The 125726-nt window shown below is 41.8% G+C and overlaps 2 protein-coding genes across 4 annotated transcripts in view; one reads left to right on the top strand and one right to left on the bottom strand.

Moving 5' to 3' along the window:
• Window positions 1-37337: 37337 nt before the first annotated feature.
• On the bottom strand, window positions 37338-117930 carry ptpro (protein tyrosine phosphatase receptor type O). Of its 3 annotated transcripts, XM_083794521.1 has the most exons (29): window positions 117632-117930; window positions 91693-91751; window positions 87595-87877; window positions 85285-85440; window positions 83429-83581; window positions 80325-80579; window positions 78519-78806; window positions 77609-77770; window positions 75196-75392; window positions 74373-74493; window positions 73621-73814; window positions 71784-71895; window positions 70556-70719; window positions 66901-67021; window positions 65481-65614; window positions 62759-62897; window positions 61560-61680; window positions 56065-56133; window positions 53165-53248; window positions 50164-50199; window positions 49776-49857; window positions 47436-47526; window positions 46647-46723; window positions 44846-44980; window positions 43612-43734; window positions 41282-41439; window positions 38634-38769; window positions 38187-38311; window positions 37338-37599 (listed from the first exon to the last, which is right to left on the bottom strand). In XM_083794521.1, the coding sequence occupies exons 1-28, from the start codon at window positions 117762-117764 to the stop codon at window positions 38207-38209; spliced, it is 3888 nt and encodes a 1295-aa protein (XP_083650647.1). In that variant the 5' UTR covers window positions 117765-117930; the 3' UTR covers window positions 37338-37599; window positions 38187-38206. The 3 variants fall into 3 exon arrangements, with proteins under 3 accessions (XP_083650647.1, XP_083650648.1, XP_083650649.1); XM_083794522.1 differs by lacking the exon at window positions 53165-53248; XM_083794523.1 differs by lacking the exon at window positions 91693-91751.
• Window positions 117931-122716: 4786 nt separating this feature from the next.
• The window catches only part of LOC310853655 (leucine-rich repeat-containing G-protein coupled receptor 5-like), a gene marked incomplete at its 3' end in the record, with an annotated part of 31311 nt that continues 28301 nt past the window's right edge, over window positions 122717-125726 (top strand). Inside the window, exon 1 of the mRNA XM_083758048.1 lies at window positions 122717-122847. Within this exon, the coding sequence (XP_083614174.1) occupies window positions 122813-122847 (35 nt within the window). The 5' untranslated portion in view covers window positions 122717-122812. The remainder of the gene's footprint in view (window positions 122848-125726) is intronic.

Below are 125726 nucleotides of genomic sequence, written 5' to 3'. Positions count from 1 at the left end.
TTTTTTAAAATCCTCAAAAATGATGAAAAACTGCGTGCTATAGTATGCTGTACGGTAGGGGCTATAGCCCATGTTCAAAAATGATGAAAAAACGATTTTTTTTTTTTTTTTTTAATTCAAAAAACGATGGGCTATAACCCATGTTTTTTTAAATTTAGATTTTTTTAAAAAATCCTCAAAAATGATGAAAAATGATGGAAAAACGGCGTGCTATAGTATGCCGTAAGGTAGGGGGCTATAGCCCATGTTCAAAAATGATGAAAAACGAGGTTAATTTTTTTTTCAAAAATAAAAAAAACAATGGGCCTATAACCCCATGTTTTTTTTTATTTTGAATTTTTTTCAAATCCTCAAAAATGATGAAAAACGGCGTGCTATAGTATGCCGTAAGGTAGGGGCTATAGCCCATGTTCAAAAATGATGAAAAACGAGGTTAATTTTTTTTTCAAAAAATCAAAAAACAATGGGCTATAACCCATGTTTTTTTTTTATTTTGAATTTTTTTCAAATCCTCAAAAATGATGAAAAACGGCGTGCTATAGTATGCCGTAAGGTAGGGGCTATAGCCCATGTTCAAAAATGATGAAAAACTAGGTTAATTTTTGTTTTTCAAAATTTCTAAAAAACGATGGGCTATAACCCATGTTTTTTTTAATTTTGAATTTTTTTCAAATCCTCAAATGATGAAAAACGGCGTGCTATAGTATGCCGTACGGTAGGGGCTATAGCCCATGTTACCAAAATGATGAAAAACGAGGTTTTTTTTTTTTTTTTTTTTTCAAAAAAACGATGGGCTATAACCCATGTTTTTTTAAATTTAGATTTTTTTAAAAAAATCCTCAAAAATGATGAAAAATGATGAAAAACGGCGTGCTATAGTATGCCGTACGGTAGGGGCTATAGCCCCATGTTCAAAATGATGAAAAACGAGGTTAATTTTTTTTTCAAAAAATCAAAAAAACAATGGGCTATAACCCATGTTTTTTTTTATTTTGAATTTTTTTCAAATCCTCAAAAATGATGAAAAACGGCGTGCTATAGTATGCCGTAAGGTAGGGGCTATAGCCCATGTTCAAAAATGATGAAAAACTAGGGTTAATTTTTTTTTCAAAAATTCTAAAAACGATGGGCTATAAAACCCATGTTTTTGAAATTTTGATTTTTTTTTTAAATCCTCAAAAATGATGAAAAATGATGAAAAACGGCGTGCTATAGTATGCCGTACGGTAGGGGCTATAGCCCATGTTCAAAAATGATGAAAAACGAGGTTAATTTTTTTTTCAAAAAATCAAAAAACAATGGGCTATAACCCATGTTTTTTTTTATTTTGAATTTTTTTTCAAATCCTCAAAAATGATGAAAAACGGCGTGCTATAGTATGCCGTAAGGTAGGGGCTATAGCCCATGTTCAAAAATGATGAAAAAACTAGGTTAATTTTTGTTTTTTCAAAATTTCTAAAAACGATGGGCTATAACCCATGTTTTTTTTAATTTTGAATTTTTTTCAAATCCTCAAATGATGAAAAACGGCGTGCTATAGTATGCCGTACGGTAGGGGCTATAGCCCATGTTACAAAATGATGAAAAACGAGGTTTTTTTTTTTTTTTTTTTTCAAAAAACGATGGGCTATAACCCATGTTTTTTTAAATTTAGATTTTTTAAAAAATCCTCAAAAATGATGAAAAATGATGAAAAACGGCGTGCTATAGTATGCCGTACGGTAGGGCTATAGCCCATGTTCAAAAATGATGAAAAACGAGGGTTAATTTTTTTTTTCAAAAAAATAAAAAACAATGGGCTATAACCCATGTTTTTTTTTATTTTGAATTTTTTTCAAATCCTCAAAAATGATGAAAAACGGCGTGCTATAGTATGCCGTAAGGTAGGGGCTATAGCCCATGTTCAAAAATGATGAAAAACTAGGTTAATTTTTTTTTCAAAAATTTCTAAAAACGATGGGCTATAACCCATGTTTTTGAAATTTTGATTTTTTTTTAAATCCTCAAAAATGATGAAAAATGATGAAAAACGGCGTGCTATAGTATGCCGTACGGTAGGGGCTATAGCCCATGTTCAAAAAATGATGAAAAACAAGGTTAATTTTTTTTTTCAAAAATTCAAAAAACGGTGGGCTATAACCCATGTTTTTGAAATTTTGATTTTTTTTCAAATCCTCAAAAATGATGAAAAATGATGAAAAACGAACGTGCTATAGTATGCCGTACGGTAGGGGCTATAGCCCATGTTCAAAAATGATGAAAAACTAGGTTAATTTTTTTTTTTTTTATTAAAAAAAACAATGGGCTATAACCCATGTTTTTTGAAATTTTGAAATTTTTTCAAATCCTCAAAAATGATGAAAAATTATGAAAAAACGACGTGCTATAGTATGCCGTACGGTAGGGGCTATAGCCCATGTTCAAAAATGATGAAAAACGAGGTTAATCTTTTTTTTTCAAAAATTCAAAAAACGATGGGCTATAACCCATGTTTTTTGAAATTTTGAAATTTTTTAAAATCCTCAAAAATGATGAAAAACTGCGTGCTATAGTATGCTGTACGGTAGGGGCTATAGCCCATGTTCAAAAATGATGAAAAACGAGTTTTTTTTTGTTTTTTTTTTATTCAAAAAACGATGGGCTATAACCCATGTTTTTTTAAATTTAGATTTTTAAAAAAATCCTCAAAGATGATGAAAAATGATGAAAAACGGCGTGCTATAGTATGCCGTAAGGTAGGGGCTATAGCCCATGTTCAAAAATGATGAAAAACGAGGTTAATTTTTTTTTCAAAAAATAAAAAAACAATGGGCTATAACCCATGTTTTTTTTTATTTTGAATTTTTTTCAAATCCTCAAAAATGATGAAAAACGGCGTGCTATAGTATGCCGTAAGGTAGGGGCTATAGCCCATGTTCAAAAATGATGAAAAACGAGGTTAATTTTTTTTTCAAAAAATCAAAAAACAATGGGCTATAACCCATGTTTTTTTTTATTTTGAATTTTTTTCAAATCCTCAAAAATGATGAAAAACGGCGTGCTATAGTATGCCGTAAGGTAGGGGCTATAGCCCATGTTCAAAAATGATGAAAAACTAGGTTAATTTTTGTTTTTCAAAATTTCTAAAAACGATGGGCTATAACCCATGTTTTTTTTAATTTTGATTTTTTTTTAAATCCTCAAAAATGATGAAAAATGATGAAAAACGGCGTGCTATAGTATGCCGTACGGTAGGGGCTATAGCCCATGTTCAAAAATGATGAAAAACAAGGTTAATGTTTTTTTTCAAAAATTCAAAAAACGATGGGCTATAACCCATGTTTTTGAAATTTTGATTTTTTTTCAAATCCTCAAAAATGATGAAAAATGATGAAAAACGACGTGCTATAGTATGCCGTACGGTAGGGGCTATAGCCCATGTTCAAAAATGATGAAAAACGAGGTTAATCTTTTTTTTTCAAAAATTCAAAAAACGATGGGCTATAACCCATGTTTTTTTTAATTTTTAATTTTTTTCAAATCCTCAAAAATTATGAAAAAAGGCGTGCTATAGTATGCCGTAAGGTAGGGGCTATAGCCCATGTTCAAAAATGATGAAAAACGAGGTTAATTTTTTTTTCAAAAAATCTAAAAACAATGGGCTATAACCCATGTTTTTTTTTATTTTGAATTTTTTTCAAATCCTCAAAAATGATGAAAAACGGCGTGCTATAGTATGCCGTAAGGTAGGGGCTATAGCCCATGTTCAAAAATGATGAAAAACTAGGTTAATTTTTGTTTTTCAAAATTTCTAAAAACGATGGGCTATAACCCATGTTTTTTTTAATTTTGAATTTGTTTCAAATCCTCAAATGATGAAAAACGGCGTGCTATAGTATGCCGTACGGTAGGGGCTATAGCCCATGTTACAAAATGATGAAAAACGAGGTTTTTTTTTTTTTTCAAAAATTCTAAAAACGATGGGCTATAACCCATGTTTTTTGAAATTTTGAATTTTTTTCAAATCCTCAAAAATGATGAAAAATGATGAGAAACGACGTGCTATAGTATGCCGTACGGTAGGGGCTATAGCCCATGTTCAAAAATGATGAAAAACAAGGTTAATTTTTTTTTTCAAAAATTCAAAAAACGGTGGGCTATAACCCATGTTTTTGAAATTTTGATTTTTTTTCAAATCCTCAAAAATGATGAAAAATGATGAAAAACGACGTGCTATAGTATGCCGTACGGTAGGGGCTATAGCCCATGTTCAAAAATGATGAAAAACTAGGTTAATTTTTTTTTTTTTAATTCAAAAAACGATGGGCTATAACCCATGTTTTTTGAAATTTTGAAATTTTTTAAAATCCTCAAAAATGATGAAAAACTGCGTGCTATAGTATGCTGTACGGTAGGGGCTATAGCCCATGTTCAAAAATGATGAAAAACGAGTTTTTTTTTTTTTTTTTTAATTCAAAAAACGATGGGCTATAACCCATGTTTTTTTAAATTTAGATTTTTTAAAAAATCCTCAAAAATGATGAAAAATGATGAAAAACGGCGTGCTATAGTATGCCGTAAGGTAGGGGCTATAGCCCATGTTCAAAAATGATGAAAAACGAGGTTAATTTTTTTTTCAAAAAATAAAAAAACAATGGGCTATAACCCATGTTTTTTTTTATTTTGAATTTTTTTCAAATCCTCAAAAATGATGAAAAACGGCGTGCTATAGTATGCCGTAAGGTAGGGGCTATAGCCCATGTTCAAAAATGATGAAAAACGAGGTTAATTTTTTTTTCAAAAAATCAAAAAACAATGGGCTATAACCCATGTTTTTTTTTATTTTGAATTTTTTTCAAATCCTCAAAAATGATGAAAAACGGCGTGCTATAGTATGCCGTAAGGTAGGGGCTATAGCCCATGTTCAAAAATGATGAAAAACTAGGTTAATTTTTGTTTTTCAAAATTTCTAAAAACGATGGGCTATAACCCATGTTTTTTTTTATTTTGAATTTTTTTCAAATCCTCAAAAATGATGAAAAACGGCGTGCTATAGTATGCCGTACGGTAGGGGCTATAGCCCATGTTACAAAATGATGAAAAACGAGGTTTTTTTTTTTTTTTTTTTTTCAAAAAACGATGGGCTATAACCCATGTTTTTTTAAATTTAGATTTTTTAAAAAATCCTCAAAAATGATGAAAAATGATGAAAAACGGCGTGCTATAGTATGCCGTACGGTAGGGGCTATAGCCCATGTTCAAAAATGATGAAAAACGAGGTTAATTTTTTTTTCAAAAAATCAAAAAACAATGGGCTATAACCCATGTTTTTTTTTATTTTGAATTTTTTTCAAATCCTCAAAAATGATGAAAAACGGCGTGCTATAGTATGCCGTAAGGTAGGGGCTATAGCCCATGTTCAAAAATGATGAAAAACTAGGTTAATTTTTTTTTCAAAAATTCTAAAAACGATGGGCTATAACCCATGTTTTTGAAATTTTGATTTTTTTTTAAATCCTCAAAAATGATGAAAAATGATGAAAAACGGCGTGCTATAGTATGCCGTACGGTAGGGGCTATAGCCCATGTTCAAAAATGATGAAAAACAAGGTTAATTTTTTTTTTCAAAAATTCAAAAAACGGTGGGCTATAACCCATGTTTTTGAAATTTTGATCTTTTTTCAAATCCTCAAAAATGATGAAAAATGATGAAAAACGACGTGCTATAGTATGCCGTACGGTAGGGGCTATAGCCCATGTTCAAAAATGATGAAAAACTAGGTTAATTTTTTTTTTTTTAATTAAAAAAACAATGGGCTATAACCCATGTTTTTTGAAATTTTGAAATTTTTTCAAATCCTCAAAAATGATGAAAAATTATGAAAAACGACGTGCTATAGTATGCCGTACGGTAGGGGCTATAGCCCATGTTCAAAAATGATGAAAAACGAGGTTAATCTTTTTTTTTCAAAAATTCAAAAAACGATGGGCTATAACCCATGTTTTTTGAAATTTTGAAAATTTTTAAAATCCTCAAAAATGATGAAAAACTGCGTGCTATAGTATGCTGTACGGTAGGGGCTATAGCCCATGTTCAAAAATGATGAAAAACGAGTTTTTTTTTTTTTTTTTTTAATTCAAAAAACGATGGGCTATAACCCATGTTTTTTTAAATTTAGATTTTTTAAAAAATCCTCAAAGATGATGAAAAATGATGAAAAACGGCGTGCTATAGTATGCCGTAAGGTAGGGGCTATAGCCCATGTTCAAAAATGATGAAAAACGAGGTTAATTTTTTTTTCAAAAAATAAAAAAACAATGGGCTATAACCCATGTTTTTTTTTATTTTGAATTTTTTTCAAATCCTCAAAAATGATGAAAAACGGCGTGCTATAGTATGCCGTAAGGTAGGGGCTATAGCCCATGTTCAAAAATGATGAAAAACGAGGTTAATTTTTTTTTCAAAAAATCAAAAAACAATGGGCTATAACCCATGTTTTTTTTTATTTTGAATTTTTTTCAAATCCTCAAAAATGATGAAAAACGGCGTGCTATAGTATGCCGTAAGGTAGGGGCTATAGCCCATGTTCAAAAATGATGAAAAACTAGGTTAATTTTTGTTTTTCAAAATTTCTAAAAACGATGGGCTATAACCCATGTTTTTTTTAATTTTGAATTTTTTTCAAATCCTCAAATGATGAAAAACGGCGTGCTATAGTATGCCGTACGGTAGGGGCTATAGCCCATGTTACAAAATGATGAAAAACGAGTTTTTTTTTTTTTTTCAAAAATTCTAAAAACGATGGGCTATAACCCATGTTTTTTGAAATTTTGAATTTTTTTCAAATCCTCAAAAATGATGAAAAATGATGAGAAACGACGTGCTATAGTATGCCGTACGGTAGGGGCTATAGCCCATGTTCAAAAATGAAGGAAAAACGAGGTTAATTTTTTTTTTCAAAAATTCAAAAAACGATGGGCTATAACCCATGTTTTTGAAATTTTGAATTTTTTTCAAATCCTCAAAAATGATGAAAAATGATGAAAAACGACGTGCTATAGTATGCCGTACGGTAGGGGCTATAGCCCATGTTCAAAAATGATGAAAAACGAGGTTAATTTATTTTTTCAAAAATTAAAAGAACAATGGGCTATAACCCATGTTTTTTGAAATTTTGAAATTTTTTAAAATCCTCAAAAATGATGAAAAACTGCGTGCTATAGTATGCTGTACGGTAGGGGCTATAGCCCATGTTCAAAAATGATGAAAAACGAGTTTTTTGTTTGTTTTTTTTAATTCAAAAAACGATGGGCTATAACCCATGTTTTTTTAAATTTAGATTTTTTAAAAAATCCTCAAAAATGATGAAAAATGATGAAAAACGGCGTGCTATAGTATGCCGTACGGTAGGGGCTATAGCCCATGTTCAAAAATGATGAAAAACGAGGTTAATTTTTTTTTCAAAAAAACAAAAAACAATGGGCTATAACCCATGTTTTTTTTTATTTTTAATTTTTTTCAAATCCTCAAAAATGATGAAAAACGGCGTGCTATAGTATGCCGTAAGGTAGGGGCTATAGCCCATGTTCAAAAATGATGAAAAACGAGGTAATTTTTTTTTTCAAAAAATCAAAAAACAATGGGCTATAACCCATGTTTTTTTTTATTTTGAATTTTTTTCAAATCCTCAAAAATGATGAAAAACGGCGTGCTATAGTATGCCGTAAGGTAGGGGCTATAGCCCATGTTCAAAAATGATGAAAAACTAGGTTAATTTTTTTTTTCAAAAATTCTAAAAACGATGGGCTATAACCCATGTTTTTTGAAATTTAGATTTTTTTTTAAATCCTCAAAAATGATGAAAAATGATGAAAAACGGCGTGCTATAGTATGCCGTACGGTAGGGGCTATAGCCCATGTTCAAAAATGATGAAAAACAAGGTTAATGTTTTTTTTCAAAAATTCAAAAAACGATGGGCTATAACCCATGTTTTTGAAATTTTGATTTTTTTTCAAATCCTCAAAAATTATGAAAAATGATGAAAAACGACGTGCTATAGTATGCCGTACGGTAGGGGCTATAGCCCATGTTCAAAAATGATGAAAAACGAGGTTAATCTTTTTTTTTCAAAAATTCAAAAAACGATGGGCTATAACCCATGTTTTTTTTAATTTTTAATTTTTTTCAAATCCTCAAAAATTATGAAAAACGGCGTGCTATAGTATGCCGTAAGGTAGGGGCTATAGCCCATGTTCAAAAATGATGAAAAACGAGGTTAATTTTTTTTTCAAAAAATCTAAAAACAATGGGCTATAACCCATGTTTTTTTTTATTTTGAATTTTTTTCAAATCCTCAAAAATGATGAAAAACGGCGTGCTATAGTATGCCGTAAGGTAGGGGCTATAGCCCATGTTCAAAAATGATGAAAAACTAGGTTAATTTTTGTTTTTCAAAATTTCTAAAAACGATGGGCTATAACCCATGTTTTTTTTAATTTTGAATTTGTTTCAAATCCTCAAATGATGAAAAACGGCGTGCTATAGTATGCCGTACGGTAGGGGCTATAGCCCATGTTACAAAATGATGAAAAACGAGGTTTTTTTTTTTTTTCAAAAATTCTAAAAACGATGGGCTATAACCCATGTTTTTTGAAATTTTGAATTTTTTTCAAATCCTCAAAAATGATGAAAAATGATGAGAAACGACGTGCTATAGTATGCCGTACGGTAGGGGCTATAGCCCATGTTCAAAAATGAAGGAAAAACGAGGTTAATTTTTTTTTTCAAAAATTCAAAAAACGATGGGCTATAACCCATGTTTTTGAAATTTTGAATTTTTTTCAAATCCTCAAAAATGATGAAAAATGATGAAAAACGACGTGCTATAGTATGCCGTACGGTAGGGGCTATAGCCCATGTTCAAAAATGATGAAAAACGAGGTTAATTTATTTTTTCAAAAATTAAAAGAACAATGGGCTATAACCCATGTTTTTTGAAATTTTGAAATTTTTTAAAATCCTCAAAAATGATGAAAAACTGCGTGCTATAGTATGCTGTACGGTAGGGGCTATAGCCCATGTTCAAAAATGATGAAAAACGAGTTTTTTTTTTTTTTTTTTTAATTCAAAAAACGATGGGCTATAACCCATGTTTTTTTTAATTTAGATTTTTTTAAAAATCCTCAAAAATGATGAAAAATGATGAAAAACGGCGTGCTATAGTATGCCGTACGGTAGGGGCTATAGCCCATGTTCAAAAATGATGAAAAACGAGGTTAATTTTTTTTTCAAAAAAACAAAAAACAATGGGCTATAACCCATGTTTTTTTTTATTTTGAATTTTTTTCAAATCCTCAAAAATGATGAAAAACGGCGTGCTATAGTATGCCGTAAGGTAGGGGCTATAGCCCATGTTCAAAAATGATGAAAAACGAGGTAATTTTTTTTTTCAAAAAATCAAAAAACAATGGGCTATAACCCATGTTTTTTTTTATTTTGAATTTTTTTCAAATCCTCAAAAATGATGAAAAACGGCGTGCTATAGTATGCCGTAAGGTAGGGGCTATAGCCCATGTTCAAAAATGATGAAAAACTAGGTTAATTTTTTTTTCAAAAATTCTAAAAACGATGGGCTATAACCCATGTTTTTTGAAATTTTGATTTTTTTTTAAATCCTCAAAAATGATGAAAAATGATGAAAAACGGCGTGCTATAGTATGCCGTACGGTAGGGGCTATAGCCCATGTTCAAAAATGATGAAAAACAAGGTTAATGTTTTTTTTCAAAAATTCAAAAAACGATGGGCTATAACCCATGTTTTTGAAATTTTGATTTTTTTTCAAATCCTCAAAAATGATGAAAAATGATGAAAAACGACGTGCTATAGTATGCCGTACGGTAGGGGCTATAGCCCATGTTCAAAAATGATGAAAAACTAGGTTAATTTTTTTTTCAAAAATTAAAAAAACAATGGGCTATAACCCATGTTTTTTGAAATTTTGAATTTTTTTCAAATCCTCAAATGATGAAAAACGGCGTGCTATAGTATGCCGTACGGTAGGGGCTATAGCCCATGTTACAAAATGATGAAAAACGAGGTAATTTTTTTTTCAAACATTCTAAAAACGATGGGCTATAACCCATGTTTTTTGAAATTTTGAAATTTTTTCAAATCCTCAAAAATGATGAAAAATGATGAAAAACGACGTGCTATAGTATGCCATACGGTAGGGGCTATAGCCCATGTTCAAAAATGATGAAAAACGAGGTTAATCTTTTTTTTTCAAAAATTCAAAAAACGATGGGCTATAACCCATGTTTTTTTTTATTTTGATTTTTTTTCAAATCCTCAAAAATTATGAAAAACGGCGTGCTATAGTATGCCGTAAGGTAGGGGCTATAGCCCATGTTCAAAAATGATGAAAAACGAGGTTAATTTTTTTTTCAAAAAATCTAAAAACAATGGGCTATAACCCATGTTTTTTTTTATTTTGAATTTTTTTCAAATCCTCAAAAATGATGAAAAACGGCGTGCTATAGTATGCCGTAAGGTAGGGGCTATAGCCCATGTTCAAAAATGATGAAAAACGAGGTTAATTTTTTTTTCAAAAAATAAAAAAACAATGGGCTATAACCCATGTTTTTTTTTATTTTGAATTTTTTTCAAATCCTCAAAAATGATGAAAAACGGCGTGCTATAGTATGCCGTAAGGTAGGGGCTATAGCCCATGTTCAAAAATGATGAAAAACTAGGTTAATTTTTTTTTTCAAAAATTCTAAAAACGATGGGCTATAACCCATGTTTTTGAAATTTTGATTTTTTTTCAAATCCTCAAAAATGATGAAAAATGATGAAAAACGACGTGCTATAGTATGCCGTACGGTAGGGGCTATAGCCCATGTTCAAAAATGATGAAAAACTAGGTTAATTTTTTTTTCAAAAATAAAAAAAACAATGGGCTATAACCCATGTTTTTTGAAATTTTGAATTTTTTTCAAATCCTCAAATGATGAAAAACGGCGTGCTATAGTATGCCGTACGGTAGGGGCTATAGCCCATGTTACAAAATGATGAAAAACGAGGTAAAATTTTTTTTCAAACATTCTAAAAACGATGGGCTATAACCCATGTTTTTTTTTATTTAGAATTTTTTTCAAATCCTCAAAAATGATGAAAAACGGCGTGCTATAGTATGCCGTAAGGTAGGGGCTATAGCCCATGTTCAAAAATGATGAAAAACTAGGTTAATTTTTTTTTCCAAAAATTCTAAAAACGATGGGCTATAACCCATGTTTTTGAAATTTTGATTTTTTTTCAAATCCTCAAAAATGATGAAAAATGATGAAAAACGACGTGCTATAGTATGCCGTACGGTAGGGGCTATAGCCCATGTTCAAAAATGATGAAAAACTAGGTTAATTTTTTTTTCAAAAATAAAAAAAACAATGGGCTATAACCCATGTTTTTTGAAATTTTGAATTTTTTTCAAATCCTCAAATGATGAAAAACGGCGTGCTATAGTATGCCGTACGGTAGGGGCTATAGCCCATGTTACAAAATGATGAAAAACGAGGTAAATTTTTTTTTCAAACATTCTAAAAACGATGGGCTATAACCCATGTTTTTTTTTATTTAGAATTTTTTTCAAATCCTCAAAAATGATGAAAAACGGCGTGCTATAGTATGCCGTAAGGTAGGGGCTATAGCCCATGTTCAAAAATGATGAAAAACTAGGTTAATTTTTTTTTCCAAAAATTCTAAAAACGATGGGCTATAACCCATGTTTTTGAAATTTTGATTTTTTTTCAAATCCTCAAAAATGATGAAAAATGATGAAAAATTATGAAAAACGACGTGCTATAGTATGCCGTACGGTAGGGGCTATAGCCCATGTTCAAAAATGATGAAAAACTAGGTTAATTTTTTTTTCAAAAATTCTAAAAACGATGGGCTATAACCCATGTTTTTTGAAATTTTGATTTTTTTTTAAATCCTCAAAAATGATGAAAAATGATGAAAAACGGCGTGCTATAGTATGCCGTACGGTAGGGGCTATAGCCCATGTTAAAAAATGATGAAAAACAAGGTTAATTTCTTTTTTTTTTAAATTCAAAAAACGATGGGCTATAACCCATGTTTTTGAAATTTTGATTTTTTTTCAAATCCTCAAAAATGATGAAAAATGATGAAAAACGACGTGCTATAGTATGCCGTACGGTAGGGGCTATAGCCCATGTTCAAAAATGATGAAAAACTAGGTTAATTTTTTTTTCAAAAATAAAAAAAACAATGGGCTATAACCCATGTTTTTTGAAATTTTGAATTTTTTTCAAATCCTCAAAAATGATGAAAAATGATGAAAAACGGTGTGCTATAGTATGCCGTACGGTAGGGGCTATAGCCCATGTTCAAAAATGATGAAAAACGAGGTTAATTTCTTTTTTCAAAAATTCAAAGAACGATGGGCTATAACCCATGTTTTTTGAAATTTAGAATTTTTTTCAAATCCTCAAAAATGATGAAAAACGGCGTGCTATAGTATGCCGTACGGTAGGGGCTATAGCCCATGTTCAAAAATGATGAAAAACGAGGTTATTATTATTTTTTTTTAATTCAAAAAACGATGGGCTATAACCCATGTTTTTTGAAATTTTGATTTTTTTTCAAATCCTCAAAAATGATGAAAAATGATGAAAAACTACGTGCTATAGTATGCCGTACGGTAGGGGCTATAGCCCATGTTAAAAAATGATGAAAAACGAGGTAATTTCTTTTTTCAAAAATAAAAAAAACAATGGGCTATAACCCATGTTTTTTGAAATTTAGAAATGTTTTCAAATCCTCAAAAATGATGAAAAACGGCGTGCTATAGTATGCCGTACGGTAGGGGCTATAGCCCATGTTCAAAAATGATGAAAAACGAGGTTAATTTTTTTTTTTTTTTGAAAAAACGATGGGCTATAACCCATGTTTTTTGAAATTTTGAAATTTTTTCAAATCCTCAAAAATGATGAAAAATGATGAAAAACTATACGTGCTATAGTATGCCGTACGGTAGGGGCTATAGCCCATGTTCAAAAATGATGAAAAACGAGGTTATTTCTTTTTTCAAAAATAAAAAAAACAATGGGCTATAACCCATGTTTTTTGAAATTTTGATTTTTTTTCAAATCCTCAAAAATGATGAAAAACGGCGTGCTATAGTATGCCGTACGGTAGGGGCTATAGCCCATGTTCAAAAATGATAAAAAACGAGGTAATTTCTTTTTTTTTTTTTTTTTTTAAACGATAATAATAATAATAATAATAATGGATTTTATTTATAATGCACTTTACATTCTAGTGAACCTCAAAGTGCTACAATGAAATGAAAACAAAACAAAAATCAATAAAAGGAAAACATAACATATAGGCTAAGGCAGAGGGCAGTTAACAACAAATGTATGGAAAAGCTTTACTAAAAAGGTGAGTTTTAAGTCCTCTCTTAAAAGTGTCTGTAGACTGTGGTGCTCTGAGCTGTTCCGGAAGAGCATTCCATAGGTCAGGGGCCACTGAACAAAAGGCCCGGTCGCCCATGGTTCGCAATTTGGTGTTCGAAGATGGGCTATAACCCATGTTTTTTGAAAATTTGAATTTTTTTCAAATCCTCAAATGATGAAAAACGGCGTGCTATAGTATGCCGTACGGTAGGGGCTATAGCCCATGTTACAAAATGATGAAAAACGAGGTTAAAAAAATAATTTAAAATTTTCAAAAAACGATGGGCTATAACCCTTTTTTTAATTTTGAATTTTTTTCAAAACCTCAAAAATGATGAAAAACGACGTGCTATAGTATGCCGTACGGTAGGGGCTATAGCCCATGTTCAAAAATGATGAAAAACTAGGTTAATTTTTTTTTTCCAAAAATTCAAAAAACGATGGGCTATAACCCATGTTTTTGAAATTTTGAAATTTTTTCAAATCCTCAAAAATGATGAAAAATGATGAAAAACGACGTGCTATAGTATGCCGTACGGTAGGGGCTATAGCCCATGTTCAAAAATGATTAAAAACAAGGTTAATTTTTTTTTCAAAAATTAAAAGAACAATGGGCTATAACCCATGTTTTTTGAAATTTTGAAATTTTTTCAAATCCTAAAAAATGATGAAAAACGGCGTGCTATAGTATGCCATACGGTAGGGGCTATAGCCCATGTTCAAAAATGATGAAAAACGAGTTTTTTTTTTTTTTTTTTTAATTCAAAAAACGATGGGCTATAACCCATGTTTTTTGAAATTTAGATTTTTTAAAAAATCCTCAAAAATGATGAAAAATGATGAAAAATGATGAAAAACGGCGTGCTATAGTATGCCGTAAGGTAGGGTCTATAGCCCATGTTCAAAAATGATGAAAAACGAGGTTAATTTTTTTTTCAAAAAATCTAAAAACAATGGGCTATAACCCATGTTTTTTTTTATTTTGAATTTTTTTCAAATCCTCAAAAATGATGAAAAACGGCGTGCTATAGTATGCCGTAAGGTAGGGGCTATAGCCCATGTTCAAAAATGATGAAAAACTAGGTTTTTTTTTTTTCAAAAATTCTAAAAACGATGGGCTATAACCCATGTTTTTTTAAATTTAGATTTTTTTTTAAATCCTCAAAAGAGATGAAAAATGATGAAAAACGGCGTGCTATAGTATGCCGTACGGTAGGGGCTATAGCCCATGTTCAAAAATGATGAAAAACAAGGTTAATTTTTTTTTTCAAAAATTCAAAAAACGATGGGCTATAACCCATGTTTTTGAAATTTAGATTTTTTTTCAAATCCTCAAAAATGATGAAAAATGATGAAAAACGACGTGCTATAGTATGCCGTACGGTAGGGGCTATAGCCCATGTTCAAAAATGATGAAAAACTAGGTTAATTTTTTTTTCAAAAATAAAAAAAACAATGGGCTATAACCCATGTTTTTTTAAATTTTGAATTTTTTTCAAATCCTCAAAAATGATGAAAAACGGCGTGCTATAGTATGCCGTACGGTAGGGGCTATAGCCCATGTTCAAAAATGATGAAAAACAAGGTTAATTTTTTTTTCAAAAATTAAAAGAACAATGGGCTATAACCCATGTTTTTTGAAATTTTGAATTTTTTTCAAATCCTCAAAAATGATGAAAAACGGCGTGCTATAGTATGCCATACGGTAGGGGCTATAGCCCATGTTCAAAAATGATGAAAAACGAGTTTTTTTTTTTTTTTTTTTAATTCAAAAAACGATGGGCTATAACCCATGTTTTTTGAAATTTAGATTTTTTAAAAAATCCTCAAAAATGATGAAAAATGATGAAAAATGATGAAAAACGGCGTGCTATAGTATGCCGTAAGGTAGGGTCTATAGCCCATGTTCAAAAATGATGAAAAACGAGGTTAATTTTTTTTTCAAAAAATCTAAAAACAATGGGCTATAACCCATGTTTTTTTTTATTTTGAATTTTTTTCAAATCCTCAAAAATGATGAAAAACGGCGTGCTATAATATGCCGTAAGGTAGGGGCTATAGCCCATGTTCAAAAATGATGAAAAACTAGGTTTTTTTTTTTTCAAAAATTCTAAAAACGATGGGCTATAACCCATGTTTTTTTAAATTTAGATTTTTTTTTAAATCCTCAAAAGAGATGAAAAATGATGAAAAACGGCGTGCTATAGTATGCCGTACGGTAGGGGCTATAGCCCATGTTCAAAAATGATGAAAAACAAGGTTAATTTTTTTTTTCAAAAATTCAAAAAACGATGGGCTATAACCCATGTTTTTGAAATTTAGATTTTTTTTCAAATCCTCAAAAATGATGAAAAATGATGAAAAACGACGTGCTATAGTATGCCGTACGGTAGGGGCTATAGCCCATGTTCAAAAATGATGAAAAACTAGGTTAATTTTTTTTTCAAAAATAAAAAAAACAATGGGCTATAACCCATGTTTTTTTAAATTTTGAATTTTTTTCAAATCCTCAAAAATGATGAAAAACGGCGTGCTATAGTATGCCGTACGGTAGGGGCTATAGCCCATGTTCAAAAATGATGAAAAACTAGGTTAATTTTTTTTTTCAAAAATTCAAAAAACGATGGGCTATAACCCATGTTTTTTGAAATTTTGATTTTTTTAAAAATCCTCAAAAATGATGAAAAATGATGAAAAACGGCGTGCTATAGTATGCCGTACGGTAGGGGCTATAGCCCATGTTCAAAAATGATGAAAAACGAGGTTAATTTTTTTTCAAAAATTAAAAGAACAATGGGCTATAACCCATGTTTTTTGAAATTTTGAATTTTTTTCAAATCCTCAAAAATGATGAAAAACGGCGTGCTATAGTATGCCGTACGGTAGGGGCTATAGCCCATGTTCAAAAATGATGAAAAACGAGGTTATTTTTTTTTTTTTTAATTAAAAAAACGATGGGCTATAACCCATGTTTTTTGAAATTTAGATTTTTTAAAAAATCCTCAAAAATGATGAAAAATGATGAAAAACGGCATGCTATAGTATGCCGTACGGTAGGGGCTATAGCCCATGTTCAAAAATGATGAAAAACGAGGTTAATTTTTTTTTCAAAAAATCAAAAAACAATGGGCTATAACCCATGTTTTTTTTTATTTTGAATTTTTTTCAAATCCTCAAAAATAATGAAAAACGGCGTGCTATAGTATGCCGTAAGGTAGGGGCTATAGCCCATGTTCAAAAATGATGAAAAACGAGGTAAATTTCTTTTTCAAAAAATCAAAAAACAATGGGCTATAACCCATGTTTTTTTTAATTTTTAATTTTTTTCAAATCCTCAAAAATGATGAAAAACGGCGTGCTATAGTATGCCGTAAGGTAGGGGCTATAGCCCATGTTCAAAAATGATGAAAAACTAGGTTAATTTTTTTTTCAAAAATTCTAAAAACGATGGGCTATATAACCCATGTTTTTTTAAATTTTGATTTTTTTTTTTATCCTCAAAAATTATGAAAAATTATGAAAAACGGCGTGCTATAGTATGCCGTACGGTAGGGGCTATAGCCCATGTTCAAAAATGATGAAAAACAAGGTAAATATTTTTTTTCAAAAATTAAAAAACGATGGGCTATAACCCATGTTTTTGAAATTTTGAGTTTTTTTTCAAATCCTCAAAAATGATGAAAAATGATGAAAAACGACGTGCTATAGTATGCCGTACGGTAGGGGCTATAGCCCATGTTCAAAAATGATGAAAAACTAGGTTAATTTTTTTTTCAAAAATTTAAAAAACAATGGGCTATAACCCATGTTTTTTGAAATTTTGAAATTTTTTCAAATCCTCAAAAATGATGAAAAACGGCGTGCTATAGTATGCCGTACGGTAGGGGCTATAGCCCATGTTCAAAAATGATGAAAAACTAGGTTAAATTTTTTTTTCAAAAATTCAAAAAACGATGGGCTATAACCCATGTTTTTTGAAATTTAGAATTTTTTTCAAATCCTCAAAAATGATGAAAAACGGCGTGCTATAGTATGCCGTACGGTAGGGGCTATAGCCCATGTTCAAAAATGATGAAAAACTAGGTTAATTCCTTTTTTCAAAAATTCAAAGAACGATGGGCTATAACCAGGGCTGCACATAAGTGGTGCGCAGGTGCGCATGCGCGGTAAAAATTAAAAATGCGCTGTCAATCAAGCGCCGGGAAGCGCTTCTGCGTACCAACAGCTGGGGCCGCCCAGAATGATTATTATGGCCAGAATAATTATTATGGCCAGAATACTAGAAAATGTTGTGGCGAGAGCATTTCCCACCGACTGCCACTCAAAGTGGCTACTGGCCCAATCACAGCGCGTCCTTACTCATAAGGGGGAGGATCCATGCTTCTTTCTGAGTGCTAGGAGCCTGGGAGGAGGCGGAGGGCGGTTGACAGGAAAACCTTACACAAATAGTTTCGTCTTCTCTTCTCCGTTTCAGATAGCAAACTACTGTAGTCCCCGGTGTAAAAGGTCATGCTTTGGATTCTTTGCACTCTTCCCATTTGCCGCTGTGCTTGTGTTTGTTTTCCGGCTGTTGGAGCAGCATGGTTGCTCGTGTGCGATGCCGTCTCAAAACCCGAATCCGAGGCAGAAACCAGCGTCTCTCACAGCCTAGGCACCGGCCACCGACTTTTTACGGGTACTAAGGTTTTAGTTCCGACATAGTGGAGTGGGAAGAGTTTAAAGCATTGCGGACTGGCACTGCTGCTGCCCAACATGAACACCGTGTCTCGACATACTGTCCCTTATTATAAAGTCGGGTAGTGTACACTGTTTATTTTTTTCACCGAGGAGCCATGTGTGTGTGTCTGACTGTCTGACTACGTACGTCGCCTCATCTAAAAACAAAAGGGAACTAGGGAAGCCTGATGTATGATTCGCCGTACTATGTGTCGCATGTTAAAAAAATAGCTGATCTGCAAGCTCACAACGTGTCGCAACACGTTGTGAGCTAGTAGATTGGTTATTTAAATACAAAATAATACAAAATCTAAATATTGCTTTGATGCTCATATCATATTATCCTTAAGTTGTTAACTTGTTTTTATTATAATATGCATTCCATAGGGCTGGACCACACATGGACCTAGATTTTAGCAAATTTATATATTTTTAATAATGGGATGAATCTACAACAAGAGCCATTCTAGGGCTAAATCTAGAGTTGCAATACCCTCCATTGACTCCCCACTCATCCAATAAATATTGTTTTGCTATAAGTTATTCATCCCTCTTTTATCCATCCGGCGAGACGGGTCGCCGCATTTTAGGAGCACCAAGCAACTCCTCCAGGTGCTCTTCTGAGTACTAGACCAAAAAAGTTGTGTGCAGCCCTGGCTATAACCCATGTTTTTTGAAATTTAGAAATTTTTTCAAATCCTCAAAAATGATGAAAAACGGCGTGCTATAGTATGCCGTACGGTAGGGGCTATAGCCCATGTTCAAAAATGATGAAAAACGAGGTTAATTTCTTTTTTTTAATTGAAAAAACGATGGGCTATAACCCATGTTTTTTGAAATTTTGAAATTTTTTCAAATCCTCAAAAATGATGAAAAAAAAACACTTTTCGGCCAGTTATAGCGCCACCTTGAGGCTGAGTTGAAATTGTTCATGTGGCATTTCGTCCTCGGCCTAGTGGGAATGTGGGTGCACAATTTCACGGAAATCACGCGATGTGTTCATGATTTGCAGCATTTTGTTTGAAACTGAGCACTCCTGTGAACTTTGGAAGCCAATCTTAACCAATCAGGATGGAGTCTGATAAATCTGAAAGACCCGTTTCGTTGAATGGCTCTAGAGAGACTGTGTACCAATTTGCGTGATGTTTGGACAAAATCTGTAGGTGTACTGTGCAAAAACTTGTTTTGCACAAAGCGGCCTCCTGGTGGCGCTATAACAGGCCGTTCTGGAAAGTTTGGGGCAGAGGTTCATGGTTGGCATCCAGGGAGTGTGTGTGCAAAATATGGCATCGACCGGGTTAACGGTGGCCGAGATTAGCTGTTCACGGACACACGGACACACACGCGGACAGACGGAGTGCAAAACATACTCTCCCCACATGCCTTCGGCCTGGTGGAGACAATTATGCAGAGATAACATGGAAGTTAGAAGCAGCTACTTGCTTCTATAGCTTCCTTGGTCTGAATAATGCATTCTAACACATAAAAACATTATGGAATCAAAATTATGGAAGTAGAGGAGAATGAATGATTAATGATTGATTATATGTGCGTGCATGGCGTGTGTGTGTCAGTGTGTGTGTGTGTGTGTGTGTGTGTGTGTGTGTGTGTGTGTGTGTGTGTGTGCGTGTGCGTGTGCGTGTGCGTGTGCGTGTGCGTGTGCGTGTGTGTGTGTGTGTGTGTGTGTGTGTGTGTGTGTGTGTGTGTGTGTGAGAGAGAGAGAGAGAGAGTGTGTGTGACCATCGCTGTTCATTCCCTGTGGTGCTGAAGCATGCATTTGCCTGCTTTCTCCAGCATGTGTTTATTGTGTTATTATTGTGTTCTCTGGTTCACGGACCTCATGCAGGATATACCTTTATAACTGACCAGCCAACATAGACGTTTCCCTGAATCCACAGGATTCGGAGATAAAGTAGCCTAATAGGTTTAATATCCAAACGAGCTTTCACAACCACTACATTGAACAGTGCAGGCTCCAACAGATGCGCTCCAGTGCGTAAAATATAGCCTATAGCGAGACACTTCAGATTATAAACAATCATTGTACCTGATGTTGATCCATGTTGTTTATGCCTATTAGGAAAATTATAGCTATGCCAACATAATTAACTCCAGCGTGTATTTTCGGAGCGATGGACCGTCAGAACAAAGAATGTGTTCAAATGAAGCAGTCAACCATTCATGTTCGCATGGGTGGATTGTGGTCCAAATTAATTAAGGATTTCAAACGAAATCTCATTGACACAACATACAGGTCTCATTCACACAGGTTATAAAGTCATAAGAAGAGGGTCTATACTATAGTGATTGACCAAACAGAATCAAGCATTCAACCGAGCAGTGAAACATGTGAAGCTTTGCTTGTTGACTGTTGTTATAATGCTTCTGACTGCTGCACACGTTACTGCTACCCAATTTGCCAATTAGCTTACTAGCCAATCAGAGGCCAACACTATTCCTTATGTAAATGTAGTGTTTCATCGTGGATAAACTAACATTATTTGTTGGAAAAGGAGTTATTACAATCAATCAAATGGCTTTCCAAGTTTAAGTTAAATGTTTCCTTTATCCAGAAACAACTATTTGCTTAGTGAATAATGACCATTGTTTTTTAGTTGCACCATGACTCTACATGCTATCCAAATGGGACCTATATATAAACTGTGGACGGCATGTGCTCTATAGATTGGAAAGTGATGAACCCAACCTTCCAGTACAGTCGTCCTGCCAGTTGTAACAGCCCTGGGTCTGTTCCCCTGTTGACCCAGTATGACTCTGATAACCCTGATCCTATCAGGTGTAAGGAGATCTGCTGGGACCCTGATGGGGGACAGCAACTGGTTGTGAAACTGACTGAGAAACAAATCTGATTCCATCTAATATTTTGTGAAATTAATAGAAAACTAAACTGCCTTTAAAATGTACTTAGGCCTATTGATTTCCTAATCATGTTAGTTCATGTAGTTTTATAGCTATAGGCTATATTGTATTTTATATTTCATATTTTATAACCATTGGTTGAAGGTTGTTTACATGAATGCAATCACAAAATGACATTGCAAATGTTAACACATCACATGATTAATGATGGAAATGAAAGAGAAAATAATTGGCGGCATTGATCATTTCGTCATGTGCTTGCGTGACAAAGATATGTTTTGTACACATTGCAGCGGCACATTTTACGCTCTCAAGAGTTACATTGTTAAACATCTACATTAGGCTACGTAATTTAAATCAAGTCTACACAATTAGTGAATTTAGAAGAATTTATATTTTGATCAACGTTTGCCTGTTGTCCCATAAACCAACATAAAGCATGGAATTGTGCAGGACAATCATTTCTGAGAGGCAAAATATCTGGTTCAAATGCCGAATAATGGACCTTGACATGAAAAAGGTTGAAGATTACTGATGCATTATGTAGCGTTGTAGCCTATAGGAATATATATTACAGGTATACTGTGTAGATAGAGTTTGCTGTATCAAGTATAGGCCTATCTCAAACTCTCCTAAAGTTGGTGTGTCATAGTTGGCCTCCAACTTATCTGACAAACGTCTACTGCCATAGTTATGTCATTGTGTTAATACTATATAGCATACTGTATATTTAGTGTTCCGGAGTGATACAATTTTTAGATTATGTGCAAAACCATTGTCTGTCTGTTGGTTTTTGTGTGCAGAATTCATTTCAAAGCGCCTTGTAAATTCAAGCTCACCCAATATGAAGAAGTCAGGCATAGATTTAATGTATTTATTAAACATGAAATAGTTTTGTGTTGAGTTGGAAGCTCAGATATAGAGTAGGCCTATATAGGCCTATGATGACAATAGAAACACTGCAGAAAAAGAATACAGTTACTTTACTGTATTTTCGTTAGATATTCTTGCAAGTACTGGTTGAAGGTTGTTTATGAAAGATATGCAATCACCAATGTACATTTCAAATGTTAACACATAAAAACATTAGATATGGAATCAAAATTATGGAAGTAGAGGAGAAGAATGAATGATTAATTATTGATTATATGTGCATGCTTGGCGTGTGTGCGTGCGTGTGTGTTTTATCTGAGAAGCAGGCTAAGCTGCATAAAGGCATTGTCAGTTGGGTTATAAACAGCTTCAGTTTTTCACACCTACAGTAAAAACATTTTTCACAGGAATTGTCGCTGTGGCGTCTTTGGCTCAGGAGGTCGTCCAATAATCCCTGGATCGGCGGTTCGAATCCCGGCTCCTCCTGTCCAGACACTGAACCCTACATTGCCTCCAATGAGTCGGTCGGTGTGAGCTTGCCACCATTGGTGTGTGAATGTGGGAAGTGAGGACGCGGACTGTTCGTCGCTTCAGCTCCCAATGTATAATAATAATAAAACTTTATTTGTATAGCACCTTTCATGACATGAAATGCAGCTCAAAGTGATTTACAGAACAATGGAGAATAAAAGAAAAGCAAGGCAACGACAAAAAACAAGCAGTAATGCAATACAGTGAGGACATGAATAACAAAAAATAAAAAATAAATAAAAGATCAATTAAAAGCAATGTTGTAGAAGTGGGTCTTGAGCTGAGCTTTAAAAATGTCTACAGAGGCTGCCTGACGAAGGTACAGTGGGAGCTTGTTCCATGCCGACGGCCCGTAGAAGCAAAAAGCTGCTTCCCCGTATTTTATTTGTTGCCATTTTTTTAGGCAAAGCGAGCAGGCCAGCAGTGGAATTCCTTAGGGGGGCGGTTTGGGACATATTTAGGCAGGCAGTCATGTAGGTAGGAAGGTGCGAGACCATTGAGAGCTTTATAGACAAGTAAAATAATTTTAAAATCAATCCTAAAAACAACCGGAAGCCAGTGCAGTGATGCCAAAACTGGAGTAATATGTTCTCTCATCTTAGTTCTACATAGTTAAAACTCTGGCTGCTGCATTTTGGACAAGTTGTAATCTGTCAGTTGTTTTCTTAGGCAGTCCTGAAAAAGGTGCATTGCAGTAATCAAGTAATCAAGTATGAATGAATGAACCATTTTACAGTGCTTTGAGCACTTGGAAAAGCACAAAAATGCAATTCATTAAAAATGCAATTTGTTATATCTCCATATTTTAACTATGTATATATTCTCGTAAATGAATGCCCTACTTTGTCACTACAGTACATATAGCAGATCTATAAGCTCAAAGCTTTGATCTACATGTTTTGAGCCTGTAGAGCTTTTATTTTCTTGCAAATTTTGAAATGCTGGAATTATTTGGTAGGCCTATGGTATGGTTGGCTAAATATAAAGGTGTCACTCATGGGGAATAAATATATATATTGTTTTAGGCAATATAAAAAATAGCACAACATATATGTAATTATGTACCATTTATCATTTCTGATTGGGTGGGCAGCATTTTTAGAGAAATTACCAGAATCCAATTCTTTAGGACACAAGGAACACTTTCCTGGGGGTTGTATGTGTGCAATGTGGTTTTTAGACATTTTAGTCATGGCGCCATGTTCAGGACGAAAATGTGGTCTCACTTCCTACCTGGACTACAAGTCAAACCTACATGCAGCCTCCCCCCTCTCCACAAGGAGGGGCTGGGCACCAAAGCATTATGGTTATTGTAGGAATTCAGCAATCCAGTCAAACCCTTGTCAAACACATAGGCCCAATCCCAATTGCCTCCCTCGAGCCCTGGACCCTCATTGACTTTAATGACGTCAGCTGTAAGTGCTTGAGGGTGAGAGGCTGCAAGGGCTCCAAATTGTTGTGAAATAAATGGGACAGCACTTTGAAGATGAGTCCGCCATTCATGACACTTTGCATCACTTCATAAAAACTGTCCTTATTCACAGCCTGTGCCTACCTACATGCTTGGCCTATGTATACAATGTCTATCACGTCTATTTTAGTATTTAAGCTGAACATTTTATTATTCGTTTCATAAATACACTTTCCTGTGTGATAGGGGTTGTAATATTCATATATAATAATATTCATTATACATTGCATTTCCATATTCTTTTACTTTGCTCATTAGTCATTTCTCATCATGTTTCCTTTATTATTATTATTGTTATTAAATATATAGCCTATGCTTCCATTCCGTCTCCCTTTGAGAACAGTGAGAAAGCACTATTGTGTTTGTTGACATTCTAACCGCGATACATAACTCATTTGCATACTTAAATGATTGACGTTCGGAGGATCCCCCTCATTCCCCTGGTAACGCTATGAACTGTGGGTAATTTCTTTGCCAAAGTCAGCATCGATGCTGACTTTGGCAAAGGGCACATAAAGGGGCAGGGCTGAGCCCTCACTGATTTACCGATTTCAAATGGGACATCCCTCAAGCCCTCGCAGACTTCACATGAACGAGCAGCTTAGTCAGTGAGGGCTCATTGAGTCAGCAAGGGAGTGGATTGGGCCATAGACTTCATTATTGTTCTCATAGACATAAAAAGGTTGACGCCTCCTTTGGCTCTGGGGTATGTTGAAGGCAACCTGGAGGCAAGCTTTCCCGAGATTCCTTGTGAAGCACAGCGTTAGCAGCAGCTTGTCAATGAATAGACATAGAAAGTCTACCTTTCTATGTCTATGGTTCGTTCCTAGCTTCACTGGAGACACATCGCTCAAATGAACTGCAGTGGCCAATGACTTGAGGCATCTATTTTATTATTATTATTATTATGCTATATATATATATATATATATATATACACACACACACATACATCTATGATTTTTCTGGCCATAGGGTGCAAATTGTGCTAATGCTATCTATAAGACTACAAATACTATTAACATTGAGTTTTTATGGTTGGCCAACCATCAAATTATTGGTTTAGGAATGCGACAAAAACTCCATGAATTCAATGCTTCAACATTTTGGGTGAACTTCTCCGTTAAACCCTAATCTTAACCCCTAAACTCACATTAAAAATATCTTTAAAGCTTTTTTTTTTTTTTCCTTATCTGCTAAGCAACAAGCTATAGTATATGCTTAGATGATTTGAAACGGAAGTGGGGAGGAGTCTCCACTTCCGCTTTATATTTTAATTTTACTCATGACTTCTGTTGCTCCAGACTGTATGATGGAAGCATTTGGAAATTGAGGCAACAGTCTGGTAACGCGAGTCTAATAGTTTCACACATTTTGGTCCATTTTCTTTTAAATGGTCCCTGACCACGCTGGCAGTCTCTCGGCTCTGTGATAAACATGTCAGCACTTGTCTTGCACAGGACAGCCTGGGTTGAGTGGGTTCTGTACTAGAATGGGAAAGTTACATAGTGCAGCTGCAAGTGTATGGATTCTGTTCGATTATCCTGGGACTGGGCAGGGCGTTAACAAGCCATACACATTTTCAGAAAGGTTCCACTGTAATGACCTGGGCCATGTTGAAAGACCCTCCCTCCCTCCTCCTCATCTCTTCTTCTTGCCTCGCTTCCCGTTGCTATTGTAGGCGTGGCTGATGGTTTGGATGGGTAAACAGTAGATGTGCATGGGGAATTTTCTGAAGTAACTGCTCACCCAGGTCCTGCGGGTTAACACAAACAACAATATCACACAAGTTGTAACATGCAAATGCAATCTTCGTGTGTGTGCATGCGTGTGTGTCTGTGTGTACATACTTGTTAACACGCTGGCTCAGGGTGAGGTAGCAGAGATGCTGCCGGTTCATTCTGTTGTCCTGCTGTCTGAGGAACTCTTTCTCTTGCTCTCTTTCAACCTCTATACGCAACGACCTCCTCAGGTCTGCCTCTATGTGAGCTAACTGGAGAGGAGAGATGGGAGGAAACAGACCAGAGTATTCTAAGTAATGGCAGCAGAATTATAATGGATTTCATTTACAATGGTCCCTTCATTCATACATTGGGAGGTGAAGCGGCAAACAGTCAACGCCGGCATCCTCACGTCCCACAACAACAGTGGCAATTGATTCATGTCTTTCCCAAGGACACTTCGACATGCAGAGGGGAGGTGCCAAGATTCGTACCGCTGACCCAAGGGTCATTGGGTCAGGGTGACCTGCTCTACCTACTGAGCGACAGCTGCCCTAATGCTCTCCAGGGGCTGCTTTTATCAAAAGCACTTTACATGGATTGTACATTCACCCATTCATACACCGATGTCAGATTCGGGAGAAATTAGGGGTTCAGACCGCCCTCCTTTTTGAGTCCCATAAGTAGGCTAGAATGGGTTTGCTAGGTGTAAGTATGTAGGACTATGTAAATTGCTTTTGCTTTTTCATTCTGTCATAGAATGAGCACACCTGGAGATGAAATGTAAATGCTATTGCATTATATTTTCACTTAAATGTGTTCAATATCTGAAGATTAAAAAGCATTTATATTATTTCATTTGAATCTTCTAAATTGCATTTTCATTGTAATATTGCCCACTAATTTGCGGGGCATTTTTTGAAAATTCTAAATCAAATGATATTTTATTTTATTGTGTCATAGAATGAGCACATCTGTAGATTAAATGTAAATGCTATTTACACGATTTTTTTTTTGTCTCATGAAATGCGTTAATGACCTGACAATGAAAAAGCATTTCTCTTATTTCAATTGACTTTTTGTATTTGCCATTTCATTTGAATTTTGGCAGCTTTATGCTTCCATACCCATGTGCCCATTGCACTTTGTTCCATGTGCCCATGTGCCCATTGCAATGAGACCAAAAACATGCCCTATTCTGATTGGCCGGGCTCAAAAACCTGCCCTCTTCTGATTGGCCGGGCCCAAAAACCTGCCCTCTGCTGATTGGCTGGGCCCTAAAACCTGCCCTCTTCTGATTGGCCAGGCCCTGAACTTGTCCTCTTCTGATTGGCCGGGCCCCTGATCCACTGCCACCTCCAAATAGTGCTTAATCCATGCCGAAATGTATTGGGCAGAATGGCAGTTATACCCCATAACGGCACCACAAAGGGGTTATTCTGGCCCTGTGTGTATGTTCATGTGTTTGTTGCAGTTTCACCTCCTGCAGTAGACTCCTGTTCTCCTCCAATTTTCTCTGTTGTTCATACAGAGGCAGTGAGGCCCCCTCCTCTCCTCCTCTCTCCTTCTCCACCTCCCCTCTCTCTGCCATCTCTTTCTCTCTCTGGCATATGGTTACTGTGGATCACAAGGAAGATACAGAATATTGAGGGATTACAGCAGGGGAGAGACACATAGTTGAACCCAGAGTTTCCATTCCAATGTGTGTATGCAGTCAGACTTGCGTGGTCACACAGTAATGTATCCCTCCACTACGGAGTACGGACACGCCTCAGTGGCAACACGCATGCACGCACGCACGCACACACACACACACACACACACACACACACACACACACACACACACACACACACACACACACACACACACACACACACACACACACACACACACACACACACACACACACACACACACACACACACAGTAATGTAATCTCGTTATCTGATTGACTCAAAAGGTCAAAAATCTCACTTTACACATCCTGTCTGTCTGTCTGTCTGTCTGCTTTTCTTCTCTCATCTAATATTGTGAGTCTTACTTATGTTGATAAGTTGCTGTCTAGCAGAAAACACTTATTATATCATATATTATATTATATTAATATTATATCTCCATATTTTTGCAAAACAACGGCCTACTTAATCACAGTATAACACAAATGCATCAAAAGTAGCAGATCGAGCTTATAAATCTGCTACGTTTGATATTTTTGAATTTGAGTGTGTGCGTGTGCGTGTGCGTGTGCGTGTGCGTGTGCGTGTGTGTGTGTGTGTGTGTGTGTGTGTGTGTGTGCGTGCATGCGTGCGTGAGTGCGTGTACTGTGCACATCTTTCATGTTCCTCAATTTGAGAGAGATTCTGATCTCCCTGTAGTACCATCTCCTGTAACTGATAATACATTAAATTATTAATAATAATGGTACATAATAATAGATGCTATTAAGCACATACAACACGACAATGGCAACCCACTCAGGATGTGGTATCAACTGACATCAATGAAAAGCTGGTAATTACACAGAGAGAGAGAGAGAGAGAGAGAGAGAGAGAGAGAGAGGACATGAAAAAGAAGAGACATTGAAGGGCTTCCAAGACGGTAATGTCCAGGTGACAGCAGACACCTGTTCATCACACTGGAAGATGAGACCATATTGGCAGCACTCACACCCTCGCACCCTCACGCATGCACATGCACCTGAATGGAGGTTAGTTACCAATAGCCAAAGCAGGGTGGATGCAATATTGATATATGCTATTGTTTATGTGACTTGTGTTCACCGTCAGAAATAAGAGATTCTCGTCATGGTACTCTTGGAGTGAGTGGACAACTGACCGTACGTGTCCTCCCTTCTGCTCAGCTGTAACAGGTCTCCACGAGCATGAAGCTATACAGACTGTTCAACCCTCTCCTACAGAGCCGCACTGTAAAAACACATTGTGAGTTTCAGCAACAAGAGATAGCTACATGAATAAATACTTCTAATAACAATTTAGAGTAGCCAATTATCTTTACGCATTTTCTCTCCCTGTTTAGTAGTTAATGCCAATGAATTCCTGCATGCTTGCAACTGCTGTTGTACCCTGCTGTATATCAGGGGGGGTCAACCCTTTTTATACCAAGTACCACCACATTATCTCCAACTTCCACCATAATAACTTAAATTACAGGAGCGTAGACCAGCTATTAATACAGGAGGAAAATGTCATTTATTCTTTGAATTGTTTTGTTTTTGTTCCATTCCTAAGCCAATTGTCCTGCTGCTCTAACGAAATTCTGTCCAATCAGTATCTTCTATTCTAATCTAAATCTTCTATTAATGGCCAGGTGTTCTGTCATGCTCATTTCAGCACGGCTAGATAGCCTATTTCGACCAATTGCATGGTCAGAAGAACCTGTAGTAATATAAATATTTCATTCCACTTCAGTCTTTTTTTTGACTGCACCACTATACTGGTACAAGTAGCCTACCAGTGGATGGGGACCTCTGCCCTATATTACCGACTGCCCCCCACTGCGAGGATGTAACACCCTCCCCACCTGCCTGGCTTCCACCCTGAACACAGGCCAACACCCTCCCCACCTGCCTGGCTTCCACCCTGAACACAGGCCAACACCCTCCCCACCTGCCTGGCTTCCACCCTGAACACAGGCCAACACCCTCCCCACCTGCCTGGCTTCCACCCTGAACACAGGCCAACACCCTCCCCACCTGCCTGGCTTCCACCCCGAACACATGAGGCCAATTGTGTTCGTAAGGCACTCGACAAGCTGGATGCAACGCAATGGATTTAAACCCCATAGCTAACACAAAGATTTGGACTCTCGTAGTCGTAGATGTATTTATCGATTCTGACATATTTATCGATTCTGACATTTTGAAAATGTCAGAATCGATAAATACAACTACGAGAGTCCAAATGTTGGGCTACTCCTAGGCCTAGTCTACATTTCCTCTGCGTCACCTGACATAGTTTTTTCTCCAAGTCTGATCAACTATCAAACATTCACAATGAGCTGTGTTTAACATAATACCCCCCAACACACACACATGTATATACATAAAAGATACTCACAGGATAGGACACCGTGTTTCCATCAGACAGGGCAACAGGTATAGTGCTGTGAGAGAGACAACCTATTCTTGTGTTTCTGCCTTGAAACTTTACCTTCCTGTCTTCACCGGACTCGTGTATGCGCGCACGCACGCACGCACGCGCACACACACACACACACACACACACACACACACACACACACACACACACACACACCTGTCCGCTTTCATCTCAGACACCTAATTAGTTTGTGCTGCTACCGCCTACCACATAGCCTACCACTTAAATTAGTCATCAGTGTGCGTGTCTGTGTGTGCGTGCGTGCGTGTGTTTGATTTTACCTCCTCTTGTTTCTGCCTGTCAGTCTCTTTCCCGTTCACTTCTTCTCCTTTACTTAACCTCTGTCCCGACTCCGAGCAGAAAACACTTATCTCCATATTTTAACTTGTTTTTTTTTGTGTGCAAAATAACAGCCTGGAGTTTTAACATTAACCACACCAAATACATACACGCACCCATCCATCCGTCAGAATGATGAAAACCATGATGAAAAACAACATAGGCCTACTACAGTATATCGTTTTTCATGATTTTCATAATTGTTTTATTGTCGAAAGCCATTGGATTTCTTTTTTTTAATCATCGAAAGTAAAAAAGGCCTACAGTATGTCGTTTTTCATGGTTTTTGACGATAATAGAAAGTCACTAAAATCAACGTTTTTCATGCATGGTTTTCAACAACATACTATAGTATGTTGTTTTTCATGGTTTTCAACAACATACTATGTATGTCGTTTTTCATGGTTTTCAACAACATACGAAAATCACAAATATTGTTTGGATCCAACCATAGTATGTCGTTTTTTTTAATCATTTTTCATGTTTTTTGACAATTAAAATTATAATTGTCAAATTATAATAGGTTGTTTTTCATGGTTTTCCATAACAAAATTATGAAAATCATGCTTTTCGATTTTATTGGTCCATTTGGTTTCAGTTTATGCTCCCAAGAGTTAAATAATCTGCATCACTTAATTTACCTTTCCAAATTTCCCAGGCTGAATTAGAGGCCCAGCACGTCCCTGTATCTCCACATGATTCAATACAGCATGGAGTTGTGGACAACAAAATATTTTGTTTGTACAGTAGATTTTGGGTTTTAGAGGCTAAATCTCATCATGTTGGTCCGTGCCTCAAGCACCGAATGGGCCTTGATATGAAAAGGCTTGAAATCCACTGTCCTAGAACAGTGGGTCCCAAAGTGGGGTCCCGGAACCCCCAGGGGTCCTTGAGGGAGTTCCAGGGGCTCCCCAGCTAAATGATAGTTTGGAACCAAATGGACCCTTATGGGTCTGTAACTCTACACTCTCAAGAGTTAAATTAACATTGATTTTACAAAATAAATTGGGGGTCCCATAGATAGAAGTGCCATTAAATGGGGGTCCGTAGACTAATGCATGTTGGGTCCTTGAAAAAACAGGTTGAGAATCATTGCCAGAGCTGTAAAAATCTTCTCTTATGGGGGTCCCTGGCATATGTTTTCAAATGGGGACCCGCAGGCTAATTAGTGTCAATTTGGGGGTCCTTGACATGAAAGAATTTGGGACACTGTCCTAGACAAAAAAAAAGAAAAAAACATGCAATGCACCCTTAGATCCTATATCATCCTCCTGTTCATAGAGATTGACTCTCAGGAAGTGATATTGCAACATTTTATTTTACTTTTCCAACACGCACACACACACGTACAATAAAACTCTGTGATGGCGATCGGAAGCCCCAAGATCGCCCCGCTAATTTTAAGTGACACAATGCACAAGAATGGCACCAACAACTTACAAGATTTGACTGGACACACACTGAGCGAAGGGAAAACATTGTATTCAAACTGTGTACAGTGCTTAGCTACTGGAAACGTCTCTACATTTTCGGTCATATGATAACATATACCGCAATGCCTTATTTACGCTTCGTCTCATGGCATGCACCGAACATAGCAGATCTACAAGCTCACACACAATGCAAGGCTAGTTGTGTTCCCCTAGGGGGTTCCAGGGAATCTTGTTAATAATAAAGATAAGATGTTTGTACTTTTTGTCTTTTGTAGCCCATGTATCTATGGAGTTAACTTTACTTTAATAGACCCCCAGGTGTGGTTAGAAACGGGTCGTTTCGAGGAAGCAATTGAAGCGTTGAAACGGCTTCTAGCCGTGGGTTAAACCAGCACCATTCACCACCTAATCAAAACAAAGAATTCAGCTGCTCTGTTCTCCCAGAGCGCTAGCAAACTTGGTGGCTAGGCTAGCTTCTTGGGACATCTGTGGTCATAGTGACTACATCTGTCATTAAAAAAAAAAGATTTCAGCGATTTTCTTCGTTTTAAGGGTAACTGTTGTAGAATTGCAATATTACACTTGAGGGTGTGGTTTAACGTGATTATTGCCACTTCAGTGATGCTTACGGAACTCGACTTCGTCTCGTTCCTGACTGCATAACTGTCATGGCAATAATCACGTTAACCCACACCCTCTCGTGTAATATTGCTTAATTATAATATTGAAATATGTCTTCCCTGTGTATTTTTGGTTTCTTCCTGAAAGATGAAAGCCTTTGAGTCAAAAGGCCCAATTGAAATGACAATGATATAGTGACATCACAATATCATATCATCCCCTCCCCAGCCACACCATGTCCGAAATGGTAGAGAAATGACAGTTAGCGTGTGGGGGTCCCCGTAACATCCAGACCTCCAGGAACACGCCCAGGGTGCCAGCCCGGTTCCGGCGAGCCACTCTGCGTCCGAAACGGTCAAGAAATGACGGAGTTAGCGCGAGGGGGTCCCCGGGGGGGGGGGGGGTCCTCGGAACATCCAGACCCCCAGGAACGTGCCAAGGGGGTCGGGGTGGTTCCGGCGAGCCACCCCACGTCCGAAACGGTTGAGAAATGACAGAATTACTGTTTGGGGGATTTTCATGTTCGGACAGACGGACCCAGACAGGGACCCAGGGACAAACATAGCTTCGTAATGGAGTGGTTGCACCACAAAAAAAAAAACCCATCTAGAATCTGTATGGGGGTCCCTGCCTGGCAGAGTTTTTTTCCGGTTGGATGTTTGCGGTGAAATACATACTAATTTAGGCAGGGACCAGGGTCCTTGACATGAAAATGCACCATGTGAGCTTGTAGTTCGGCTATGTTCGCCACGCACCGCTGGCGTACGATGTAAGTATGATTCGGACTTTAAAACACAAACAGTGCATTTGGCTGCATGGCCACAGCCAGGCGTTCGTTCCACGTTACACGGTGGCGCTCATGAGCACCCAAAGTGTCCAACATGCACTCCAAAGGCCGGGGAAGTCGCTGCAAAATGCCCAACTATGTCAGAAAACATGAGCCCCACCCACCCCAAACCCCACCAAAAGAAATAGCCACCGTAGAAACTGTATAGAAATCAGACAAACATGAAGGATCTGCGTTCATGTAACATGTCATGTATACAACAATAATGCTAATAAAAAAAGAAACTATAAAATATAACAAATCATTTCCACAAGAATTACTTTGAAATATAAACCAAATAGTTACACAGTAAGTAGTATGTACAGTACATTTGATAGGTAATCGTGAGATGCAGCCTACTGTTGTGAGTGTGCGGTTGAGCCGCACTGGGATGAGATGTCTCTCAACATTAGAGTGGTCCTCTAGTCTACAGGCTACGTGTGCTTGTGAAGGACAATTAAGATCCAAGGCCAGTATGAGGAACCAAACAGACATGGAGTGGATATCTCTTCATATACAAGAGGTCATAGTGTGGATATCCACTCCTGCAAGACCCAAGTGCTTCATGAACCCCATGGGTGTCGTCTAAACTCAGTTCTTGTGGACATTCAATAACCCCCCCCCCCCCCCCCACACACACACACACACACACACACACACACACACACCCTTGTATTACGATAGGCCTATTTGTGAGGCGCACGCACGCACACACGCACGCACACACACACACACACACACACACACACACACACACACACACACACACACACACACACACACACACACACACACACTGGTAACCTATAGGTTAAGGTTGATAAATGGCCAAGGAAATTGAATGTTATGGCCTTCATAAAACGGCGATGGTGATCTTCCATAGCATCCTCGTGACATCCAAATAAACCTGATATGTCAGAATGGTTTGTGGTGGGTGGGGTGGCGTGGGGTGGGGGGCTCGGGGGCTGTCCGTAGGCAGGCCACTGCTGTGCTCAGATTAGCCAGTGCATAATCCCTGTGCCTGAACAAAGTCTATACCCAGAACAATGGCTTTTTGCAATCGGAGCAATCTGGATTTCATTAACGACTCTGCTACTGATAAATGAACCGTGAAACAATCTGACTGCGCTCCAGGTACATGACAACCTGCCAACACACTCTCAATCGCCATGATCTATATATAGGAAAGACCAAAATTGTCGCTGTCGGATGGAAACCTTGTATATCCATTATCTTGGTGGGAACTTTTTGTGACACTGTAGGTCATTAATTGCATCGGTTTATTTTCTTCTTTTTTTATATATGGAGATGAGGTTTCTTCCCTACAGCTACGATATGCTGTAATTTCTCCATAATCATTAATGCGTTAGCAATGATTAACACTGAAAAGTAACCCACTTCAGTAGTGAACCAAGTAGATTGTAAGGGACTGTTGCTTTCCATTGCATTTAGGCAATAATAGTAATACATGTAGATAGAGATAAGACCTTTGTTGATCCCGTCAGGGAAATTCAGTTGGAAAATATTCAGTTAGCAATTAACAAAACATAACAAATGATATCCAATTATAACACTTTAGTTAATCTTGAGAGCCTAATAAAGCTCACGGTTTTCAAATAGCTGAAGTAGGAATCAGGCGTAAGTGGTTAATCATCACACGTCATACTCGGCAGTCCTTGGCGGAGTGAAATATTTTCTTTTTTTTTGCTGGTCCACCCTCCAAATCAATTGAAAGATGACAGATCAAATAAATCCAGTGTTTTTTCTGGATAAGAGCCCACTTCAAATACTGGAAAAGCGTCCGCGGCCCACCCATCCTGTTAAGTGGTCGGATGGCTGGGCCACGTGGATGAATTAGGTCAGGTGTCACTCATTCTTTTGTGGTCCCTCAAAGAAGATACGATTGTTTGAAAAGATTCACCAAACAATATGAGCAACATGAAGAACCATTCACTAAATAAAGGTTCTTTTGAAGGTGGTGGTTGTTAACCATAATAGCCTTTTAAGGAACCATAATTTCTCTGTGCGTACAAAAGATATGCTTCTGATAAGATATGTTTCTGGTATTTCCCCCCTACAGTACAGTACAGTACAGTACAGTACAGTAAGAACCGTTGAGGGAAGCCAGGTATTACAGCAGGTCTTCATGTGATCCGACACCATGTGGAAATGCAGCTCCACTACCTCGGTAATAAAACCACTTACTATCATTAGACCAGCTAGGATTAGTGCAAGTGCCAGATATGCTCAACATCTAACACGGACCGTTCATCTAAAAAAAAAAAAACAGTTGCAACTTGCAACAAAAAAATCCAGATACGCTTAAACTGGTAAACCAGAGAATCGAAAGAAACAAATAAAAACATTTCCATTTCATGTTTCTCCAACATCCCTCTTCCTTGTTCTAAAAAACAGAGGACGCAGATGCTTCATTAAATGTCACGTACGCGCGGTGATCGGTTGGGAAGATGTGCAAGACTTTTCCCAGTTCCTTGGTTTAGGTTTTGTGCAGTCATCATCGGCGTGTCGCAGACAGTATGAATGCACAAAGCGGTGAGACAGTGGTTCTCAAAGTGCCGTCCGGACCGGGGACCCCCAGGCCCCAGGGCTCCTTGAGGCCCCAGCAAAACTGTTCAACCACTTTCACCCCGATAGATCAGCTAGTTGAAAATAGCTACAAAATCAGAACATTGTCACATTGCGAATTTATCTTTGAGAAATTTGGAACGTTTTAAACATTTTAACGACACAAATCTGGGGTCCCCTGGCGTGAAATATTTTCAGTCGGGAGTCCTTGTTAAAAAACATATTCTTGAGATAAACGGTTTGAAAGTTTGAGAACCACTGCGTTGAGTGGCAATGTGTCGCTTTGTTATTTCATTTGTGTTGAGTTTTAAACGCAGACTCTTTGTTAGAAAGGGGTTCCGCCGCGGTGGGGGTTGGGGTGCACTGACCGGTACAAATATATATGGACAAATACTGTACAGGCAAAATTGTTTCCACAATCAGAAGAAGCAGCAGCCACAGGGGGGAAAAACCACGGTCGCTGCCTCCGATTCCCTTCCTCGCTTCTCATCTTCAGCAGGTCAGACTGGTGGCAGCGCCTCCCAAAGGCCTCAGTGCAAAATTAGAGTCTCTATAAGCTCATTTTTTCTTTTTCTTTTTACCAATACGAAGGGGTTAACCCCTGACACCTTCCATATCGGAAACTTTTCCAGAACCAGTGGTGTTCTGTGATGTGTTTTCTTTTTGTCACGCTACGCTACATCATAAAAATAAAAACAATTAAAAAAAAAAAGGCAAAAATGGCCGATCTACAAGCCCACATCACGTCATGCCGCGACACGCTGTGAGCTTGTAGATAATGCTATTATCGCAATTTTAGAGAAAAATACATTACTAGTAGTACAAAGTTCTGACTCAGGGTTAAGTACCGCTTCCTGAACGGGGCCCAAATGAGGTTGAAAGAACCGTATGTGAAACAAGAGCCGTAGTGTAATATGGAAACACATCCAAGATTCAGAACCTGTGAGATATGTTTCACGGGCCACGGTTCACGTAGTTCTTAATGTGGTAGAGAGCCACTATGGCCGCACAGTTTACTAGCATCTAAACTGTGCGTGTGTGTGTGTGTGTGTGTGTGTGTGTGTGTGTGTATGTGCATGTGCGTGTCCTTTCCCTCTCTTTGTCTCCTTTAAATCCTCGGTACCAGTAGTCTGTAAACGGCTGAGAAAGCAGTAGTTGTGAGCAAGGTGTTCCAGCAGGTAAAGCCATTACAGAGGCGTTAGTTCCACATACGGCATGGATGGCAGTGAAACCTTAGTCTTTGACAAACGGCCCCTAGGGTAAAAAGGTCAAGCTGTTCTTGAATCTTTGCCTTCTGTCGAACGCTGGCGACGCTGGACACGGTAAAAAGTCCCATTAAAAAACAAACGTGAAAGCTACAAACTAACCGGTGAATCCTAATACTGTACAGTCACGAGCAACCGTTCCGAGAAACACCACGGTGCGTTCAAGTGCACAACTGCCAACCTTCCAATGTTGAACCGCAGCAGTTGGGTTGTCGGGTGGGGCGGGGACGGGTGGGGGGCCGGTGTGCTTGCTGAAGTTGCTGGTTTTTCAGCTGTAAATCCTGAGATTGAAACAAAAGCGAGAACATAAACGCTGACTCTCGGTGCGTCTTGCCTCACGAGAACCAAACTGAGGGGCGGATCCACTTAGGTAGGTCGCTCATAGTCGTCCATTTGTTCGGTAGTGGCGTGTGCTAACCCCCGCCCCCCCCCCCCCCCCCCCCCCACCACCCCCCCCCCATCTCAGCCCCACTCCACCCCCCCAACCCCGACAGTGTCCTCGTCACATGAGGGCGGACAGTTTAGTTGTGCAGGATTGTGGCGTTTCGGATGTGCCGTCCCACACCTCCCACCTGGCCAAGACGCTGTTACATTTCTTTTTAATTTTTTAACTCTTTTTCAGGGTTGTTGTAGATATTTAGTCGGTGGTGGTGGTGTTGTTGTTGTCTTTCTTTGTTTGTTTGTCTGGGATGATGACGTGAATCTCTCTGCACAGAATGGAGGCCTGCAGCTCAGGAAGGTTCTGTTGATCACAGCCTGCAACACACACAAAGGTCAAAATGTGTTTGTCAGACTAAAGGGCCTTTCAAGCGGGAAGCGATGAACGCAGACGCTGTCGCCTGGTTCCAAATGAAACCTTACTTACTAAAAGAAACACCACGGTGAAAAGTTCCATTAAAAAACAAACGTGAAAGCTACAAACTGCTCCTACAAGAGAGAGTTTTGGTGTTATACTTTTAGCATAGTTCATAGCTGCTGTACCCATTCAGGACGGGAACCCCTTTTGGTGTTTTAAGCATTATTTGTTATACTTTAGCTATTGGAAATAGAAGATCTACCATCTCATAGCGCGGCACCGAGTGCCGCGCTACAAGCTTGTGAGGTCCATGGGGGTCCATGGCCAATTACATATAATTGTAATTCCATGGGGGTCCTTGACATGAAATAGTTTGAGAACCACTGACAGAAACATAGGTTTTTCAGAAAAAGTTTCAGGACAATCATGTACAGAATTGTCATGACAATCATGTCATGTAATTTCAGGAGACATTGTAGAATCAGTTCTCAGGTCAAAATGGGTTAACCAAACTGCTTAATAAAGTAATCCACCGATCATGTCTTACTGTGTGGAGCGTGGCAGTCATTATGTCTTGCTGACGTTCTCGTAAATGACATCACTGGTGATGGACTGCTGTTTCTTCTTCTTCCACATGAGTAGCACACACTGGTGGATGAACACATACTGCTCCTACAACACACACGTGCATGCATGCAGGCACGCACGCACGCACGCACACACACACACACACACACACACACACACACACACACACACACACACACACACACACACACACACACACACACACACACACACACACACACACACACACACACACACACGTTTGTTTGTACCGATTCTTTGTCTAGTAGTAAATGTATATCTAACCACAAAACAACCATTTTTGTTCTTGTGAAGACTAGGACAATGCTTCTCTCAATGTCTCTTGGTCCTTACAAGTGTAGTAATCAGTCTTTCAGATAATGTGGTGATAAGTCGTTGCCTTTACCTCGGTCTGGACCATAGACAGTCGGTGGGAGCGCATCTCTGACACCATGCCCAGGATGTCTGCAAACTCGTGCTCCCTGATGTTCTGCATTAGGCGGTCCAGAGCGATAAACGTCCCTGTTCTCCCTACGCCAGCGCTGAGGAGCAAACAGGAACACATGCAGTCAGCATGGCAGACACATACTGTACGGTTAGAACCAGTTGGAACCAGTACATTGCTGTGCCCAGCTATTTGTTTCTTCATAGCCCTTTTCAAGGTAACACAGTCCCCGTGAGCTTGACCGGATGTAGCAATCCGACCACCCGAGGCATGAATTATTCTTTTGCGACTATCGATGGGACCGCAATCGGCCTTCGAAACGCATGTTTGGATTAGAATCGATTAGAACCTGTGATTTAGATTCAGAGAAATCGGCAAAGATTTCGGCTCCTGTTTATTAGCATGGAGGGTTACTTTTCAGGATTTAAATAAAAAAAGAATAGCAAAAATAGCAGATCTACAAGCTCGAAACACGTCACAAGTTGTAGACCTGCTACTTGTGATACTTAGTAGGGCGTTAATTTGTGGAGATAAGGTTTCTGCACCGACAGCAACGATATAAGACATCAGTCAGCCCCGTCCTTCAATACTGGGAATGCAGCCAGAGACATGGATGCACTTAGAGCTCTCCGGTCTATGAATCAATGCACCGGTCTGCAGTACTACAGAAAATTACATGTCTTGGGTTGTCGTCGGGCAAAAACAAAAACGTGTATGTAAAAAAAAAATATATATACAAGAAATGGGGTAAAAAAAACCCGAATCTGTGTTCTAATGGACCAAATGTAGTTACTTTTCATTGATTCGATTTTATGAAACCCACAGACACACTTTCCCTTACATTTAAAACAGTGCAAACAAAATAGCCGTTCTCGCATTCTCGCGTTACCAGACTGTTATTGCCTCTCGCAATTTCCAAATGCTTCCATTACACAGTCTGGAGCAACGGAAGAGCTGTCATGAGTAAAATATAAACCCACTTCTGTTTTGTGTTTACAGTCGTGCACATGTATTCTAATATAAATGGAAATCATCTAAGCATATATATATATATATATAGCCTGTTGCTTAGCAGAAAAGGAAATAAAAAAATAAAATGTAAAGATATTTTAACCCATTCTGACCGGGCACCCATTTTGGTGTTAGCATCATGTTATGCTTTATCTATTGAAAAATAGCAGATCTACAAGCTCATATCGCGCCACCGAGTGGCGCGACACGAGCTTGTAGGTCTGCTATTTTTTAAAAATCGAAGAACGACTGATTTTTTTTTAATCTGATCTCAGGTCAGAATGGGTTTAATCAGACCAGTGTGTGTCCAGTGGAAACCTCGTATGAATCTGATCTCAGGTCAGAATGTAGTAGTTCCAGACTCTATAGCATTCGGAGATTGTGGAATAGTTGTCTGGCTACACGAGACTACTACAGCTGCCAAGTCTCTGGATGCCTTCCCAGTATTGAAGGACCGCAAGTCGATCGTCCTTCAATACTGGGAATTGATTTGGATTTAGAGACAAAAACACTCTCACTGAGACGCCTGTTTTTGTGTCTAATCCAAATCAATAAATCAGACATTGGTTAATACAGTTGTGAAAATGGCAGATCAAAAAGCTCACAGCTTATTAGATGGGCTATTTTTGCTCCGCGGCAATGTGGCATGACAAAGTATAAAATAGGGCTTAATAAAATAGTGTACCAAATGGACCTGTTAGTGTCCATTTGGTTCCATTTGTAGTTAGAGATAGAAATGCCATTAAATGGGAGTCCGTAGCCTGTTGCATATCAAACTGGGGGGTCCTTGAAATGAAAATAGTTGAAAATCACTGCCAGAGCCGTGAAAATCTTCTCTTAAGGGGGTCCCTGGCGTATCTTTTCTAATGGGGGTCCGCGGGCTAAAAGAATTCTAAGTCTCAGTCTAAGGAGTTTTACTTATTTTTCTATACGGTGAGCGAGTCTTTTCCTGTCAAAGTTTCCCTTATGTTTTTGAGACCACCGCTACCGTAGTCAAGTTTGAAAAAAAAAGGACGAAGAAAGGCGCAACAGTTTTCTCAGTGCTTCCTTGACATGAAAAGGTTTGGGAACCACAGTACTAATGAACATGTACAATACATTATATCGTCTCTGTCGGGTGGAAACCTCATATGTCCAAAACTATAACGTGTCAGGATTCAAATGAATAAACAATCAAAGTTAGCTTCAAGATAACGTTTCAAGCTTGCAGATCTACTACTTTTGGTGCGTTTTGTGTAACGGCGTGGTATGATCAAATGGGGCGCTAATTTAAGAAATCAAGAATCAAATTAAAAACACAAAAAGTTAGAATAACGTATGGAGAGGTTTCTGCCCAACAGCAACGATATGTACTTGTACATGCGCATATTTTTGCAAGATTTCACCAAACCCCAATGAAACACAAAGTACAGTACGGTATTTACCCTTGCTGGTGTGTGTGTGTGCGCGTCTGTCCGTGTGTGTGTGTGTGTGTGTGTGTGTGTGCTCGCGTGCATGCGTGCGTGCGTGCGTGCATGCGTGCGTGGCACTGTGTGCTCGCACTCACGTGCGTGTTTGTGTGTGTGTGTGTGTGTGTGTGTGCACATGTTGCTCCTGACCTGCAGTGGACTATGATGGGGTCTTTGGGGGTGCGGTTGGCCTGCTGTCGGACGATGTGGACGAACTGCAGGATGCTCTCGATGGCGTTGACGGTGGGAACGCCGTGGTCCGGCCACGACGTGTAGTTCAGATGCAACACGTCTTGTGACTCATCTGCCTGCAGGGGGCGACAGTGTAACAAGAAATGAATGATGATTCCACTTACAATGCCTGGCAGTGGTTCTCAAACCTCATCAATGCATTTAGCATTCCAGCATGAACTTGAACTTTGGCGTGCGCCCGGCCAAATATCACGTCAGGTCGGGAGCTGTCGTATGTTTTGTCCTCACCTGTTTTTCCGTCGTAGAAAAGCGGAGCAGCATTGACTGACCAGCTGATAGGCTGTCACAGGTATCTAAACATAATGTATTCACTCCTAAAATATATAGGCCTATAAAACTAATAAATATTATACATTACAAGAAATGGCATGTCATATGAAATTGGTAGGATATTTCCAAGCAATTAAAATCACGCAATTAAAAACAAGTTAGATGCTTAAGCCATTTAAACTGTGTTTTGCATGAGCGCATAGGCCTATACATGCGAGGATTTGCGCTGCCTGTGCTGGAATAGTTTCATGACATGGAGAGGCATTTGAGGGAGACTGCTGCAGCTATAGAGTGAAGTCTCCCAACGTGTAGGCTACTGCAATCTACAGCAGGCCCATGTCTTTCTTGAGTTACGGTATGTGCAATCTCCTCGTCTCGTCCTCGTTTAAGGATAAACCTGACGCGTCGCTCGAATGCAAAATGTGCCGAGCCAGCGCAAGTGGGGACCGCATCCGCATCTATAGGTAACCCAGCCAGCCCACCACCACCACCAGTACCACATAAGGTTTAGGCTGCGCATTCATTGATTCATTAAACGCGCATGTCACGGACCACAGTGACAGAGACAGACAGGACAGGAGGAGGAGATGCAGCTATTTGCAAAACAGCAGCGTGCGGTTGTCACGGGCTGTGCGCGTCGAAACTCATTCCAATGACGTGAGCTATTTGTTATTTAATTCATGCTTCACAGGTTCAGGTTTTCGTTCACTAATATATCTGGTTGTATATTAAATTAACCCATTCTGACCTGAGATCAGATTCATACGAGGTTTCCGCCGGACACACACTGGTCTGATGAACCCATTCTGACCTGAGATCAGATTCTAAAAAATGTCAGTCGTTCTTCGATTTTTCAAAAAATAGCAGACCTACAAGCTCGTATCGCGCCACTCGGTGGCGCGCTATGAGCTTGTAGATCTGCTATTTTTCAATAGATAAAGCTTAACATGATGCCGACACCAAAATGGGTGCCCGGTCAGAATGGGTTAATAAAGAATTTAATACCGCATACAACCAAATATACGGTTTCCATATACGTTGTTTGGTCGTATTGCAGTTGTTCATGTCGCAAAAATGAGGGTGAGGCTTGATTTCATAGGGCGTGCCAGATTGATTTCAGCCGTCACATTTATCAACTAGGAACGAAATTAAGCAAGGTTCAGCTGTTTGCAATCACTTCATAATGCCGTCCCGACGTGAGCGTACTCCAAAACCGAAGCACGAACTTGAGGCAGAATTTACACTCCATTGATAAATGAAGGCCATAAACACTTAATTATTTGTTGCATTCTATCTATTCTATTAGTCTATTACTATTGCAACCCAGTCTAGAGGTTATATTTGTTGCGAAATTGTCAATTTCATCATACGGTACATTTTTATTTAGTTTTCGTCAGTGAAAAAAAGGTAGTCACGAACATTCTTTGTCATAGTTTTAGTCAACTTCCTAATGGTCCAGGGTGGTGCAACCCCTCCCACTCACTCAGATCAGCTAACACAGGGAATCTGTCAGAACCTTGGAACAAACTCCCCATTGCAGTTAGAACTGCAGACTCAGTCACTCCCAATCTTTTGGCGCAATCTGATTCTGAAGACTCACCCCTTCAGACTCCGGTGCGCTTACTGTAAATCTCTCTGGATTAAGATGCCAAATGCCTACATTGTAAATTGTCCTAGCCTCGACGACCTTGCAGGCTTATGCAAAGGTGAAAATGTAATTTACTGTACATAGCATGTTATGTAGACAGATGCTACGTTCATTTGTCGACCTGTCATCCTAAAGTTTGTATAGTTTCAATGTACTATTTTTAAAATGTTTTATATTGTACTGTTTAGGCCGATGATGTTCTTGGTTCAACTATGATCCTAGTATTTCTATGTATTACTCGTGTTCACCGTGCTCACTGTGAATCGCTCTGGAGAGTCTGCTAAATGCCTACGTTGTAAATTGCACTTACATATCCCAGTCTGAACTTCCTGATGGTCCACTCTGGTGACTCTGTCTCAGACATCATCTCCACACTGACCTCTCCGTACATGACGGGGTCGTCCGTGAAGGGCCAGTAGTGGTCACATTTCACCTGTTGAAACAAACACAGCACACACACACACAAACCCAGTGGGTAAAGTAAAACACTAAACACGGGTGATCTTTCACCCAGATAATTATATTCTTGTCATTTTCATAATGTTGCTGATTATCTGAGGTGGGTGGGTCTTTCAGTACCTTCATGGTGCTCAGTGACGTCATAGAAGGTCCCTGTCCACATCCCTGTTTTTTTTCTACAGGCAGGTGTTCGGGTGAATTTCACTCGTGTTTAGTGATAGAGTGATAGAGAAAAATCCCATACATCCACAATGGGCTTTTTTTCCCAGGAATGGATGGACCAAAGACGTTCCCAGCTCCATTATTATTATTTATAATATTTAGGAATATTTTAATAATATCCAGGTAATATCCAGGTTCCCATTTTGCCCCCCTATGACAGCCCCCCCCCCCCCCCCCCCCCATGTTTTTTTTTTTTTTTTTTTTTTTAAATGTCATGATGAAATATTAAAGAGTACCGGTACCTCAAGTTGCCATGTATTGCTGTACTTCAATATATTTTGATGAGAGGTATTTAATTTTTTATGGAAAATGTACATTTGGGTAAAATATACCAGTTTAGTGATGGTTTGACAAAAAGGATGTATAGTGTTCTAGGCTTAAGTACAATTTGGTTTTTGTACTTTACTTGAGTAAATTTGGGGGGGTCCTTGAAGATTTGTAGATTTTGATTATTATATATTATATGATTAAAATATACAGTAACCTCTTCAGCTCCATATACCTTTCCCTGTACAATGTTTTGAAAATAAGCTCACTGTGTGTTGCGCGCGTCACACAATAGCATCAAAAGTAGCAGATCCGCAAGCTCACACCGGGGCGTGAAGCAACACATTCTGAGCTTGTAGATCTGCTAGTGCTACTTTTTCTATTTATTTATTTGAATCCTGAAAAGTAACAGTTTTGGACATACTGTATGAGGGTTCCACCCAACAGGGACGCTATACTGTATATATTTTTTTATTGACAGTGGCCACTGTCAATTCCTACTCGTTGAGTGCTCTGCTCCTGTGTATGAAGTATAAGACCAAAATGGCCGCCACGTGAAGATGGTCTATTTGAGTGACATGTTCTGCGACTCTCACCCTTCGGCGTTCGTTGCATTGTGTGAGCATGACGATGATAGGGCACTTCTGCTGGAGGACCATCTTCCAGAAGTCGTTGCGGGTTTCAGGCAGAGGACCCTGGGTGGCGATGTACTCTCTAGGAGACTTGTAACCCTGCGAAGAACCACACACATTTTTACGGAGAGCACACTGTTCCACCGGGGTTCTCCTCTGACTCATTTTGAACTAAAGAACCACACACATTTTTACTGAGAGCACACTGTTCCACCGGGGTTCTCCTCGGACTCATTTTGAACTAAAGAACCACACACATTTTTACTGAGAGCACACTGTTCCACCGGGGTTCTCCTCGGACTCATTTTGAACTAAAGAACCACACACATTTTTACTGAGAGCACACTGTTCCACCGGGGTTCTCCTCTGACTCATTTTGAACTAAAGAACCACACACATTTTTACGGAGAGCACACTCTTCCACCGGGGTTCTCCTCTGGCTCATTTTGAACTAAAGAACCACACACATTTTTACTGAGAGCACACTGTTCCACCGGGGTTCTCCTCGGACTCATTTTGAACTAAAGAACCACATACATTTTTACTGAGAGCACACTGTTCCACCGGGGTTCTCCTCGGACTCATTTTGAACTAGAGTGTTTCCACTGAAAATGAATTGGATCAGAACCCTAACCCTAAAAAATACATTTTTCTTGCCCTGAACTGGGAACCAAAGTGGCGTTTCCAGGAATTACATTTTGGGCAGGCAAGATATGTTAATTGCGTCTTCCCACGCACAATCGTAGCACTAAAGGTTTTCAAAGAGATATACCTGCCAGACGAGTAGGATACAAAAAGGCATGCGTTTACATTCCAATGGGTGAATGAGGGTTGCGCTATACTGCAACGGCCAATCAGCTGTCCACTAATAGTTCTCAGGTCTTGTTTTTGTCCTCTCGTTTTTCTCATTGTATAGATTTTGGCCAGGCAGAAATGGATTGTCCTCGCCTTATTGTAGATACGCCTCTGCTGCAGTTTGGAAAATGCAGATACGATATAAACAATGGGAAAATCAAGCGACAAAAAAAGAAAAGGCAAACAGTAACTGCCTTTGATGATTGAATTTCCCCCGTGAACTGGACACTATGATGTTCGACACATTGCTGGCCAGGCCTGGAATCGAACCTGGGGCAACTGGGGACTTCTGCTCGCCAATCGGGCTCTCTAACCATTAGCGATGAAGCCCGAACGGTTTGCGGAGCGGTCTTGATACCGGAAGGTCACCAGTTCGAATCCCCTAACCGGCACGTTAAAATTACCACCGCTGAAGTGCCCTTGAGCAAAGCATTGAACCCCTACCATGAAATGTTCTATGAGCAGGGTGTGGCTGTAAACAAGCATCTCGAGCTTAGTCCACTTCCCTGGGTAAACAAAGAACTTTGCTTACTTTGCTTTGCCCCCAATTACAATGGTTCCGCTTAAAACTGGTGGAAACACGGGCCGGTTTGCAACCGGTTCCATGAAAGTTCCTTTGAAAAGGGGCCATTGTGTACTTTCAACACTATGCTGGATCGTGCATGCAAATGCACTCATTTCCGTCCACAGTTCCTACATCAGACCGGCCTGTGGTCTGACAACAACCCTGATAAGTATAAACTGGCCTGTTGTTACAATGATACAGTGGATGTTGAAGACGACGTTTAGGCCTTAAATATCTTTTCACAGCACAGGAGGAGGAGCACAACACAGGCTGTGGGTCAAATATGATATTATTAATCAAATATGATAATTGCGATTAGGTAATAGTTGTGACAGGCCTACTCACTGGTATGTAATTGGCATTGATGTAGTCGGAGCCTTCGTCATTATGCATGCAGATCAGCTGCACACGGCTGAAGTCATCTGGAGAGAACACATTTCCATTATTTGTGTTTCATAAACCGTGCTCTATCTACCTGGCATTCCCCTATTTTGGACATGCTGATGAAAATTGTTGATTCAAAATCAAGCTCATGATTGCGTTATGAGCTTCGTGATCAACTATCTGCTATCTCTAAACATTTTTTAAACTTAAAGCTGCACGTTTCTACCCCTGTATAAGTGCTTACATGTGTATCCTTGAGCTAATAGAGCCTGCCTGCTTGCTCAGGGGATAAATTCTATCTTGACCTTCAGGTCAACATTCATGTCAGAAGTGAGCCATCACTTTTGACATGATCTAAATGTCTCAATTGAGGAGAAAAATACATCCACCCCAATTGTATAAGTTATATTGTATTAGCATTAGCATACTCTACCATACAGATTGGACAATATTATATTTTATTCATGAAAGGTTACATAGATGTGTGTCTGTGTGTTATATTTAATCTTTAATCTGTTTTTTCCCATCTTCTGAAAAGCAACAGTTTTGGACATACATGGTTTCTGTCCGACAGCAACGATATATTCTCGTTCAATAATCAATATATCGTCTCTGTCGGGTGCCGTGTAAACCTCATATGTCCAAAACTGTTAGTTAAAAAAAAAAAAAAAGGGGGAGAACAAACTCCACACAGAAAGGCCCTTTCGCCAACCCCGCATGAGCTCCATTCCAACTGTACAGGGCACTCACATGGCAGGATGTTGGTGTAGCGGTTCTTGGGCCTGTTGATTGGCAGGTCTGCTGCATCATGCGACAGGTCCAGACCCACACTCTTCAGCTCCTGTAAAATAAGAAGAACAACTGTTAAAAAAGAAAATCACACCCGTGTGAAGTGAGGGGCGCGCTCTTATCATCGTACATCATCATGACGTCAAATAGACACTACCATGTATGTCTATTTGCTCAGATACTATGACGTACAATTCTCCATTCATTGTCAATGGGACTTTAATGTTTGCGTAGGATAAAGTTTGTGGACAGACACTAAAAGCTGGATATAGGAGGGGCTAGCGTGTAGCGCCCCAGCTGCCCCTCAAAATAATAATAAATAATAAAACACAAATCCATGAAGGATGGATGATTCTAAGCTCTGCGGTGGTGTGGAGGAACTTTACCCCTTTGCCATGCACGCGAGCATCCCAGAATCATGCCTTTTCAATTCACTTGAATGAAGTGGTCAGATGCAGCGGTGGAAAAAGTACTCGCATCACGTATATACTTAAGTAAAAGTATCAATACTATACTCTGTTACAAGTAAAAGTCCTGAATTCAACATTTACCTGAGTAAATGTACAAAAGTATTGGTATCAAAAGTAGGCCTACAAAAGAAAATGTACTCATTGTGCAGTGTGTCCCGTTTCACAAGTTTTCGAATGTGTAAAATGTCTACAAATCTTTTGAAAATAGCAGATCTACAAGCTCACAATGAGCGTGTAGATTGGCTATTTTCAAATGGTTAATGTGTGTTTTGTAATAAAAATGAAAATCTATAAAGTAACTATAGTAACTAAAGTTTTCAAGTAAATGGATCCGAGATGTAGTGGAGTAGAAGTAAAAGTATTGCAATTTGAAAATACTCAAGTAAAGTAGAAATGCCTCAAAATGTTACTTAAGTACAGTACTTATGTAAATGTAATTAGTATACTTTCCACCACTGTCGAGCACCCCAGATTCATGCCTTTTCAATTCACTTGAATAAAGTCGTGGTCGCGAATGCCTTGGCCTTTAGAGGGACCTACCTCGAACTGCAGGGAGAACTTGTAGGCAGAGTCTTTGCTTATGTCTTTCAGGCAGATAGACCTACCTCGAACTACAGGGAGAACTTGTAGGCAAAGTCTTTGCTCATGTCTTTCAGGCAGATAGACCTACCTCTACCTATCTCTTCTTCCCAGCTAAGTCCTGCCCTATGCGGGAGCTAACTATCTCCGTAGACAACGCCCTGGTAACGTCTGTCCAAACAGCCAGGAACCTCGGTGTTGTCCTGGACAGTCAGCTCTCGCTCACATCACAGCTGTCACTCGATCCTGTAGGTTCACACTCTATAATATACGACGAATTAGACCGTTCCTCACCCAGGAATCAGCCCAGCTCCTAATCCAGACAACAGTCTTGTCAAAACTCGACTATTGTAACTCCCTCCTTACTGGCCTACCAGCATGTGCACTTAAGCCTCTCCAGCTGATCCAAAATGCCGCAGCTCGCTTGGTCTTCAACCAGCCAAAATTCTCACATGTCTCCCCCCTGCTCCGCTCCCTCCACTGGCTCCCGGTCTCTGCCCGCACAGAATACAAAACTCTGATGCTGGCATTCAAGGCAACCAAAGGTATGGCTCCCCCATATCTTGCAAGTATGATTGAACCCTACAAACCCTCCCGCGCACTCAGATCAGCCAACGCAGGGAAGCTGGAAGTACCCTCACTAAAAACGCCGGGACAACGCTCCACACGTCCCAAACTCTTCTCCCTTCTGGCTCCAAAACTGTGGAATGCACTTCCCATTGCAGTCAGAACTGCAGCATCACTCCCAATCTTCCGCCGTAGCCACCTTTTTAGACTCCATCATGGCCCATAGCACTTACCCTACCCCCCTAGATAGCATTTCTGTAGACTTAGATAGCATCTGATACAGACTTATAGCATGATATGTAGACGGCACTATAATTGCATTGTATATAGTCATAGCACGCCATAGTACATATGTATAGCATAGTAGTATATATATATAGTTTATATGTATAGTCTCATAATATAGATATTCCACTGTTACTTTCTTAGCTTACGCATGTTTTATGATAAATGCTTTTTTGTGATGTATTCCCATGCTTTTGTTCTTGCTTATTGTAAGTCGCTCTGGATTAAGAGCGTCTGCTAAATGCCTAAATTGTAAATTGTAAATTGTACCTCGAACTGCAGGGAGAATTTATAGGCAGAGTCTTTGCTCATGTCTTTCAGGTAGATAGACCTACCTCGAACTGCAGGGAGAACTTGTAGGCAGAGTCTTTGCTCATGTCTTTCAGGCAGATAGACCTACCTCGAACTGCAGGGAGAACTTGTAGGCAGAGTCTTTGCACATGTCTTTCAGGTAGGCGTCAAAGTCGTCCAGCTGGACAGGACTGTAACACAAAGTAGGGCGCTTCAAGAGTGGACAGCAGGGGGCAGTAGTGCACAAAGTAAAATGCTCTGTACTGGAGGACTAGGCTTACAGTTACATGAATGCAATAATACCACAGTGAAGTAGGGCTGCAAACAGTTAATCCACATAATCGCAGTATAGAAAATTCTTGATATTTTAATAAAATAATCAATGTTATCAAGGTTATGGCCAATCTATATACTTCCATGCCTTGCGAAAATAACTGAACATGGGTTACATTGGGTCGCCGGTCATGGTATGAATTAGCCTCTAGTTGTGTTGTTACCTTGTTAGCTTCCGTTTCTTCAAAGCTGTCTTGCTCCTACAAAATGCAGAAATGGAAAGCATGTGTATGACGCGTGCATGCACAACATATTCTTAAACCACTTGCATCCTGCCGACCGATCTCCAAAGCTCACAATGTGTCACATCGCAACCCATTGTGAGCGTGTAGATCGGCTATTTTTGCTAGTCGTGGTGTGCATACTGTATAGGGCTTAAAGGAGCACTTCACCCATTTTAAGCCTATCTTCGTCTAATTTGTCCTCATGATTAGATGGAACCATTTGATTTCTGTCTACTCAGTTTGTGTCTTAGAGGAGGGGCTTTTGCCTATTCAGAAACCTGCCTATACCAGTGGCATCATCAATGGGAAATCCTAAATAGAAAGGCTTTCCATTTGTGGAAAGATAGCTTTCTATTTGTGGAAACATAGCTTGCTATAATAGAAGTAATTGTTCTTGTACGAATAAAACACAAGATAAAAACAGATTAAATCTTGTTTGAAATGACCAAACCTGTCATTACTAGTTTAGGCAGGTTTCTGAACTGTCCACAGCCCTCCTCTGAGACACAGAATGATGTAGACGAGAATGATGAGCACTAGTGAGGACCAATTTCGTGAAGATAGGTTGAAAATGGGTGAATTGCTCCACAGTGTGGTTAACCACACTGCACGTTAGTTAACATGAAGAACACTGGTCTATTCACTCTCACTCACTAGTCCCGCCACACTCCATGCTTCTAATCACTCTCACTCACTAGTCCCGCAACACTTCATGCTTCTATTCACTCTCACTCACTAGTCCCGTCACACTCCATGCTTCTATTCACTCTCACTCACTAGTCCCGTCACACTCCATGCTTCTATTCACTCTCACTCACTAGTCCCGTCACACTCGATGCTTCTATTCACTCTCACTCACTAGTCCCGCCACACTCGATGCTTCTATTCACTCTCACTCACTAGTCCCGCCACACTCGATGCTTCTATTCACTCTCACTCACTAGTCCCGTCACACTCCATGCTTCTATTCACTCTCACTCACTAGTCCCGCCACACTCGATGCTTCTATTCACTCTCACTCACTAGTCCCGCCACACTCCATGCTTCTATTCACTCTCACTCACTAGTCCCGCCACACTCCATGCTTCTATTCACTCTCACTCACTAGTCCCGCCACACTCCATGCTTCTATTCACTCTCACTCACTAGTCCCGCCACACTCCATGCTTCTTGCATTTGATTCCAGAGTCAAACCTGCTCCTACAACCAGAGACATGCACTACAGTAGGATCTAGGCTACAGGCACACTCACGGCGTGTATTGGAAGAGTGGGCACCCAAACATTGTGGGCACCTCAATGTTAAATTGGCTATTTTTCATCCCGTAAAAATAGATTATTCATAATAATAATAAATGTATGGTATGCAGGTATACAGGTGCCCACTCTTCCGGTTACCCCTCTCCTATAGAAACAGGAATTAGAATTACAGATGGTGCGTGCAGATGGCATACAGAGAGCAAAGCCAGCATTGGACACTACACTACAGAAGACAAATTCCAATACCCAAATCTCTGCTCACTTGCTCACTACAAGTACACACTCAAAACTGTTCGCGTCCCAAAATGGTAAACTGCTTTTAGAGGACGCGCAGAGCAAGTGGGCTCTCCAAGCCGCTTGCAGCGCCAAACAGCGAGTGTACAAGCAGTGTTCACTCCAGCCTATTATCGTCCGCTAGGGACTAGGCAGTCAACGAAAGTGTTGACTGCCTATCTGTGTTGTTATTGGGTGGACCGTTTCCTCGGGCTATGGGATGGAAACTACGACAGATTGCGAGATGAGGTCTATACAGTAAAAGCCATGCCCTATCCCGGACTTCAAAGGGATGTTTTAGAGCAAACAAAACTGTGATCTGCTCATACTTAAACTATAAACATAATGGTTTGAAAGTGTCTCCTCTGATTAAACAGAGATAAAGTACATTTATATCTGAATAGCAGTGATCAAGGCTACTGAAGCAACAAGTTAAATAATGGGTTGTTCTTTAAATATACAATCATGCTGTGTGTTGTGCATCGGTGTGGAGGAGTGCATGTCAAACATAATATGTTTATTATTATTATAATATTATAATAATGCCATGAGAGAAAAGCAGCGTCTAATGTACAACATGACATTCAGGAGGAGCGAGCGAGGTAGGAATGTGAGTATTGGAATTTGGCCGTTAATTCAACCTGCTCGATTCCTCCGGACTCGCATCGGAGGCGAGACTAACTCGCCAGTGGAGGACGCAAGTAGAGTGAGCGAGTGTGGAAGTATTGGAAGTATTGGAATTTGGCTATGTTAGTAGTACAACAATATCACAAAGTCAGTCCAACCATAAACATAGTCTTTACAAGACAGGGTTCCACATGCTAATAAATTATTTGGTCAATTTCTAACTATGTAGGGTCCCGTGAACCAAACTTTTCCTTATTATTTATTTTTGGTTATTTTGAATTTAGAATATATAGAAGAAAAGAAAATAAATAAACTATTTTTGTGCTTATACAAAATCTCTGAGACATTCCTAGCTTAGGGTTGTTCTAAAATCTTGTCCACAAAGTCTGAAATCAAAGGTTCCTCTTGAATTGGCGGAGGGGGAAAAACATACCGTATAGTCTGTGAAAATGCACTAACAACCAAAACATATAATGTTTTTGCCAAAGTGGTTTTACCAGGGACCCTCAGGATTCCTTGATACAAATGAACCTTTACTATACAGTTCTGTAACTCTGAAAAAAGTTTGAGAACCAATGGTCTAGAGTTTTGCTGTTCAGTTCAAATCAAATTCTGTGATTTCTTTCCCACATTCGTTCCCTGACACCGCACAGTATATGACTGGAACCCTGTCTGGTAAAAGAAAAAAAAAGAGAAAATACATCTATTCGCTGACGAAGACATGCTCCCTGAGATGCAGTGGGTGATGCTTGTGATGCGTTTGGGCAAACAGAGCTTACTTACCAAGGATTAATATAAAAAGCCAAAAGATAGTCAGTCCAAAGGCAGGATGGCAGGAGGGTAAGGAAGGCAAACAGGCTTCTTCGCCTGAAGGGGGGAGGGGTTCAAATTAAAACAAAAACATAGCAGAACAGAACACCAGTGGGTGACAGGTTGGGACAAAAACATGGCGCTCCATTAGTAACGTGGCACAGAGCGGTTGAAAGGTTACAGTGGTGGACACTGAAGTACTGAACTCCAGTACGTGAGTCAAAGTAGACGTGGTCAAATATGACTCAACTGCATGTGAAAGTTGCTCTGTCAAATTTGTAGGCGGGTCAAAGTGCTGGAGTAGTCAGTACTTAAATACTTAAGTATTCAAAAGTACAAATTCCGAAGTACATTTTCTTTTTTCTTTTTATCATGATTGAATTGCTGGTAAATGTGGAAATGTGGACATTAAAAAAGTATTACATTATTTTACAGAAATGTTCTAAAAGCAGTGAAATAGTGGTTGATTCGTAATGTACTTTTACCCCATGCCTAGAAACGTAGTGGAGTGAAAGTCCAAAAGTGTACAAAAAATACAAATAAGCAAAGTAGAGATATTCTAAATATCAAGTGTAAAGTACTCAGGTAAATGTACTTGTTGCCTGTCCACCACTGCAAGGTACACAGTAATTAGCGGTGAACACAGGGTTAATGTTGCATGCTGCAGTTAATGCTGCTGAATACATTGATTACATCAGTGGTTCCCAAAGTCGGGTCCGGGGACCCCTAAGGGTCCTTGAGGGAGTTCTAGGGGGTTCCAAATGATAGTTAGGAACCACTGTCAGAGTTAAATTAACTTAGATTTTACAATACATTGGGGTCCCAGAGATAGAAATGCCATTAAATGGGGGCCCGTAGCCTAATTCAGGTCAAACCGGGGGCCCATGAAATGAAAATGGTTGAAAATCACCGCTAGAGCCGCAAAAACCTTCTCTTATGGGTAATCCTTGGCATATATCTTCAAATGGGGGGTCCGCAGGCTAATGAGAATAATTTTGGGGGTCCTTGACATGACAAAGTTTGGGAACCACTGGATTACATCACCACCTGATCGCAGATTATTTGAGATAATTGACATTATTCTTTGCATAATCGTTGCTGTCGGGCATAAACCTCTTATCTCCGTATATTATTTGGTGTTTTTTCATAAATGAACGCCCTTCTTGATCATACTACAGCGTCACACAGAAATATCAAAAGAAGCAGATCTGCAAGCTCAAAACGCATGGCTTCATGCCGCGCTAGAATAAAGCAATAAGCCACAAGAGGTGTCAGGTTACCGGGTATTTTATAATGGCTGAGAGGTGTAGTGAGACGCCATTATAAAATACCCGGTAAGCTGGGACCTCGAGTGGCTTATTGCTTTTCTAAAACGGTTACAAACAATAACAAGCAATATTAACCTCAAAACTATTCCTAATTCACAAAAGTAGCTACACTTTGCGCCGCTTTGCGCCCACCAGAGCAAGCAACACTTCCTTGTTTTAGACGGGGGAATAGGAGGCATTTGATGTTTTTACGATGCCGCCGGGAGCCACACACAGTCATATGAGTGCGGACGGTGCTTAGATGCCCACACGGCCAGTGTTTGTAAGGCAATCAAGTGCTCCCCTTCCCCAGTTCAGATACAGAGCTGCTGGATCAATGTAACGCAGCTGGGAATTATTTAAAGTGATTGAAGTTGTGGATTATCGTGAGATTTACCATGGCAACCAGCCAATCAGAATCAAGTATTGGGACTGACCGTTTTAGAATCATTAATTCATGGTAATCAAGGCATACGTCTGAAATAACCATGATATTGATTTAAATAAGATGACATGATGTCGTCCAGCCTTGCTATATGAACCTCATTCATCCCTCTCCACCAACTGCAGTCGACTGCTTGGGTCCAGTTTCTCTGAGTACGGTCAGAGGTATGTGTCTACCACACACACACATTGAAGACACAAGCTTTGCACAAGTAAAGATGAACTGCACCAATGCTGATGTACGTGTTGATGGGTATATGATCGACGTTTAGTGATGAAGGGCATGGTACGATCCAATAGAATTCCAAAAGATGGAAGCCAAGTTCTGCCTTAACTGACCGTCTTTCAGCTGTTATATTAACCATCCTCTGTGTCCTCGTGAGGGCATTAGTGCAGGTTTACCATCTCACAATGAAGCTGCATGGACTGCAAGAGTGAGGGCCCCCATTTTAGAGGGCTGTGTGGCTGTCATATTTAAAACGGTCTGCTAAGCATTTTATTATATTCTTTAAAAGCAGATTAGCAGGAAACCCAAGACAGAGCAAGGGGATAGAACTCTCTCTTCAATCCTAAGCCAACAAGGCTATAAGACAACGTTGTCAGCGTGTTTTTATTTTTATATAAAAACGTTGTGCTGCTGCTTGTCATGTAAATTTTAACAGCTTGCTTAGAGCAAAATGGGCGTTTTGTAGAAACCGTCTTAACCACTCAAAACACTTGACCCAGCATCCATTTTCTGGGGGAACAATAGCCAAAAATAGCAGATGTACAAGCTCACAACGTGTTGCGTTGTTTCAGATCAGATCTGCCATGCCCCGCTAATTCTCCCCCGAATTAAATGTTCCACTTTGCAGGGTCTCGAGGGGCAGGCTTTGAGAAACAAAAAACTGAGGAAGGTCTGCATGTGCAAAGTGTCAGTTCCCACTGAGCACGATAACTTTACACAGGAGGCCAACACAGCCTCCAAAGTCACAACAGTTTTTAGAAGGAACATCCTTAAAACTATGGAGGTACATGAGCACTTACGTCACATGATGCAATCTGATTTCATCCCATTTTGGGGGATTCTATTTGCATTTTATTTGAGCTGAGAACTAAAAAGAAATAGGAGAGAAGTCCTACCAGTTGTAAGGGAGTTTGCCGTCTCGCTCGAAGGTAGCAAAATTGACAAAGGTCTCGGCGCCGCATTCCCTGAAAATAGCAAACAGAATCACAATCATCATGAGATATTCTTCATGTAGGTAATGTACTCACACTGAGTAGTGAGTAGTGACTGTGTTTCGCACAGTACTAATTGCCACAATTAGCAAAGGATATTTACAGTTCTACACCACTTGATTGAAGAGCAGCATGAAAAGGCAACAGTACACTCTAAAAACAAACGGGTGTTTCAGCTTCAGCTGTTCTTTATTACGGTTGTGGTGCTACTGCTATAGCACCTCAGTACTAAACTCCAGTCAAACTGATCAAAGTAATCAAATGGACTTGGCTACTGTTCAGTGTTCACCACTGGCAGTTGGCCCTTATGTGTTCTACTGTAGTTCACACATGCAGAGCCCAGAGCCGTTTACCAAAGTTATATGATGACAATTAAATAAAGGAAGTGAGAGGGGAAGCATGAGTGGTGAAAGTAGCAAACTCAACATTTCTTTTATTTTTTTTATTTTTTTTCCCAACTTGTGTGGCTTCAGCACTTTTTCTTATTTTTTCTTTTAGCTACGGGCAGCTTTCTCCACTTTGAAAATTAATGTGCAGAATCTAACAGAAAACTTAAAGGAACATTCACCAATTTTCAACCGTATCTTCATATAATTGGTCTTCACTAATTGCTCATTATAAGATGGCGCCATATCAGAGAGGCAGTGAATTTGCTCTGGGTCTCGGAGGTGGGCTGGGCTGTGGGACAGGCCAGAAACCTGCACACCAGTGACATCACATCTGCCACGGGAACAACCCCTTGTGCACTGCTAAATCCCCAAATAGTGGGTAGTGTGACTTGGGCGCAAGATAAGGCCCGAGGTTTGAAATGGGTGAAGTATTTCTTTAACCACTTAAACCATCCGTATTCTGGGGAAAGCTTTTGCAGAAGATGTATAATGTAGAAGGATATATAATGTAGAACATACACTCATATAGTAAAGAACATGTCGATGTTGTGACACAGATACTGTACACATCAGGGATTTCATTGTTGCCTTCTTTCTTTGGAATTAATATTCAGTGGTTCAGCTGGTTCTCAAACATGTTCTATTCTGTTTTGTTTGACCACCAAGATTTTGAGCCAGGGACCCCCACGATTTCAAAAATGTCCAAGAGTTTTCAAAGAAAATATAAATCAAAGCTAAATCGTCTATTTTTTAATGTAGCCAAAAGTATAAAAATAGTGTTTGGAGTGGTTAAAGTGAATTTGTGTATACATATTGCATTCTCGGCTGCTGAGGTGATGCAACCTCCCCATGTGGATCAAAATACATTTCTATGAAGCTGGGAGCTCGCATGTTCTGCTCCATACTACTGCTATAACATAACGTCATAACATGTACGGGTAGAAACCTTGTACTGTATGTCTAAAATTGAGGGCAAAAAAAGGATGTGGTCCAAATGAATCCAATATGGTAATACTTTTCATTGGTTTGATATTTATCAAACCCCAAGCCACACTTTCACCTTTTTTTTCCCTTCTCAAAAACATTTGTTTAGTGTATTAAAAGAAAGAAAACGTTGAAATATGGAGATAGAAGGTTTCTGCCTGACAGCAACAATAAGGCTCAATTGGGTCTAGAAAGATAAATAATAAATGAGCTTGTGAGAGGACATTCAGTCGTGATATACATCCTAATGGCATCGGAGAGCTCTCTCTCTCTCTCTCTGTCTCTGTGCTTCTATAAATACTGTCTCCAGCCAGCCGTTAAAACCTACATTGCTGTCGGACAGAAACCTCTTATCCCTATATTCACTAAGGTTTTGCGTGTGTGTGTTTTTTTCTTTCTTTGTAAATTAAAGTATACTGACAGTGACATACTGACATACTACAGTGTCACACAGAAGCATCAAAGTAGCAGATCTGCAAGCTCGAAACGCACCGCGAAACGACACGCTTCAAGCTTTCAGAATCCTGAAAAGTAACAGTTTTGGAGACATGAGGTTTCCACCCGACAGAGACGATATACTGTATGCAATTGCTTAACATAAGTGGTTCCTGATTAAATCTCGTAGATATCAGTGTGTGTGTGTGTGTGTGTGTGTGTGTGTGTGTGTGTGTGTGTGTGTGTGTGTGTGTGTTTGTTTTTCTGCAACACACCAGGATGTCATGCGCATACCCTCTATATTCATTCTTACAGTAATTGCTATAGAGATACAAAGAAGAAAAACTAAAAAAAAAAAAGTGTCGTACCCTGCCCTTTTTCTAATTATTTGTTCGGCCCAAAAAATAGCGTTTGTTGTCATGATTTGTCACGATCCGAGTTGGATTACAGATCTTTAAATAAATACTTTTTGAAATGTCTATGGGGAAAATGCATGGGCATTATTTCCCGGGTCCCTCGTGGTTCTGAAAGGGGGGCGGCTCTTTCACAAACATACTGAAATACATTTTCAGCCAGGTGACAAAATGTCAGCCAATCAGGAGAGAGTGCCCATTCATCAGCTTCATTTTGATAGTGTTCCAGTTTCCATGTCTTTGTGTCATCACTTCCAAGTTCTCTATTCTCATTGGACAACATTTGTTTCCCGACCTGAAAATGCATTTTCTGTTTAACCCATTGAGGATGGGAATCAGGTCTAAATGGGTTAAAGTTCCTTTCAGACGGGGAGCGGGAGACACAGGCCTTGTCGCCTGGATCAGAGACAGGTCTGCTCCAGGTCTGCTCATGAGGGCCGCTGGCCTGGGTTCCAGCCTGATTCGCTGCGTTCCGCGGATCAGAAAATGTCACTGTGCTACTCAGTCTGGACCAGGGCGGCAGTCAGACAGATATTTTGTGAAGCCACTAAGGAAATCGTAGTTCATATAATGGCCTGTTGTGGCGCTGTCATTGGACCCAGAAAAACCCATAGCCCCATAGAAGTCCATGTATTTGGGCCCAACTTCACCTAGATTGTATTACCTTAATAAACATGGTCATGAATACTTTCTGCTTCCAGTCACTAGTTTAAAGTCTCATTTCTCATGTCATAATATTCTTTTTGGAAAATTATGGTCCCATTAATTAAAAGAATGACCATAAAGTCGCGTATGTCCTGAGGGGCGTGGCTACCGTTACAGTCTATGATCGGGATTCCCCTCCCACTCGAGTCAAAATAAAAAACCAACGGAGAAGAAGGGGGGAAGTCCCGCCTCGTTGTCTGGGCCAGCCAATGGCCAGCTGGGCCAAAACGGAGCCAGCCAATGGCCAGCTGGGCCAAAACGGATCTAGAAAGATGGCGACTTACAGTGCAGGAATAACAGGCTTCATTTTACGTCCATGTTAGACCCGGGGAACGCTTTGTCCATATTCTTTACAGTCTATGGTCTGGACAGAGGCTGCTTGACTCGCATTTCATAACGTCAACTGTTACGTAGCCACGTGGTTGCTGAAACGTCATCAGCCAGCGCCACTCTATCCATGCTTCTCACTGTTGAAGAGACTTGAGAGTAAAATCCTACGGTAAAAACTAAACGATTCAGTAGTACACTGTCAGATTCAGTAGTACACTGTCAGATTCAGTAGTACAAAAAATTACGGCTGTGTCTGTGGGGTGAGTTTAGTGAATAATAAGGGGACGTTGCAGGACAACAGCAGTAGCTGTGTGGGGTGAGTTTAGTGAATGATAAGGGGACGTCGCAGGACAACAGCAGTAGCTGTGTGGGGTGAGTTTAGTGAATGATAAGGGGACGTCGCAGGACAACAGCAGTAGCTGTGTAGGGTGAGTTTAGTGAATGATAAGGGGACGTCACAGGACAACAGCAGTAGCTGTGTGGGGTGAGTTTAGTGAATGATAAGGGGACGTCGCAGGACAACAGCAGTAGCTGTGTGGGGTGAGTTTAGTGAATGATAAGGGGACGTTGCTGGACAACAGCAGTAGCTGTGTGGGGTGAGTTTAGTGAATGATAAGGGGACGTCGCAGGACAACAGCAGTAGCTGTGTGGGGTGAGTTTAGTGAATGATAAGGGGACGTCACAGGACAACAGCAGTAGCTGTGTGGGGTGAGTTTAGTGAATGATAAGGGGACGTCGCAGGACAACAGCAGTAGCTGTGTGGGGTGAGTTTAGTGAATGATAAGAGGACGTTGCAGGACAACAGCAGTAGCTGTGTGGGGTGAGTTTAGTGAATGATAAGGGGACGTTGCAGTAGCTGCGCAGTGCGCATTGATACAATGTCAAACTGGTGTTTTTCCTCAACCCGCACTACAGACCAATCAGAAGCCACGGTTCCATTTCGACCTTCATATGTCCCGCATATCTGTGGAGAATAGGAGACTGAGTAGCGCAGGGACATTTTCAGATCCGCGGAACGCAGCAAATCAGGCTGGAACCCAGGCTAGAGGGCCGCGGGACGCGTAGCGTTGAATTTTGAGCTTGTAGATCAGCAATTTGTGCTATATTTGAACTGAAAACCTGAATTATTTTTTGCTATTTTTGAATTGGAATCCTGAAAAGTAACCTTTTTATTTAATTTCAAAAGCATTTAGTTATAGTTATGTTAACTTCATGAACTAAATACAAATTCATTGGATATAAAAAAGACAATGACATTTTAATACTAGTCATTAAAGGGACACTTCACCCTTTTTGCAAAAAAATATATGTTAATGGCGTTTAGAAGCTTTAGAACACTTTCCTGGGGGTCTTTATGTGTGTAATATGTGGTTTTAGATATTTTAGATTGTAGCAGTGAGCCTGTTGTCTCTGATGTCATGGACACTGGGCTCACTTCCTTCCTGGACTACATGTTGTCTCAGTAAGACAGCTCTCCCCCTATCCACAAGGAGGAGCAGTGCACCAAAGAATTATGGGAATTGTAGTCCAGGAAGGTAGTGAGACCAGTGTCCATGACATCAGAGACAACAGGCTCACTGCTACAATCTAAAATATCTAAAACCACATATTACACACATAAATACCCCCAGGAAAGTGATCTAAAGCTTCTAAACGTCATTAACATATATTTTTTTGTAAAAAGGGTGAAGTGTCCCTTTAAGCTACATATATAGACTGAAGTAACAAGCGGGTCATGTTTGCATGTTTGGAATTGAAACAGCTGAAATAAATAATATCAATATTCTGATATTAACGTGCGGGCCGCATTAAGTGATGGTGGTGGCCGCATGTGGCCCCCGGGCCGCCAGTTGTCCATGTACAATATATTAGAGTTCTACTGGATCTCTTCTCAACTAGTACCTACCTAACATTTGTTGACGAAATTGTCAATATCTTAGTTTAATTCACTATAGCTTTAGTGTCGTCAGTGAAAAAGGGTAGTCGACAAACACATTTGGTCATAGTTAAGAGGGACTGTCACCTGGCCATCTGCATGTGGTCATAGTTAGAGGGACTGTCACCTGGCCATCTGCATGTGGTCATAGTTAGAGGGACTGTCACCTGGCCATCTGCATGTGGTCATAGTTAGAGGGACTGTCACCTGGCCATCTGCATGTGCTTCTTGCGTAGAACCAGCAGGAAGAGAACCAGCAGGCTGATGAGGAGGATGCTGAGGATGGCCAGCGCTGAGATGGCTGCCACGCTGGGGTTCATCTCTTTGGCTGCGTTTCCACACACACACACACACACACACACACACACACACACACACACACACACACACACACACACACACACACACACACGCACACACACACACGTAATTATAACGCTATTGTATCTGAGAAAGTAGGCAGTTTCCCCTTTCCCCATGTACGCTAGCTGCCTCTACAGACAGTGTAGTGTGGCTACACTGCCACAGTATCATAGCCACAGTGTGCATTGTGTGGCTATGATGATGTAAAAAAGATCTGGTCTAGCCCATTCTGACCGGGCACCCATTTTGGTGTCGGCATCATGTTATGCTTTAGCTATTGAAAAATAGCAGATCTACAAGCTCATATCGCGCCACCGAGTGGCGCGATACGAGCTTGTAGGTCTGCTATTTTTGAAAAATCGAAGAGCGACTGACATTTCTAGAATCTGATCTCAGGTCAGAATGGGTTCATCAGACCAGTGTGTGTCCGGCGGAAACCTCGTATGAATCTGATCTCAGGTCAGAATGGTCTAGAGGGGCGGGCGCGCAAGGAGCAACCGCTGGAGAATCTCGGTTCACCGATCTGAGGCCGATCGGTGTCGCCGTTCAGCGCCACTGTCACAGTGACACTTTCTAACACCAACTCAGGGGGAGCTCAGGGATGGAACCGGCAACCTTCCGTTTCCCAAGCAGCTGCTCTACCTCCTGAGCCCGTATAGTTCGGCTCTCAACCGTTTTAGCTCAAAACCCAAAAGAGAAATCTAATGACTCCCCGTGACACAAACTAGCGAAAAATAGCCGATCTATACAAGGTCGCGACTTGAGCCGACGGAGATTGTCGATTTTCAAATTATTTTGATTTTGTCATTTCTTTGATTTGATTTGTTTCATTTATTCATGAAAATCTCTTGAAATGAAAAAAGTAAAGAAAAAGGTGAATAAAAACAAGCTGATATTTACTCGCGCCCCCAAACATGGACCCCGACCCACTGTTTGGGAAACATTGGTTTAGAGTAGACAGTGTGTACCTCACGGCGATGCGTGCGTGCGTGCGTGCGTGCGTGCGTGCGTGCGTGCGTGCGTGCGTGCGTGCGTGCACCTACCCACTGTGGTGATGGTGATGTGTGCAGCTCTGCTGGGGCTGCTGTAGCTGTAGCTGGTGACGGTGCAGTTGTAGGCGGAGGAGGGCTTCAGACCGGACACCGTCAGCAGGTGGGAGCTGGTGGTCTGAGGCTCCCGCGCCTGTAAGAGGGAACACACACACACACACACACACGCACACACGCAAAAGCAGAAACCATCACACGTCAGCCTGCGAGGTCATGAGTCATGACCACGACGCGCAGCGCAACATGCTCCTCGAAGCTGTTGTCTGCCCTCCCGCGTCTTCATGTGTTTTGAGTTAAAGTGTCACTGCCGTGGCTATAAATGGCTTTGGACGTGCGTGGCGACAGACAAGACACATGCCAGCGGTGATGGTGTGATGAGCGGATGAGTGTCACAGATCTGGTGGCCCCTGGAGGAGTGGCTCCTTGATGCCCACACCTCCCTTGGTCACACACTGAGGTCATTATTCTGAAGATGACAACCCCCATCGCCCACCGAACAAGAGTCTGCGTGCCACCAGACCATCTACTAGCAGCCTCTGATGCTACAGTATATGCTCATGATACATACAGTACAGTACAGTACATGTAGCCTATATATAGTACATGTTTTTACCGGCGTCACACAAAAGCATCAAAAGTGGGACTCGTTGAAAACCTGGTTTGTACTGGTGTATTGAGGGGCGCTAGGCTCCTCCACTACATGGCTTTTGAAGATTACGGCAGCCAAGTCTATGGGATTTTTAATGTTTGTTTAGCCCATTCTGAATGGGAACCCATTTTGGTGTCAGCATCATGTTATGCTTTAGCTATTGAAAAATAGCAGATCTACAAGCTCATAGCGCGCCACCGAGTGGCACGCTACGAGCTTGTAGGTCTGCTATTTTTGAAAAAAATCGAAGAACGACTGACAATTTTAGAATCTGATCTCAGGTCAGAGTGGGTTAATCAGACCAGTGTGTGTCCAGTGGAAACCTCGTATGAATCTGATCTCAGGTCAGAATGGGTTAGAGCACTAGTGGCCGATATATATATCTGGTAACAAATTTTGTTTCATACAAGAAACAGGCCAGGATGGATCATTCACAGTTTAAACAGTAAATTGAAACAGCACCGGAGAATTCATAGAAGAAAGAAAGGAGACAGGATGGAAAAGGGAAAGAAACAGTATACAACTCTAGGTTACTGTAACCAATGTGGTGCCCCTCGCTTCACACCAGTGTGATGTTATTGCGACCGCAGGTCGTTTTCATTTACTATGAAAACAAGCATTTCACGTTAGTCAGTCCGTCACCCCAGGCATGACCATATATGGGCATGACCATATGGTCATGCCTTGTGACATCACGTGACATCATCAGGGATGGAGATCCCTGATCTCATCAATATTAAGCCCATATATGGGAATGCCCAAATATGGAGATCCCTGATGTCATCAATATTGGCCAGCAACTCTACATCTGACCTCAAAGCGCTGACCTTCCCCATCCATCCTTCCTCTTCGATGTCTCCCTTTTGACTGATACCTGTCCATTCAAACTCTAGACGGGCCCGCCCCAAAGTTATTAGTGCAGCCGCGCCCGGCAGGCCCGGTCCTACCTCATCAATGCCTGTACACTCAAGACACTTCCCCCGCTGCCACCCTTAGATCTCCATATATGGAGCTGACCTGTCCTGACATTCAATATCTTGATCTGACCTCATCAAACCCTGTACACTCAAGACATGCTCCATATATCGCCAGTACAGAATTCATTCCATATGTTGATCTGACCCCCCCCCCCATGCCAAAGCGCCAGCGCTCGCCCAGCAGTCTGCTGTCACCCAGGCGGAGCTTCTCAGCCCTCAGGCGTCTTACTGGTTATGACTATAACTAGTTATCATGAGTTTGTTACTGTAGGTCAAACAGCAGTTTTAGATGTTATTATTCAGTTATTGCAAATCACCACAAATCAATATGTGGATAGAAATTGTAGGATATTCATGGGCGCCTACTCCATCTACTCTACTGTTCTCTCTTCTCATGGAAACTACAGATGATGTGGAGCGCACTCCAATGAAATACATACATAAATCATACACTGAAGATACAAATGTAGTCTGCTTTTCTCACTGTGCAAAGTGAACAGTGTGAAAATGGACCCTTCCACTCAGCATTCCACGGTGTACCACCCATGCACAAAATAACCATATATTTGACTGCAGATATCACCCTCTATAAAACATGAAACCACTGCACTGAGTCAGCTACTCAGCGTTTAGTCCTAAAGCCTGCTGATCTAGTGAGATTTACATTAGATTAACTATAACTGCTATAATAGTTTTTTTCCTTTTCTTTTTTTTTCTTCAGAAAATGGAAAAAAAGGGGACAAACATACTAAGAAGCGATGTTCCAATAGATCTAGTATAGTTATTATTTAACACTTTAAGTGCTGAAATGTTTATCATTGAGCTAATAGCCTGCTTGCTCAGGGGATACATTGAATCATGACATGATTGTCCCAATTTGATAAGGTATATTGTATTATATACTCTGTCTACCATATAGATATAGATATAATATTGGACAAAATTTTATGAATTCAAAAAAGTTACATAGTGAGGCTTTAACATTTAGTGAAAACAAAAGTTTCATATTGTTGATATGATGTCATCTTTAAGCTCACAATCACAAACAAAATATATACAATGATTAAATTCTGACTATGTTTCTTTATACCTTGGCTTCCGTGCTGGGAGCGGCGGCCTTACACAGGACCTGGTAATAGTCCACCACGCCGTCCTCGGTCCACAGCAGAGTCACCGACGAATGTGTGGCGTTGACAGCAAACAGCGCCTTGGGAGGGGCGGGGTCTGTAGCAGACAAAACAGCCAGGACCTTCCATGTCAAACCGTTCAGACTGCAACCCCCCAAATAAAGTCATGTTTGAATTTCCCCTTTATTTGTCAATCTCCCTATGTATGTAAATAATATGACCCTCCCCCCCGCCCCCCATTCACTTGCAATGCAACATGAAACAACAAACCATCTTACACAACATAGACAAACGTAAAAAGGTATCTGAGTTACTAGCACAGTACATAATAAATTGCCATGGTGTAATCCTTTAAAGAAAGGTTACCTGTGCAGTCTAATAAAAGGTGCTGTTTCAAAAAAAGTGCAGTTAAGTCCCAGTCCAATTCAGTTTAGGTCAGTAATACATCGTCTCTGTCGGGTGGAAACCTCATATGTCCAAAACTTAAACTTTTCAGGGTTCAAATAAAAAAAACATCCAAAGTAGCAGATCTACACGCTGAAAATGTGTTGCTTCGCTCTGCATTCAGATGCATCACAAAGTATGCAGATAACAGGTTTCTGCCCGACAACATTAATTTCCCCCAGGGTTAGAACCACCTCCCGGAGCAGGGCCCCAAATGAGGTTCCGAGACCCTTACATGAAACAGAGCCGCATCGTACGGAAACAGATCCAGAAAAAACTTTATGGTTCACTTAGTTGTTGGTAGTGGATAAGATCCACTACTATAGGCAGTCACATGGCTGACAGTTTGAAGCAGTGCGGATGCAGACTGCAGACTACTTCTGCCACTGCATGAGTCAGATAAGACACTTCCTCACTGGCCCCAACAATACATCTTATCTCCATATTCTAACTTTTGGTGTAATTTAACGCCCTGCTTGATCATCACTCAAAAGAATAAAAACCAGAGTGACACACGTATCATTAACTGGCAGGTGAAACAAGTGCTTTCCGTTGTGCATCCGTCCCTCCGTTTTCTTTTTTTTCTTCTCTTATGATCTTTTGTTGTTCTTTTTTTAACGTGTGTGTTTCTCTGTGACAACCTTAGGCCTTTCCAACTATGGGTTCAGACTCGTGGGCAGCCAATCAATCAGGACTAGGTCCTACAAAGCTTCACCTGGCAAAAAAATCTGAAAGATCTGCGAGCTCGCCACGAGGCGCAAAGCGACGCGCTTTGAGCTTGTAGTTGAATTTGAATCCTGAAAACAAAGTAACAATTTCCAGGTTCCTGTTTAGTTCATAACTCAGAGTTACAAATGTGTCTGTCTGTCTGTCTGTCTGTCTGTCTGTGTGTGTGTCTGTGCGTGCGTGCGTGCGTGCGTGCGTGCGTGCGTGCGAGACCTAGTTTGATGATGTTGGCCATGGAGGTGTTCCGGCTCCGCTCGGTACAGGCCGTCACCGTCAGGTTGTAGATGTCCCCGGGAGGCAGCGGCAGGCTGGCCCGCATCACGTTGCGCGTCACCTGGAACGACCCGACACACATTAGCCCCGACGGCTAGTATATTTCATGCCATTCTTTTTACAAATTTCATGGCATTTTAACCGTAAACCTAAAAGCCAAAATGCCGATCTACAAGCTCACGACAAGTCGCGCTGCGATGTAGTGTGAGCTTGTAAATCGGTGCACGACACAAGCGCACAACTAAGTATAAATCACCCATGACGCCACTACTGTAATCTAACTGTTTTAAGGAGGGATGTGAAGTTAGAGGGAGGGGGGGGGGCACGTGGGATGAGGGGATGAAGGGGAGGATGAAGTGATGTATATTATTAGTATTAACCCATTCTGAACGGGAACCCATTTTGGTGTTAGCATCATGTTATGCTTTAGCTATTGAAAAATAGCAGATCTACAAGCTCATAGCGCGCCACCGAGTGGCGCGCTAAGAGCTTGTAGGTCTGCTATTTTTGAAAAATCGAAGAACGACTGACATAGAAACATAGCTTTTTCAGAAAACTATAATTTTTAGAATCTGATCTCAGGTCAGAATGGGTTGACGTGGTAATGTACAGTATGGAGTCATTCTCTCGATCAGTGCACCAGCTAGGAGGATGAACTCCCGCCTGGAATCAATCTCATCAGTCTTAAGTATCGATCGCCAGCCAGCCCCCAGCCAGGCAAAGCTGTCAATCCGAGCGGTGCTATATCGCACAAGCAGCAACACTAGCCTGCATTTGTCACTTGCGGTGACACTTTGGTGGCCGGTGACAAATCATTTCTCTCCGCGGCGCCACACCGCGTCAATGTGGCTCTCCATCAGGGTTTGTGACGGCCGCTCCATTGAACGGCTGAATATACAACATCCATGTCGTTTTCCTCACGCTGCCTGAATGAGCCTGAGTGATGCTACATGGAAACAGCACATGAATAATAATAAAAAAAACACACCCGTGTGAAGTGAGGGGCGCTCTTAAAAGTCTACACTAATAGCTGAATATAGGAGGGGCTAGTGCCCCTCAAAAAACACAGACAACAAATACATGATAGCATACATTTCTTACAGGTACCCCCTCCCCCCATCTCCCTCTCTCCTCTCCTCTCCTCTCCTCTCCTCTCCTCTCCTCTCCTCTCCTCTCCTCTCCTCTCCTCTCCTCTCCTCTCCTCTCCTCTCCTCTCCTCTCCTCTCCTCTCCTCTCCTCTCCTCTCCTCTCCTCTCCTCTCCCCTCCCCTCCCCTCCCCATCCCCTCCCCTCCCCAACAACCTCATTGTCAAATAATTGTTCCTCACTAATGGTGATACTAAGATCAGAAACCTGCCGACCAGTGACATCATCGGTAGTCAGGCAGGGCTGGTCATTTCAAACATTTCTACCCAGGAAGAGAAAGGCTGCAGTTTGCCAGTTTCTATTATCTTTGAATCCCCATCGATGATGTCATGTAGACAGGTATCTTAGCTGTCCAAGATAGCCCACCAGTGAGAGATCGTATATATGAATATATGGTTGAAAATGGAGGGGCACGGTGACACAGTTGGTAGTGCTGTCGCCTCACACACATACAGTTAAAGTTCAAAAAAATAAAATGGGTGAAGTTCTCCTTTAAGTAGGCCTATAATAAAATAGGAACAACATTGCAGCACTTCTCATTGGGATTATAATCCTTTGTTTTTCGGAGTTTGGAGACAGACGCCATCAGTCAGCGCCAATTAGGAGCCCAAAAGGCACCGGAAGCATTGGAACGTTTGGCCCAAACTCAATTATACGCTAAGTTATCTGGGCTAAATCTCTGTCTGCTTCTGCAGATAATTGGCTTTAGAAAAGGAGGCGAAGATGTGAGATCTCCTGGTGGGCAGGAGTGTTGTTTTAATTAGCCCCTCGACGAACCCTGGGGACATAAACAAAAGACAGCCTCACCTACCCACAGTCTAACAAGCTGCCCCTGTCTGTCCAATTAACTGCTCGCGCTCAGCAAAATATAATAATGTTTATTTAACAATGTTAACAGTGTGAGAATGGACCCGCAAGGGAGATTATGAACGTGTCAAACAGCGGCATGTTCCTTTTTGCCTTGGTGGAAATTCTTTACTATAATATTAGTACAATGCTTCCCAGCCATTTCTGGGTCAGGGCCATAGACTGTAAAAAAATTTTGGACAAAGCGTTTGCCGGATCTGATATGGACGTAAGATGAAGCCCGTCAGTCCTTGTATTGTAAATCGCCTTCTTTCTAGATCCGTTTGGGCCAGGCTGGCCAATTGGCTGGCCCAGACAACGAGGCGGGACTTCCCCCCTTCTTCTTAGTTGGTTTTTATTTTGACTCGAACGGGGGGTGGCTCCCGATCATAGACTGTAACGGTAGCCACGCCCCTCAGAACATACGCGACTTTATGGTCATTTTTTTAATAAATGGGACCATAATTTTCCAAAAAGAATATTATGACATAAGAAATGAGACTTTAAACTAGTGACTGGAAGCAGAAAGTATTCATGACCATGTTTATTAAGGTAATACAGTCTAGGTGAAGTTGGGCCCAAATACATGGACCTCTATGGGGCTATGGGTTTTTTTGGGCCCAATGACAGCGCCACAACAGGCCATTATATGAACATTCAGGATGTCCCGATTTCCTTAGTGGCTTCACAACATATCTGTCTGACTGCCCCCCTGGTCAGGGCCCACTTGAAAATCTTGAAAGCATTCGTGGCCCACCCATCTGACATGATGCGTGCATCTTCAGATTGTGTTTATTTTGATATTCAACACAAATGGAACCAGAACTTGAGAGATTAGGACAGAAAATAACTTTATCCCATTTAGACCCGAGGCCGATTCAAAAAGAAAAGGGCTTCTAAAAAACCTATGTTTCTAAGTGGTTACGGTAAACTGAAGTGACATTGTTTGATACATTCCAAATACATCATGTCACCGTGTCACCCCTGGGCTGGCGTCACGGCACCCTAGGGTGCCACGAGTCACGACGGCATGCACTTTGGCAGGGGTTCCCAAACTATTTCATGTCAAGGACCCCCAAATTGACACTTATCAGCCCGCGGACCCCCATTTGAAAATAATATGCCAGGGACCCCCATAAGAGAAGATTTCTACGGCTTTAACATTGATTCTCAACCCGTTTAATTTCAAGGACCCCCAGTTTGACATGCATTAGCATACGGTCTCTTTGTACACTCTCAGAGTTACAGACCCATAAGGGTCCATTTGATTGATTGATTGATTGATTGATTGATTGATATGTTTATTGACAATGTTTACATGTACAGAAAAATGCACATATATAGTTTTACATCACCATCAAAAGGATAAATGCAAGAAAGGCTTATTTCCATTGCAGTCCCTTAAAAAACAAAACAAAACAACAATGAATGTGTATTTATTATTATTATTAGTTGGGGTTTTTTTGCTCCAAACTATCGTTTAGCTGGGGACCCCCTGGAACTCCCTCAGGGACCCCTGGGGGTGCCCGGACCCCACTTTGGGAACCACTGCTCTACGGTACGGTATGAATGGGCCCTCGGGGGGCAGAGAGGGAGGGACTCACGTCGATGGAGTAGCTCCTCCTGGGTCCCTTCTTCCCCAGGGCCACCACCTGCCAGTGCAGCATGCGCGAGTGGGACAGGTCGATGAAGAGCTCCCCGTAGGTCCAGCGCATGTACAGCACCCCGTGGGAGTAGTCCACCGAGGAGATGTGAGGAGCCTCGGGCGCTGCAGAGAGAGAGAGAGAGAGAGAGAGAGAGACACACACACATACACCCATTCAGGCCTGACGTCAAAATTAACCCATTTTGACCTGAGATCAGATTCTAAAAATGTCTTCTACATCCTGACAGTTTTCTGAAAAAGCTATGTTTCTATGTCAGTCGTTCTTCGATTTTTCTAAATCGCTATAGCATAACATCATGCTAACGCCAAAAAGGGGTTCCCGCCCAAAATGGGTTTTAAAAAAGGTTTTCTAAATCATGACAATCTTCGGAAAGATTTGAGGCACATTTTAACGATTTTTAAAAAATCAGCTAAATTATAACATAATGTTTAAAACACCAAAAGGGGTTCCCGCCCCATAATGGGTTAAGGTGTTTGCGTATCCGAAATCCACAAAAGGTAAACGTCACGCAAAACATCCTTGCACACTGAGCGCGATGCGTATTGTTTATATACGTAGCAGATCTGATCATTATTTTGAAAATGTACAGCCTCAAGAGCCTTTAATGGGTCCCTGCTTCACTAGTCTGCATGTTGCTTTTCATACTTTGTGCTCTTCAACGAGATGATACCATGTTGGTCGGGACGGACGCAGCACTGCTCAGAGGGTGAAAGGCCGTGTCTATGTTGAAAGACAGCTAAGAAAACGCATGCATATTCGAACGCACCCATAGTTAGGTCATTCACTCTGAACATGGGTGGAGCCTCAGGGGCTGGAGCACGAGAGAGAGAGAGAGAGAGAGAGAGAGACACTGATAGGCCTTTGACTCTCAACCTCTTTCAAAGACCCTTGGCTTTAGTGTGCATGTGTGTGTGTGTGAGTGTGTGAGTGTGTGTGCGTCAAAATGATCATCCATGCGGAAACAGGGTTGATGAAAGAAACGTTGAGGACACAGGACAGGAAACGTACCGGCAGGACAGCTAAAGGGGTGTCGCTCCGGAGGAAGCAGTTACGGAACAGTGTAACATCCACAGGCACCGTTTTCAAAGATTGTTTTCGCTAGCTGTAGCTGTCACACAGATATATGACATGTACCGTCCGTCACACAGAGATTATACAACTGTACCTGTCACGAAGCTGACGGGAGAACTGTCGCAGCAGCTGAGCGGCGGGTCGCCCCACGTTACCATGGATACGCGGAAATTGTAGTACCAGGCTGGGAGCAGGTCGGTGACTCTCTGTGAAGAGAATAACGTTCACGCACAATGCATCGAGACCAGGAAGGTATACAGCACCGAGTCATTGTGTCATTTTGGAACAGAATGCGACCCACTCTGCTATTGTCAGTTGCATTTTAAGGTGGTTGGGTTGCACACTGGTGCGTTTTCTCGCTGCGTTTTGCGTAGGCTATATCACTAGCTGTCAGGTTGTCACCAACACCCCACTAGATAGCTGCGGAAAGCGGATAAAATCGACCCGAGTCTGAAAAAAACGTTATTGCAATGTCATGGCAGCTGGCTTGTCTTGTCTCTCTGTGCTCTCTGCTCGTACGTCCTTTAGGTTGGAGCTAGCCTCGGTCCCAGGCGAAAAGCCTGGTCACAACGCAAGGCAGAGAAGCTATCGGCGGATACGATATTTTCCCGACCAATCACAACACTTGTTTCATTTGCGGAGAGTGTAAACTGATTTGTAAAGCATCAACGTCATTTCCTTGGGCAATACTTCCGCTAAAATCCCGCTGATAGTCTTTTCAGCGTAGGCCTTGCCCAGGGTGGGTTGGAGCTGCACTCTGCTTGTGGGGAGGTGTGTCCTGGCAATCACCTGTTCTCCATTCTGCAATCACCTGGCTGTTCTCCATTCTGCAATCCCCTGGCTGTTCTCCATTCTGCAATCCCCTGGCTGTTCTCCATTCTGCAATCACCTGGCTGTTCTCCATTCTGCAATCACCTGGCTGTTCTCCATTCTGCAATCACCTGGCTGTTCTCCATTCTGCAATCACCTGGCTGGCTACTTAAACCTGGCTGTGACTATACACTCTGTGCTCAGTGATATTCCCAGCTAGTGCACACACTGGTACAGCTAGTACTAGTCATCCTGACAGCTTCCCACGCAGCTCCAACCCGGACAGAAGAAAACAGAAGATCTACCTATGCTTATGCTTTTGGTTTGGTTCTAGTTATTATTCGGCTCTTGGAGTCTGTACCTTTGTTATTTAGTGAATAACCCATTCTGACCTGAGATCAGATTCATACGAGGTTTTCCACTGGACACACACTGGTCTGATTAACCCATTCTGACCTGGGATCAGATTCTGAAAATGTCAGTCGCTCTTCGATTTTTCAAAAATAGCAGACCTACAAGCTCGTATCGCGCCACTCAGTGGCGCGATATGAGCTTGTAGATCTGCTATTTTTAAATAGCTAAAGCATAACATGATGCTGACACCAAAATGGGTGCCCGTTCAGAATGGGATAAAGACCCTTTAGTTCACTTTATCTACGTCTCCTATGTCTGATGCATGTCTGCATCTGGGTTCATTCACTGTCGATTTACGTCCTCACAAATTCGCTCCGATATTTGGCCGAAAAAAACCACCTAATTTTTTTTATTTGTATTAAATCGATTCATATTGTGGCCTGTTTGTATACGATATATCGTTACACAAACTTTCTACATAAGTGAAGTAATTAAGTGGGCCTGTGGGTTTATAAATACTGAACCAATGAAAAGTCTTCACAAGAGCTTGTGGCTAAATAATAACCTCATTGGATCCATTTGGAACACAGGTCCACCCCCCCCCCCCCCCCCATACCCCGAAAAGTAACAGTTTGGCACATAACACGGTTCCCATTGGACAGCGGGCGACTACAAGACACCCTAACGCTTAAATAAAAGTGTTCGCCCCTAAACATCAAGCGGTCATAATAACGCCCATGCAGCAACGTTCTTCTTCTTCTTCTTACCACGGAGGCGATGACGGAGGCGGTGGCGGCGATCTCGTAGTAGGTGGTCCACTCCGAGGCCAGCGTGACGGGGTTGAAGAAGAAGGTCTGCAGCACGTACTTGCGGAAGGCCACGTGGTACGGCCTCTGCCAGCTGAGGATGACCGCCGTGGGGCTCAGAGGGTACACCACCAGCTCACGCACGCCCGTGGGCTCTGGGGAGAAAGCACTCCAATGTTTTACACACTTAATTCACTATGAATTAATCAGCTCTTTTGTCACTAGATTCCTCCATTCACGCATGCAGGACGGGAAAATGTAACAATCTTGTTGTGTGAGATGAAAATAAATGTTCACACGATATGCTGTTGCTGTCGGTCACAAACATTGTGTCTCCATGTTTCACTTTTCCTGGGTTTCACTTTTTCCGGGTTTTGATAGATAGGGTTTTGATAAGGGAGAGGGCTTTGATAAGGGAGAGGGCTTTGATAAGGGAGAGGGCTTTGATAAGGGAGAGGGCTTTGATAAGAAGTAGCTTTGATAAGGGAGAGGGCTTTGATAAGGGAGAGGGTTGTGATAAGGTAGAGGGCTTTGATAAGGGAGAGGGCTTTGATAAGGGAGAGGGCTTTGATAAGGGAGAGGGCTTTGATAAGGGAGAGGGTTGTGATAAGGGAGAGGGCTTTGATTAGAAGTAGCTTTGATAAGGGAGAGGGCTTTGATAAGGGAGAGGGTTGTGGTAAGGGAGAGGGTTGTGATGAGGGAGAGGGGCTCACCTATATCGATGATGACGGGCTCAGAGGGGGGGCTGATGAGGGGTCCGTTGGTGTGGTACACCGTCACTCTGTACTGGGCCCCGGGGGTCAGGTTGCTGATGATGTCACTCGTTGTGTTCTCCTGTGCAAACAATGGGAAAGTATATATACTTGAATACTTTGAATAGCCAATCTAAAATCACTGGTAATAAACACCCCGCCCCCCTGGTTCTCCTGCCAGGTATTAATTAATTATTTTCCCCCTGCAACGATCTTTTCATTCTGTAGGCGAAAAATTCACAGGCCGTGATGCTGATCACGGTTTTAGTGATTTAGTGGTTTTAGCTTTAGTGATCGGCCGTGAATAAAGCTTGTTTTGCTAAAACAAAACAAAAAAGAAAAACGGAATCTGGGAAAAGAAACTTCCGGTTTATTTCCGGTTTTGTCAGTCGCCTAGCAAACGAGAGGCATTCATATGTTGCATACGAGCGCGATTTAACTTAATCAGTATATACCCTTAAATGACAACGATATCACGTCATTGGCAGACAATGGCTTTATTTGAAATGACGAGATTTACATTGGTGTGTTACCGCTATTACTAGGGATGCCCCGATCACGTTTCTTTGCTCCCGGTCCGATCATTTGATTTTGATACCGATTTTTCCCCCGATACAATATTTATATTTTTAGAACACTTATGCAATATCACATAATAGTACAATATCCAAAATCACAGACGATATCCAGTCTAATATCACGATCTGGACATAACATTGACACTATAGGGATGTCCCGATCAGGTTTGTTTTGCCCTAGAGACGGTTCATTACTGTTCCCATACCTCGCCGCAGTAGGTGGTCTCCATGCGCTGGCTCAGGCTGGGCTTGAGGCAGGTGGTGGACAGCACAGACACCAGGCTGCCGTTGTGGCTCTCGGAGGACGAGCCCCAGGACACCGCTGCCGTGCTGGAGCCCAGCAGTCTGACGCTCACGGCCTGAGGCCGCTCCCTGGGCTGGTCCAACAGCTCTCCACTGATACCTGCTCCCCCCCCCAAAGAAACAGTGGTGTAAAAAGTGTCACAGCCCCTGTAGTTTGGCCTACTAGGGCTCATGTGGTTTGTTAGGTAGGCCTAGTCTTGTGCTTCCCACAGGTCCTGTCGAGTTGCCAATCGGGTGCATTGGGATCACCTGGCCAGCGTTCCCAGGGTGCACTATAAGAGGCTGGGTGTGGCCACACCCACCACACATCCACTCACTTACACTACTGATTAACACACTCCACCTTAGTACTGTAGTATTGTTTGATTCATATGTTAATTTATATTGTAAATAAATATTGGTTTGTGCACTTTTAACCCATTAACCTCATGTTATGCTTTAGCTATTGAAAAATAGCAGATCTACAAGCTCATATCGCGCCACCGAGTGGCGCGATACGAGCTTGTAGGTCTGCTATTTTTGAAAAATCGAAGAGCGACTGACATTTTTAGAATCTGATCTCAGGTCAGAATGGGTTCATCAGACCAGTGTGTGTCCAGTGGAAACCTTGTATGAATCTGATCTCAGGTCAGAATGGGTTAAACAGCCGTGTGTCTTCCTCCTTTGTTATGGCCCAAGAGCCAGGTCATAACAAAAGCAACTTAGTACAAGTTCAAGTTCAAGTACAAAATGAGCGCTCTCTCCGTAACCCGATAAGACCATGTGTCCGGTCAACAATCTTGTTTTGTCCGCGGTGCGTTTGGTGTGCAGACTCCACATTCTGTAGACTCAAACATAATGCATAATTCATAGGATAGGGAATACTACTGCACATGAGGGCGAATGTGCTGTAAAGCTCCTTTAGGGATGTAACCAATACTATTTATTGAACATAGATGATTTCCCTGAAGCACAAAAAGGGACATACTAGTGTGCAGGAACATTAACCCATTTAAAGCAGGCTTCTGAGTCATTTTAGCTATAGCAGAAAACTCTCAGGATTTTAAAAAGTGGTCCTCAAAAATAGCAGATATACAAGCTACAGCGAGCTTGTACATCTGCAATTTGTGAACATTTTTGAACATCTTGAAAGTTACGGTATCTTCTTTTCCTTTGGGCTTTTCCCTTCAGGGGGTCGCCACAGCCAATCATCGGCCTCCATCTCGCCCTGTCCTCTGCCTCCAAAGCGTCTGGAGACAGTAGTAGCCAATAACCATTGCAGGAAGTCAGCTTGTGTGGTACCTGGCCTTACTTAAGTCATGCGAGTGTTAATGGGTTTAATAGGGGATTCACACTATGGTCCCGGGTGCGCACTCGGGACCACTTGGCAGATGTTGTGGTAGTGTGAATGATGCGTACCGTTCCCGGGAGCGGATCGCCCAACCGTCCCCGGGACCGCATGGGGGGGCGGGTCTCTGGACCGTTGAAGTGTATTCAGATACGGATCGTTCCAATGTGAATGCATGCGTACCTAAAGAAGGAAGTGGACTGTTTTTTTTAAAGAACGTGACATTATCTCTAGTCGACGAGCCAAGCGTCAACAAAAAAAAACACAGCCGCTGCATGATGCGTAACACCAGCTCATTTCTCAATGCCGCCCTTCTCCTGTTGAATCTGCTTATACGCGCAGCACCGCGCTGATCTTATTCTGCGGACTACACGTGGCTCTTGGGCTTTGCTTGGCACAGTTTCCAAAGTAAAACAAAATAATAATAATGCTAAAGTAGAATCCATAGCAAACTAATACACTGGAGCACAGAACTGACTGACACAGTGAATAGCAGGCAGGCTGACAAGTAGTATAACGGCAAAAAGCCAAAGAGGCAATGCAATTCAGTGTGTCTGGATTTATTTGAGACAATGTCGCACAGTTGATGGTCAGTGTCTGTGCGCGCCAGCCATCAAGCACACCGTCATCAGGATGATTAAAGTGTGTTATGCAAGTGTACCCGGGTGCGCTGTTGAATCTAGGGCAATGTGAATCATGGCCATCGGGGACCAGGCAACCGTATTCGGAAACGGTTCCAATGAAACGGATTCAGTCCGTCTCAGTGTGAATCCCCTATAAGTCTACCACTTGTTTCGACAAAAACAACCAGGTGAACCAGCTGTGAAACATTATTCAACAGCTTCTGGACGTCATTCCATAGGATACAGCTCTCTAATAACAGGTTCTCTAAATGTATTTTTATTTGTATTAAACACTTCCCTGGTATAATGTTCTGTACGTATACTGAGGTAGAAGAGATCAGCCCTGAGGTTCTTCTCTGTACGTACTGAGGTAGAAGGTGAATCCCGTGCGGGCGGAGCTCTCCCGGGCCTCACAGTCTCCGGCGGAGCTGAGCGTCCGGACCAGGACGTGGTAGACTCCGGGCTCCGTCAGCTCCGTGAAGAACTCGTGAGTGTTCTCGTCGACGGTGGCCGTCTCCGAGGAGTTACCTGTGGGACGCACGCCGAGAGGAAGCTGGTCAAACATTGCACACATACGTGCATGAAAATTGAGTTTGGGTTGTGTTCAGGCAGGCAAATGATGATTTGTCTGTCCTGATGAAGGTCTAATCACCCGAAATGTCGATCTAATAAAGAGCGACCTTTTGGCAAGTGTCTGACAGTGTGCGGTACCTTTTCTTTGTTTTTCAAAGATAGCCTTTTTAATTTAGGCAAATATGATTTAACACTTCATTAATGATGAATTCATGATTAACTTCTACACTGATTCACCATGAATGTATCATGAATTCATCATTCATTCCTGTTAATTCGTGGTCAAGTTCATTTAGAACTGATAATAAAACAGATTCTTATTGTCATTTGTTTTGATTAGTTGTCAGATAATGTTTTACAGTTGATTAACCCATTTTGGGCGGGAACCAAGCATCATGTCGTGCTTTAGCTATTGAAAAATAGCAGATCTACAAGCTCGTATCGCGCCACCGAGTGGCGCGATACGAGCTTGTAGGTCTGCTATTTTTTTTAAATCGAAGACACTTTTAGAATCTGATCTCAGGTCAGAATGGGTTAATAATGAAACTGTCAGGATGTAATAGACATTTTTAAGAATCTGATCTCAGGTCAGAATGGGTTAATAATGAAACTGTCAGGATGTAATAGACATTTTTAAGAATCTGATCTCAGGTCAGAATGGGTTAACTGTCGCACCCCCCTATAGTCAGCATCAGCAGCTTACCATCTCGGTAGATGTAAACGTTGAAGCCGTCGTAGGTGCTGGGCGGTCGGGGGGGAAGCCAGCGCAGCTCCAGCAGTAAGGGAGGCAGTCTGGTGGGCACTAGGACCCGGGGCTCGGACGGCGGCCTGCCCATGGCCGAGCCGGGCTCGTTGGAGTCCTCGTACTCCGGCGCCGCCACGTTCACAAACTCCTCCTCTTCGGCGGCGCCCGTGGCGACTGGCCAATAGGACTGCGTGACCGCGGCGGCGCCCTGCGGGCTCGTACCGTTGGCTGTCACGTCGGCGTCGTCTGCAAAGATAACGATAATAATAATAGTGACGATAGACTTTTTTTATATACGGTATAGCTACAGTTATGCACAGACAGATAGCTAGGTGGCAGACCATGAAGAGCTTTAACACAATTTTTGCCTTGGATGTGTATACACGTCTTTTATATCAAAACCACGGGATGCTAAAGACGTGTATAGGCGTCTTTTGGTCTTTTTTATTGATATATTTTTTGGGTTGGGCTCTAAAAGAATGGCTCGTATCTCCTATTCTAGGGAACTCTCCATGGTTTACCTAGAGGTGAAGTTGTATACCAGTGACAGAGGTGAAGTTGTATACCAGTGACAGAGGTGAAGTTGTGCCTACCAGTGACAGAGGTGAAGTTGTATACCAGTGACAGAGGTGAAGTTGTATACCAGTGACAGAGGTGAAGTTGTGCCTACCAATGACAGAGGTGAAGTTGTATACCAGTGACAGAGGTGAAGTTGTGCTTACCAGTGACAGAGGTGAAGTTGTATACCAGTGACAGAGGTGAAGTTGTGCCTACCAGTGACAGAGGTGAAGTTGTATACCAGTGACAGAGGTGAAGTTGTGCCTACCAATGACAGAGGTGAAGTTGTATACCAGTGACAGAGGTGAAGTTGTATACCAGTGACAGAGGTGAAGTTGTGCCTACCAGTGACAGAGGTGAAGTTGTGCCTACCAGTGACAGAGGTGAAGTTGTATACCAGTGACAGAGGTGAAGTTGTGCCTACCAATGACAGAGGTGAAGTTGTATACCAGTGACAGAGGTGAAGTTGTGCCTACCAGTGACAGAGGTGAAGTTGTGCTTACCAGTGACAGAGGTGAAGTTGTATACCAGTGACAGAGGTGAAGTTGTGCCTACCAGTGACAGAGGTGAAGTTGTGCTTACCAGTGACAGAGGTGAAGTTGTATACCAGTGACAGAGGTGAAGTTGTGCCTACCAGTGACAGAGGTGAAGTTGTATACCAGTGACAGAGGTGAAGTTGTATACCAATGACAGAGGTGAAGTTGTGCCTACCAGTGACAGAGGTGAAGTTGTGCCTACCAGTGACAGAGGTGAAGTTGTGCCTACCAGTGACAGAGGTGAAGTTGTATACCAGTGACAGAGGTGAAGTTGTATACCAGTGATAGAGGTGAAGTTGTATACCAGTGACAGAGGTGAAGTTGTGCCTACCAGTGACAGAGGTGAAGTTGTGCCTACCAGTGACAGAGGTGAAGTTGTATACCAGTGACAGAGGTGAAGTTGTATACCAGTGACAGAGGTGAAGTTGTGCCTACCAGTGACAGAGGTGAAGTTGTATACCAGTGACAGAGGTGAAGTTGTGCCTACCAGTGACAGAGGTGAAGTTGTATACCAGTGACAGAGGTGAAGTTGTGCCTACCAGTGACAGAGGTGAAGTTGTATACCAATGACAGAGGTGAAGTTGTGCCTACCAGTGACAGAGGTGAAGTTGTGCCTACCAATGACAGAGGTGAAGTTGTATACCAGTGACAGAGGTGAAGTTGTGCCTACCAGTGACAGAGGTGAAGTTGTGCGAGGGCTCGTAGGGGATCTGGGTGGCATTGCCTGGCGCCTCCCCAGGGGTGATGTCCTCCTGCTCTGTCTCCTCCTCCTCCTCCATGAGGAGGAGGTCCCGGGCCTGGCGGAGCTGAGGGCTCTCCTGCGTCCCCTCTGGAGCGGGGCCAGCGTCCAGGCTGTCCCTCGCCGGCGCCGCCCGCTGGCGCAGGTGGACGATCTTGCGGGAGATGTTGAGGGGAGGGTTGGGGACTGCGGGCCAACAGGGAGAGAAAGAGAGAGGAGGTTGACCGATCTGCACACGCCTCTCAGCGGGGTCACTTAAAGCAGCACTTACCAAAGCTTTTAGACCCAAAGGACAAATTTGGTGTCTCCCCAGGACCCAGTGAAAATAGCCAACGAACCAAACAAGCTCTCAACACGTCACACGTTTCTGACCCACTGTTTGGGAATCCGTGTTTTAAAGCTCAGGTTCCCAACCTTCCCTTGACCAGGGCCCACTTGAGAATCTGACCACTTAACACTTGGGTGGTGGTCAGATGGGTGGGCCACGTGCATTTTCATACTTTGTGTACTGTATATTTTGAGTTCTTAACTATTGGTATCACAATGAAGACTCGTTTTTCAAGGTTTTACATTAATGTAGTTAAAGGGACACTTAACAAAATATATGTTATTGACGTTTAGAATATTTTTCCTTGGGGTCTTTACGTTATGTGTGTAATATGTGGCTTTAGATATTTTAGATTTTAGCAGTGAGCCCAGTGTCTCTGATGTCATGGACTCACTTCCTTCCTGGACAATTATCTGTGGGGCCCCGCTTGCAATATCCTCATAGTCCACCAGCAGGTTGGGAACCTGCCGATTTAAAAGCACGTCAGGTAATAATGAAATGATGATAATGAAACGTGAAAACGCATGGGGGTTTTCCCGTGATGCCGCCTGGCCTGTCTTCATTCGGGCAGCAAATCGTCATTGTCGGCCTCAAATCTAAACTGAAATTTCTCAGGAAAATGGGGAAGAAATGGATCCAATGGATATTATTGTTTGTTTAGTCACAGGCTCAGCATTCATAAAACCCACAGACACGCGTACCCACGTTCACTTTCAAAATGTTTCAAGAAGTGTACTGTATTTGTGGATGGTGCTAATGTTTCTAAAACAGGGGTTTTCAACCGGTGGTCCGCGCCCCCCTGGTGGTCCGCGGAGGTACTGCTTAGAGTATATATATTTATAGAGAAGGCACACAGAGGAAATCTTGAGGCGAAATGGACATAGTGGCCGAATGAAGGTATTGCAGCCTGGCCCCAAACACATGAACGCGCTGTCCGTTGACTATCATTGTACACGTTCACGACGGACGACGCTCGTGCGCGTTCAACGGCAGCGCGTTCATGTGTTTGGGGCCACTCACCATTGCAATCCGTCCCAGAATGCACTCTGTTCCTACCAGGAAGGAGGAGTGAATCCGCCTCATGCGCTTTTGAGCAACTCAATGCAAGTGGATGGGAGGAGAACTCGGGTGTCTTCTCTATAGATACTCTATGAGGTACTGCTGGTGGTCCGCAGCCAGGCATTCAGAAAAGTTATATTTTTGCCTTTTTTTTCTTTACTTTTTTTTTACCTTTCTAAATATAAAACTTATTTGCACTCTTTTTACTTTTTAAATAATAATAATAACTTAAGTCAAATCTAACATTTCAGTGTCAAGTCAAGTGCTCAAGGTGTCAAATAAAATAAAATAAAAGCTGACAGTCATCAGCTGCCAGCGGAACAACCATCCTGCTCTTCCACCCAACGCATGCATGCTTACCGTGCTTGCTGCCCAAGGCAAGCACAGTAAGACGTTGCCATAAATTATTCATTCAATTCATAATAATACGTTTGGGAAAGTCAAATCTCCCTGCCATAGAGTTATAATATCTGCCGCGGATCGATTGAATAGTCTCACATAATACGTGACGTATTCACTATTCAATGTGCAACTTCTCAGTCTATCGTTGCAACCAGGTGCGGGCTCCACCGGGCCCGTCAGCGTCGCGTCTCCGTCAGGGAATGTTCCCGTTTTAATCAATGAAGGGTGGCTCCACTGCCCACGTTGTGTTGCGTTGTGTGACTGCATTAAAATGTTCGTTTTTTGACGCACACGACGGAGGCGCAACGTGCTATTCTTGGTGCGTGACACCGTCGTACGACGATGTATACATTACGCTTTTAAAGTGACGGTAAACAATGAACAGTTCCCTCTGTATGTTAGAAATGTACTGTATAAGGCCCTAGTAAAATGTAGTGCAGATTGTAGGTTGGTTAAAATAAAGAGAAGATTATTAAAATAGAATAAGATAATAATATATAGCCTATTCTGTTTCTGTGTGTGTGTGTGTGTGTGTGTGGGGGGGGGGGGGGGGGGGGGGGTTGTCAGAAACAAACCTACTGTGACTGTCAAATGCACCAAATGTCAAATGTGTCTTCAGTGTTTGGATGATTAACTGAAATGGATTATTATTTTGAGACTTATTTTGAGTCCTGCTTAGTACAAGTAAAAAACACTTTAGTAAAACTTTTGATAATAAAATACTTTGAAACATAGTTTTTTTTGTCCAGCTCATGAATGTAGCCGGTGATAGTGTGATTAGTGAGTAACAAGTAAGAAGAAAACAAAAACAATCTTAACCCATGGTGCATGAATGCCCCACCACTATTGTGTCGGGGGTGGGTCCATCGTAGATCTACGATGAACCCACCCGACACAACAGTGGTGGTCCCCAGGCTGCTGCTAGTCAGAATGGTGGTCCCTGGATCAAAACCAGTTGAAAACCCCTGTTCTAAAAGAACACGTACACACCTGCATGTGTAGTGACGCTAATGTATATTGTAAAATCAAAGTTAATGTAAACTCTGAGAGTGTACGAATGGAACCAAATGGACCCGTATTTGGTTCCGTTCGTACACTCTCAGAGTTTCCTAACTATCATTTAGCTGAACTCCCCGGCCTCAAGGACCCTTAGGAGTCCCCGGACCCCACTTTGGGAACCACTGGTCTAGTGAGTGGGGTTACCTGTTCTGTGGTGCAGGTTTGTGGTCTAGTGAGTGGGGTTTACCTGTTCTGTGGTGCAGGGGTTTGTGGGTGACCTCGCTGTGTCTGACCAGGGTGGTCTTGTTGACGGTGGCCTCAGAGACCAGCTGGAAGGTGATGTTTCTGTAACACGTTCCCGGCAACCAGTGTTTGAACACCGTTTTACCTTTGTAGAAATCTAAGAAAACCCACAAATAAAATGAGCATTACAAAAAGAGAATGTCTCTGATCATAAATGTAATATTCAAATCAACTGAAAAGCAACACGCAACATAAAGGACTGCTTGTTTTCAACCTATCTTTAATAAGACACCATTTCTGTCTACTCATTCTGTGTCTCAGGACTGTGGACAGTTCAGAAACATGCCTACTTGTGACCAGTTGTTTTGTTAGTTGTATTAACCCATTTAGGGTCGAATCAAAATGATTTTATTCTAAATCCTAAATGTTTTCTGTATTTGGCTGTGGACCCCATCTGAAAATATATTGTTCCAGGGACCCCCCTGCCCCACCCAGAAGCAAATATTTGAGTTCAAAACATTCGCTCTGAAAGAATATATATTCAAAGTTTTGCGCCACATTTTCACGATTTTTCAAAAATAGCTACAAGCTCGTAGCTTGGTGCTGCTGTTTTTTTCAACATAATGCTTAAAACACCAAAAGGGGTTCCCGTCCTGAATGGGTTAATGCAAGAACAATGGCTTCTGTTATAGCATGCTAACTTTCCAGGAAGAGAGAGGCTGCATTTTCTGTTAGCTTGGCATCCCCATCAATGATGTCACTGGTAGGCGGGTTTCTCAACTGTCCATAGTCCACCACGTTACACATTATGAGTAGACGAAAATCGTAGCATCTTATAATGAGCATTAGTGCAGGAGCAATTATATAAAGATATGGTTGATATATGGGAAAAGTGCTAATTTTAAGTCTTAGAAATCGAACCGGGAGACTGAGAATGTCCTGTACAGAATATATTAACTATATGCATAAATGTAGAGCGCCAAACCCAAGGTACGGTGGTGACCAGATGTTCTGGTTTGGCCGGGATTGTCCCGGCTTCAAGCTGGGTGTCCCCACAAATATCTCAAAAACATTCAAATGTCCCAGTTTTCATTTTACATCACTTGTTTTTTGAGTGTGTTGAAAGGTGCAGTCAGTAAAGTGCTAAAATAATTGTCGCCTGGTGAAAATGTAAATAGCATTTTAAAAAAAGGCCTAAGGAATTGTCGAAAGCAGTGAACATAGCAGATCTACAAGCTCACAATGGGTTGTCAGTCAGCTTATAGATCGGCTCTGTTTTTTTAACCCATTGAAACCGGAAAAGGTTCTGTCGGTTTTTGCATTGGCTATTCCAAAATAGCAGATGTACGTAAGCTCACAGCGTGCATCACTCTAACCCACTGGTTCCCAAACCTTTTCATGTCAAGGACCCCCAAATTGACATTAATTAGCCCGCGGACCCCCATTTGAAGAGATATGCCAGGGACTAAAATAGACTAAAATGTTAGGAAGGGACTAGTGGACAAGACATCCAGTATAAGTCATTCTACAATTGGTTGCATGCTGAAAATAGCTGATCTACAAGCTCACAATGCGTCGCAGCTTGTAGATCGGCTATTTTCAGCAAGTGTAAAATCAGTCATTACGACGGCATCAAGATCTGCCAAAACACATTTTTGTCTACTAAATCACCTGTAGATTTAGTCGACTAAAATCGTATGACATTTAGTCGACTAAAACTAGACTGACACTAAAACATTCCAGGTGACTAAAATGTGACTAAGACTAAGTGAAAAACCATTCAAGAGACTATGACTAAAACTTAAATCAAAATATGCTGCCAAAAACAACACTGGCTCTAACCAACCCAAGGACCGTTACCTTTATAGAGCATGTTCCGCTGCTCTCTGCCCTCGGTGTAGCTGATGTTGACCCGGCTGAAGACATTGTTGGGCGGGGAGCTGATCTCAAAGACCACCCCCGTCTCTGGCGACTCCTTATAGTCCGATATCAGCACGCCGTCCACAGGAGAGGGCTCTGGAACGCAACAACAACATCAGCACCGCTTGGCCTTCAGGCTGCTGGGTCATAATTGTCACATATAATCGCCCGCCCGGGCGCAGTTATTTGAGATAAAGAGTTTTTGCATAAACATCAGAATCATTTCCATTCATCGGGTATAAATTAAACGGTTGAAAAAAAAATGAAAGAGGATGATCTACAAGCTCAGAACACGTCACGTTGTAGATGAGCTATTTTCATTTGTCTTCGGTTACTGTCAGTCATTTCTTTGTATATTTGAGTGTTTCTGCCCTGGGCAGTTTTTGATTTTAAAGCCTAAAAGGCAAACAGAAATATTATTTGTATTTATATGTTGCCAAAAATGCTGATTCAGGTCAAACTGGGGGTGCTTGAAATTAAAGTTATTAAACAGGTTGAGAATCACTGCTAGAGCAGTAGAAATCTTCTCTTATGGGTCCCTGGCATATCTTTTCAAATGGGGGTCTGCGGGATAATTAGCATCAATTTGGGGGTCCTTGACATGCAAAAGTTTGGGAACCACTGCACTACACTGCAGTGCCAAAAGGCAAACAAATTGTTTTCCTTGCCTCTAATCGTTTTTCAGTGTCAAGCTAGCAACCTTCAGCCCCATGAAAGGACACACATTCTGCAAGAGTGATTTTACGCTCGTCTGGGAGCCAACATTTCCCCTGGATAATAAAGCAGCATTTGAAGCGTTTCTCTGGTAAAAGTACATCTCGTGATCCAGTTTCAGTTCCCGAAACAACAGACAGTTCCTACGACTTCCCGTCACTTGTTGTGCTGCGATAGACCGGTGATTCTATCGGGAGGGTACTGCAAGTGGGCCTTTGCCACTTGCAAAAGGGACGAAGGCTAAGATTTTGATGATAATTGAATGTTAACTTTTATTTTTAAATAATGTGTAAAATAAATGACATGCCTTGTTTTCTTTATAACGTTGAGCATCATCGTGATGAACAGGAACGTATGCTACGTCAATTCCATTGATCCAAGCTGGAACACAATTGATTTGATTGATCTCTAAAATAAACACGCTCTGAAGAGCCCACCCATCTGACCATTCGGCTGCTGCGTGTTAAGTGGTCAGCTCTATGGACGGGCCGGGCCGTGAGCGCTTCCGAGTGGGCCCCGATCCAGAAAAGCCTGGGAACCTCTAACGATAGACCGCAGTGACACAACCCGGCTCACACCTGCCGTATTCAGGCAGAGATTTGCCCCTGATCCTTTCTCTATTCTATTTTAGATCTTCTTGCGCACTCGTCTTTTTTTTTTTTTTATCTCTCCTCCTCCTGCTCTTGTAACATTTATCTAGTATGACGTCTCTGTCGGAGAGGGGGGGCACCTCATAAGTCCAAAACTGTTGCTCAAATAAAATAATAGGAAAAGTAGCAGATCCACAAGCTTTTGGGGAGATTAATTTACAAAAACATAATAATTAGAATATGGAGATAAGAGGTTTATTCCCGGCGATATAATGTTCCCTTGGTGCTACAAGAGCCCATTTACCCATAGGGATTAAGTAAAGATAACTTTATAAATTTGTGTTATCTGGCGTCTCTTCGGTGGTGGATAGTAAACTAAATACAATTACAATGTATACTGTATATATTTTACTCTGGGGGAAAATGTTCTAAAACTTCAACACAGCAATGCATTGATATTATGAAAATAAAATGTACTTTTTAATTATTGAGTATTTTACTTGAGTATACACATATGTTTATGTAATTACAAAGTATATGGTCTCTGTCATATGTCCAAGATCCCCAAGCTCATACCCAGCGTGTGGATCTGCTACTTTCCATAGTTGTGTGTGACGCTGTAGTCTGAACAAGTAGGGAGTTAATTTACGGGGGAAAAAACAAAACACAAAAGGTTAGAATAACGGAGATAGGATGTACAGCCCAAACCACACCAAAGGGTCGCCATACAACTCCTTGGGTCCAAACGGTTGCAAGGACTTGCATGGTGACACTTGGGACGACGTGGGACGACGTGCGTCGACGTGTGTCAAGGTGCAACAGGACATATCACACCGCTGGGACGACGATAAAAGACGTCTCGACCCTTTGGTGTGGTTAGGCCTTTAAAGCCCGACAGCAGCGATGTAGCCTATACTCTGTCCACCCCCGTTGTGTGTCTCCTTACTTGTGAGCACAGACACGCTGTGGAGAGGCCTGGACCAGCTCCCGTCCTCCCGGACGAGGAGAGCCACCGTGTAGCAGAGGCCATGCTGCGAGGCGTCGAACGCCAGCGACGGGGGCCGGTCGCTGGCGTTCTGGAACTGGAAGTGGAGCAGGCGCGCTCCCCTGGGCTCCCCCGTGAGGCGAGCGGCGTACGCCGTGGCGTTCTCCCGCAGGTCAGAGGGCTCGAGGGCGACCAGGATGGAGTGCTGCTCGTCCCTCAGCCTCACCTGGAAGGCAGCTAGGCTCTGCGAGGGAGGGAAGCAGGAGACGTGCAGAGAATGTTAAGAGAGGCAGGGGCAGAAACGCGCTAAGAGGCACACTTAAAAGCGGATCTGTGGATCAGCTATTTTCGGGCCACAACCTACTCTTTAGCTACTGGAGATGTGGGGTACGGTACGACATGGATTTCTACACAGGGGACTAATTCTTTCAACGTAAAATGTTCAAGTTCAAGTTCAGGAGAGGCAATTCTCCTAAATGCTGCCTTCAAGTATATGCAAGGCATGGAAAGGGGGGCATTTGCATTTCTTTCACCATAGTAAATGCTGCATTCATGGTCTGGAAAGGGCAGTTTTTAGAGGCAGGAAAAAGGGGTAGGGGCTTGAGCCCCCCTTGGATGGATGGATGGATGGATGTTCACCTCGGTTTCGACAGAATAGTAGATGGTAAAAATAAATACAAAAATAACTGTTGAATTTTTTTAATGTAGGCTAGTAGCCGTCCCTGCATCACTTCTCTCAGTGAAGGGGTCCTTGGCATAAAAAAGGTATTTTGGGGGTGAACTATCCCAGTTTAAGCATTATGTTATACTTTAGCTATTAAAGAAATATCAGATCTACAAGCTCGGTCTGCTATTTTTGAAAAATCGTGAAAATATGTCGCAAATCTTTGAATATATATTATTTCAGAGCGAACGTTTTTTTTTAACTTAAATCTTTGCTTCATGGGTCCCTGGATCAACATATTTTCCGATGGGGGTCGGCAGCCAAATACATCATTTTGGGGGTCCTTGACATGAAATAGTTTGAGAACGACTGACATAGAAACGAATGGGTCTAATCTCTAATGGGTTAAAGAAAAAAGAAAGAAGAAAAGTCTGTGGCTCATGGCTGTGGTGTTGTGACTGAAAAGTGACGTGGACAAAGCAGTGGGGATGATCATAATAATTATCACACCACACACTGAGAGAAGTGACACATCGGGGACGGATGTACCCGGGGACAGGAGGACAGGCGACAGGCGAGACAGGCTGAGTGTCCTTGGACACAGATGGTCCCTCGGCAGCATAAAGCGGCTGTGTTACTTTTCAGGGAGTTATGCATGCGTTCACACTGACAGCCACAAAGAAAGCTACAAGCTACCATTCCTTTTCAATCGAAGCCAGAGACATGAAGATACAAAGCTGCAGGTTACCGTCAGTGATGTGAATAGGTTTTCAATGTAATGAGTCCCAGGATGCAGGGATGGTCTTTTAGAAATGAGTCCCAGGGACATTTGATGAGTCCCACTTCAACCACGTTAGGAGTCATATTTTGCCATTTTTACAAATTGCAGCATTTAACTCTCATTTCATTTTATATGGTTATAAAGTGGTTATATTCATGTAGAAAACAGAAGAAGAAATGATTATTATAACTCAAGCTAGCAAAATAAACTAGAATAAAAAACAGTACAGTAGTACAGTAGTGCATCCCGTGGATGCAGAGGTCGTTGTTTTATTGCGTCCCTGAACTATAAACTGCGTTTTGGGATGCAAAATGCACCCTATTTTAATCTCGGTACCATCCATAATCATTTTTCAATGGAAGCCAACGACATGAAGATACAAAGATACAGGCTGCCCTTCATTTTCAATGGAAGTCAGCGCCATGAAGATACAAAGCTACAGGCTACCATTCATTTTTCAATGGAAGCCAACGACATGAAGATACAAAGATACAGGCTGCCCTTCATTTTCAATAGAAGTCAGCGCCATGAAGATACAAAGCTAGAGGCTACCATTATTTTTTCAATGGAAGCCAACGATATGAAGATACAAAGATATACATCCAACGTTTGTAGCTGCTACAAAAGCTAAAAAAGCTATAAAAGCTACAAAAAGGTTGAGTTGGTTTCAACTTCAGCTACAAAGACACAAAGCTACGGATATGCTGTGTAGCTTTGTATCTTTTTTCTATCTGCCAGTGTGATCACATGTAGCATCACGTTTGAGCATATACAGATTGACTATAGAGCGTCGCAGTCACGATCCGAGTTGGCTTTTCCGAGGCTTAAAAGGTCTTTAAATAAATACATTTTGAAATATCTATGGGGAAAATGCATGGGGAATTATTTCCTGGGCCTGTCGTCGTCATGAAAGGGGGCGGGACTGCGACGCTCTATTTTCATGGCAAATAGGGACACTAGAAATCTCTAGAAATTGTAATTATATCAACAAAAATGTCGTATAACAGACAAATATCTCTCTCTCAATATGTGTGTGTGTGTGTGTGTGTGTGTGTGTGTGGTGCGCGTGCGTGCTTGTCTCTCGTTCCCTCTCTCTGAACTCTGCTATCAAATGAAGGTCAGAAGAATACTCCTTTCCACGTTAACAGACGGCCCATAAGAGACGACCCCGCTTAAACTTGTACTGCACCACATCTCAGATATCATACTTTTTATTCCACTACAATTATTTAACAACTTTTAGTTATGAGTTGCAGATTTAGATTTATACAGCTGTAACAAAAGAAGAAAAAAAGTGTGTGTGTTAGGCTGCGCAACAGTCACACCTGGTGGTCAACAAACGCTATAACGCTATTTCCGTGCTCAAACGGACAGAGACAGACCCAGCCAGCCAGCCAGGGACACACATTGCTGCATTGCTGAGTGGCTGCACCACTCAAACAACATGACACATTTAAAAAATAATAATCAAATAGAGTATATATAGAGTACATTTTAATGCCAATACTTTTACTTTCTAACACAGGATGCACACGCAGATCAAACACACCAAAGATCCGACATGCGGGAACAACGGTCAGACATGCGGTCGAACATGCGCTGCTCCGTGCTTGCGGTTCGGGACGGGTTAGGTTAGGGTTCGAGGTAGGTTGCCGGTCTAATGACACTCGGACCAATAGTATGTCGGAACTAAAGCCTGTACCCTCGATTACTGGCCTTTTTACTTTACTAAGTAAAAAACGAATCAGATTACTTCTCCCACCACTGCCACCAAACAGCCAACCAACCGTGGAGAGGTTGACCTCACAGACGTCTGCCTGGCTGCGCTGAACTGTGTGACGGCCCATCAAGCACTCCCATAATAACGGGCCCCTCGGGGGGGGGGGGGGACGGCAGTAATTCCAAACACCAGAAATCAATGAGACAAAATACAAAGTCCATTATGTCTCATTAGCGGTGGGTCACTCACTGCCAACAGGCGGCGGGCCTGGATGGGAACCAGAAAGCCTGCGTCTTTTACGAGCGGAGGAATGTGGGTGACTGAGCAAGCGAGAGCGGCTTGGCTTCCTCCATCCAGCCTGCCTGCCTTCTCTTCGGCTTCATGTCACACTACCCTGGGGAAGTGCTTCAGAGGAAGAGGCGGTGGTGTGGAAGAAGGACTCCCATATTGGATTTCGCTATTCTGTATGTTTTTCACTGCAGCTGTATTGGAACACACATTGGGCCTCTTCCTTACTTCCTTCCTTCACAGGTCTTACCAATGTACTAATTGAGGCTCTGTTCAATTTAGTGTTTAGTTCTCTTTTCAAACCTTTTCATTTCAAGGACCCCCATAGCTCTGAGAGTGAACAAATGCACATTTATTTGTACACTGTCAGAGTTACACACGGGCCATTAAGTACCGCCTCAAGGAACCATGGATGAATTTGAGTGTTTCCAGTGAGCCAACATGCACAATATCAGCACGCTGACCCGGTTTGATCAGAATGGAACAGAGCCTTAATTACTATCGTCAAGACCACCTGTGAAGGTAGTAATGAATAAATCCAATAACTCACCTCCTCTCTCTCTCTCTCTCTCTCTCTCTCTCTCTCTCATTCGCCCGCACACTCACCGTGCCATCAGCGAGGCCGTGTACAGTCTTAATTGGTTTTGATGGGAAATGGAGATGACCTTTATGGTAAAAAAAGGAGGGGGGGGGGGGGTTGTCGGGTTGAATACGTAAGCAAGGCAGCGTGCCTCCAGAAGATAGGGCCAAAATGCCAGCGGCTTCACAGCCATTGTTTGGCGTTGCTGCGTGCCACATTTTACCAGAACATTCATTAGAAGCATCATGGCATTTACACATTGTGCCTAAGACTTTGGTCTAAAAAAAAATGGAAATCTGAGACAAACAAAAATAACAAGGCTTTCCTTCCATATTAGAGTGACCATATTTTCAAAAACCTTTAAATCCGGAATATTTCAGTGTTTCTATTTGTCAGGATTCGGGACACCGGATCAAACTTCAAAAAGAAATTGAAGGAAGCAGTGATTAGGGAAAAAAGTATTTTTTACTGTAGTTAGCTTGTTTAATTTGTTTGAACTATGAGTAATTGGATATACAATGTTTTGTTAGTAATTCATTGATTTGTAAACCAAAAAGTAATTTACTATGTCATATTTTTTAGAGAATGTATGAAGACCGAAATCTTCAATACAATAGTCTTCACTGTGGTGAGGACTAATGGGGATCCGTAATATAATAAACTAAACTAAACCCAGCTTGAAACCGGGACATTGGTTCCCCGTAAATTAAATATAAAATAGTGTACGAACGCTGGTTTAAAGTCAAATGACAGGAAACATTTTTTTGTTATCATTTCCCCTCCAGAAATCTCAAATCCTGTTTTATTTTAACAATAGTCTTACCGTCTTTTCAATCCTGACGTAGATAAGACAACTGTACAACTGCTAGTTGCTTTTCAAAACTGTATAGCAGCTAGCAGGGAAATGACAGGAAACCTTTTACACAAATCTCAAATCCTTGGATCGCGATACATGTTGGGTGGGTTAACTGTGCGTGAGACGCCCTGAACCTCCTCCAGTGTTCATACTGACCTGCCTGAGATCCTGAGATATTAATCACAGCACTCAGGTTATTATTAACCCATTTAGGCCTGATGTAGACATTTCTGAAATACCTATGTTTCTATATCAGTGGTGCTCAATATTTCATGTCAAGAACCCCAACAATTATTTGTAATTGGCCACGACCCCATCTGAAAATATGTTATTCCAGGAACCCCTCAGAAGCAAAGATTTGAATTATAAACGATTGCTCTGAAAGAATATAAATTCAAAGATTTGCGCCACATTTTCAAGATTTTTTAAAACTAGCAGATCTACAAGCTCATAGCGCGGCACCTGGTGCCGCGCTATGAGCTAAGGCGCGATTCATACTCCTATTTTAGAGCCGAATAAAAGTCGGTTCGGACCTCACACCAAACCTGACATTGGGCGACCTCTGGTTAGAGGCCCTCAGTAAGTAGACAGTTGGATATAGAGCAATCTACTATCTAAACGGAATGATGGATACAATGTATGTAACCTAGATACCATACCCTGATGGAAAATGCTGTTTTACCCTTTTTCTTTTCTTTTTTTTTTTTTTTTTTTTACTATGTTCATTAGTGCACTTTCAATACTAGTTTACTAATTACTTTTACTGTCTTGTACTGTCTGTCTTTGTTTTATTTGTCTTGTTCTGACCTTGATTGGGGGGGGGGGGGGGGGGGATATTTACATGTCGGATACAACAAAATGTACACATATGTTTATTCATTGCGGCATCAATAAAAATAAAGTGTTTAAAAAAAAAAAGTCGGGGGGGTTCGGGGGGGGGGGGGGGGGGGGGGGGGGTACCGTCCTAAAGTCGGCTCTTCGGTGCTACTGAACATTTCTGACGAGCCGAAATCATTTCGGCACTACAGCGGTACAATAGGAGTATGAATCGGCCCTATAACTGTGCGTGAGAGACGCCCTGAACTTAGCCGGGAACTGCATTATGGACCCTTCCTCCAGGGTCCATAGTGAGTAGTGACCCGCCTGAGATCCGATATGACTCGAAGCACTCAGGTTATTATGAATCTAAGAACCTAATATGAGCGATGACCCAAAAGCCCTGATTTGTCCTATTTTTCCAACCTCCGGTCCAATGTACCCAATATCTGGCAGCAGTCAGATAAGACGGCCTTTCATTAAGTTAGACACTGGGAGGTTTTGACACCAGTGGGAGGTGTCTCGCTGTCTTTCCAGCTCTCTAATAAACCCATTTAGACCCGAGGCCAATTCTACAAAATGTCTTCTAAAGCATGACAGTTCTCAGAAAGACCTCTGTTTCTATGTCAGTGGTCTATGAAAACAAGCCCAAAAGAAGTAACTAGGCTGTTTGAAAATAGCCGATCTACATGCTTACAACTTTGCAGAAAAACAAGCCCAAGGTCGCTTATAATAAATTACAAACACTGCTCTTTACTGAAGTAGACTGCAGTAGCTGGCTCACATCAATACAGGAGAGCTCTGTCACTAGCGAGGTCATCCATTATTCATTGCTATGCTACAGTCCAATTAGAATGTGTGGAATGTCACTGTGACTATGGTTTGAACAATTCCCGTTTCCCAACGATTCCCTCCTTAACGGTCCGATTCTGCAAGAAACTACTCACGCTGGGCAACACCTACTACGCCAATGGTTCCCAAACATTTCCATATCAAGGACCCTCAAAAATGATACTCATTTATAGCCTGTGGACCCCCTCCATTTGAAAATACATGCCAAGGACCCCCATAAGAGATGATTTTTATGCCTCTAGGGCCCCCAGTTTGACCTGAATTATCTCTGGGACCCCAATGTATATTGTAAAATGAATGTTGATGTAACTCTGAGAGTTACAACACATTTGTACACTCTCTATACGAGTTACAGACCCATAAGCGTCCATTTGGTTCCTATAATTATCATTTTGTTGGGGAACCCCCTGGAACTCTCTCAAGGACCCCTAGGCGGGTCCCCAGACCCCACTTTGAGAACCACTGACCTACGCTGTATAGAAAGTAGTTGTGATTGGTCGAAACATATTGTATCCATTCCGGGGGGGTAAATACATCTGACGGATAATCCGGCTCGACACTTCCGGCTTTGCAGTCTCTGCCAACCTTAGGTTGTGGCCGGGCTTTTCTCTTCGCAGATGAGTAAGACTGGGAGCGAGTCTAACGAATACCCTGCGTGGCCCTCTCCTCCAGTTCCGTCGTGTCAGGGAGCAGGGGGGACGCCTATAGTGCATTGATGTCTCTACGCTTATCGGCCATCTTCAAATCTCTTTGGTTTCCTGCCAGGCCCATCACTCACCCAGTCAGTCCTGCCGTAATAAAGCTGATAACTCGATCGATGGGCGTCAGCTTTCTCTTCCAATCTTCCCTTGGGTTTTCTGTGGCACCGGGTTGTGGATCCACTGTGTGTACGTGTGTGTGCATATGTGTGCGGGTGTGTGTGTGTGTGTGTGTGTGTGGGCTATAGGTTTTCAAACCTTTACATGTCAAGGACCACCCAAAATGATATGTATTTAGCTGCGGTCTGTGGACCCCCGTCTCAGCGATAGTTTGTGCCAGGGACCCCCAGAAGCAAACATTTGAGTTTGACAACCACTGATATGCGTATATACACAACAGGGGTTCAGAAACTTTAAATAACATTTCCATTCAAGGCAGTCCCTGAATGCCATTGTTACTTTCTAGCACCTTACATTTATTTAATATTCGCTACGTAAATATGTCAATATTTCCCCCTAATATAGTATATCACGAGGAGAACTTGAGAGATTAGGACAGATTGTAAATAACTTTATTTAACTTTAAACACTTGAACCCCAGCATACCAATTCTGGGTGGAACATTCACCAAAAATAGCCGATCCACAAGCTCTCGACGCGTTCCAACGGGACACATGTGTGACCTATTTTTGGTCTAACAGTGGGTCTACAAGCTCATAGCGCGCCACCGAGTGGCGCGCTACGAGCTTGTAGGTCTGCTATTTTTGAAAAATCGAAGAGCGACTGACATTTTTTTGAATCTGATCTCAGGTCAGAATGGGTTCATCAGACCAGTGTGTGTCCATGTGGAAACCTCGTATGAATCTGATCTCAGGTCAGAATGGGTTAAACTGAAGTGACACGGTGATACATTCCAAACATATCAAAGTGTTCTGCGTGGCACCCTGGACTGGCGTCACTGCACCCTGAGAACCCCTGATATACAGTACAGTACAACCTGGCACCAAGTCAAGGACAGACTGTGAGCACTTTACAATCAATAAGGGCGTCAATAAAAAGAAATAAAAAATGCATAGTGGGGAATTTATACAGAATTGCACCAGTAATGAAAACACATGAAATGTCTGGCATAAAGGACGCAAGGGACTCATTCAGACCATGGCTATAAAATGCTACAGCAAGAGAATTACATGCTTCAACGAGTCCCTCTAGCCTATAATCTTTTTAGTAATTAATTTCTTGTATCTCCAAAACTTTGTCAATTTTTGGCCCGATCTACAAACTCGTAACATGTGTTATGGTGCCTCGTCGTGATGTGTTGTGAGCTTGTAGATCGGACGTCTTTTTGGTTTTTGATCCATTTTGAAAATGAAGGTTGTCACGTCGTGTTATGTTATTAACAAGAGCTGGTGAGTAACCACCACCATCACAATCGTTTGGACCACTTTATCTATCTATCTGTTGGCCATTCAAAATGAGGTTTCCACCCGAATATTTGACAGAAATCTTCTTTTCTGGGGGGTCTCCATGTGGCACAAAACCTATTTGCGGCCAAATGCATATATGGGTCATTGGCACGAACAAGGTTTGAGAACCGCTGTGTTATACAACCAATTCTAGCGCCAACCCATTAGCATAAAACTGCAGCGTTTATAGCAGTGTGGCTGGCCGGTGCCTGCAATGAATTTCTTTATGGGAGCTCCTGTTGGAAGCAGCATTCTAATCCGTGCAGAACACAACTGCTATAAAAAAAAAGTATATATATATAAAAAAAAAACTCAGAATGTGAAGCTGTAAAGTTTACTGTCAAATTATGGCAAATTCTCCAGCAATAAACGTAGCATTCTGCTCCGCGTGATATGCAAATTAAATAGCATTAAATCAAAGAAAACAGACAACTTTGACATCAGACTTTAAACTCTCTCGCTCTCACACACACACACACACACACACACACACACACACACACATGCGCACGTCACGTACACTACACTACAGTACGAGCCCTGGGCGCGTTCCTGGGGCTCTGGATGTCCCCCACACGGTAACACTGTCATTTCTCAACTGTTTCGGACGCGGGGCGGCCTGCAGGAACCGGACCGGCACCCTGGGCGTATACCTAGGGGTCTGGATACCGGGGACCCCCACACAGTACACTACAATACAGTATATAACAATAAATGTATAGTTGCACCGCTAAGTTAGTTAGTTTATTTATCTCAGTCATTTACAGTACAGTACATTTCAGAATGGGGGTTTCAGAATTACAGTTTGACTGAAAAGGTTTGGGCTGAAGCCGAAGCTTATTATGCCCACCTTTTTAATGATTCAAATGATAGAAGAAAGGGAAAAAAAGGAACAGAAAAAGAAGAAAAAAAAAAAAAAAAAAACAGGAAAAATAGCAATGGGAAAAACTGATTCTCTGTAATGATGTGCTTCTTGTATATCAATGATGAACAGAAAATTCATATTTAGCTTAAATGTCTAGTTACGTTACGCCGACATAGATTTAGCTTTTTTAGAGCATACTTTTATATTTGAAGTGGTTGCCTCAAATATAGTGTATTTTTTATTATTCTCGTTTACTTTTACTGCATATGTGTTTGTATATTTATGTTTGAAGTGGTTACTTCAAATAATTTATCAGCCACTGTAGTAGAGTACTACGGTGATGTTTACCTGCAAAAACCAGGCCCCAAGAAGCGCTGGGAAACTGTAGACCTGAGGCCGATTAAAAGAAAAAAAGGCTTCTAGGACCCCCAGAATTATCTGTATTGGCCGCGGACCCCTGTCTGAAAATATGTTGTTCCAGAAGCAAAGATTTGAGTTAAAACGTTCACTGTGAAAGAATATATATTCAAAGATTTGCGCCACATTTTCACGATTTTTAAAAATTAGAAGATTTACAAGCTCGTAGCTTGTAGATCTGCTATTTTTCAACAGCGTTATAAAGTATAACATAATGCTTAAAACACCAAAAGGGGTTCCCGTCCTGAATGGGTTAAGCCGCCCCACCCTACTGGCCAAAGCTGGGACTGCAGGCGGGCGAAGTACATGCACGAGGAAAAGAGTGCGCGGCTGGGGTTTAACAGCGTTCATGAATGGATTCAGGCGTGTTCATGGAGGTTAGCACTTCCGCAGTTTGGGGTGCAGCCCAAATGAGGAAGATGCAGAAGTAGAGCGTTCTTCCGGGTGCTTCAAATTGAGCAACTTCCGTGGAAATGGAATAGCTGGGGCGAGGCAGGCATTCCGCTCTCTAGTTTATATATAACTCTATGGCAGAAACACATCGCCCTCTTGCTGAATTGTCCCCTGTCTACTATATTGGAAAAGAAAATACTTAAGTATGCGATTGTGAAATGTAAAAGTGCTAGAGAATACGTGAGCCTTAGTATTCTTACTTGAGTAAGCGTACTTATAGGCTCTGTTTGGACTGTCGAATTGAATTGATTTATTTCTCAATTGGATCTTTAGGACTGACTAGTGTTCACACTGTCATTTTGCAAGTGATCAGGTCTGATATAGGCTGGATTTAGCTGCCAGTCTAAACAGGCTTAGTCACTTCCCACCACCACCACTGCAGCGAGTGTGATTTTCTCTCAAAGCAGAGCAAACCCTGGCTGCCTGCCTGACTGCCTGCCTGACTGCCTGTCTGTGTCTCTCCTCTCACATTCTCAGCTCAGGAGGACCTGTGCTTTCCCCAAATCCCAGTGGCCTGTAATCAAACAAACCGGAGGGGGAGAGTATAGAGGCAGAGCTGGCATTTGAAAAGGCCAAAAGGGAACAGCAAGGATGTATGCTGTTGAATCAACCACCACATCACAATGCCCCCCCGATGAAAGAGAGAGAGAGAGAGAGAGAGAGAGGCTGGAACAGCAAGCGCCAGAGCAACCCTGCCTGAAACCCACAGGCCTAATCAGTGATGTTGAGTAACTAAGTACTGTACATTTACTCAAGTATATACACTTATGACTATTGTACTTTACACCACTACAATTATTTGAAAACTTTAGTTACTATACCGGTAGTTACTTTTTTGATTTAGATTATTATAAAAAAAAAAACATGTATTAACCGCTACAGTTTAAAAAAAAAATTCCATTTGAATATAGAGGTTCTACAAGCTCACAATGCTATTTTCAAAATATTTTTTGACATTTTATACATTTGAAAACGTATGCAATGGAACATTCTGCGCTAATGACTAGTACTTTCTACTTTTGGTACATTTTTAACTCCGGACTTTTACTTCTAGACTTACTTCTTTGTAGAATCTCTACACTGCATGCATTACATCGGTACTTCACTCAAGTAAAAAAACTAGATAAAGTGCCCCTCGGGGCACAGGTACTCTCCACCAGGGCAGGTTAGGTTGTGGCCTCCTGGTGGCGCTATAATAGGCCAATGTGAAAAGGGTGCCATTTCCTCTTACGCCTTGGATGGCAATTGGATGATTTGAGGCATTTTGTTCCAAAAATGTGTTTTGCTAAAAATCCACCTGTTGGTGGCGCTATAACAGGCCAATGTGAACAGGGTGGGATATATTCCTCAGCCTAGTAGGTGAAAGTCTGTGAAAGATTTCACGTAAATTGCACGCTGTGTTCATGATGTGAGGCTTTTTGTTCAAAACGGGCAAATCCTGCAAACTTTGAATGCCAACTAGGATGGAATCGTAAATATGGGACAGATCCGTCTTGAACACATGACTATAGAGATACTGTGTAACGATGTGCGGGATTTTTGGACAGAATCTGGAGCAGTAATATCCAAAAATGTGTTTTACAAAAGTCGGCCTCCTGGTGGCGCTATAACAGGCCGTTCTGGAAAATTTGGGCAGAGGTTCATCGTTGGCATCTAGGGAGTGTGCAGCGCAACATTTGGCATCGACCGAGTTCACGGTGCCGGAGATTAGCTGGTAACAGATAGTCGGACAGACAGACGCATACGCGCGCGCACGCGGACGGACAGACAGACTCACACACGCACACACACACACACACACACACATGGACGGACGGAGTGCAAAACATACTCTCTCCCCAATGTCCCCATGCCTTCGGCCTGGTGGAGACAATGATGTAGGAGGGACGAGGAAGGGCTCTTTGGCTAATAGGCTGAGCACGGCGGTGGACAAACTCAAAGTACTCAACACCAGTACTCAAGTAAAAGTATACATATACTCATACTACATAATACTTCTCTACAGATCAAAGTTGCTCAGTCCAATATGTGTACTGCAGTATAATAGCCCGGTATTAAATGAACAACCACCTGCTACGGCTTCGTCTCCCCGGTGGCTGTTTGAGATTCCTGTGGTACTCCCAGCTGAAGAACCACATAAAATCCATTTAGACCTGAGGATGATTCTACAAATGGCTTCTTCATCCTGACAGTTTTCTGAAAAACCCATGTTTCTATGTCAACCGTTCTCAACCCCAGACCCCCAGGATTATCTGTATTTGGCCGCGGACCCCCATCTGAAAATATGTTGTTCCAGGGACCCACCCAGAAGCAATGATTTTGATATATAAGAATTGCGGCACATTTTCACGATTTAAAAAAAAATAGCAGATCTACGGCTCGATCTACGAGCTTGTAGATCTGCTATTTTTCCATAGCTAAAGCATAGTTAAAACACCAAAAGGGCTGAATGGGTTAAAATGAGGTTCTCGCTCTGTTTCCGCAGTGTGTCTCTCTCTACTTTAAACGCCCGTTGCCATGGAGAGAGGATGAAAAAGGGCAAGGCTATGAATTGAACCGAGTACAAAATAGATTCCCCCGCCGTCCGTCCGGCACATAGCTTCTCAAGGGTGATGACATATGCATTTAACAAAATCACATCGGTGGTGATAAAAGAGAGAATAATGTTTAGTTTAACCCATGAATACGTCCTGAGGCAGATGCTAGAAAATGCCTTCTAAATCAGTGGTTCTCAAACGTTTTCGTGCCAAGAAGGACCCCCGAATTGATATATATTTGACGGACCCCCATCTGAGAATGTTTTTGTGCCAGGCGTCCAGGGGTGTCTACGGCAAGACTTAAGACATGGCATCACAATCATTTTCCATGAATACAATTGGCTATATCGATACATCTGAGTGATGGTACAGTATAGGAAGGACTCCATGAACACGTTCAACCTGGTGTCATTATAGGAGAAAAGTTCCCAAAAACGTCAAAGATTGTTGCAATAGCAGATCTACAAGGTCACGTGTCTACAAGCTCACGTGTGTGTGTGTGTGTGTGTGTCTATGTGTGTCTGTGTGTGCGTGTGTGTGTCTGTGTGTGTCTGTGTGTGCGTGCGTGCGTGCGTGCGTGCGTGCGTGCGTGCGTGCGTGCGTGCGTGCGTGCGTGCGTGCGTGCGTGCGTGCGTGCGTGTGTGCGCATGGGTGTGTTGTGAGCCATTCAATGAAGCACTCCTCTGCTTAGTTAAAATAAAATGCATGAATACTTTTAAATGAATGCAAAGATGTGAATTGTAATTCATAACCGCAGGGGACTTTCCTCTCCTGGTCACTGCAGTGACTGCACCGATTTGAAAGACCCCGGGGAACTGCAGTAATTGGTCTGTTCACAGCAGCCTATACATATTTGTATTTAAATTGGCCAGTCGGAGATGGAGTCGGATCAGAATAAATGTCATATTCAGAGCCTTCTGAGACCATGAGGCTGACAGACCAGGGGGTCATCTTCGCCATGTTTGTGGTGGACATTTTGCAAAAGCAAACCTGCTCTGGGCACACACGCTGCTTACATGTCTGACAAATTAAGTATTCAATCAATCAAAAGCATAATGTGTCGCTAGTGTCCAGTGGAAACCGTGTCCAAAACTGTCCCATTTGAGGAAATGTGGATCCAGCTCTTGTTAATACTTTTTATTGTTTCAATTTGTATAGAGGCCACAGCACTTTCACTTTCAACGACAAATAGAGCATTCATTTAGGCTACAAAAAAGTTTTGAAACAAAGAAAACACAAAAATAAGAAGATACAAGGTTCCTGGCCTGACAGCAACGCTTTTGTGCTACAAACACAAAAAGTCAATTATTTTAAACAATAATTGAATGAATAAACCACTAACCTAACTCTAATGCTAAATCTAAGCCATTGCCCTAAATCTTAAAACAGCCCCTTGAAATTGAAAACCAGAAAAGGGTTCTTTTTTTTTTTCTTCTTCCAAAATTTTGGACAATGGTTCTCACTAACAGCAGTCCACACACACACACACACACACACACACACACACACACACACACACACACACACACAATGGCTCAAAGTGAATGAAACTTGAGGCTGACCGCTGAATGGGCATAGAAAAGGAGTTGGGGTGCATGTGTGTGCATACGTGTGTGCGTGCGTGCGTACGTGTGTGTGTGTGTGTGTGTGTGTGTGTGTGTGCATGCCTGCGTCTATGTGTGGAAGTGTGCAGTGGGGGAGGGTTCCGTCACCCACTGTCAGGGGGCGTTGCCCTATGGCAGCTGCCAACATTATGATGCAAACCTACCAGCATTGTCTACCAACTGTCCCCCAAAGTAAGGCCAGGACCCTATTCTGGGTCGCAGACTCTTGGCTAAAATTTATATTTTTTTAACCCATTCTGACCTGAGATCAGATTCTAAAAATGTCTATTACATCCTGACAGTTTCATTATTAACCCATTCTGACCTGAGATCAGATTCTAAAAGTGTCTTCGATTTTTCAAAAATAGCAGACCTACAAGCTCGTATCGCGACACTCGGTGGCGCGATATGAGCTTGTAGATCTGCTATTTTTCAATAGATAAAGCATAACATGATGCCAACACCAAAATGGGTGCCCCGTCAGAATGGGTTAAAGGGATTGTGACATTAAAAAAAAGGTTTTGGAATTGTTCTTGTTTTTTTTTAGGTTTTCTAATCTCAATTGCACCCAAAAAACATGAACTTTTAACATTCAGTAGATTTTCTGTGATCTGGGGTTTTCTGGCTCAAACAGGTGCTCTGATTTGCCGGCAGTAAGTGACATCACTTACTGCAAATCCCATATATGTCAATGGGATTTGCCAGCAGATGTCACTGTTTCACTGTGTTGCCTGTTTTCATTGTAGCTCAAAAGGCCCAAAAAACCCCAAAGAAAACTTCAGACCACAGAAAATCCACTGAATGTTCAAAGTTCAGGTTTTTTTGGGTGTAATTGAGGTCATAAAACCTAAAATAAAAAATAAAAATAAAAATAAATGAAAATGAATGTCATAAAACCTTTAAAGTGCATTTTCACGATTGAGGGGCGCTATCCCCTCATTCAGCTATCAGTGTAGATTTTCGTCCTATACACAAACATTAAATAGTGTCTATGTTATGTCATGATGATGTACGATGATAATCACTTCACACCGGAGTCAATTCTTTGAGGGGCGCTAGCCCCTATATACAGGTTTAATGTTTGTTTTAAAAACGCCATTAACAATAAAGAGAATTTAATGTTTGTTTTGTCACCGTTTGTTTCACGCCGTGAACGAATGCAAACCACGGCCGTGAGGTTGCCACACAGAAACATACACATTACTATAATAATAATATGGGGGGGAAACAAAGACAAGAAGGGTGGATAACGGAGACAGCGCCTGTTTCACCTGACACATTATGACTATGTCATCATTCCTTGTTGGCTCAGGGCATCCCTGCAAATATACATTTTCATCCCCGGCAACCCCTGAATTACATCAGTGTTACATCACACTGTGTAAATATTTTCCAGTTTACATTAGGACAGATTGAAATGACTTTTATACGTTTAACCACTTGAACAGCAGACTCCCTATTCTGGGAGGGAACAAATTCACAAGCTCACTAGGCATCGCAACGTGGCACTATTGTGATCTTGTAGATCTGCTATTTTTGACACGAAGAGTTTGGTGCAGATCGATAAAGAACACGACAAGTACAGTTGCAATTCGGGTCCGTTTTACTAAGTCTAGCGTTTCCCAAACTGCCGTTTTACCTCCAGAGCCACTGCCACCCCATGTGGCAGATCTTTGATAGATATCATATTAAAGACCCTTCTTTCAGCCCGTCTTGTGTTTATATCCAGCCTTTGGCCTACTGAAAATAAATGACCACTTGTTCTTTTATTTAACACGAGAGCAGGCTGTGCGCCCATAATATTGTGTGTTTATGATGACAAACAGTAGAGGAGCTGAGGGCGAGACAGTATAGGGGAAAGCATTAGAAGGGGAGGCTGCAGCAGGCTTTTGTGTCAAAGATATAAAGACTGATGTGTTCTACAACGCCAGTGGCAGCAAAATAAAAGCAATATCACAATGTAGTAAAGAATGTCCCTGCATGTGCACGGTTGAAGCCCTAAAACATTTCCCCAGCACAGTCATATCATATCAGTCACATCATATTGTGCACCAGTGCACAATATGATGATGATAGTGCCTTCTCTGAAACTGTGTTATATAGGGAGTTTTGTCCCTACAGAGATAAACTAAAGTAAAAGTCCTGTTCTACATTTAAAATAAAAAAACTAAAGTATTTACATTCAAATATACTTAAAGTAAAGTACCAAAGAAAAGTACACACAAAATGTACAAGCTACAAGCAGATCTACAGGCTCACGGTGTGTTGCGATGCAATGCTTTGTGAGCTTGTAAATTGTCTATTTCTTCGAATAGCTAAAGTATAAAATAGGGCTCTAAGTAACTGACTAAAGTTTCAAATAATCGTAGTGGAGTATAAAGTACAATATGTTCCTCTGAGCTGCAGTGTAGTATACAAGTACTACACAAGTACAAAAAATGGAAATACTCAATTGCCAGTAAAGTCAAACTATCTCAAATTGGTACTTAAGTACAGTACGTATTATCAATGCCACTATTTCCAGCAAAAAACCCTGTCTTGAATATATACCACCTAGCGGCCCACCATTGGGCCCTGGCCCACAGGTTGATACACCCTCCCTAAAAGCCCCAAACTGTGGCATGTTTAGTTCAGCTACAGCCAACATGGCGGAAACACAGGCCTTTCTTTGGTCAACACCAAAAGTCAAACCAATTCAGCTGCGAGCTGCGAGCAAACACTTTGATTCCACTGGTTTCACTGAGTCCGACCAGGAAGGAACAAACGTGATAACTGCACAGTTATCATTTGTTGTCTCCACCAGGCCGAAGGCATGGGGAGAGAGAGTATGTTTTGCACTCTGTCCGTGTGTCCGTCCGTCCTTCCGTCCGTCCGTTATCAGCTCAAAATGCAAATGCAAATGCAAAATGCCTCAAATCATCCAATTGCCATGCGTGAGAAGAAATGGCACCCTTTTCACATTGGCCTATTATAGCGCCACCAGGAGGCCACAACCTGACCTGGCCTGGTGGAGACCTGTGCCCCGAGGGGCACTTTTTATAGTTTAATCTTAATTCGCACTGGTGTGTCTGCACCACGAATATATGACCCGTATGTTTAATCATCTGCCATTCAAGTATGTACCTGTATGTATATAACAACCCGGTCTCGCCCAAACACGGTGAAATAACACGGATTGGCAATTCTGCAATTCCGTACATACTAGAAAGCCGCAAAATCATACATATTACACTGAAATCCTCGCCACTGACTGCGACGGAGGGGCGCCATCTCAAGCGAACTTGACCAACAAGAGACCCCACCGGGCGAGCTAAAGCGAGCGAGTTGCCGTGGCGAACGTTGCGAAGTTCGATCGAGCCGACTCAGCCCCGTCCGAGTTGCGACCCGATAAGCACAGAATCACGAATAATGTGGGGAGCCTCAGCTGAGATAATGGGGTGAAAGCCACGCCTCCGTCGCTGTCAGAACAGTAGTAGTGTACCATAATATGTAGGGGTTTTGGGGTTTTCTAGTAGTGTATGTACGGAATTGCCAATCTGTGTTCATCTCATCAGCTCATGCTCGTTAGCTCATGTGAAAATGCAAACAATAAAGGTTCAAGTAAGTTTAATAAACTCGTATTGTTTCCAAAGTCATTGACCAAAATAATGATCATGTGTTTGCAAATTGCCATAATAAAGCAACACTATATATAATTATTCGCCAGGAAAAACCAACAGAAAACAACTATAAAAAAATAAATACAAAAAAGGCAGCTGGCAGTAATGAGTGTTCCCAGCTTCACAGTAAGCCTCCTATAATCCCACAATAGAGCACCGAAGTCCTGACGTAACTCGCTCATCCCGACGATTCCCCTGGTTCACGGAAGTAGTTTCTCTATGGAGAATAACATGGGGTGATCTTAATATCGTCTACTATAAGCGTTGTGGTCCAAAAATAAACAAGCTGTCTCGGCGTTATTGTCAGGGAGGTGTCTCTGTATCGTTTGCAACAGTCAGTCACTCATATATGATACAGTCTGCTTCTAGCGAAAATCTAACTAATTCAGCAGCAGTAACATTAGCGTTTTCTCTCAGTCAGTTGATTCTTCATATCCATGTGAGTGAAGCGGCCGGGATGACATGTTTATTTTTCAAACACAGTTCTTATATGAATCAATCTAAAACTCCTCCTATGGTGATTTCAATGCAACTAAACAAATACATGAACCTGGGGACTGACGCCCTCTACTGAAAGTGACGTCAGACTTCGGTGCTCTATATGGCAGCAATGCAGTCATTGTTACAGGCAGCCTTATTATGATCCACTAAGAAATCTGCCAATGCAAAAAAAAAAGAAGCTTTGAACTGAGAACGTAGGGGTGCCGATGGTCGATTTCAACCAATCTTCGATTTTTCAAAAATAGCAGACCTACAAGCTCGTAGCACGCCACTCGGTGGCGCGCTATGAGCTTGTAGATCTGCTATTTTTCAATAGCTAAAGCATAACATGATGCCAACACCAAAATGGGTGCCCGGTCAGAATGGGTTAACTCTTGAGAGTACGGGTCCATATTATGGACCCAAGAGTTCAATTATTGTTTACAATCTGCATTACTTAACTTCCAAGAAGTCTTCACAGTGAGTGAATGTAGAAGAATTGTTACTTTGAGCAACGATCTTATCCAACGACAACAACATCATAATCTATACGTTTTGGGTCTGAAAGGCTACATGTCATCAAATGGTGGTCCGTGGCTAAAAATACTGTAACAATAACGGGCCTTGATATGAAAAAGAGTTGAAAACCACTGGCCTAATGCGGTTAAAGCGTATACCGGCTAGCAAGTCGTGGGTTTGATTCCCGAACCCAAAGGCCTTTGCTGCATTCCACTCCGTCTCCCTGTCTTATCACTCTTCACTGTGCCAATCCAAAGGCAGAAAAGCCCCCACAAATATAATACAAAAGTATAAAGACGGAGTGATCAGTGATCACTGAGTTTCCAAACTATAATAATAATATATGATAGCCTAAATAATATAAACATATTAGTCATCATATATATATGATGAAGACAAACCTCGTCATTGTGTTGTTTGGATTATCATTGCCAGGCGTAATCCCCTGAATATGAAAGTGCACTACTAATAATCTGGCTGCATTATCTAGGCCAGCATGCCGGGCCGGGCCGGGCCTGCCCAGCCCACTGCACACTGTAACAAGCACACATGGGCCCAGAGAGAGAGGTTCTGCCGAGGCTTTGATCAGTGTGCTACTAGTCTGTGCTGGCGCGCACACGCATACGCACACACACACACACACACACACATACACACACACACAGCAGAGCCAGTGTTTAATCAGGATGAATTAGACACAGATGAAAACACTGCACTTGCTCATTCCGTCTGTAATTACAGCCTGGTTACAAACTATGCTCTCTCTCTCTCTCTCTCTCTCGCACGCGCGCTCTCTCTCTCTCTCTCTCTCTCTCTCTCTCTCCCTCTCTCTCTCTCTCTCTCTCTCTCTCTCGTACACAGACCTCAGAGTGTTTTTCTTGTGAGGTTATAAGCCAATTGTTTCATAAAAAGTGAAATACATCATCACGGCCGTGGTAGCGAATGCTGGCCTGGCCCCAGCGCTGTCCGTGACCTCACTGAGTCACCCCCTGACATCATTCCGTTATAGGGGGCTCCGATCAGCCGTCCACTAAACACACAAAGCGTGTTTTGAGTTGGCAGCGCCGTGTCTGCCATGCATGTCTATATGGTAAAGAGGACACGTTGGTGAGCTCCTCTTCCCAGCAGCACCCGAACATCGCTTTTATCCCATTCTGAACGGGCACCCGTTTTGGTGTTAGCATCATGTCGTGCTCTACCTATTGAAAAATAGCAGATCTACAAGCTCATATCGCGCCACCGAGTGGCGCGATACGATCTTGTAGGTCTGCTATTTTTTGAAAAATCGAAGAACGACTGACATTTTTTTAATCTGATCTCAGGTCAGAATGGGTTAATCAGACCAGTGTGTGTCCAGTGGAAACCCCGTATGAATCTGATCTCAGGTCAGAATGGGTTATTGAGGGTTCCCTGTGCCTGTGCAGCTATAGACAAATCCACGGATGGGTGTGCCCTGCGCGCAGCCATTACTGAGGTGTGATCAGCACTGATTAGCTACACCTGGCCAACAGGGAGCATGGCCCTGTTGGCCAGGTCCACATAGAACATTATGCAAACATCGGCCATCTTGCCATTAAAGATGGAGTGCTGTGATTTTTCTCCACCCTAAAACATAATCATCAGGTATTATTATTTAAGGAGGAAAAAAATCTAAAAAGTGTACAGTATTTGTTAAAATGTAATTTTTTATGTGGATACGCCCTGGTTTGCCTGGTGGGTGGTGATTGGGTGGTGATCCACCTGTATACGAAGCCACACCCACAGCTGTTATATGATAAAGGCGAGGGGTTAGGGGACGGGATAATATTCTGATGTCACTATATCACTGTTTTTTTCATTGGCACGTTTGACTGTCAAGGTTTCAGCCTCCACAAAGAAACCCTAAATATAATATATATCATTGCACATAACAACCACACCAAGGAGTCTAATGAAGTACTGTCACCTCATAAACACATGGAAAACTGGAAAAAATCACGGCACTCCATGTTTAAGTTAATGGCAGGGTGGCAACTAGCCGCAATTTCCCATTGACAGCCCATACATCCAAACAGAAAAGTCCTATCTGATTGTATTAAACGACATCAAACTCACCTACATTGCAGCTGTACGAAAAGCTTGAATTATCATAAGTGTTTTTTCACAAAAATCCACCGTATATGAGCTACTTTCTGTCTAGAGTTTAAAAGCACTCGTTACTCGTTACTCAACGGCCCTGCGTACCACCTGTTTTGAAATTGCACATAATGCAGGACGTTGCTATACTGCAAACGAGTGCTTCCAAACTCCAACACAGCTCATAGTGTGTCTACATGTCTACGGTGGATTTTTATGAAACGAACACTTAGCAGAATCGCAGATAGAAAGAGGATAATTAAAGCTTTTCGTACAGCTACAATGTTAAGCACTGTATACAATTGGCTATTCAAAAATAGCAGATGTACAAGCTCACAGCGCGCCATTTCGTCCTGCACGGCGAGCTTGTACATCTGCTAATTTTGAACATTTCCAAAAGAATCTTGGAAGTGTGAGAGCTACTGCTGATTTAGAAGGCATCTTGTGAAAAATAATGAATTGAATAATTGTCAAAATAATAAACACAAATCTTCTCTTTTGAGGGTTCGCTGGCACGAAACATTTTCAGATGGGTGGTCCACAGCCAAAGTTCTGTCATTGAAACTCTCTCTGTAGTCTGAGTCGTATTAATTCGTTGTGCCAGTTGTAATCATCCGCCAAATCAAATTTAAAAACTTGAAATGTAGCCTACACTTACTTCTCTCGCTCTCTGACTTTCTGTCTCTCAAAGCCGGAGAAAGAGAGAGAGAGAGAGAGAGAGAGAGAGAGAGAGAGAGAGTTACTGCCCGTCCGAAAAGGACGGGCTCACAGTAAACACGCTAGCCTCTTCATTAAGGGGTCCAAACTGGGCTGTGAGCGCCATGCAGCTGTTTGTGGCGCTGGGCACACAGATAGGCTATGTGAATACTACTATACTAGATAGTACCAGTGTTAGGAGCACCCACCAGCTAAATCAGAAACAACGCCTATGGTTGCGGGTGTCACCAAACGCTGCGTGCGGGGCGAGAACTCTGCTCATAAAAGGCTTTCTGTGGCGGACACAGCCCCGACACAGCTGCTGTTGAATGGAGTCCCACGACTCCCTCTCATCTGTGACCGAGCTGGTAGAAATGTCGGGGCCCAATATTAGACCAGATCATCTACAAGCTCGCAAGCGCAGCTCTCGGTGCTGTGATAGGAGCTTCTAGATCTGCTATTTTTCAACAGCTCAAGTATAACATAATGCTTAAAAAACACCACAAGGGGCTCCCGCCTTGAATGGGTTAGACTTAGCAGTGTCATTTTTGACAGAGGTTCCGCAACAGTCTTCCCAAACACGCTCACGTATGCATCTTCTCTGCCGCTTCACAAGGTTTGGGGCGATGACCATGTGGACAATAATATGATGGGGAAAAACTAACTGTATTTGTTATAGGCAGATTACACCCGTCCCAATCGCACTGCAGCAATGAAGATGTCCGACAGTAAAAACAAGTCAACTGACTAATGACTAGTTCATTGATTGATTGACAGATTGATTGACAGACAAGCACAGATTAAGAAACCAGCGGAAGTAGTTTGGGGACCGAGACACTCCTATCTTGGGCCTCCCCTTACCCCTTATCCCTAAACCTATTTTGCCATTTTTTACCATTTCGAAATATATTTTAAAATAGTTCAACTAGCCGATCTACAGCGACACGTTGTGAGCTTGTAAATCGGCTAATTGAACAATTTGAAGGTTTTTCAAAATAGTAAAGTGGCAAATAAGTTTAGGGATTAAGCGTAAGGGGTGGCGCAAATTATAGCCCTATGTCTCCGAGGTGCTTTGCTGATGGCTGCGACTTTCCTCCCATGTTTCGAAAACATCCTCCCATCCATCCATCCACCCACCTAGGACAATGGCACACACACACAACTTGCACACGCACATACAAGCACACATACACACACACACACGTACACACACATGCACGCACAAACACACACAGACACATTAACTCAGAAAGAGTGGATCAGGAGCAGAGAATGTAATTAAAGAAAACCTGCTCCAGTGACTCCGGCCATTGTATGTTTTAATTGTGAGCCAAAGTGCCCCCCTTGGCGTTTAATCAAAGAAAACAAACAGCCAATGGGCAGAGCTGGCTGTGCTGTGCTGTGTGTAGACAACACAGCCCTCCTCCACATAGCTGACAATGAGTTTTCACCCAGGGGTGCCCACCCACCCACACTCTCTCTCTCTCTCTCTCTCAAGTAGAAAAAGACACTGTTGTCTCCTTATGCAAACGCAACACCACTACTCCCCAAATGTAATGACGACTCCCGGCGGAGCCAGAAGACAAGGAGACGGCCCTAGAAACGCCAGGGTTGGGCATTCCTCTACGTTTCGTATACTTCCTCCCTTCAACAGGACGCTATTCGACAAAGTCAGTGGTTTAGCGACGGTGTCAGCGTTATTTATTGGTTATGGTTGCATTTCTGATCATTTGGCTGTTTGCTCTTGTCTGAAGCAACTTCCCATAGACATACTATAGCAGTGCTTCTCAACCTGTGGGTCGGAACACTTGATTGTTATTATTACTAGAGCGGTGCCAGTCTGTTGTTTCCCCCGCGGTCGCTTCTCGCCCTTAAGGCGTCTTGTAGCGTCAAATGTGGAGTCTATGCAGATGACTCAGTCAGAACAGGCCAGCCCCATCATATGGAGCCTGGGCAGGGGCCCTGTCCAGAGCCCAGGCAGAGGGCGGTTCTGGTCAACCGTGGGTCTGACCCACTCAACACCGGGCACTGCACTCCCTGTGGGGGTTCTAATGCGTGTGTCGCGGGGGGGGGGGGTAGGTCTATGTGTATATTTTGACTGATAATCATAATAAAATCATGTATTATGGCCAAAATACGTTATATTTATTATTGCCTATTTCTGAAAATGCTACAAAATGCATGAACCTTTCTCAAAATGGAAACGATTATGGCGAATTTGCAAGCGATAATCTCAAATGAATGAGAAATAGGCCATTATGTAATTGTGACAGGCCTAACAGCTGTCAGTAAGTCAATTACATCACTTTAATGCAATGCATCCTTTAAAACCAGGAAAAGACAAGCCGCCAGCCCACTACTGTAACATTTGACTGCATCATAATCACATTAATATTGCATTAAAATGTGCTTATAAGGCTTCATAACACGTGTTACAAAATATATAAGCATGTATATCAAGGTTTATGAAGTATTATTTATAAGTGCTGGTCATAATGCCCTTGATTATACAAATTGCACAGGACAGATATGACAAATGACTTCAATATAAATTACAAAATAAATGACTGACCTATGTAATACTTTTATACTTTGTGACGTGTTGTAAGCTTGTAGATCAGCTTTTTCTGCTATTGATCTTTTGTAGATCTTGTAGATCTGCTAAATGTTTGAAAATGTATGAAATTCTTTTCAACATTCAAAAGATTGAGGATTATGCAAAAATAATTGCGATTAGGCGATTATGTAATAATGAGGACAGGCCTAGTCATATCTCGAGAGACGAGAGTCACGTCAGCTAAATCAAATCACTGGCACAAACATGATGTTGTTCTAATGAGGCTTCTGTCGAATTCCTTAGTAAAAACAAGGAACATGAATTTAGCCAACATGTAATCGGTCTCGCATGTCTTTAATGGGTTAAATGAAAGTGACAGAGTTGGCCCAATTTGTCAACCAACGACCAATAATAGAAAAGGATATGATCGATTATAATGTGACTACCGGTAATCATTAGTGGGCTGATCGATAAGGAATCAGATGGATAAGCAAGCAGACTGGATGAGGGTCCCCCTGTCTCCCTAGCCCATTCTGACCGGGCACCCATTTTGGTGTTAGCATCATGTTATGCTTTAGCTATTGAAAAATAGCAGATCTACAAGCTCATATCGCGCCACCGAGTGGCGCGCTACGAGCTTGTAGGTCTGCTATTTTTGAAAAATCGAAGAACGACTGACATTTTTAGAATCTGATCTCAGGTCAGAATGGGTTAATCAGACCAGTGTGTGTCCAGTGGAAACCTCGTATGAATCTGATCTCAGGTCAGAATGGGCTAGTTGTCATGTGCACCAGGGTCTCCATTGTTTCACTCTATACTTTCCCTTTACAACAAAGGTATTTGGCGTTGTGACACGCAGTGTATGATTGTAGATTGGCTATTTTCACCGGATGCTCGCTCACCCCAGAATAGGGATGCTCGAATTCATGTGGTATTAATGTAAATGTAATCCGTGGAATTTGCACGCAGATGTGAATGGCCAACACACAATCTGCTCGCTATATGCGGCCCTCAATTAGCAGAAGAATTTCATTGCCTGCTGCCACCTGCGCCCACTGCAGTGCTAAGAGTAGGGCAGCAGTCGTGCGGTATACCGTTGCTGAAATCAGTGCTACTGCCACAATCCATTGCTTCATCACTGACAACAGCAAGCAGACCGCTTTTCCCACTGTATTAATGTTCAAATCATGTATACTTTAAAATAGCTTTATTACACGGCTTGGTTGAATGCTTGATTCTGATTGGTCAATCGCCAAATTCAGCTTCAGCGGTCTGTTATTTCTGGATAATGGCCGCTCCGCTCTATAACAGACCGATGCCTAATCAAACCCTCTGAGCACCTGCTGTGCCCCGCTGATTTACTGCTGTTTCCAACATGACAGCCATGTAAACACTCACACAATGTCATTTACAGCTAAACATTGCTCTCAAGAATGTTTTTGAAAACATTCGCGAGGATTAGACGATGCAGTACAACCCGGAAATGGATTCTATTTGATCAACTCACTTCCTTGTTTTCAGACTGTGCTGCAGCTGGGCAGACACTTATGGAATACTTTCATCGAGCAAGGAAATGCCTCGTTTTGTATTTTGTTGTGTTTTGGGTCAATTTATTAATTTATGTGTTAAAGTAACGGGATAATCGCAGAGGTGGTTAATCAGCCTGTAGGTCATTTAGGCCTATGTATAAACAATGACCACTCAGCCATACATTATCGTTTACATATTATACTTATTCCTTTTAGCCGGTTACAAACTGCTTCACATGAACAATGAAGGTGTAATTAGGAGATTCAACAGGGGATTTGTTTTATATACACAGATTTACAAATAAAAGAGTGTCAAAAGGGATATCCCAGTCAATGACATTTATGTTCCATTAAGATAACAGGAGGCAGGGAAGGCGATATATGTTTTTATCCATTAAGACCTGAGGTTGATTCTACAAATGTCTTCTAAATCAGTAGTTCTCAAACCTTTCCATGCTTAACCGTTATTCATAGTCTGATTTATCGGTGGTGAGGTGACCACCGCAACTACAACATGATATCACGGAGTCGCGGTGAAGAGCAAACCACCGCTCTCCCCAGCCCTTCTCTCTGATTTACTCACCACCGCTCCACGTTATTACAGCTCCGGTGGTCACCTCACCACCGGAGCGGTGGTCACCTCACCACCGGAGCGGTGGTCACCTCACCACCGGAGCGGTGGTCACGTCACCACCGAAAATCCAGACTATGAATAGGCCTTAAGGACCCCCACATTTTTGGGGTGTCAGATACATATAATTTAATGATATAATGTATCTGGCCATGCACCCCCATCTAAACAGGGACCCCCAAAAAAACGAATAAATAAAACATATTTATTTATTTTATCACAAAATAGATTAACAAGCTCGCCGCGCTGCACGAAGTGACGCAATGTGTGCAAAGCAATGTGTGAAATTAACAGGAAATTGAAAAGAAAAATAAATCTGATAATGCTGCACACAATACTGGTACACAATACTATTTTCCACAATTTGTATGTTATATCCTTTAATGGAGGGAGAATTTTGTCTAGAACCGGGGTCTTCAGACATTTAATCATTATGATTCTAGTGTTGAAGTGTTTCACGAGGTGGAAAGGTGACACAAGGATTTGGCGACAGCCCTGCAGTAACTCTGAAGACCCTTTAGGAGTCCCTGTCGAAGACCCATGGCTGGCCTAGAATTGGATATAGGGTCCTGTCTTTGTCCTTACAAAGATGGAGTGGGGTTAACACTGGCAATTATCAGAGATTAGCGGTCATCAATCAATAGGTTTATTCTGATCAATACATGGCTGACTGTGGGTGGGTGGGGATCAGCATATCTCAACAGTGTTTAACCCATTCTGACCTGAGATCAGATTCATACAAGGTTTCCACTGGACACACACTGGTCTGATGAACCCATTCTGACCTGAGATCAGATTCATACGAGGTTTCCACTGGACACACACTGGTCTGATGAACCCATTCTGACCTGAGATCAGATTCTAAAAATGTCAGCCGTTCTTCCATTTTTCAAAAATAGCAGACCTACAAGCTCGTATCGCGCCACCGAGTGGCGCGATACGAGCTTGTAGATCTGCTATTTTTCAATAGGTAAAGCACGACATGATGCTAACACCAAAAGGGGTTCCCGTACAAAATGGGTTAAAACATCTCAAAAAGCTATGTCAATGGTGTTTTATAACACTGGTTCTCAAGCGTTTTCATGTCAAGGACCCCCAAAGTGATAGATAAATAAATATATAGGCCTATATTTGGCCGTAGAACCCCAACTGAAAATATTTTTTGCCAGGCTGCCAGGGATTATCATAACAGAAGATCTGTGTTAAAATGTTTCAAAATTATTCAATTGTGTGAGAGAAAATGAGCAGCCATGGTCTATGAAAAAAAGCCCAAGAGAAGCGACTGTCACGACTCACTAGGTGACAATGCTCACAGCGCTGTGACGTGTTGTGAGCTGTGTGTAGATCTGCTATTAAAATAACTTGTTTTTTTACACATTTTAACAACCCAAATCTGGTATGGGGGTCCCATTCCCTGGTAGAAAATGTTCTTTAGATGTAGGGTCCTTGGAAAAAATACATGATTAATCTGGGGGTTCTTGTCTTGACATGAAAATGTGTGAGAATCACTGGTTTAAAACGACATTAGGCAGCAAGCCCAAATAAGCTACTAAACTTTAGACCTCGGCTCCCACCCCCCGACCCCCCCAATGTGCGACTACCAATATTTACAAGCACATTTACAGAAAAAGAAACCTAAAGTCACTTAATATGATAAGCAGACATGGCAAAACTGGTAGGAGACTGTTTGTATATATAGGCCTCACACTGGATCTATGTTCCGCAGAGTTTCTGACCACTTTCACCTAGACATGGTGTGTTGTGTTACAATTTACAATGCAGGCATTTAGCAGACGTGCAATCACACATTCATCAGATTCAAATGCAGAGAGACAGTCTGGTGCCTCAATAAACTATACTGTAGGATCTCTCAGAGAAAACAAGAACCCAGCAGAGATTGGGCGAGATTCACTAAGCTGTTTACATCCACGTTTTGCGTGTAAAGGAATTTCCCAAACTTCCCACGTTACGGTATTCTAATGACATAGCTTTGGTCCCATGTAAGTCTGCATCTGAGCAGAGTTGAGAAAGAGCGGTCCCACTACTAACTATTCCGATACATCAAAATCAGGGACGGCTCCAGGGGGGGGAGGCTGGTGGAGGCTTAGCCCCCCCTAAGCCCCCCCTCCAAACAAGCCAAATTGACTGACTTCTATGTAAACCAAGATTCATTAGCCCCCCCTCTAAATAGCCAGCCGCTCCATAGCACCCACAGTCACAATTTTCTGGAGCCGTCGCTGATCAAAATATACAAAATATGGGTGTAAAGTTGTGAACAGCTTCGTGAATCAGGCCCATTGAAACTGTAAAATATCAGGTGGACCAAAATACACTGAAACTATACTATACCAGGACCAGGATCTAGTATCAATTCTAAACAATGAAAATACTATCAAAAATAATAATGTGTATATTAAAAACCATGCATCTAAATGATATCCACGTGTGTGTGTGTGTGTGTGTGTGTGTGTGTGTGTGTGTGTGTGTGTGTGTGTGTGTGTGTGTGTGTGTGTGTGTGTGTGTGTGTGTGTGTGTGTGTGTGTGTGTGTGTGTCAGATGATGCAGGCCCTCAGCCATAATAGTGTTCCTGTCACGGCTGGGAAGGGAATCACTGTGTGTGTGTGTGTGTGTGTGTGTGTGTGTGTGTGTGTGTGTGTGTGTGTGTGTGTGTGTGTGTGTGTGTGTGTGTGTGTGTGTGTGTGTGTGTGTGTGTGTGTGTGTGTGTGTGTGTGTGTGTGTGTGTGTGTGTGTGTGTGTGTGTGTGTGTGTGTGTGTGTGTGTGTGTGTGTGTGTGTGTGTGTGTGTGTGTGTGTGTGTGTGTGTGTGTGTGTGTCGCGCGCGCGCGCAGCCGAGTCAGTGACCCAATTTTGCCTGAAGAAATAGGCTAGTATACAAAACCGGCTTTCAACGCCAAAACGCGAATTCCACACAGACACTGCATTACCACAACACCACAGAGTTGCAAACACAGACTTTGCCCTGTAAATATAACTTATGCGTGTTGCATGCAAATAACAATAAACACCCCTATATGCTTTATGAAAAAAATGTGGTTCATTTCCACAAAACCGTTATGCTGCACTGCTGCACATGACTGATCCCAGACATGCGGGGCATTCAGACTGATGGATAGGGCAGCAGACTACTGTGTGTGTAGGCACTGTAGGCTATTATTATACTCATATATAGTAAAATAATAACAATAGAATCCTTACCTGGATAAAACACTGGAGATAGATCGCGGAGAGTAACGTCGAGACCATGATAGCTCGCAGAGTAAAGTATATATTTTCCCACCTCAGCTTTCAACACCAGCGCATCCAAACAATGGCGATTTTCCTGCAGCATCAGACCGCTTCTGTCGCTGACTCTCACTCTCTCCCTCGCTCTCCCTCTCTCCCTCTCTCTCTCTCTCCAAGACGCACACAGTGTTCTTCAGCTGTGGCCCTGGCTGGCTACAAACCCGGGTTCGGACCAACCCGCGGCCCGGTGGTTCCACTGTCTCTCTTCAAGCCTCCCATGCAGCGTGCATCTAAAACATCCCTTCCCTGGTACTAGCTGGTAACTGGACCGGTGGGTGGGGTGAAGCGGAGATGATGGTGGATCATCAGATCAGTCCATGGTGGTGGTGTAGGGTGGTGTAGACAGGGATGGAGGAGCAGCAGAGAGGAGGAGGAGGAGGAGAAGGGAAGGGACACACACAGGCTGCATTCTCCGTCTGCTCAGTCTGAGGCTGCTGCTCCTTTCGAAGCCCCGCCCCCTGCCCTGACGTCTCTCGCCCTAAGTACATTTATTCAAGTAAAGGCATTACATTTATAGGCCTACATTTTGAGATACTTTTTGAGTGGCGCAACCACTCAAAAAAAACCTCCAATGTCCGTCCGTCCGTCCCTATGTATGTTTAGGGTACCAACAGGGGGCGCTGTTGCACCACTCACGGTCTGATTTATTTTTACTTCACTGGATTATTTCCAATCCATCTCCAATAAATGTTTACTTCTACACTATAGAACTTCTACTACTCCACTAGGCCCAGGGCCGTGCTGAGGGCTCAAACCCAAGAAAAGGGCACATGTTGGGGTGTCTGTTTTTTGTGCGGCCTACATTTGATGCCTCATGCTAATAACTTGGCCCATGTCATTCATTGGACAGTAAAATAAGAAATAAGTTCTCATTACCATGTAAACATAATATTGATAAGGGCCACGGATCACTTTGAGGCAAAAGGGCAGGGCCCAAGCCCCAAAAGCCACCCCCTCTGCATGCCAGGGTTGGTTTAATTAATCATAATTGTATCCCTGCCCGATAATTGTAACGTACCATATCGATATGTCAGGAAATGCTGTGTGTGACGCGGCTTTAACATCAGCATCAGTTTCCGGCTCCGCCCGACAGTTTTTCAAAACATTATTTATTTAGGCCTATGTATTTTTTTTTCTTACTTTGTTTGTTTAAACGTTATGAACTATGTTTTTCAAATTGATTTGGTCTAGGACTCACAATGCATATCGTATCGTATTATTATTATTATTACTATTATTATTATTATTATTATTATTATTATTATTATTATTATTATTATTATTATTATTATTATTATTATTATTATTATTATTATTATGACACTGGTTATGTTACTGACCATTAGGGCTGGGTATTGCCAACAACCTCAAGATCAATACAGGTCAGATCAACATATGGAATGAATTCTGTACTGGCCATATACTGTATGGAGTGTGTCTTTAGTGTACAGGGTTTGATGAGGTCAGATCAACATAAGGAATGTCAGAACAGGTCAGCTCCATATATGGAGATCTAAGGGTGGCAGCGGGGGCATGTGTCTTGAGTGTACAGGGTTTGATAAGGTCTGGCCATATGTGGAGCGTGTCTTGAGTGTGCAGGGTTTGATGAGGTCTGGCCATATATGGAGCGTGTCTTGAGCGTACAGGGTTTGATGAGGTCAGATCAATGTCAGAACAGGTCTGCTCCATATATGGAGGGTGGCAGTGCCCAGGTAGGGCCGGGCCTTACGCTTCGGGCCTGTTGAGAACTCTAGTTTTCACCGGCGTGTGATGTCACGAGGCGTGACCATATATGGAGCTGTGACCGTGACACGCGGAAATTCAGGTTTTCATAGTAAATGCGACCTATGGTCGCAAATAATAGGCTAATGCATTTTATTTATATAGCACTTTACATTCTCTCGAATCTCAGAGTGCTTACAGAGGTTTTTCTATTCTTTTTTTATATATTTGTTGTGTCTTTCGCATTTATTTTATTTTTAAGGAGGGACAGAGTAACAGTATAGTCTGACAGGAAATGGGAGAGAGAGATGGGGGGGTGACACACAGTAAAGGATCGGGATCAGGAGTTGTACCCACGGTACACTGCCAGACTGGATTAAGTAAAAAATAAGTAAACGAAAGAAAGTCAAGGGAATGCTTTGGTAAAAGGTTTTTAGTCCATTTAGCAAAAGCATCAGTAGACCATTTAGCAAAAGCATCAGTAGACTGTGAGCTTTACACAAACTGGATCCAGTCCAAAACTGCTGGAATATAATACCAAAATGGATTACCTTTTAACTCGATATAGACTCAGTGAACACAAGTCTTGCGATTGAGAAATGCCGCCATAGGCAGACTTGGCTCACAAGAGAAGACAGACTATGCACCCACTGCACACAAAACGAGGTAGAGACTGAGCTACACTTCCTAACCGTCTGCCCACTGTACCAAGACATCAGAGACTTGCGGCAGGGGCCCTTTGGACCAATAAGAATTGGTCCAAGAATAGAGCCCTGCGGCACTCCACAGTGGAGGAACACTATCTGAATGCTCTTTGCTTCAGGAATCAGGATCAGTCTGGACTCCAATAAGAGAATGGCTCATTAGCTCTCATGTATTAGCCTATGGAAATCAACAATGAATGATTATTAGTGTGTATTGTATATACATATTTTGTTCTTTTCATACCAGTTGTTCACAGCTTCTTCTCAGCTATACCATAGCAAAACAGCCTGGCAGGAAGTGAAGATTACAGAACTGGAAGCAGTTTCTGAATATACTGTACAATTGTATTGCGCCCTCCAGTGGGGACAACATGCAAGACAACTCTAAATCACAGCAATGTTGATTAGCCTACTATCAGAAATTCACAATAGAGCTTTAACTTAACAAAAACCAAAAAGGAGGGCATTAATCAACATTCAATGGGCTTTATTGGCATAAGAAAACATGTTTACATTGCAAAGCAAAAAGTGTGTAAAAAGGTGTAAAATGCAGACTTGCAAAGAAAAAAGGATTCCATGAAGGCACTCCTTGGTGAAAAATATAAATATGATTTATTGATGAGCAAGGCAACTAAACGTGACCACCGCGTTTCGACCTAAAGGTCTTTGTCAGGGTTAATCTATAACAGCTTGGCTAATCAGTCACACTTAAATAACTCCAGGTGATGTTCCAATTATTTCGTTAGGCCTCCCAAAACACCCTCCCTGCTGACAATGACATAGGAATACGTGGTGGGTTCGAATCTGGGTTTTATATTATTCAACCACCAATGAATGGTATTAACAAGAGCATGTGACTAAATTACTCCATTGGTTTTCCCTTTCCTTTCCGAATGTAATAGTTTTGGACATACAATTGTTCCACCCAACAGCGACAATATTAGGGTTTCACTCGGTACCATTGTCTAGTCTACTCTAGTCTAGACTCTAGATTCCAGCTCGCCTGGTTTAAAAGGCTTTTTCACAATTTTCAACAAACATTTTCACTCTACAAACAATTCTTCTGGGCGAAAATATAGGCTAATCGTAATTCGTAATAGACCCGCTATGCCAAACATTGACATTATATATTGTGATCCGTGATCGTTCAAATCCATTCTGATTCAATATTCAATGATTAAATCAAGCTGCCTTTCTAAATCATGATAGGCTTTGCTGCCACCTGCTGGACATAAACACCTGTGCTGTGTCAATGCAGAGCGCCATGTCAATGTAAATCCGGTGATTGGCCTAACTCACTAACTAACTAACTAAGCATGTGGGTTGTGGGCCAAAATTGGGGAGAAGCGGACATCATTTTAATTAAAAGGTTTGAGAAGCACTCTGCTATAATGTCAAAACAGAGAATATATACCCCCCATCGTGAGAATATGGGAGTGCGAGTGCTTCAATCACTATCACTGGCATGTGTTTCATTCCATAATGGGGGGACCTTGAGTAAAGTTGCTATTCTATACTTAAGAGCTTGCAGTGGTGGAAAGTATATCCTACATTTACTTACTATATTTGGTGAAGAGACCAGTATGTAGAGTGTAGACTTAAAAAGAACACACCAAGTATTGACATTGATACATTCCAAATGCTGAGGCACCCCTGGACTTGCGTCATTAAGGCACCCAGTTTGAGAAACCCTGGTCAATTCTACCGTTACACATTAACCGTGCTATTGAGGGTGCAGTAGGCCTACTGCACAATACAGTCCACAAGATGTCAGTGTCTGATTTAAGGTAGGCCTACTGTAAATCCCTGGAACATGTGACGCGTTTAAAATCTATACACCAGTGCCCAAACACGAGCGTATACGGTTGCATACATGTATGTGTGAAGGTAGGCCTGTGTCAGCTGTGTGTGTGTGTGTGTGTGTGTGTGTGTGTGTGTGTGTGTGTGTGTGTGTGTGTGTGTGTGTGTGTGTGTGTGTGTGTGTGTGTGTGTGTGTGTGTGTGTGTGTGCGCGTGAGATAGTTGCACGGCAACTCCACGCGCGCCGCTCAAATCTGGAAGGCAGCTCGAGAGCAGCAGCACCGCCGTCCTCAGCCGACCGAGCGACTGATTTACAATCGCAGATTCCAAAATAAATACATGTCTGTCTTGAGAGAGGAATTTACACTTTTTCCTGTTTTTCTTTTACCTTTGTGGAGCCGAAACAAAGACACGCTTGTGAATTAAATCCATTTCGATAAGGATTAAACCAACAACAACCTGCATGCAGCAACGAGCCGAGGAGACTTCAATGTCCTCCACCAAACGGTCAACAACGATTAACTAAAACCCTTCCCGAAAATTTGAAACATTTAAAATAGGCCGACTAATTCAAACGGACTGATTTCAAATCGACTGATTTGATTTAAACAAAACCCGGTTGAATTCTACTTTGGAGACTTGGAGTGAGTCTGAGCAGGTCCGGAGGAGGAGGAGGAGGAGAAACGATGCTGGAAGAAGCGTCCAGATCTGGGCTGCTGTTAGCGTTGTTTGCGGTGTGGTGGTGGAGCTCCATCACCGCGGGGCTCGGGGACAGAGGGGCGGCCACGGCAGTCTGCCCGGGCCGCTGCCGGTGCGAGGAGGACGGCTTGCTGCACAAGGTGGACTGCTCTGACCTGGAGCTCACCCACATGCCTGGAAACATCAGCGTGTTTACCTCCTATCTGTGAGTTCGTTTACACATTACACACACACACACACACACACACACACACACACACACACACACACACACACACACACACACACACACACACACACACACACAGTCACACACCCTCACACACACACACACACACACACACACACACACACACACACACACACACACACACACACACACACACACACACACACACACACACACACACACACACACACACACACACACGCTGTGCGCGCTGTATACTGGTTCTCAAACTTTTTCCATACAACATTTGTACTTGACACTGACTGTCTAGCCTCGATACCCAGGCTTTCATTTGTGACAGTGACAGTGTTGTTAAAAACGTTTTTTTAAATAAATATATATTGATTTTGAAATGGCAGATCTACAAGCTCACAACACACTGCATTGTGATGCGTTGTGAGCTTGTATATTTGTTATTCTCAAATGGCCTATATGGGGTTGAACTGATTGTGATGCCATATTAACACATTTAGCTGGGGACATATCAAGGACCCCCACTTTACTTTGAGAATCAATTAGTTACAGTGTGTGTGTGTGTGTGTGTGTGTGTGTGTGTGTGTGTGTGTGTGCGCGCGCGCGCGCGCGCGCGCGCACACCATGTATTTATGTTGTTGGTATCGTGAGAAATTGAACACCTGTCTTCATGTGCACGTGTGCAACTACACGCACGCACGTACACACACGCACACACATCTCTCTGTCATTATGTCACCTGGTGAAAGCAGTATTCTATAGTGAAGTCTACTATAGGGATGCCAACCAATATAGAATTATCCCTTATTTTGAAACTATAAAGACCCTTGTTGAACTTATAAAGGACAGACATTGTTCCTTATTTTTGTCGGAATAAATCAATGACACAGCAGCTCATATAATATTATAAATCTATCGTCTCTGTCAGGTGGAAACCTCATTATGTCCAAAATGGTAACTTTTTTTTTTAATTCAATAACAGCACAAATTGCGTGTTGTGAGCTTGTATAGCTGTCTACCGAGCAATCTTCATTCCTACTCTCACCTATGGTCATGAAGTGTGTTAGCCTGCCTCGCGTTGCAATACTAATATACCACTGCGCTGGGCGGGTGAAGTGTGGCTGCGCCAGGCTAGAAGTGTGGGTCATGACCGAAAGAATAAGGTCGCGAATACAAGCGGCCGAAATTAGTTTTCTTTGACGGGTGGCTGGCACCTCCCTTAGAGATTGGGTGAAAAGTTCAGTCAGAGAGACTCGGAGTAAAGTCGCTGCTTCTTCGCCTGGAAAGGAGCCAGCTTAGGTGGTTCGGGCATGCCTCTCGGATGTCTCCCTAGGGAGGTCCTTGAGGCACCATCCCACTGGGAGGAGACCCTGGGGCAGACCAAGGCGCAGTCGGAGGAAACGCATCGACTCACTGGCCTTGGAACGTCCCGGGATCCCCCAGGAGGAAGTCACTAATGTTGCTCAGGAGAGGGACGTCTGGAACAACACTCTGGTGGAGCTGTTGCCCCCGCGACCCGACTACGGATAAGCGGTTGAAGATGGATGGATGGATTATGCAGAAAGTCCAATTGATGTTTATGTTGTGTTAAAATTAATTTTATTTGACATGGACATCACAAATGACATTGGACAAACCAGAATCTTTGTTTAAGTGTTGTAGCCGCAAGCAACTCTTAGATTCTAATTCTATTCATCTGGAATCTTGAGTTGCATTACAAACCCTTCACAACAAAACAGAAGAGTCCTATCTGATTGTATTAAACTACATTAAACTCACCAACATTGCAGCTGCAGATTATCCTCAAAGTGCAAAGTGATTGTTTAAAGGTATATTCAGTGAGTTCACTCAAAAAACCTTAGGTTTCGTTTTTGGCTGTGGGACCCAGCCTTTCGTCCAATCAGGATAGAGAGCCAAAAACGAAACCTACGGTTTTTTGACCCCCAGGGGTTAACTGGGGACAGGGAGGAACTCCTTATATGGCCAGCACACTCTATAGTAGGGAGGATTATCACAACTAAACAAAAAAATAAGTGATATTTGAATTAAGTGAAATCACTGAATATACCTTTAAACAAAATGTTTAACAAATGTTTAACAAAAATTTAACTCTTGAGAGCGTAAAATGAAACCAAATGGACCACTGGTTGAAAACCACTGTCTTAACAGAAAGTAGCTCATAACATGTCTGGTGGATTTTTATGAAAGAAAAAATATGGAAACGGTCTTTGTTCAGGTGCTATCCTTTTGGACCAATGTGCTTTGACTGTACCGGCCTGTACTGTTTGCATTTTCTATTGTCTAATACAATAATGAATGAATCAATCAAAAACATAAACTTGGCAGATAGAAAGAGGATAATTCCAGCTTTCCGTACAGCAGGTGCAATGTTGGTGAGTTTAACGTTGTTTAATACAATCAGATCTGTAAGGATGTTCTACCTATATGTACTGCTTCTGTGTTTATTTCTACTAACAACATGTTTAAGGCAGTAGTGCCACTGCTGACATAGATATTGATTTGAAAGTAAAACATCACAGCCCTTAATCACTTCATTTCAACACTGCACACTGTTTTGGCTCTGCTCTGTATATCTTCGCTGTAAATAGCAGATCTACAAGCTCACAACCAAAACAGATATGCTATTTTCTGTGAAGGTTTTCCCTACAATACGTATGGTGGGTTTTAATTTGGTTTAATGAGCTGTAGAAGATTGCATTCAACACTCATACACAACACATGCACACGCACGCACGCACGCACGCATGCGCACACACACACACACACACACACACACACACACACACACACACACACACACACACACACACACACACACACACACACACACACACACACACACACACATTTACAGGGCTATA

This window comes from Protomyctophum parallelum, assembly GCF_964188405.1.
Source record: "Protomyctophum parallelum genome assembly, chromosome: 22".
NCBI lineage: Eukaryota > Metazoa > Chordata > Actinopteri > Myctophiformes > Myctophidae > Protomyctophum > Protomyctophum parallelum.
Note: the sequence above shows the minus strand (reverse complement) of the source record. Positions and strands in the feature narration are given on the sequence as shown.

Bases quoted from the DNA above. Each gene is read 5' to 3' on its own strand.
- ptpro (XM_083794521.1), bottom strand. From the start codon at position 117,764: ATGCTGCAGGAAAATCGCCATTGTTTGGATGCGCTGGTGTTGAAAGCT. The intron at 87,878-91,692 runs GTGAGTGTGCGG...CCTCCCTCGCAG, and splicing joins ACGGCCTCGCTGATGGCACG to AGCCTAGCTGCCTTCCAGGT. The intron at 43,735-44,845 runs GTGAGAGTCGCA...TTGTTTCAACAG, and splicing joins AATGCAACGAACGCCGAAGG to GTGAAATGTGACCACTACTG.